The 144,179-nt window shown below is 33.3% G+C and overlaps 1 long non-coding RNA gene and 1 pseudogene across 1 annotated transcript; both read right to left on the bottom strand.

Annotated features, from left to right (window-relative positions):
* Positions 1–50,564: 50,564 nt before the first annotated feature.
* Positions 50,565–103,058, bottom strand: LOC105484609 (uncharacterized). The gene is made up of 5 exons (XR_011608583.1): positions 102,215–103,058; positions 73,202–73,348; positions 57,139–57,277; positions 56,573–56,611; positions 50,565–50,730 (listed from the first exon to the last, which is right to left on the bottom strand). It is a non-coding gene; the product is annotated as an uncharacterized lncRNA (long non-coding RNA).
* A 4,379-nt stretch (positions 103,059–107,437) lies between these two features.
* On the bottom strand, positions 107,438–108,347 carry LOC105484607 (small ribosomal subunit protein uS5 pseudogene; annotated as a pseudogene).
* Positions 108,348–144,179: the final 35,832 nt, after the last annotated feature.

Genomic DNA, 144,179 nt, shown 5'->3' with positions numbered 1-144,179 from the left:
GTAAGTTTGAAAACTCCATTTTATATATTCACACAAACCAATTCAAATTATTGAGAAACAGCATCAATCTGCTTATTCATGCAATAGAGCAATTAGTAAACCAAAGGTTAATTTATTAATTTATTGTGGATATTATAAATGGTAAACATCCCAGAATACTCAATTAATTATGTTAATGCTTGTTCTTTTCTGCAGGAAGCCAAAATTACAATGATGCTTTATTAACAGCTATATTATAATTAAAGGGAGATCTTGATTAATTTAACCATCTTAAGATGTGATTCTGATACCTCTAAATCAACGAAGGCATGTGGTTGAACATTAGAATATTTCTAGACTGTTCATATCATTTGCTTAATCATACTGAAAAGACTCAGCTTATTGACTACTTTTTTAAATTGCAAGAAAATCTTCAATAAGTATATTGTTATTTTTCTAAATAGACCATGAGTAGGTTACCCTTGGTAACCTACTCAGGTAACCCCGAGTCCTCAGAGATCCTCATTATATAAACAAGTGCTTCTTGGAATGCAGAATTGTTTTTGACTCACCTACTCTGTTACCTTCTTTTAAACAGCCTCAAGTACTACCTACCATCTGGCCCATCTATTATCATACCTAAATTGCTGAGTACCTTTAGAAAAAGCACAAATAACCTTCGGTAATGCCCCAGGAATCCTACTCCACGACAAAATTCAGTTCTCTCTCATATTCTATTCTTTGGTTATTCCCATATTTCTCTTGAGCTCAGAGTAATTTTTTCTCTTTACTTTCATGAAGGATATTATAACTCCTACTACTTAGAAAATGTAAAGAACCAGCAATACTGATTTTTTCTTATCACCTACAATCTGTATCTGTCTTTTCCGACATTTTATTACTGTTTCACTAAAGAGACATGTGTCTTCATAACCAGAGTTAACTCTCTACTTCTGTCAATGTTCTATGATGTCTTGTTAAATCAATGATCTTCTTATCATTCAATTCTTCAACTACTCCTTCCATACTAGAGTTCATCTTTCATAATGCCAGCATATTTAAATAACTTCTCTTAAAAGGAAGATAAACTCTGTCTTCGGTAGCATCTCTGATTTTATTTCCTTAATAAAAAATGTATCTACATTTTCTGTCATTAATTTCTTACCAATAACGTATTATGAAAGCCATTTGCTTTTTCTAACTCAGATTTAATGCGATAACATGGATACTTCTCTGGTAAGTTTACCTGTGGGTCAAATTTTATCAAAACAAGTGGACAATTTCTGGTTCTTATCCTATTTGCTCTATCTTTTACATTGACTAAATCATCTTTAAAATTTCACACCACGATTACTTCTATTGCACCACTTGGGGTATTTTTATTTTTTCATAAAGTATTGTTTTTTATTTCTCTGCTGTGTATTTTTACTTAATTGTCCTTTAAATTGATGTCACTCAGACATTTATTTTCAGCTCTTAAATCTCCTTAGGCCATTTCTTAATTGTCCGATTCATCAATTTTTTTATTATCTTCAAGTCCCCCTTGAAAATTTTTCCTTCATTTTATTCATTTATTGACAACTTACTAAGTGCAAAGCAATCATCTGTGGCATGGCAGTGCTGTGGAAACTAAAATATTTCTATCCCCAAATCCCATTCATGAAAAGTAAGTAAATTAAAATATTAAACAGTTAAAAATGCATTATTGACTACACCTTATTAGACAAATTGTATTTATTTTAAGGTAGTAAATTGTAATCTTCCCTGATATCAGTCATTTGTTCTTAAAATTTTATTTGAAGTTCTTTTAAATATTGTAATAAGACTGTTAACAGCAGAGACTGCTCACTTGAGCATTTTCAACCTCTTGAATATTTTATCAAGTTTGATAAGTTTAGTGAAATGTCAGCTAATCCTTTTTAGCAAAAAAAAAAAAAAAAAAAAAGAAATCATTTATGATAACATCCACAAATAATTATTTTTAAAATGTTCTCTCCACAGCACAAAATTTTAGGTAAATATTTTATCATCCATTATTTAAATTTTATTTTTTAAATTAAATTAAAGAGAGAGATTAGACATATTTCTCTTTCCAAAAATCCCTGCAAGTTACTGCAATACTACTAACATTTTCATAGGAAAGTAATGGTCCACACAAGTGAAGTAAGTGATGTTTTTGTGAAAGATAAAAATAGATGGCATTTTTAAGCTTAAAAATATAACATTCCACAAGATAATTAGAAAGCCTCTGAGCAATGAAATGTTTCTCCACTTTCCTATCTCATTTTAGTTAAAAAATAATCTTGTAAATATTTTGTTTAAACAAAATTGACCCACAGAAACCACATGGGAGGGTTAGAATGGGCTACATATTAAATATTAGTAAATACAATTTCAATCTTATTTTCGTATAAGTAAGCAGTAGTCCTGTTACTTTCTTTTCCTACTCAGTGGGTTTCTTTGCATATCTGCTGAGGGAAGACATGCTCTAAACCGTCATGGTGTTTGGTAAACTTAAGTCTCATCATGCTATTTTAAGATTTTTAAATAACTTAAGAATTTCCAAATTCGGCATTATATTTAATCTCTTTAACTTGGCAAATAAAGGTGCCAACCATATGGTCATATATATATATATGAGTTTGTTTTCCTGTTAAGAGAAGTTATTTAAATATGCTGGAATTCTGAAAGATAAACTCTAGTATGGAAGGAGTAGTTGAAGAATTGAAGGATAGGAAGACCATTGATTTAACAAGGCATCATAGAATGTTGGCAGAATATATATATTCTTCTTGTTTCTACTGACCTTTCTAAAGTGTATCTCTAAATCTTTTCACATACCCAGTTCCTTGCAGTTTCCCCAAAAACGCTTACACTTCTATGTATCTTTATATGCCCTTTGCTCTTCCAATAACTCTTTCTGACCCAAGACTTATTTCACCTAGTTACTTCTCACATTTAGTGAACTGTTCAAGCATCTACATTCTTCTAGGAGACAATATGTCATAACTGGATATGAGTGCAATGCATTCTCTGCCTTTTTGGCTCTCTGTGACATCTGTAGCCACACTTATCACATTGAAATTTAATAACTGATGTACTATATCTTATCTCCTACCTTTTAGACAAAGTGCCCAAAACATATTTGTTTTTCAACAAATGAAAATGTCTCTCCCATTCCACATGTATTTATGTTTTGTATTAATTCTTAGAAAATTATAGTCTCCTAATAATTAAGAGGATGATAATCTTCCTAATCTAATTCTCAGTGTTTAGAATTGTTAACTCTTATCTTATGTATACCAAGAAAAATATTGAGAGCAAATTATAAAAAATAGCAAACTTATGTTTTAATTATCTTTCTCAAATTGCATACAATAATTTTTAGAAGCATTGCGTTAGATTATTGGATTGATGTTTACGCTTGGCACAAGAAGTACATATCATAGTTTATAAAATTGCAGTAAAGTCAGTATCAGTCCCTTTAAAAATTTGCTTAACTATATGTACATATTTAATACATTAATGAAGTATAATTTTAGTCCTTTTTGAATCACCTACATATTAGTTGAAAATATGACCTCTCTTTGCATAGTTTTGTGTGGCCTTTTTCCAACACACATAAACACAAACATAGAGTTATTTTACTATTATCTCGACCCTCTCTTAGCATAATTATGTTTCAGTTTCACTGATCAAGAAAAAAAATTTTGTCAGATAAGTTCTTCATGTGTATTAGAACTTGTTACTGTATTACATTCAGTCTTTTTTAAACTGGCCTGAAAAATTTTTTATTCTTTTCTCAAGATACAAGTAACAAAATATCAATAAAAATAGGGCTGACTCAATGTTTTCTATTTTATGTGCTTATTCTGAATTTACAGCTCAAGACTTTCTTCTTGTCACAAAACTATGCAATCTTGTTTGTTTTTATTTTTTCCTCAGTGTTCCTGTGTCTAAAAATAATTTGTAAAGCACTATAACTTTGTTGATGTGAATGTGTATTATATACACATATATTTTGAATTTGTGTATATATATATAAAAATTTTTGTGTATATATACATAGAATATATATATATCTATACATAGAATATGTATAGTGTATATATAATAGTCTCCTAATTTGCCACTAGTGGTCACTAATGCCACTAATAATCAGATGTAACATTTAAAAATATATATAAACACTATATAAATTTTCTATATGTTTTGTATAAAATGTATATGTATTATAAAATATTACATGTTTATAATTATAAATATATTACAAAGATTTTTGTTATATATATACACACGATTTATATATTTTGTATTTGGCATATATTTGTAATATGATGAGAAGTGCAATATGTTGTTAGGATAAGTAATTTGGATATACTTTTTTATCTGAGCCAGAAAACACTTTATACCACATTTATAAAATCATACTCTAAACTATATATTTTATTATCACATTTGAGTTATTTATATTTACATGTTTCTCTGATATGCTGTGGTTCACATATCAAATTCATTATATAATAAATAACTGTGAGAAAGTTATAACATCTTTAAAATATTAAACACAGAACTTTTTTATGTCTAATATTTGATCACTGTGTTATCTTTCATATATACTGAGATCTTAACTCAGGGAGAAAATGTTGTTATTGCAATTTTTTGACTGTCAAAAAATGCCAGGTGTTAGAAGTTTTTCCTGATAAATTGGATTCTCTAGTTCTACAATTCCATGAATCATACTATTTTTTCTCTCCTACTGACATAGTTTGTGATAGATATCCTACTTTTTATTGTGCTTTTGCTTCTTTTTCTTTTCCTTCCTTCATACCTTTAAGACAGTTTTCTGAGTCAATGAGTCATGAAACTAAAGTGTCTACTTCTGATCTAACATATGATTTGCCTGTTGTAGTCTGGCCAATTTAGTATTATTCAACTCTTACAAAATCCTTGTGAAGAAGTCATTTTGCACACTTGAATAATATGCATCTCAGCTCTCTCTTGGAATACCTTACAGCTTTACTTTCAGTGTGGAATGCAATTTGTTCCTCAGTATTAGTTCTTGGATTTTATTTTCAACATATTCGCATGCTTTCAATACCAGAGCTAAGTTCCATCCCTACGCCCAATCTAAGGATGTAAATGAATGGCATTCAGAATAAAAAGAGAAATCCTGTTCACAGTTACTACATATTTCATATTGTTTAATTCTACAGTTAGTCCAGCATTTGTTTCTGATACTGGCATTAATGAGCACTTGGAACAAGAGAATGTTACATGTCTAATATAATAGCAAGTTCAGAATAACAGGGCATAGTCTGAAGTTTCCTAACTTTAAAGATAGCCTCTCTGATCCAATTCATCATTAATAAACAGAATTCAGATATTTTTATACATGCTTATTTGTCCACTATGCTTATGAAATAATATAATTTTATATATCTTATTTTTATAATATTCATAATGTGTTTTTCATTTGTTCAAATATTCTCTATAAATTTGCTATTTCACAATAACTCTATGAATCTTTAATAATAGTAACATCTTAGTGGCACAAAACAATGACCATTTTATTATGCTCGTGAAATCCATGGGTCACTTAGGAAGAAACGAATGGCTCCAGGCTGAAATCACCGATACTAGAGGATTCACTTTAAACACAGGTATGTCATCTGGGCTGAAAAGGCTGGAAAACTGGTTCATCTGGAACTCTAGACTGAAAGGAACATGTAGCCAATCCATTTAGGTTGGATGTCTCACAACATGCGTTCTGAGTTTTAAAATGGCATATCCAGCAAGGGAGCCTGGAGATAGTGAGAATATAAAGACAACCAGGTGAAAGCTACATGTCACTTGTGAGAGCCTCAGAAGTCATTGAGCAACCCTACACCGTGACCCATTGTTTAAAGCAATTGGAAGCCAGCTCTGATTCAACAGTATGGGATCGAGAACTCACAGTATCAAATATAATACATATATCTATGATCTGCATATTTGAAATACTCAAAAGCTAGGTGCTATAGTTGTATTTTTTTTTTCAGATTAAGGAAATTGTATCCTAGAGATTTTACAGGACTTGTATAAGTCTATTAGACAAGTTAAGTTAACACCTTCATTTGAAATTCCGATATATTCAGCTCCAAAGTCTATTTTCTTTCAGAAAAATAAGGTTTAGAGAGGTAAAATAATTGTCAGAAATTGTACAGATAGCATTACAACCCACTCACTACATGATATAGACACCTTATTCAAGAGAAAACAAAGCAAATATACCTGTAGGATACAGAGTAATTTTCAGTTTCTATGCTATAATGTACTACAATCACTTCTTACATATGTATCTTGTATGAACTGTTCCTGCAGGACTCTCAGACCAACACTAACCATTTTTTTTATTATTGGAATTAAATTACAACGGACACTGCCACTAATGACCAGATGCAGCAAGTCTGTTATCATCATCTTGAGGATCTTCTATCCTTTACACAGTTGATAAAGCATAGCTTCAAAATGGTTCAAAATTACAGCCTTATTTATATTCCAAAAGGGCAGCATTGCCTAGGGTTTCTCACTGCTGCATGCCTGCTACTACTTTTTTCATCCACATGAATCTACTATATCAAGCACTCATTCTGTAATGTGTGTCTACAAATACCACTATCTGGTCATTCAATTGCAGATCTGCACAAAAATTTGAAGAATTTTTCAGGTTATTTTCTCTGATTTAAATTTCTGTATTTTCTATTTTGCTAACTATTGTAGTCAGTAATCAAAAACTGATAATTATATACTTGAACTTGAATTGAATGATAATCTGGAATAATCTTTGAAGCCACATCAAGGAACTTTTTTCAATATTTAGAAACACTTGGTAGAACAAAGAAAGTAAAACATCAACCATCAGTAAATGACTACTTTGTGGATAGAAATGTTAATTTGAAAACACATCAAAGTGATCAATAGATTGCAAGCAATCTAACACAAATTTAATTTGCCAAAATCTATCAGCCAAAAGAGATATAATCAAAGAGATAATGTGATGATTAAATTTTTTAAATAGCCTTGCTTTGCATTCCTACTAATTCTTCATTATATATTTTTCCCTACTGGTACTTTTCAAACTCCTGATGTCTCACAGATGACATATTATTCCTGTTAGTGATATTTAAATACTATTTCAATTTTGTGCTCATTTTTCTTTGCTCTCACTTCAAGAAAATGTTCTTTCTTATCTGGCACTAAGAGGATAAGGATATTGTCCACTTATCATTAAGACTTGTATGTCAGCAACGAATTGTTGCATTTGGTATGTCCCATTAGTTTTTGTTCTTTCATTCCTATGAGGTAATCAAAAGTAGAATACGTAAAAAAATTACTCTCATCAAATCAAAATGTTACATGTGATCAAGAATAAGTGAGAAGATCAATGTATTATTAATATCTGTGAGGCATGCATAGAGGACTTTGAAAAGTTTAGCATTCAGGATGTAAAATCTTCACTGATCATAAACAATATTTTATAGCTTATATTAATAAAAATTTTAAAAATGAGAATACTAGGTTGGGAAACAAAACCCACTAGTCTGCTTTACATTTTCTTCTTCTTTATAAAGGCTATTTTTCCAATACCCTTTATAAATTCAAAGATTCTTATAGAATGTATCTAATTGATACTAATTTAAGAACCATTGTTAAAATAGTGTTCTTAATTCCATATTACACAGATTTGATTTTATAGTATGTATGAAAAATTAGTATTGCATCATATAGTGATTAAGGTTTAAAATCTACTCTGCTTTAAATCAGATGCTTACCAACATACAGTAAGAGTAATGAATAATAATGTATTTTATTAAAACATTATAATTCCCTTGCTATTAAATACTCATTATTTCAATTTCGTTCAGTAGAAAAAAAAATACAAAATTAACAATGAAGTCTACTGTGTAAAATTGTTTTCCAGCCAGGCATGGTGGTATAGGCCTGTAATCCTAGCACTTTGGGAGGCTGAGGTGGGCAGGTCATGAGGTCAGGAGTTCAAGACCAGCCTGACCAACATAGTGAAAACCCGTCTCTACTAAAAATACAAAAAATTAGTTGGGCATGGTGGCACATGCCTGTAATCCCAAGTAGGTGAGAGGCTGAGGCCGGAGAATCACTTGAACTCCAGAGGTAGAGGTTGCAGTGAGGCGAGATGGCACTATTGCACTGGAGTGTGAGACTCCAGGGTGACAGTGCGAGACTCCGTCTGAAAAAAACAAAAACAACAACAACAACAACAAAAATTGCTTTCCATATTTTTATCAAACCAACTCAAGTAATATTCATACTATGTAGAAATTAATGTTTTTTTTTTTCTTTTCCTTTTTTTTTTTTTTTTAAGATGGAGTCACGCTCTGTTACCCAGTCAGGAGTGCAGTGGCGAGATCTTGGCTCACTGCAACCTCTGCTCCCTGGCTTCAAGTAATTCTCCCATCTTAGCCTCCCACATAGCTGGGGTTACAGGCATGTCCTATCATGCCTGGCTAATTTTTGTATTGTATTTTTATTAGAGACAGGATTTCACCATGTTGGCCAGGCTGGTTTTGGATTCTTGACCTCAAGTGATCTACCTTCCTCGGCCTGCCAAAGTGCTGGGATTACAGGTGTGAGCCACTGTGGCCGGCTGAATTTAATGTTTCTTAATGTGCATTACAACAAAGTTTTTTTAAGTGCATGCTAAATTTAATAGTTATCTTTTTCTTGGTTTCTCCCCAAGCACTTCATACAAAACTGAAAACAGCAAGAAGTCATTAAAGTATAATCTCATGTATGTAAATTATGTGTGCATAATTTACAATTTTTGCACATAACTGTTTACTCATTCTTAAAGATTCAAGAGCCTAAAAACTCACTGTGCCATTTTTTTTTAACACATCCATCATATAACTAGTTACCATTTTCGTGTGTGCATGTGATGAGAACACTTAAGATCTACCGTTTTAGTAAATTTCAAATATACAACACAACATAGTATTGTTAACTATAGTTAGCCATGTGCCATTTTAAAAAATAACAATCCAAATTCTGTGGACATGCACAGGAATAAACTACTGGTTTGTTAGAAGTAATTTATTTACATCTTGAAGAATGCATAATTTGACCACATGGTGAAGGACAATTTTGCCATGTGTGGACAATTAGATATGCTTTGAGGAAAGCAGGAAACTAGTTGCATATCTTAAACCACTGATATATGGAATGCAGGTTTAAAGCCATCCCCAACAAATCAGTGGTCCTGAATTGGATAAAACATGACCATTTAAAATTACACATAAGGTCATTTTTCTTTGCCTAGAGAGAAAATGATGTGTATGATTTGTTTCTGGAACCTAGCAGACTGTCATACTCAGACTCACCCTAAAAATCACAGATCAATAACAGAATCAATTGTATATGTATAATTAATCAGGTTATTAAATTCTATTCTGCAATAAAATATTGAAGTTCCAAATGAGAATAAAATAGTACTTTTTCTACTCACATCAAGGATTCTGTCATATGACATACTAATTAGTTGTCTGTACTGTATTTATAAATATCATTTTTTATATAGACATTATTAGATGTTTTTCTTTTAAAATAGAAGGCAATAAACTCTACTCAATGATAAGTACTTATTACATAACATTCCACTTCTTTCCCTTAAAAATAAATATTACATGTTGTTAGCAAATAAAGGTATCCTCCCAACATTCCCATCCAATGCTTATTCAATAAAACATTAATCTATATATCACTGTAAAAGAACTTTGCAGATTCAGTTAAGATTACTAACCAAGTGGATTTAAAAAAAGGAGGTGTAATACGTGTTAATGCCTTCTTATATCCGTAATGACTGTCAATCCAATGTTATGAAATGCATAATGCATACAAAGAGTAAGGGAATATACTTTAAAAGTAATAACTGTATTGTTAAAAAATGATGCAGATGGCATTTTATTGTACTTGTAGCAAGCACCGTGCTTTCAATTATTCTTTCTGGATATATGTTACTATCTTAACATGTAATTTATTGACTTTAGGTTTATGATATTTTCAGAAAATATGGTGCACAGTGAAAGGCATACTATAATGCTTTCTCTATTATTCCTACAGTTTCTTCCCATGATAAGTAGATTATTAATATTATGATATGCATAATTTACAACATATGAGTACTTAGATGTTCTTCAGTGTGCCTTACTTGGCATGCATTCAAATTCTTTGCCAGTCTAAGACTGTGCTGACTTAATATGGCAGCAACTAAATACTTGTGGCTCAGTATATTTAAATTACTTACATTCAAATAAAATTAAATATTCTGATTTTAAAAATATGCTGATCACATTGCAGGTGTTCAATAGCCAATTACTTAGTGTTACAGGCAGCAAAGATTAGTCAATATTTTCTTCAGGGATTAGACAGTGTCCATTTAAGGAATGTGATTGCCTAATCGGTTTGATAGTAAATACAAGCATGGAAAATATAGCTTCACACATTCTTTTTTATAAATATAATCTAAATTTAAGATAAAAATTAGTAGAGTTTATCCATGATATTAATCATTATTTGAGACAAATTATTTCTGCTATAACTTACAAAGTGCACAAAAAGGGCGGGGTGTAGTGCCTTATGCCTGTAATCCCAGCACTTTGGGAGGCCGAGACAGGTGGATCACTTGAGGCCAGGAGTTGGAGAGCAGTCTGACCAACATGGCAAAACCGCATCTCTACTAAAAATACAACAACAACAAAAAAATTAGCCAGGCATGGTGGCACATACCTGTAATACCAGTTACTGGAGAGGCTGAGGCAGGAGAACTTTTCTTGAACCCAGGAGGTGGAGGTTGCAGTGAGCCATGATCACTCCACTGCACTGCAGACTGGGTGACAGAGCGAGACTCTGTCAAAAAAAAAAAAAAACAGCACAGTAACTTCTTCTTCAACCAGTAAACATACATGTGTACATGTGATTCTGTGAACAAACAGAAATCAGAAGTACTAATCATTGAACTCCCAAGAAATGGACCACAATGAAACCTTTAAGACCTTTAAAACTCAGTTTATTATGTCATTTTTCAGTTAAATCAATTTACTGAATATTTTGTTATAAGTCTTTTTCAAGCATGACAAGATGACATTTTGCCAATTCAATGACCCTTTTTTAAAGTTACATGTACTAGATCATTAAGAATAGCAAATGTAATAGCATGAGCTTACTTACTACATCTAAAAGGGCAATTCAGTGAGATAATATGCTTACATTTATGTTGCTGTAGTCAAAACCACCTACATAAAATTATCAGAATACACTATGTTGGGCACTGTGGTTACCTTTCCTAAGTCCATTCACTTTATACCACTAAACAAAGCAAGTCGTGATTTGGAGAATTGGCCTTACATCAAAAGCAAGGATTTATTGTTCCAATGACCATCAAACCAGCAGTGCCATGATCTGTTTAAGAATGCCCATGTGACTCAACCTGTACTGATGATTTCAAGGACAGGTTTACTGGAGATGTCATCAGAAAGTTTTCCCTCATGCTTATGAGAGACAATTAAGAAGTAAAATTACTTTTCTGTCCTCCAAATAGTTCCATTTGCTTCTCATGTCTATGAGAAGAACTGTCTTTAACACAGAAAGAAAATACGAATTTGTAAAAAAAAAAAAAAAAAAAAGACACTAAATTAATTATCACTGAAATGCACCATAGCAATTAACTTTGGTATGTAAGAATCAATGGCTTTCCTTATTGTATAAGCCAGTTTTGTTTCAATTTCTGTTATTAACGTCACCAAACATGATGAATGACACCATGCATCTTGCAATTTTCTCCTTTCTTCTCTAGTCCTCATTTATTCTGCCTAGGATGTCTATGTAACATCTTTTCCTACTTAATTACTACTCATTCGTTAGATCTGGCTCAAATATTTTACATCTAATTTTAGTATGTGTGCTGGCAAAGGGAGCACTCTACATCCATATGATATTTTCTAATGACACGATAGAGAAACCTATACTATTTGTGAAAATTATACATCTTTTTTCTGTACTTTTATATTTTATTTTATTGATATATAATAATTACACATATTTGTGGAGTACAGGTTATATTTTTATACATGAATGCAATGTGTAATGATCAAATTAGGATGATTGAATTATCCATCACTACAAACATATGTAGAGAACATTTCAAATCTTTTCTTCCAGTTATTTTAAAATATCCTATCAACCCCTCTTAATTTCATTACCCTACAGTGCTATCAAACACTAGAACATATTCCTTCTATGCAACTGTATTTTCCTATCCATTAATCGATCTCTTTATATCTCTTTCTCCTTCCCTTTACTTCCCAGTCTGGATCTCATGGAGATATATATATATTTTTTTGTTTCTGCTTCATAATTTATTTGAATATTTTAAGTCATGCTATTAGATTGTAAAGAAAAACAATGAAGAATAGATCTGGTTTCTTTTTAAGTTCATATACATTGAAACATGTGTTTTTTAAAAAACAAGCTAATATATGTGAAGTATAGAAGAAATGAATAGCAAAACTAACAGGAATGAATTTCTAAACCCCAAAATCTATGAAAGTAAGAAATAATATATTCACATAGAAATGCATGAAATACTATACTTAAACAAATTATTTTATATCCACATCACATTTACTGACATTTGCAAATTTAACTGCATTTTCCTGAGAAAATATCAATAGACTTTAAAAGTTGGAAAATATACAAATAAATAAACATATCCATAGGCTATACTCTCTGCCTACACTGAAGTAAAACTATATGTCAACAACAAAACACCCTAAAATCTATTTATTAGAATTATTAAATAATCTTTATGTAAAAAGTAAAGTTCTGGTAAAATAGCAAACTAATGTGGGATGCTAATTTTGTCTTTTGAATCCACTAAATATATCAAGAAGTGAGAGAAAAGTACAGGAATATTAGAGCCTACCATAAACACTGTAGAAAACCATTAGAAAGAAAGAAGTTTGCTGAGCCTGCAAAGGAGGATCACTCACCATGGATGGGTTGAAGGCTCATTCAGAATTGTATATACGTGCAGTTTGTTCTTCCTCCTTACATGCTATACAATTATTTTAGGCCAAGTGCACTATCTAAGCTATAGAGTGATACCTTCAGGCATAGGGCATCTGTTAGACTTCAACAAATTGTAACTCTAGAATTCATCAAATGTGTGGCACATCCCTATACTATAACCTGAGCTCACTTTGAGGATCAAAAGCCAGGAACTGTCTCTGACAGCATCTACTGGATACACATTTTCAGCCAGGGTTGCACACACTGCTCAAGTCATCCTCCATACTGGTGTTTAGAAGGACAATGTGACTAGACTATTCTGTAAAAACTCATTGTCTGTGGAATAAACCTCAGGTCCCTCAGTGAAAATAAAGGAGCCTTCCTGGCTCACTCTTCAGCTAACTCTGCAACCTCTTCTCCATCCACATCTCACCTTACATTTTTAGTGACACCTGTATTCAGTGGTGCTTCTGGTACCAAAATAAAACTTTCTTTTTTGTCTCATGCTGATCTCTCTACGTGAAGAGCCCTTCGTTTACCCTCATTATTAATGGGCTTATAAAAACCATCTTTCAAAATACATGTATTGTGCCTGCTAATTTTACATAAATTCCTAGAAGCTAAGGGAATTTCTGTAAGCGTTTTGTATCCTGAGTGCCTAAAGTCTCATATATAGTAGGTACTAAATGCTATTTTTATTGAAGTAAAGAAAATTTTACTCTAAAATACGATCAGACAAAGATATCTAAGGGTATCAGTATTTAGTCTACATTTTAAAAATTTTACACATATGAAGAATTCCATTACAATGTTTAGCACAGTATTTTTGCATGTATTTTATTTTAGAAAATTGATTTAAAATCCAGATGTAAAAATTTTACTTTTATCTTTTAAGTATTTTGTATTAGTTATCAATGTACTGGTATTAAGAATGTATATCTATATTATAGCTTAAGGTTATTTTCGATAAAATTTTTCTAGTTAAAATCACTTTCTACTTTTAGTTAATAACAGCATGTGAGAAATACTAACATTGCTTGTCAACATCCTGCCTGCCATATCTCATTGATGATTTTTCTTAAGTGACCCTGATGATTTGGTTCTCTGGTAAAATGTGTTAATCATAATAGATAATACTTTGTCCTCTTATTGTACTTGAAAAGGGGGCTCTGTTCCATAACTGCATCAAGTTCGTTTTACTAAGGAAAAGTTTTAATAATGATTTACCTCTTTTACTCAGTAAAATAATTTATTTCTGATTTTCCCTTCTGAATGAGCCTTACATATTTAACAATCTCTTAAGTTAAAAAAAAAATTAAAGAAATATGCCATTGGTTATTTATTATTTTTTTAAATTTGTTAAAACAATGCAATTGTTCAGCTTACAATTACTAATTATAAGAGAAGCTCAAGAAATATGCATATAATAGTCTGAATAAGCAAAGATAAACTATATAAGAAGAACGTTAGAATATATGCATGTAGAAGGGTTTCATTCATACACATTGAACTGGTGATGAATGTAGTGTCGTGCAAATTACTTCAGAATGAAAGATAGCTTTGGTTTACATTACCAGGAAGAAAATGAGCAGTATCTGCTTGATATGTAGCTTAACCAAGGGGCTCAAATTAAGTGGGATGGCTCTAAATCTCTTCACTTATCTTGCTGTTTCTGTCTCTTTCAATTGTTTTCTGTTTTCCCTGTGTTAATTTCATTTTCAAACCTTTCTTTGTATAACGGAAATTCTCCAGGTTTATTTTCTACTGTACTTTTTTTATTTTAAATTTCAGTTTGGGATATTTTGAGTCTTCTGTAACCATTCTCTGATTTAGAAAAAACAGTCTAGGAACCAGTATGTTGGACACTATCATATAGTAGTTTCAGCGTATAAGATTTAGGACAAATGGTAATTTTAGCTCCCATTGTGTATCAGAATTATAAAACTACAGGAGAAAATATTGTTATAAACACTCCAAAATTAATATTTAACCTGATGTAAATAAAATTCATAACATAAAAAGAAAAAATAACATCAAAAATATTTTTACAAAATAACATATTTAAAATGGAAATTAAGAATTCATTAAAATAATTGTCCTGACATACAATAATGTGACAATATCAATTAAATGAAAAGCATCTAGAAATGCTCTACATATTACTTGTAGTGGTTCTGTTCAGAAATATATAACATTTTCCTGCCAATAACCACACTTCAAGTGGCTTTTGATTTCTCTTTACTTCCATAGTGGTTATTCTTTGCATATTATCTATATTTTCAATAAAACTTCCAACCTTCTATCACTAAATACTATGTTTCAATTAGAATTACCTATTACACAAACTCAATATCTAAGTGCCCTTAGAATTCAGTCTAAACTGCTTCACATAACTTACAAGCTCCTTCATTCATCTAGATTCTGCTCCTCATGTTAGACTTCTGCACGCATCTTGACACTTTATACACTTTTGAATACATTATATCTCTCTCACATATCTATATCATTGAAATGCTTCCCTTTTTGCTTGAAATAGTTTCTATATTCTCCTACTTCTGAGCGTCTTTCTTTCTTTCTACCAATGTTGTCAATTTCTGGACTTATTTAGAGATGGTTTTCTTAGGAAATATTTCCTATCCCTAGGGAGCCCTTCCAAACTAATTTACATTATACTCATATGTGTCCCCATAGCATATTATATTTCCCATAAAAGATAATTTGTCCACTAATGTTTATTTTCTCTTTCTTCTACTATCCTATTGATTTTGTAGGGGTAGAAAGCATATATTATACTTTACATTATATTGTACAACTACATTCTTATAAACTTATTATAAATAAAACTTATAAACTACATATATATAAAAAATGTAATTTTAATAAAATTTCAAAAATCAGTAAAATGAATGACTGTTGTCACAGACTTAGACCTTCATCTATAAGTATTTCTTTAGAAAATTAAAATTCTTTTATATGCTGAGTTTTCATAATTAAAGAGAATATAAAACTTATTGGAAAAAATAAATACTGTGTCACAAAGTTTGATAAAGCACAAACTAATAATTTTTCTTCCAATACACGCCCTTGAAGTATAAGTAAATTTTCAGTACATTTTGATAAAATGCTATCCAAAAAGATTCATTTGCATTTCCATCAGTTTTCTGTGTGTTCACTTTCCCATCCAAAACATTCGTGATATCATATGTTTTTAGTTCAACCCTATTGAAGATAAAAAGAAAACACCACTACATATCAGTAGCAATTTGCAGTCAATTTACTAGTGAGCGTATGCATATTCGCTTATTTATTTGATATGCTTATCTGTGATTTTCCTATTTAATATAATTTGCAATGTATTGGACACATTTTCTACATAATTGTGTGATTTTTTTCCATGTGAATATATTCTGTTCTTGGACACCTTGGTTGATTTCTAATAGGCTTTCTCACTTGTCTATGAAAATCTGGAAGATCAGCTTGTGGTTGGATGATACAGCATGGGCCTCACTTTGCATCTGATGGTTGGTTGGTTGCTGACTATGTCTTTCCAATTCCCCCACCAAGGTCCTTATTAACTTTAGCCATATTCCAGTGGTGGTCTTAGGATTCCAAGCAGACCCACAGAGAAAAAGTCAGTACAGATATTGTGTGGGTGTATATAGAATTTAAAAAACAGTCTCACATACATTTTTTATTGACCAGTTGTCTTTTTTGTGATAAATATGATAAAAAGGAGAAATGCCAAATTCACTCCTTTCAATAAAAGGACGTGGCATAATAGTTTTCTCAGAACTCTTTTGCTTGAATCTTTGTTGCTGATCCTGATCCATAGGTAATTATTTTGCAGATGTAGGCATATGTTTAAAACTTAAACATTGTTCATGAGAAAAGCCAAACTGTACAATATTCCAAGAGGTTTATTCTGAGCCATATGTGAGTTACCAAGCCCTGTGACACAGCCTCAAGAGTTGGAGTACAGATTGATTTTACACATTTTTAGGAGCAGAAGTTAAAGACAAATATTTAAATCAATACATATAAGGAACACATTGATTCAGCCCAGATAAATGGGACACCTTGAAGCAGGGGGACTTCCAAGTCACAGGTGGATTTAAAGATCTCCTGATTAGCAACTGGTTGAAAGAGTTAAACTTTGCTTGAAGAGTTGAAGTCAGCGTAAAGAAATGCATGACTTAAGGGGGACCATGGAAGCCAAGGTCCTTATTCTATAGATGAAGCCTTCTGGTAGCAGCCTTCAGAGAGAATAGAAGATAAATGTATTTTATCAAATCTTAAAAGGTGCCAGACTCTTAAATCTTTCCTGGATTGAGAAAAAAAGAGAAGAAAAATCAACATAGAAAGAAATGGAGATTCTCTGCAGAATGTAAATTCCCCCCAGAGGGGACAGCTTTGCAGGATCATTTCAAAGTATGTCAAAGAAAATACATTTTGAGATAAAATACTTTGATTTTCTTAAGGCCTGCTATCAATGTGATGGTATACCAGAGTCAGGCTGGACTGGGCATTTTATTGCTGAAACAGTCTGTTTTTTCAATTTTATATTTAATTTAATATTTTGCTGGTCAGTTGTGCCTCAACTCCAAAGGGAAGAGAGTGTAATAAGGCATGTCTGACCTCCATGTCATGGCCTGAACTAGTTTTCAGATTTCTTTGGGATGCTGTTGGCCAAGAGGGCTCTAGTCAGTCAAATGGGGGCCTTAGAATTTTAATTTAGGTTTACAACCCTAATACCAATTTAAGTTTGCAAATACCAATTAAAGGCAAATTTAGCATTTTATTATTTGGATCATTGTCTCCAAATGTGCTATTTTATTGCCTTACTATTGTTAAGAGTTGGTAGTTTAAATTATTTGCATTTTAATTATCTGTAATATTGTCTGCAAATGTAAAATCAGTCATTGTTAAAACAATTGACAAAGCATCTGAAATGAAATAGTACTCCAGTAAATTAAATCACAAATGAACCGCTAGTAATAATTAATTAGTAGTTATTTAAGTGAATTGACTAATTTAGAAGTCAATGAAAAGAGAAATTTTACTTAATAACAATGAAAAATTGTGGCTGATTTCTATTTATTATATGCCTTCCATTCTATTTCATATATGTCAGATTTTAAGCTCATTAAGACCACATTCTTCTCTTTCTCGTCTTTATCACATTCCTCCTCTTCCCCTTCTTCCTTTTCTATGTACTGATTTTCCTCTTTATCCTTCTTTCATCATTCACAGAGTCTGACAAAGTATTTTGTTAAATAAGGGAACTGCTGGCTAAAACTCTGCAGAAATGAAGGCCATCATGATAAATTCTAATTTTGGTTTGAATCCTATTTTCAAATAAATTTGTACCATAATTAGTTAGTGATGATGCCAGATACAACCTTTGCTCTATGATCTTTATTTATAATGTTTATAAATTGTTTATAAGTGAAGTTATATTATCCAGAAATTAGAAAAACAGTTCTATTTTTATATCTAATTTATAAACAAAAAGAAAAGCAGACACTTTAAAAATAATTTAGAACAGTAACCTCCAAATGCAGTACGCTCTCCATAGTTACTTTCAAAAAACAGATTAACTATCTTTCTACTACAAAATTACCTTGAGCATTAATAATAGATGTGCCAGAAAATATGGATGCTCTAACATCTTAAATTTGTCAGCTAAGATTTGCATAAATTATGTCATTATTACAATAATAACTTGGCCAAATAGATTGGGAAAAATACATATTTTTAAATAAAAACTACCACTATTTTACTATATATCCATAAATGTACAAGGAGAATTTTTTTAATGCTAGGCTTTTATGTCACATTTATTATAATAGACACAAAACACCAAACAAGCATAAATTGACAAGGTCGGGGATGATGTCAGATCATGGTAGTGTCTTAATTTTATATTTAGATGACATGGCATTCTATAGAACATACATGAAATATACATTTGTAATGAATGGCAGAAAATGAACCTGGGAAACATCAGAGAATATGTCAGTGAAATTTGTATTTTCTGATGCAATTTTCACTCAAAACAGATGGGACTTTAGTGAAAACTTCTTGAGAATATAGCATGATTCTGCAGTTTGAGGGATTCAGTGAACTGATAACTGAGTCATCAAAAGAGAGAGCATCTGTATGAATCAACTAGTCCAGTAAGGCACTATGCAACCCAAGACTTTCTAAGAAAGCAATTTTATGGGTAAAAAATGCCTGGGAATTTTCTATGAAGTGGAAAAAAGGCAATAGTTAAGATGGAGACAGTGATGTCCAAGACATTGACTGAAGAGGCAATGGAACCTTGGCCAGAGTAAACAAGAAGTACATTGCAATTCTAATGCTCTGAGGAAGCAATAATTGAATATTCAGAAAATAGAACCTTCACACTCTTTTAAATAAGTTAATAAAAGAATTCATTTTAGACATTAGTTAAACACAGAAGACATGCATTCTACAACTACTAATAGTATCCTTCAAAATGACATGATGAGTGAAGATTTTTCCTATTCGGGAGAGAGAGAGACAGAGAGAGAAAGATGGAGAGAGAGAGGAAAAATGGTATTATCAGATCTGCCTTAAAAGAAATAATGAAATCATTCAGGCTGAAATGGCACCAGAATGTTATGCCTTACTAAGAATGTATTTTATGAATTTTCTTTATCATTTAGTACAGAAATATAAAACATATTTATCATATATTGTTATATATGGATATATGTACACATAAGCTGTATATAAAACAAATTACCACATTAAAAAGGCTTTAAACAATATTCATTTATTGTCTATTTTTTATCCAGAAATTTGTTTTTTTGTCTAAAAAGTTGTCATAATTTTTAATTGTACACATGTAACTGGGAAGCTTGACTTCAAAATGTATTGTAAAACTTTTTTTTGCTTTCCACTAGATTTCAAGATATAATCTTGAAGCAAACCTTGGAAATCTTTTTTCTTAGCCTTAAAATAGACTCCATGTCCCTTTATTTCTCACCTTATATACTCCCTTCACATTTATCTAAGCGTACACTAGTATCTACTTATTTGCCTTTTTAAAAGTTCTGGGGACTGATCTTGAGACAGACAAAACAAGCCTGGAGTCCCAGCTGCAAAATTCCAGAGATCACTTAAAGGTGGCTGATTAACAACCTGGCCATTGGTGAGATTATGCTGGCCCATGATCGAGGTGGACTGGGACTCAAGAGAGCCACCAAAACAAGACACGTAGACAACTCAGCACAATTCTTGCATGTTGCCCTTATCAGATTTTTGCCTTTTAAACTCCTGTATTCTTCCCCAAAATCAAAGTGGTTGCTTTGGATGGGAATCTGACCACTTCTCCTTTACTAGTTTTGGTTACTAAAATCACTTTCTTTCTACCATGCCTCACTGTTGTTAACTGGACTTTGCAACTGGCGAGCATCTGGATCTGCATTTGGTTGCATACATAGGTGAGTATTAATTTCTGCTGCTAGGGGCCAGGCCAAGATGGCTGACTAGAGGCCGTGACGTTTGGAGACTCTCATTGAAAATAAGTATAATAAGCATAAGAATCCTTCACCAGCAATCAAGGTATCCAGGTTCTCTCACTAAAATTGACTCAAAGGCTGGCATGACCCACAGAGAGAAGAAAAAGCATTGTGGTGTGGGGATCACCTGAGAGCCTGAGAGCCACGTGGGGAAGGCGAACACCCTCCTCCCAGCCAAGGGTGGTAGTGAGTGAGCATGCTACGGAGCCTGGAAACTGTTATTTTTTCATGAAACTGTGCAACTCACGGATTGGAAGATCTAACTTGTGAACCCATGCCACCGGGCCTAGCATCACAACCCTGGATTGTGCAGATTTGTACAGCCACTCAGCTGTAATCTGCTTAAGCCTATTAAACTCCCTGGGGGAGGGATGACAGCGCTGGCTGCAGCAGCCTGCTGTCTAAGCCCTTTGAGCTCCTTGGGGGAGGGGCAGCAGCCATTGGGACCTGAAGCTGCCTAATACTCTAAGTTCTCTTAGCTGGGAAAGGGCAGCACTCATTTCTATAGCTTCAGGCTATGCTTTTCCCCTGCTGGAGCCAGGGAGGCTGGATGGCTTGGTCCAAAGACTTGTCCCCACACCGGCTGTGGCAGTCTGTGGCCAGAGTGCCTCTTCAGGCCTGTGACCCATCCTTCCTCAGTGAGCAGGGTCTCCCTGCAGGATCTCCAATAACCCCAGCCAGAGACTCAGGGACAGAATTTGGATCTCTCGGGCCTGAGCCCCTAGCGGGAGCAGTGGCTGCAGTCTCTGCAGACCAACAGACTTAGTCTTAGCTCCTGGTAGTTCTGAGGAATTCAGGCAGCCCAGACAAGTGGGTTTCTCCCCAGCAAAACACACCATCTCCACCAAGGGACAAGGTGCTTTGTTAAACGGGTTCTGCTCCCCGTGCCACCCAACAGGGTGAGACCCTCCAACAGGTGTTGTCAGACACCCTATACAGGAGCTAGTCTGCTGGCATCAGGTTGGTGCCTTTCAAGGTCAGAGGTCCCAGAAGAAGGAGCAGGCACACATTTTTGCTGCTTTCCAACCTCCTTGAAGGACATCTCCAGGCACAGGAGCGAATCAGATGAATAGGACCTGAAGTGAACCTACAGAAAACTGCAGCATCCCTACAGAAGAGGAACCAGACGACTGAAAGAAAAACAAACAAGCAGAAAGCAATAACAGCATAAACAACAACAACAACAACAAAGGTCCCTCACAAAAACCCCATCTAAGGGACAGCAGCATCAAAGACCGAAACTAGACAATCTCAGGAAGATGAGTAAGAATCAATGAAAAATGCTGAAAACCCAAAAAGCCAGAATGCCTATTCTCCTCCAAATGATTGCAATGTCTCTCCATCAAGGACACAGAACTGGACAGAGGATCAGATGGATGAATTGACTCTAGTAGGCTTCAGAAGATGGGTAATAAAAAACTACAATGGGCTAAAGGAGCTTTTTCTAACCCATTGCAAAGAAGCTAAGAACCTTGATAAAATGAGAGAGGAATTGCTAACTAGAATAACCAGCTTACAGAGGAACATAAATGACCTGATGGAGCTGAAAAACACAGCACAAGAACTTTCTGAACCATATGTAAGTATCAGTAGCTGAATTGATCATGTGGAAGAAAGTATACCAGAGTCTGAAGACCACCTTACTGAAGTAAGACATGCAGACAAGAATAGAGTCAAAGTGACTAAAAGGAATGAACAAAGCCTCCAAGTAATATGGGACTTCATGAAAAGACTAAACCTACATTTGATTGGAGTACTAGAAGGAGATGGGGAGAATGGAAACAAGTTGAAAAACACACTTCAGGTTATTATCCAGGAGAACTTCCCCAACCTAGCAAAACAGGCCAATATGCAAATTTAGGAAATACAGAGAACACCATTAAGATACTCCACAAGAATATCAACCCCAAGACACATAATCATTAGATTCTTCAAGGTCAAAATGAAGGAAAATCTATTAAAGGCAGCCAGAGAGAAAGACCAAGTCACCTACAAAGGGAAGCCCATCAGACTAACAGTGGACTTCTCAGCAGAAATCCTACAAGCCAGAAGAGATTGGGGACCAGTATTCAACATTCTTAAAGCAGAGTTTTTTTCAACTCAGAATTTCTTATTCAGTCAAACTAAGCTTCACAGGTGAAGGAGAAATAAAACCCTTTCCAGACAAGCAAATGCTGAGGGATTTCACTACCACCAGGCTTGCCCTGCAAGAGCTCCTGAAGGAAGCATTAAATATGGAAAGGAAAAACCTGTACAAGCCACTGCAAAACCATGCCAAAATATAAAGACCAATGATATGATGAAGAAACTACATCAACTAGTGTGCAAAATAACCAGATAACTTCATGATGAGAGGATCAAATTCACACATAATAATACTAACCTTAAATGTAAATGGGCTAAAAGCCCTAATTAAAAAACAGACTGGTAATTTGGATAATGAGTCAAGGCCCATCTGTGTGCTGTATTCAGGAGACCCATCTTACGTGCAAAGACACACCCAGGCTCAAAATAAAGGGATGGAGGAAAATTTAGAAAGCAAAGGGAAAGCAAAAAAAATTAAAATTTTTTAAAAAGCAGAGATTGCAATGTTAGTCTCTGGCAAAACAGACTTTAAACCAACAAAGATCAAAAAATACAAAGAAGGATATTACATATGGTAAGGGAAACAATTCAACAAGAAGAGCTAACTATTTTAAATATATGTGCACCCAATACAGGAACACCCAGATTTATAAAACAGTTTCTTAGTGACCTACAGAGAGACTTAAACTCCCATACAATAATAATGGGAGACTCTAAAACTCTACTGTCAGTACTAGACAGATCAATGAGACAGAAAATTAACTAGGATATCCAGGACTTGAACTCAGCTCTAGATCAAGTAGGCCTAGTAGATGTCTACAGAACTCTCTACCCCAAATCAACAGAATATATATTCTTCTCAGTGCCACATGGCACTTATTCTAAAACTGACCACAACATTGGAAATAAAACACTCCTCAGCAAATGCAAAAGAATTGAAATAATAACAAACAGTCTCTCAGACCACAGTGCAATCAAATTAGAATTCAGGATTAAGAAACTCACTGAAAACCACACAATATCATGAAAATTAAACAACCTCCTCCTCAATGACTCCTGGGTAAATAATGGAATTAAGGCAGAAATAAGTTATTTGAAACCAATGAGAACAAGGAGACAACATATCAGAATCTCTGGAACACAGCTAAGGTAGGGTTAAGAGGGAAATTTACAGCACTAAATGCCAACATCAGAAAGCCAGAAGGATCTTGATTCGACACTGTAACATAACAATTAAAGGAGCTAGAGAGGCAAGTGCAAACTAATCCAAAAGCTAGCAGAAGGTGATAAATTACAATAAAATCAGAGAGGAATTGAAGGAGATAAAGACACATACACACACACACACACACACACACACAAACTACAAAAAATTAAAGAAATCAGGAGGTGATTTTTTGAAAAAAATAACTAAATAGATAGGCTACTGGCTAGACTAATAAAGAATAAGAGAGAGAAGAATCAAACACAATACAAAATGATAAAGGGTATATCACCACTGACTGCACAGAAATACAAACTACCATCAGAGAATACTAAAAACCCCTCTATGCAAATAATCTAGAAAATCTAGAAGAAATGGAGAAATTCCTGGACTCATACATCCTCCCAAGACTAAGCCAGAAAGAAATTGAGTCCCTGAATAGACCAATAACAAGCTTTGAAATTGAGGCAGTTATTAATAGCCTACCAATCAAAAAAAGCCTAGGAACAGATGGATTCACAGCTGAATTCTATCAGAAATACAAAGAGAAGCTGGTATCATCCCTTCTGAAACTATCTCAAACAATCAAAAAGGAGGGACTCCTTCCTAACTCATTTTATGAAGCCAGCGTCATCATGATACCAAAACTGGGAGGAGACATAACAGAAAAAGAAAACCTCAATCAATATCCCTGATGAACATCTATGTGAAAATCCTCAATAAAATAATGATGAACATCTATGAGAAAATCCTCAATAAAATACTGGCAAACTGATTCCAGCAGCACATCAAAAAGTTTATCCATTATGACCAAATCAGCTTCATTCCTGGGATGCAAGACTGGTTCAACATGCTAAAATCAATAAAAGTCACTTAAACAGAACCAATGACAAAAACCACATGATTATCTCAATAGATGCAGAAAAAGCCTTCAATAAAATTCAACATGCCTTCATGTTAAAAACTCTCAGTAAACTAAATATTGATGAAACATATATTAAAATAATAAGAGCTATTTGTGACAAACTCACTGTCAATATCATATTAAATGGGCAAAAGCTGGAAGCATTTCCTTTGAAAACCAGTACAAGACAAGGACGCCATCTCTCACCACTCCTATTCAACATAGTGTTGGAAGTTCTGTCCAGAGCATCAAGCAAGACAAACAAACAAAAGGTATTCAAATAGGAAGAGAGGAAGTCAAGTTGTCTCTGTTTGCAGATGATATGATTTTATATTTAGAAAACATCATCTGAGCCCAAAAACTTCTTGAACTGACGAGCAACTTCAGCAAAGTCTCAGGATAGAAAATCAATGTGCAAGAATCACAAGCATTCCCTTACACTAACAATAGGCAAGCAGAGATCCAAATCATGAATGAACTCCCATTCACAATTGCTACAAAGGGAATAAAATACCTAGGAGTACATCTAACAAGGAATGTGAAGGAACTCTTCAAGAGAACTACAAACAACTTCTCAAAGAAATGAGAGGATACAAACAAATAAAAAAATATTTCATCCTCATGGATAGAAAGAATCAATATAGTGAAAATGGCCATACTGCCAAAAGTAATTTATAGATTCAATGCTATTCCCATGAAACTACAATTAACCTTCTTGACAGAATTAGAAAAAAACTATCTTAAATTTCCTATGAAATCAAAGAAGAGTTCATATAGCCCAGACAATTCTAAGCAAAAAGAACAAATCTGGAGGCATCACGCTACCTGACTTCAGACTATACAACAAGGCTACAATAACCAAAACAGCATGGTACTGGTACCAAAACAGACATATAGACCAATGGAGCAGAACAGAGGCCTCAGCAGTAACACCACACATCTACAACCATCAGATCTTCAACAAACATGACAAAAAACAAACAGGGGGGCAGGATCTCCTATTCAGTAAATGGTGCTGGGAAAACTGGCTAGCTATATGCAGAAAATTAAAACTGGACTGCTTCCTTACACCTTATACAAAAGTTAACTCAAGATGGATTAAAGACTTAAATGTAAAACCCAAAATCATAAAAATCCAGAGGAAAACCAAGGCAATTCCATTCAGGTCATAGGCATAGGAAAAGACTTTATGACATAAATGCCAAAAACAATCAATCACAACAAAAGTCAAAATTAACAAATGGGATCTAATTGTACTTAAGAGCTGCTGCACAGCAAAATAACTATCATCAGAGTGTACAGGCAGTCTACAGAATGGGAGAAAATTTTTGCTGTCTACTCATCTGACAAAGATCTAATATCCAGAATTTACAAGGAACTTAACATATTTACAAGATAAAACAAACAATCCCATCAAAAATGAGCAAAGGATATGAACAGTCACTTCTCAAAAGAAGACATTTACATGGCCAACAAACACATGAAAAAAAGCTGAACATCACTGATCATCAGAGGAATGCAAATCAAAACCACAATGTGACACCATCCTAGGCCACTCAGAGTGGCAATTATTAAAAAGTCAGGACACAATATATGTAGGTAAGACTGTGGAGAAATAGGGACACTTTTAACAGTTGGTAGGAACATACATTAGTTCAACCATTGCGGAAGACCATATGACAACTCCTTAAAGATCTAGAACCAGAAATACCATTTGACCCAGCAATCCCATTCCTGGGTATATACCCAAAGTAATATAAATTATTCTAACATAAAGACACATGCACAAGTCTGTTTATTGCAGCACTATTTATAATAGCAAAGACATGGAACTAACCTAAATGCCCATCACTGATAGACTGGATAAAGAAAATGGGGTACATATAAACCATGAAATACTATGCAGCCATACAAAGGAATGAGATCATATCCTTTTCAGGGACATGGATGAAGTTGGAAACCATCATTCTAAGCAAACTAACGCAGGAACAGAAAACCAAACACCACATGTTCTCATTCATAAGTGGGAATTGAACATCGAGAACACATGGGCACCGAGAGGGGAACACATCACACCAGGGCCTGCTGGGGGATGGGGGGTGAGGGGAGGGAGCTTAGAGGACAGGTCAATAGTTGCAGAAAACCACCATGGCACATGTATACCTATATAACAAACCTGCACATGTATCCCAGGTTTTTTTTTTTTTTTTTCTTATTTAAAAGAAATAAAGAAAAAAAAAATTCTGCTGCTGTATCTCTTCATAAAGAAGAGCATAAATGGGAAAACAGAGAGAAGGGTCTGTGGCAGGGTTTGCACAAAGATATAGTGGGACATAATTTATTTCAAATTTTAATTAAATTTTTGTATTTATATTTGTTGAATGTCACTTGCATTAATTAATCTCTTTTACGTTCAGCGTTTTTCTTTTTTTTTTTTTTTTTTCTTTTTTTAAACCACAATGAGATACCATCTCACAGCAGTTAGAATGGCAATCATTAAAAAGTCAGGAAACAACAGGTGCTGGAGAGGATGTGGAGAAATAGGAACACTTTTACACTGTTGGTGGGATTGTAAACTAGTTCAACCATTATGGAAAACAGTATGGCGATTCCTCAAGGATCTAGAACTAGATGTACCATATGACCCAGCCATCCCATTACTGGGTATATAACCAAAGGATTATAAATTATGCTGCTATAAAGACACATGCATACATATGTTTATTGCAGCACTATTCACAATAGCAAAGACTTGGAATCAACCCAAATGTCCATCAGTGACAGACTGGATTAAGAAAATGTGGCACATATACACCATGGAATACTATGCAGCCATAAAAAAGGATGAGTTTGAGTCCTTTGTAGGGACTTGGATGCAGCTGGAATCCATCATTCTTAGCAAACTATCACAAGAACAGAAAACCAAACACCGCATGTTCTCACTCATAGGTGGGAACTGAACAATGAGATCACTCGGACTCAGGAAGGGGAACATCACACACCGGGGCCTATCATGGGGAGGGGGGAGGGGGGAGGGATGGCATTGGGAGTTATACCTGATGTAAATGACGAGTTGATGGGTGCAGCACAGCAACATGGCACAAGTATACATATGTAACAAACCTGCACGTTATGCACATGTACCCTACAACTTAAAGTATAATAATAATAAATAAATTTAAAAAAAAAAACAAACAACAACAACAAAAAAAACCAAAAAAACGTTCAGCGTTTTTCATATTCGGAAAATTTTTAGTCCCTGGTAAGAAGAGACAGTATAAATATATTCTCTTGATTCTGTTTGTTATTTAACTGCTTTACCATAGTTTCCACAAATATACAATGTACTTTATTTTAATAGAAATCCCAGCAAAGTCTCGAACCTTTGTGAGACAAAATATTTGTTGTCATTTTATCACAGATAATGTGAAAATATCCTATAATAGATGAGAATGGTTACAATTCTTTGGACACTGAATTTGCAACAATTTCTAAGTGAAATGGATAATAGGAATTAAAACAAAACCTCAGAACATACTGCCTTTGCATTGCATTATATGCGCTAAAATTTTACCCAGGTTTTTTAGTTTTGTTTTGTTTTATGCTTACAGATCTCGGTTTTCCTTACTTCTGCCTCTATATAGATTTACTCACCTGCAAACCTCTCCCTTTATTTGGGGATTTTAATATTTCCTATTCATATATTCAGAATGTTATCACCCGGGAATTGCTGAGGACCTCAGGATCTTTTCCAGATTTTTGAAATACTAAATATAATTTCCTGTTAAACCACATTTTTAATGCATATCAATGTTATTCTGGTATATATCATAGCATATCAAATATAATCTTTGTAACTGTCAAGAGTTTGAACTGTATTTATAATAAGTGTCATACAAAGTGTGGGCCCATGCATAGTTGTGATTTTTTAAAAAGTATTTTTATTATTAAGGATTTTGTAAAATTGCAGAAAGTTTTCAAAATAAAAGTAATAAGCCATTTATTTTATACCAGAACTTTATTATACTTATAGAAATGTAATTAAGTTAGTGAAGAAAGGCATCCATTGAGGGATAACTGCTTCAATAGTCTTCTAGATGCCCGCAGATATACTCTATCTTATCCCCAGAGGAACAACTGGGCTGAAGTCAGATCTATCTTGGAAAAAATACAAAAGATATCAGGATGATGGCAGCCAAAATTTTCAATAAATATTGTATAATAATAATAAATAATAAAAGCTCAAAAGGTATACACTATTGGTGTAGCAGTTTGAAGTCTCCAAAGCATTATTTTACTCCTTACTTTACTTTTTTATGCAATGACCTTTGAAGAAAGAAAAAGTCATTTTCAACACTGTTTAAGAGAAATTGAAGAAGAAAGCCATGCATCAAGTTATTAGAAGTAAAATTTAAGCCTCCATTTTGCCTAAGAAACATTGCCTATCTGAAATCTTCTAAATCTATTTGCTGTAAGCATGCAGGTTGTGTGCAGACATTATTAAGCCCATAGACTCAGCTGCACTGTATATTTTTATCTTTCTGAATCTAAGCTTCTCTGTTATGGCAGCCTATAACACTCACAAAATTCAGATGTTACTTCAGCTTCTTGGGAATGTAATAATTTCTCAGTCTATTAACATTTTTTATGACCTTAATGTTTTGAAGGATACAGATGTTGTACTTTGAAGAATGTCTTTCAATTAGGGTTTCTTTGAGGGTGGTTTCTCATTATTAGACTAGAGTTTATGGGTCTTGTAGAGGAAGATCACTGACATAAATTGCCATTCTCATCACAGTTTATCAAGGGTAGATAGTATCAACATGAGATTTTACTGTGTACATTGTCGTGATCACCTAGTTGAGCTAATGTTTGTCAGATGTCTCAAGTATAAAGTTATCATTTTTTTCTTATTTTTCTATACTGTACTCTTTGGAAGGAATTAACCATGCATAGTCCATCATTTATGAGGTAGAAAGTTTTGTTGGAGGCAGAGTATCTACATAAACTATTTGGAATTCTTCTGCATGAGTTGTCTGTTCCCCTCCCTTCCTTCTTTTTTCCCTCCTTCCCTCCTTGATTCCTGGTTAATTGTCTCCTTGATCCCCTCCCTCCCTCCCTCCCTCCCTTCCTTCCTTCCTTCCTTCCTCCCTTCTTTTCTGCATGTATGTTGTTATGGATTCGTGTATATTTAATTTATATTTTGAGCTATAGCCCAATGCTATGCTAACTTACTTTTTGTTCAAATCACTTCTACTTTGGTCATTAGAAGCTAAAACAGTTGCAAGTTATGACCTTTTGTCACATGTAATCATTGTGGATTTTAAAAACTTCCTCACTTTCTGGCACTATAAGATGATTCAGGTTCATCTTGTATATTTTCTGACCCAGTCCTAGAATTAGCAATTTCTTCAAGGAGTCCTTTATTTTATTGGCAAGTGGATGAGAAAATAAGATCTAGGTGCTAGTTGTGTTCAGTGGTACAAAAATTTCATGGGTCCTCTTGGCTGACAAAGAAAGGATATATATGTTTGTATATTTACATGTTTGTAAATATTTCTATATGTATATATCTGTATCTATATTAAGCCCTGCGTAAGTTCATACTTAGGTCTCTCAACAATTACAGTACCACATGGATCCTTCTCTAATGATGAGAAACCAGTTTCCCACCATACACCATCTACTACTTAATTGTTCAATTTATATTTCACAGTCTCAGAGTTGTGAGCTTCGACTCCCATGGAAAAATGCATTTACCAACTACAGTTCAGTGCCTTCTGTCTTTTGACTGAGTTTCCATTTATCTCCAGAGTTAATTAAATCTGCATCTTTTTCTTCCCCCTTCTATCCATGTCTTTAGGCAGCTTAAACTCATTCTTTTTTTTTATCACTGAATAGTATTCGATTACATAAAGATATCACAAGTTTTTATCCATTCTCCTATCAAATGACATCTTTGTTGCAACAATGAATTATTTTTGGCAATTATGAATAAAGCTGCTATAACCATTTATTGTCAGGCTTTATGTGGACATATTACTTCAAATCAGTTAAGTAAATACTTAAAAGCATGACTGCTGGATCTCGTAGTAAGACTATTTTTGAAGATCTTGAAGAGAAAGATACTACCATACAGCCAATAATTATCCTATTCAAAATGTCAATGCTTTTGTTGTAAAAATAATTTATCTTTTAAAAAATTTGCTAAACTACTATGTGGAGAACAGTAACAGTCCAAAACTTCTGTCAAAGTTACAAAGCTGATTTACTGTACTTTTTGTGAAAGTACATCTGTTCATTTCTAATGTGAGAAAATCATATAGATTTACATGCCCACATTGAATTTGATCAGCACATTTAAAAATCATATGTTGCAATTTAAGGCTTAGTTTTCTCCCTTTGTACTTCTGATTATTGTGAATAGAAACATCACATCTCCTGAGGTGTAATAATGTATCTTAGAAAAATCAACATTGATGGTAATGAATTGCAATATATTACTAAAACAGCACTTTGTTTTTCTACAAAAAACTATGTTATGCAATTTTTGACACCATTCAGTTTGATACAAAACTCATTGACTCGAACAACGCCAGCCAGCTACAAATTGACATATAGCTGAATTTTATTCTATATTTAGCCTTGAGGAAAAGTTTAACAAGGGTTTTCCTATATATGAAAGAAGGATGCTTATGTGAAATTTACCCTATTTATTTTTAACACCCATCCCATTAATCAAACCTGAGTCCTAGGTTATTATGTTTAGCCAATGTATAGCTATGGGCACTCAGATACCAGTTTCACTCCACATACTACTGTGCTATTTTACCCAAATCCAGATTACAATTATATCTACATTTTAGCATTCTATCTATGTTTCACCTATTTTTCCAACTAATTTTACCTTGCCTCTAAAGATATTATAACTTTTGTCCTCAGTAGTTTACTTATAGTTGTTAAAATGCATTTCTCAATATTTTTCTCTAGGAAACAATATTTTCTCATTTAAAGAGATGCATGCATGTCAATTGCCTCTGCATCGGAGCACTTCTAAGCAAGCTTCTATACTGGTAAATAACTCAGCAATCTAAGCTGCATTTGAGTGTGGATTATAAATTGATTCTAATTAGTTGTATTCAAAACTACAGGCCATTCTGATATATACTTAGGAAAAAATAAGATATATTTGCACAATATCTTATATAACAGAAAAATTTTGAAGAGTAAGAAAAAACATGGATTTCTTTACATAGTTCCATATGTTAAAATAAAAATTGTCATTCTTGGTCGAGTGTGGTGGCTCACACCTATAATCCCACCACTTTGGGAGTCCGAGGAAGGTGGATCACCAGAAGGTAGGAGTTCAAAACCAGCCTGGCCAACATGGTGAAACCCCATCTCTACTAGACATACAAAAAATTTGCCAGGCATTGTGTTGGGTCTCTGTAATCCCAGTTATTCAGGAGGCTGAGGCGGGAGAATCACGTGAGCCCGGGAGGTGGAGGTTGCAGTGAGCCGAGATCATGCCAAGCCACTGGACTCCATCCTGGGCAACAAGAGCAAAACTACTCCATCTCAAAAGACAAAAAAAAAAAAAAAAAAAATTGTCCTTTTTAATTTCTGATAAATCAATTTGCAGGTACATGTGAATTGCAATATTTCTCAGAAATATATTTAAAAGGGGTACCTTCTAATGAAATACTGATATTCAACATTTTTTTTTTTAATAAAGCCTTCCCCATTCACTAAACCATCACTGATAATTTTCAGTAACAATCATTGGCAACTCTAAGTTTATTGAGTTCAATAGCAACATTTGAAGAAACTTGACTAAACATAACTTGTTTTCAGATACATATTATTTTGTTTAAATGAGTGCAAAATATTAACTATTTTGAGAAGATTCAAAATGATAATAAAGTCAATATTAAATATATATATTTTTATTTCAGAGTACTGAAAATGATGACTTAGATATCCTCATTATTTAGTAATCTCAAGCACTACTGGAATCTCAAAAATTCTTCTTCCCATAAAACAATATTTATGTGGTCGGTAAAAAAGATTTAACAGGATGGATAGTATGAATATTATTTTAAAAGAGTAGAAAAGTATAAAATAAATTTAACGTGATATATGACATACAAACAAAACTGCAGTGATGAGTATTAATTTTGTGCTTCAGCACAATTTTTCTAGAGACAATATTGAACTCTGGGGCTCAGTTGTTCAAATATCAAAGATAGAAAAATTATTAGTACTTGACAAATGAGTCTATACCACCCTGTCTTTACCATATAAAGTTTTCATTTTTTTTTTAATTTAGAGCATTGAAAATTCAACTAAATATTTTAATTGGAATACCCTTATTTCTGACATGCAACTGAATCGTAATCACATATTTAAAGGTGATATGATAATTCTGCAAGTGAAGTAGTAGTATTAGGTTGGTGCAAAAGTAATTGCAAAAAAGTAATCGCCATTTCTTTCTTTCTTTCTTTCTTTTTTTTTTTTTTTTTTTTTTGAGACGAAGTCTCACTCTGTCGCCCAGGCTGGAGTGCAGTGGCATGATCTCGGCTCACTGCAAGCTCCACCTCCCGGGTTCATAGCTAGGACCACAGGCAGCCGCCACCACACCCGAGTAATTTTGCTGTGTTTTTAGTAGAGACAGGGTTTCACCATACTAGTCAGGATGTTCTCTATCTCCTGACCTCGTGATTCGCTTGCCTCGGTCTCCCAAACTGCTGGGATTACAGGCTTAAGCCACCGTGCCAGGACCAATCACCATTACTTTTAATGGTGAAAACGGATAGTATTTTTTGACAAACTGTGTATCATTATCAAAGAAATGTTTTATTATGACAGGCATTTATTTATCCTATGAATTAAAAGGGCTCTTTGCCCAGCCATAGCTCCATTTACTATGCAAAAATGTTTTTAATAAGGTTTCATAGAGAAACATTCTTCACTAGTTTTCAAACACAAATTATTAAACTAATTATTACATTGTAAAAAATATTAAATTATTATTTAAATCTTTAAAATATTGACAAAAGATCCATGGTGAATTATAGCTCCACATTGAAGAACCGCTTAGGTCAGATTGAAAACATCTCCTTAATACATAATGGTTTGGTTTAAATAGGAGCAGAAATGTGGTGTTAATGTTATTTCAAGTACTCCATGACTATTAGAATTTCACAGTTCAAAATATGAATTAATGATTTTATGTTGCTAGGACATTATGTACACATAGTTATGATAATCCAAATATCCCAATATTTTGTTTTCAAAAGTACATATAAAATATGCACGGACTAGAAAACCTTTTGTAAATATATATTTATTGTTTTTGCCACTTTTAGCAGAGCTATAAATCATGCAATTGCTTGTTGCAACAGGAGGGAGTTCACACAGTTTACACAATATGTTGTCTGTCAATAAGTTGATATAAGTATTAAGTTAAAAGTGAATAAAAATTTGTCTCATTTTATATTTTATTTAATGTGTTTAATTGTTTTACCTCATTTATATATTTAAAATTAGTAAATTATATGTGTTTTTCTTATAAAGCTAAATGAGAAAACAAGTCATATGTTTTCAACTCTTATTCTTTTTAATCTCATAACTAATCAGCACAAGTATTTATAATCATCAGCTTCATGTCAGATTTACTCACTTAATTTAATCTAATGATTTCAATACTAAAATAATTTTGTAACTATCAACACATTGTGTGGTCTCTATTTATTCATCCAATATGGATCAAATTAAATGTAGTTAGATGCTAAATATTATTTTTTAGACATTAGTCATTTTTTTTTCATCACTGAAAACAAAGTTATCTGTAAGTGTGAATATTTTAACATTGGAGAAAAATGACAATGGCAATGTGTTAACTAGTGTTATGATCAAGATAAATTTTGTTGTCAAATATAAGATACTTGGGGCTTGTATCCACACATGTCAGTGGAGAGATGATGACTACTTGTGGAAGAAAAAAATAGGATGCAAAAATTCCTAAGAACCTAGTAAAGAAAAATGGTAAATAGGGATCTCAGGTGTTCCATTACATTGTGGCTCTTGGTTCACATGCTGAAGGAAGAGATTATTTTCACTAACACATTTTAAGATATTTTTGGAATTTATTGTATCTATTTCCTTGAGGGTAAAGATATCTGTTTTTACTTGAGATTTTTTTTTTCTCTGACATTAAATTATTTAACTGGCAATGAGTTTTCCATTTGCAAATTCATTTCAGTGAGGTTTATTTTTAAATTTTACTTGGTATATTGTTTATTTTGGATTTTTCTATCAACTTCTTTCAATTTATTTCATCGTTTGAAAGGTGCAGTCACTCAGGCCCACAGATCACTGAAGACAACACCAAAATTTCTTTATGCCTTGTTGCTCTTGTCTTTTGGAATTAAAAAAACATATCTCAGATTCAGTGTAGTTAGCCAGCAAGTAATTTTACACAGTTCTTACATGTGAGGTTGCTTTGCTCCCTGTATCTACATTTCAGTAATAAAATTCAACAAAAACCTGAGAAAATGCAATCATTTAATTAATAATGGAAAAGACTTATGCCAGCCCCAGTTTTTACACAGTAAGCCAAACTCTCCTCCAAAGTCATCACTTTAGACTTTGTTACTCTTTGTGAATTGAAATATTAACTATAGTCAAACAGACTATCACTGAATTCTGTAGACGTATAAATAGCTTTGTTTTTATATTTTGCTTTGTTTACAGCTTTGTTTTTATATTTTGCTTCTATAGCTTGAAGACATCTATCTTGTTTTTTGCCTCTGTGTCTATATCATCACACACACACACACACACACACACACACACACACATCGTATACACACAAAACGCATGCCACCTATATTCTTTTCTAATATAGGCATTAAATGTACATTTCCTTCAAATAAATATGTTAGCCACTTTGGACAAATTTTGAAATTTAATGCTTTTATTTTTATTTGATTCAAAATTATTTCCAAGTATCCTTTTAGTATGTCCTTTGATACATTATTTATTCCGAAATGTGTTAGTTTCTAATTATTGGGGAATTTCCAGACATTTTTCTTTTATTGATTTAAAATTCACTTTCATGTGGTCAGAGAACATTACATGTATAATTCAAAACTTTAAAATATCGATTTATTGAAACTTGGTTTATGGCACAGAATAAGGTCTTGGTTAATGCTGCATGTGAGCTTAATATTCTGCTACTTTTAGTCTGATTATTTTTCTATAAATTTCAGTTAGCTCAAGTTGGATGATAGGTAAGTTGAGTATTCTATATTCTTATTGGTTTCTATATAATTATTCTAACAGGTTTGAGAAAGAGATAATTTAAAATTTCCAACTATATTAAAGGATTTGATTGTAAGCAGTGGTTTAAAAAGTATCCCCTAGGCCAGGTGCGGTGGCTCACCCCTGTAACCCCAGCAATTTTGGAGGCGGAGGAAGGCGGATCACCTGAGGTCCATGAGTTTGAGACCAACCTGGCCAACACAGTGAAATCCCATCTCTACCAAAAACACGAAAATTATCCTGGTGTAGTGACACGTGCCTGTAATCCCAGCTACTCAGGAGGCTGAGGAAAGAGAATCATTTGAATCCGGGAGGCAGAGGTTGCAGTGAGTCGAGATTGCGCCACTCAGCCTGGGCGACAGAGTGAGGCTCCATCTCAAAAAAAAAAAAAAAAAGTATCCCCCAAAATATATAACCATTCTCTATTACCTGAAACCCCATGACCTTCTCTGGAAAACGTGTCTTTTTAGATATAAGTTAAGGTTCTTGAAGATAATTAAAATAAGGTTCTTTAAGAGATTATCTTGGATTACTTGGATGGGCCTTAAATACAATGGTTAAGTGCTTTAATAAAGAAAAAGCAGCCTGGCGCAGTGGCTCACCCTTGTAATCCCAGCACGCTGGGAGGCCAAGGCGGGTGGATCACCTGAGGTCAGGCAATTGAGAGCAGCCTGGCCAACATGGTGAAACCCCATCTCTACTAAAACTACAAAAAAGTAGCCGAGCGTTGTGGCATGCGCCTGTAATCCCTGCTACTCCGGAGGCTGAGGCAGGAGAGATCGCTTGAACCCGGGAGGGGGAGGTTGCAGTGTGCTGAGAACACGCCGTTGCACTCCAGCCTGGGCAACAAGAGGGAAACTCCATCTTAAAAAACAAAAACAAACAAACAAACAAAGAAAAAGCGGAGGGAGCTTTGGCACCCAAAGCTTCTTCACACACAAGAAGAAAGGTGGTAAGAATATGGAGGCAGAAATGGGAGTTTTACTGCCAAAAGCCAAGGAATTTCTCGAGCTACCAGAACCTAGAAAAGCCAAGGAAATATTTTTCATTAGAGCCAGTGATTTTTTGTTCCATATTCTTCTCATCATTCAGTGTTGTTATTATTATTTTTTTAATTTTCAACATTCCAGTGGCTATATTGTGGTACCGTAGTTATCTTTATTTGCAATATCCTGATGCCTGTGATGCTGAACAACTTTTCGTATGCTTATTTGCCACCTGTATATCTGCTTTGATGAAGTGTCTGTTCAGATGTTTAGCACATCTTTTACTTTTTTTTTTTTTCTTATTATTGAGCATGAGGAATTATTTGTATGTTGGAGATAGCAGTCCTTTATCAGATATATGTTTCGTAAAGATTTTCTTCCAGCCCGTTGCTTGTCTTTTCACCCTCTTAAATCACACAGATATTGTAATTATATTTGCTTATTCGTACTGAGGATGTTTTACTAATAATTGCGCTGATAATTAAAGCATACATCTTTCATTAATGCTGTGACTTCAGAGCTATTGCTTGCCATGTTTACTTCATTTTGTTAAAACCTAATGTGCTTATCCCAGATACTATTCCATTATCTCAGTAGCAACCATTCACTTTAAAGTTACTATGATAGCATGGTGCTATGTTGGAACCTACTTTATTTCTTATATAGTAGTTGGATCTTTAAATAGAAGCTAATTATAGAAAATAAATGTTATTACTGTGTAAGTGGATACATTATTTTTTGAGAAATATTTTTTCTTTATTGTAAGGGTTGTATTCTATATTATTTATAAATAGCTTTATATTTTACTAGTAAAGTTAATTGAGCTTTAATTAGACGCATCAATTTAGCAATCATTTTATTATATGCAAATAATATGTTTATTCATGAAATAAATGTTTTAGCTTTTCCCCAGATGCATTTAATTTGAAAATTAACTAAGAAGACATATAAAGAAATCATTTTGGACTGAAAATAGTTCAAAATATATATTTTCTTTATATAATTAGCTATAATATAATTTCCCATATCTACCTCTGATAAATATTTTTAATAAAGTTGCCTGATGTTCTAATAGTGCTGATCACAAAATATTACAAAATGTAGCCCAATTCACTAAGAAAACATGGGTTGAACTACATTTAAGTCTAAGTGTGTACATATGATTTCTCATTCTGAGTAATTTAAGGAAGATAAATTGCAATTTTTATTACAGTTCCACTAACTGTATCCAATGCATTGATTTAAAAGGAGAAATTTTAAAAGCATATCTTTAATCACTTCAGCCTTAAGTAATGTTCAGTAAACTTTTTAATTCCATTTTTTATTTTATTGAAACTAGGGAATTTATTCTTGCTAGAGAATCAAGCTACCTGGGTCTTGTAATACATATGAACATGCCTATTACAGATTTGGAAACAGCTTACCTGGTGCCTGTTGACTGTTCTGAAGCTGCTGAAAATGAACAAACCACACATCAATATTCTCTATAACAGCTTTACTCTAAAGAATCTTACTACAGACTGAGATTAGAAAACAGCATATTTACTGTACACTTACAGAGATCTCACCTCACTCTTTCTTACAATATTTAGTTGTGCATCTAAAGTTTAAGGTCAAGGGGCATCAACTTATATTTTACAGACTCCTTTGGCTCAAGGTTAATTGCCAGAGACCATGTGGCCAGAACTTCACTCAGTTCCATGCATACTTTATGTATAACTAATGCCCTATTGTGTGCAGCCCTGTTTCTAGGAATCAGTTTCTCCTTCACCTAAAAGAAACTATTTACTCTGTAGTAACCCCTACGATAACATTTTCTGACTTTTTCTGCAACATTCTACCTATTACTTTTGTCCAAACTTACCTAATTCAGAAAATTCAACTTTTTAACCTAGATATGAAACATCATCCCAAATACGTCCACCTGAATTTTACAGGTGACTTAAATTTGACATGGCCATTACCAATTTATCATGTTTATTCCCAAACCATTCATGTTTTAGTTCTTATTTCAGTTAGTCCACTCCTAGTCTCTTTTTCAAGGTTTCTGGCTAATGAACCACATCCTTAATGTCCATTTGATTTGAATACATTACTCAAAACTCCATGGAATCTTCCTTCAAATGAGATTGTGCTCCTGTGACTCTTATGGTATATTGATAATAGAGAAGAACTATCTTATCTCTATGCAGAAGAGAAAAATAAAGGGACTAAATATTTTTGCTGTGTTTCTATACCTAATAAACTCAGGAATCTATCTTCCCTGGAAAGAAATGAGTAGGTATTTGTCTTGGTTAGAAGGAGTGGGGACAGAGGTTGTAAGTATACAGGATGAATATTATTTTTTAAATTGAAAGTAGTAAAGGCTTCACAATTTCTCCATCCTTTATGTCATTTGAGATGAATTTCCATTGCTTGTAACAATGTATTGTAACATTTACATTCTAAATACTCTACTTAACAAAATATATTTATCTAATAAAAAATGAAAAACACAATATAAGTACATAACTATATGGGAGGAATGTTGTTTTAAAAAATTATGACAATTTTAAATGAAAAATTGAAGTTTAGGAAATATATCATATTCTTAAAATATGACTAGGCACAGGGAAGAAAGACAGACATAAGACACATTTCATATATAGAATTTGGTCAGAGAGTGATTGATTTTCTAAAAAGAAATGGCAAAGGCATTAAGAATAACTTCCACTAAATAAGATATCCATATGTTATTAACAAATCTATTTGAAGTGCTAGAGGTTTCTTTTTGCACAACTGAGTGGATTGCAAAATTATTACCTTAAATAAGAAATCTTTGAAATAGTTGTTTGGGCCAAAGATGTAACTTTAGCTTTGTTCTTGCTAAATTTAAATAAACTACAAAAAAACTATTGAAAATAATGACTAGACACAATTTGAAACATTAGTGTACAGATAGAAGTAGGGTGAAGACATAAGGCATTATTAATAGACATTCTATTATTAGGGCACATCTGCCTCTAAGAGGGAGAAAGAAAAGTAAATAATATTTATGTTTCAAGTTATTCTATTGCTAAATTTTCAACATGTATCAAATAAAACTCTCATTAATATTACCTGAGAAATAGTAGAGTATCATAAAATAAATCTTCTCATATAATAATACTGAATTTTGATTGTCTCTTGTGAATTAATTTGGTAAAATTCAAAAAGAGTAATGGCTGCAAATATTGTTCCTTTGTGGTTAAATCTCAGTTCACTGTTTACTCCCTGAGAAACCTTGGTCAAGTCCATCAATCAATCTGGACATTACTTTTCCTCTGTAAATGTGATTGATTACCAATCAAATACCATATCAAATACCAGGAGAACCCAAAAATAAATCCATACACTTACAGTGAACTCATTTTTGATACAGGTGCCAAGAATATACATTGGGGAAAGGACAGTCTCTTCAATAAATGGTGAGGGGAAAAGGATATCCATATGCAGAAGAATGAAGCTAGACTCCTGTCTCTCACCATATTAAAAAATCGAATCAAAATAGATTAAGGACATAAATCTAAGACCTTATACTATGAAACTACTGCAATTGGAAAAACTCTTCAGGACATTGGAGTGAGCAAAGATTTAGTGAGTAATACCCCATAACCACAGGTAACCAAAGGAAAAATGGAGGAATGTGATCACATCGAGTTTAAAACTTCTGCACAGCAAAGAAAATGATCAACAAAGTGAAAACAACCCACAGAATGGGAGAAGATATTTGCAAACTACCCATTTGATAAAAGATTAATAACCAGAATATATAAGGAGCTTAAACAACTCCATAGTAAAAACTTGAATAATCTAATTTTTAAATGGACAAAAGATCTCATAGATATTTTGCAAAAGAAGATATACAAATCACAAACAGGTATATGAAAGTGTGCTCTCTGGGACACATTTGAAGCAGTGTGTAGAGGGAAATTTATAGCACTAAATGCCCACAAGAGAAAGCTGAAAAGATCTAAAATTGACACTCTAACATCACAATTAAAAGAACTAGAGAAGCAAGAGCAAACACATTCAAAAGCTAGCAGAAGGCAAGGAATAACTAAGATCAGAGCAGAACTGAAGGAGATAGAGACACAAAAAACCCTCCAAAAAGTCAATGAATCCAGGAGTTGGTTTTTTGAAAAGATCAACAAAATTGATAGACCGCTAGCAAGACTAATAAAGAAGAAAAGAGAGAAGAATCAAATAGACGCAATAAAAAATGATAAAGGGGATATCACCACCGACCCCACAGAAATACAAACTACCATCAGAGAATACTATAAACACCTCTACACAAATAAACTAGAAAATCTAGAAGAAATGGGTAATTTCCTGGACACTTACACTCTCCCAAGACTAAACCAGGAAGAAGCTGAATCCCTGAATAGACCAATAACAGGCTCTGAAATTGAGGCAATAATTAACAGCCTACCAACCATAAAAAGTCCAGGACCAGATGGATTCACAGCTGAATTCTACCAGAGGTACAAGGAGGAGTTGGTACCATTCCTTCTGAAACTATTCCAATCAATAGAAAAAGAGGGAATCCTCCCTAACTCATTTTATGAGGCCAACATCATCCTGATACCAAAGCCTGGCAGAGACACAACAAAAAAAGGGAATTTTAGACCAATATCCCTGATGAACATCAATGCAAAAATCCTCAATAAAATACCGGCAAACTGGATCCAGCAGCACATCAAAAAGCTTATCCACCATGATCAAGTTGGTTTCATCCCTGGGATGCAAGGCTGGTTCAACATACACAAATCAATAAACATAATCCGGCAAATAAACAGGACCAAAGACAAAAACCACATGATTATCTCAATAGATGCAGAAAAGGCCTTTGACAAAATTCAACAGCCCTTCATGCTAAAAATTCTCAATAAATTCGGTATTGATGGAACGTATCTCAAAATAATAAGAGCTATTTATGACAAACCCACAGCCAATATCATACTGAATGGGCAAAAACTGGAAAAATTCCCTTTGAAAACTGGCACAAGACAGGGATGCCCTCTCTCACCACTCCTATTCAACATAGTGTTGGGAATTCTGGCTAGGGCGATCAGGCAAGAGAAAGAAATCAAGGGTATTCAGTTAGGAAAAGAAGAAGTCAAATTGTCCCTGTTTGCAGATGACATGATTGTATATTTAGAAAACCCCATTGTCTCAGCCCAAAATCTCCTTAAGCTGATAAGCAACTTCAGCAAAGTCTCAGGATACAAAATTAATGTGCAAAAATCACAAGCATTCTTATACACCAGTAACAGACAAACAGAGAGCCAAATCATGAATGAACTTCCATTCACAATTGCTTCAAAGAGAATAAAATACCTAGGAATCCAACTTACTAGGGATGTAAAGGACCTCTTCAAGGAGAACTACAAACCACTGCTCAGTGAAATAAAAGAGGACATAAACAAATGGAAGAACATACCATGCTCATGGGTAGGAAGAATGAATATCGTGAAAATGGCCATACTGCCCAAGGTTATTTATAGATTCAATGCCATCCCCATCAAGCTACCAATGAGTTTCTTCACAGAATTGGAAAAAACTGCTTTAAAGTTCGTATGGAACCAAAAAAGAGCCTGCATCTCCAAGACAATCCTAAGTCAAAAGAACAAAGCTGGAGGCATCACGCTACCTGACTTCAAACTATACTACAAGGCTACCGTAACCAAAGCAGCATGGTACTGGTACCAAAACAGAGATATAGACCAATGGAACAGAACAGAGTCCTCAGAAATAATACCACACATCTACAGCCATCTGATCTTTGATAAACCTGAGAAAAACCAGAAATGGGGAAAGGATTCCCTATTTAAAAAATGGTGCTGGGAAAATTGGCTAGCCATAAGTAGAAAGCTGAAACTGGATCCTTTCCTTACTCCTTATACGAAAATTAATTCAAGATGGATTAGAGACTTAAATGTTAGACCTAATACCATAAAAACCCTAGAAGAAAACCTAGGTAATACCATGCAGGACATAGGCATGGGCAAGGACTTCATGTCTAAAACACCAAAAGCAATGGCAACAAAAGCCAAAATTGACAAATGGGATCAAATTAAACTAAAGAGCTTCTGCACAGCAAAAGAAACTACCATCAGAGTGAACAGGCAACCTACAGAATGGGAGAAAATTTTTGCAATCTACTCATCTGACAAAGGGCTAATATCCAGAACCTACAAAGAACTCAAACAAATTTACAAGAAAAAAACAAACAACCCCATCAAAAAGTGGGCAAAGGATATGAACAGACATTTCTCAAAAGAAGACATTCATACAGCCAACAGACACATGAAAAAATGCTCATCATCACTGGCCATCAGAGAAATGCAAATCAAAACCACAATGAGATACCATCTCACACCAGTTAGAATGGCAATCATTAAAAAGTCAGGAAACAACAGGTGCTGGAGAGGACGTGGAGAAATAGGAACACTTTTACACTGTTGGTGGGATTGTAAACTACTTCAACCATTATGGAAAACAGTATGGCGATTCCTCAAGGATCTAGAACTAGAAGTACCATATTACCCAGCCATTCCATTGCTGGGTATATATCCAAAGGATTATAAATCATGCTGCTATAAAGACACATGCACATGTATGTTGATTGTGGCACTATTCACAATAGCAAAGACTTGGAATCAACCCAAATGTCCATCAGTGACAGACTGGATTAAGAAAATGTGGCACATATACACTATGGAATACTATGCAGCCATAAAAAAGGATGAGTTTGTGTCCTTTGTAGGGACATGGATGCAGCTGGAAACCGTCATTCTCAGTAAACTATCACAAGAACAGAAAACCAAACACCGCATGTTCTCACTCATAGGTGGGAACTGAACAATGAGATCACTTGGACTCGGGAAGGGGAACATCACACACCAGGGCCTATCACGGGGAGGGGGGAGGCGGGAGGGATTGCATTGGGAGTTATACCTGATGTAAATGACGAGTTGATGGGTGCTGACGAGGTGATGGGTGCAGCACACCAACACGGCACAAGTATACATATGTAACAAACCTGCACGTTATGCACATGTACCCTAGAACTTAAAGTATAATAATAATAATAATAAAAAGAAAATGTGCTCAACACCATGATCAGCAGAGAAATGCAAATCCACACTACAGTGAGATATCATCTCACTCCAGTTAAAAATGGCTTTATCCAAAAGCCAGGCAATAACAAATACTGGTGAGGATATGGAGAAAAAGGAATCCTCATACACTGTGGGAATGTAAATTAGTACAACTACTATGGAGAACAGTTTGTAGGTTCCTCTAAAAATTAAAATTAGAGATACCATATGATCCAGCAATCCTGCTTCTTGGTATATAAACAAAGGAAAGGAAATTACTATAATAAAGAGATATCCACTCTACCATACTTATTGTAGCACTATTCACATTAGCCAAAATTTGGTAGCAAGGTAAGTGTCCATCAACAGATGAGGGGATAACAAAAGTGTGGTACATATACACAATGGTATATTCTTCAGCCATAATAGGGAATTAAATCCTGTCATTTGCAACAGCATGGATGGAACTGGAGGTCATTATATTTAAGTGAAATAAGGAAGGCACGGAAATACAAACTTGTGTTCTTACTCATTTGTGGGAGCTAAAAAAATTAACTTATGGAGATAGAGAGTAGAAAGATGGTTATCAGGGGCTAGGGAGGGACATGTGACGAGGGTTTTATAAGTTAAGGATGGCTAATGGGTCCAACAAAAGAAAGAATGAATAACACCTAGTATTTGCTAGTACATCTGGGTGACTATAGCAAAAAAAAATTAATTATACATTTTAAAATAAGTAAGTGTATAATTGAATTGTTTGTGTAACACAAAGAAAAGATAAATGTTTGAGATAATGAATATACCATTAAGCCTGATGTGATTATAATCCATTGCATGTCTGTATCAAAATATTTCATGTAACCCACAGATATGCATACCTACTATGTACCCACAAAAATTGAAAATAAAAATAATAAATTGCATTGGAATCTGCTTTCATTTCTATAAACATTTGTTTGAAATTGGTTTATTAAATAAACTAGAAACACTCCTGTGCCTGAGCAGTAGCGAAAAGGATGAGTGAAATATGATGAGATTTTAGAAACAGACAGAGGGTCTGTGTTGATTATGGTTAGGGATCTAAATGTTACTATAAATTCAATGGAAATTTATTGATGCATTTTTAAATAAAAAACTTAAAATTAGCTGGGCATGGTGGCAGGCGCCTGTGGTTCCAGCTACTTGGGAGGCTGAGGTAGGAGAAGCGCGTGGACCTGGGAGGCAGAGCTTGCAGTGAGCCGAGATCGTGCCACTGCACTCCAGCCTGGGTGACAGAGCTAGACTCCATCTCAAAAAAAAAAAAAAAAAAAAAAAAAAGAAACACTTTATTTCTTAATTTGCACCTTAGTGGACCATTTGTGTTTCTTAGGAAGGAGTACAGTCTGGGTAGATTAAATGATGGTAGTGATGTGTAATGAAGAAGATGCATTTGATACATTTTGGAAATATGATATTAAAACTTGCTAATATGTTTAGATGTATGTAGGGGTAAATTAATAAAATATTTTTCAGTTTACTGGATTAAAAAAATATGATGAATAATGATTACATTTACTGACTAAGAGACTGGATTGCAAATGGGGTTAGAGGCAAAACAAAGTAATTTATTCCCATGTAGATGATTTAATCTATGTTTATATGCTTCATGCTTGTGGGTGTTCAATATTCCTTTTCCTTATTTTCTACTGGAGTTTTCATTAGTATGAGTCAAATATTGCACCATTAGCACAAAATTAGTATTAATATTAATTAATTGTAATTAAATCTACTGACTTTTTAAAAAATCAAACACAACATTATCAATTATCTTGAAATGTAATTTTACATTTAAATTGTTTATATGTAAATTAAATATTTATCAGAGATAATTTCGAAAATTATCAATTTTTTGTTTCATTCACTGTTTTAAATACATTATACAAAGAACATCTGCAATAAGGTGGGCATTATAATAAGTCTTAGGAATATGAAGACAATCTTAGCCTTAAAGAGCTAACAGCTTCTGCCAGATACAGTGATTGAAATTGTTTGTGAGAGTCGATTCTTCTAAACATATTAAAATAAAGCAGAAATCTATGATACATTTTTATGTATTTCCAATGCCTGTAGCAAAAACATTGGGAGGTCAGAGACTAGGAAACTTATCACCACAGAAAGAAAGGCTGAATGAATGTAGAGCAGTGGCATAATATAACTACATGCCTATAACAAACAAACAAAGGAAAACTTTTAAAATATTTTTATAGTTAAGATGACGTGAAAAAAAATTCTAAGATGGTTCAATTTGAAAACAATGCAGTATTGATTCTATTCTCAAGCCTTTTGCAGACACAGGTTAGAGACCATTGCATGACAGCCATTGGAAAAATACAGGTGCACACAGGCTGAAAAAAGGTAAAATGTGAAAATATTCATCTTCAAATCACGGTATCTAGCAAAACGTGATCACTTGTTCTAAGATTTCAAACACAAGATACTTAATGGACGGTGAAAAATATTAAAATGTAAAGTTATATATATCCTATCAAAGAAAATAAATAATGTGCATGATTTTGAATATGCTTTCTCATTATGCTGCTTCTGTACATATAAAAAATTGAGCACAGGAAAATATTTACTTATGGTTGTATAGTCACATAACTATTTGTTCATTTTACTAATTCAACTAGTTGTCATTAAAAATTAGTAATAGTTTTGAAAATCTTTTCTTTTAATAACTGAAACTGTGAAACAGAGCTCAGCATATAAAACATAACAGTAATAGGTTTTTGCATTTTATCAAGTCTTCAGGCAAAACATGTAATAGCCTTCTGCCTCAGTTTTCTCATTCCAAATGTTAGAATAATAAGCCACACTACATAATCCAATGGCAGATTTTTTTCAAGCATCAAAACAGCAATATGCCTTTAGGATGAAACTCATTTTCAATGGCTAAATCTATGTTATAATATACCATAACAGAAAATGTATTAAATCTGAGCTGTTGAATCCATTGCTAGTTGTTTCCACATTTTGAACAAGTTTGTGTAAAAGTACGTAAGAAGAAAGTTTTGTAAATATACAATTATGTTATAAAGTCTTAAAATTATAATGAATCTCTGACTTTTACCCAATATTTAACAAAAATAAAATAAAATTACAGTAACAACATTAATATAACCAATTACTCATGAATTATATATATTTCTAATATATTCTTAAATGTCTTTTTTAACCATCACCAAAATAATCTTCTATCTGTGTCTCCAAGATAAAGTCCGATTCACTATGTCTTTTTACTGTTTATTTTATTTATTTATTTACTTTTCAGACTGAGTCTTGCTCTGTCACCCAGGCTAGAGTGCAGTGGTGCCATCTCAGCTCACTTCAACCTCCGCCTCCCGGGTTCGAGTGATTCTCATGCCTCAGCCTCCCGAGTAGCTGGGATTACAGGCATACGCCATCATACCCGGCTAATTTTTGTATTTTCAGTAGAGATGCGGTTTCATCATGTTGGCCCGGCTGGTCTCGAACTCCCCACCTCAAGTGATCTGCCCGCCTCGGCCTCCCGAAATGCTGGGATTACAGGTATGAGCTAGCGCGCCTGACCCGATTCACTTTTGAGCATCCTGATGTTTCATATGCAGTGTGATCCACGTACAGCTTCTAGCAATCAAAATAAAAATGATTTTACTCCCTTAAGCTCCATTACTGAGAAGGAGAAAAGCAGCCCCTGACATTCAGGAGCTGCCCTAATACTTCAGCTAGACTTCGGTGTTCTCCTATTGAAGTTAGATCTACAGAACATTCAATCAGAAAAGATCACTCTGTGACTGGGACAGGAAAAGACACCAGGAGCACTCTATGATCCTGACTGAGCAAACAACAATATAAAATGTAAACATTTTCTAAGACACAAAACAATAAATATTTCCTCTCAGGGATAATATGAATGATTGACGGATGCCTACTTACTAATTAGTTTACCTTGACCCTAGTCTGCCCTCTCCAGAGAGAACATTTACTGAGATACTCTGACATCATTCGACTCAATACAAGCTCTTGATTCCTTTGGTCCTCCCAGAAGTCACCCAGAAAAAGCCCTAATTTTATCATAAGTGTCTTTTCTAACAGCAATTTCTGAGATGTCCCACAGTTGATGTTGTAAGTCAAGCAAAACTCCCACCTAAGGTTTCAGAAAACTTAAGGTATATACACTTATTTCAGAAATAAAGGATGAATATATATATATGCTCTTTTCTGAATAAATTCATCTCCATGCGAGATCCAAAATATTTTATCCCTATGTTCATATGTTTTTCTGATATCTTATATTTAGACATAAGCCTTAATACACATTTTTTTAATCTTGCAAACATCAACTGATTTACTTACTTCTTTCTGTACATTCATTTAGTTTCTATCTGATAATAATAAGATACTTAAAATGATATTTTATTAGATGATAAGCTTCTTGAGCTCAGAAACTGTACCTTATTTACATGTTTAGTTCGCTATGGGATTCATTATTTGGTGCAGAATAAGTGTTATCTGAATAAATAAATCTTAACATTGAAGTTATTCCACGAGAAACCAGCGCTAATTGAGCATTAATCCAGTAACAAGGAATGCATAGGAGAAAAAGAACTATACAAAGGTATATAAGCAAATGTCAAACTGCTCCATATATTTTATTCATGCAAAATGGAAGAAAATAGTTTGAACTCATGTTAGTGAAACCTCATAGTGACAGCAGGACTTGAGATTTGTACAAATGTAAATGAGGAAGGAAACTATGACAGTGCTGGTAAAATAAAAAAATAAAATAAAATAAAGACTATAATGTCATTCTTGGGAACAATGAAGACAGACCTAACTTAACCAGCTGACTGTTTCATTCTATTTTCCAGTAAGATTTTATGTTTATGGAAGTTGTTCAGCAGTTAGAGTAATAACTTCAAATGACTAGATAAATATGATGCAAAAATATTGAGTCAAAGACATGAGGAAGAAAATATTAACTGATTATGATATATAGTCAGCATATTTAAGGCAGATTTTTGAACCTAACAATTGCCGGAGCAAAGAGGAAAGAAAGTTAAGTGGATGATTGGAAGCAAGTGTAATAAACATTTGTTGAGTATTTTAGTTTATTTTCTTCCTTGATGCAGAAGAATGTAAATGAACATAGAGAACATGAAAATGAAAAGAAATTGGAACACATAATACAAATAAAATAATGATTTATTAGCACAGCTACCCTGAAAGCCCAAAGTAATAATGATTTGTTTGTTTCATTGGATTCTCATTTCCTAAGCAGCTTATAGTTTTAGAAATAGCATCATATAGTTCTTAAATCACAGAATATTTACTGTTGGAAATCAAATTGGGATATTTGTACTATGCATTTGGCAATTATTTTCGCTCTGAAATTATGCTAAAATAATAATAAAAGTAAACACATATAACACAAACACAAATATACAAATAAATACACATATGTAAATAGGCATGTTTATTCATACCCTTTTCATGGCTAAAGTTAACATGTTGCTTATATCCCAGTATCAATTACAAAGTGAAATATGAGAATTGTGAAAAACATTTTCCATTCTTGAAAAACAATCTAAAATAAAATACATAACTTATTCTCACCACTTTTCTAAATTTTAGTACAAAATTATTGCTTTCTTTTTTTCCCAAACATAAGCTCTGTTTCTGAAACAACATTGATTACATGTCAACAATTGCAGTGCCTGCTTTTACATTCCTACTTCTTCAGTAAAAATAATATTAATCAATTCAATTTTATTCCTGTAGTAAAAGTGACCCACATTTGAAATTTTGACATTTAATACAATGACATAAAATTATATGAATAAATCAAAATTATAATCAAGAAATCACATAGTAGAAAAAAATCAATAATAGTTTTGAGGGTATCTTTTGCTTCTATTCTTAAAACATGAAAGAAGTGCATTTTTCTATGTTAAAATGATTTTAATTAAAAGTGTATTTTACTTTATATTGTGAAGAAGCTAACGCCTATAAGTAGTATCCCAGCTTTACAAGTAGTATCCTATCATGTTGCCATTTTTTTCTCTAATGCTCAGAATAAATGTCTTATTTGTATTATTAAGTGTATTATTAAGTGATGGACTTCAAGACTACTTCCAAATTAATAATGCTTGAGCCTAAGGGAAATTAATAATGCATGTAAGTCTAAGTCATTGTTTTGATAATTTTCAGACTTTCTGTATCACATGTTGGCTTCTGTAATACTCTAAGAGTTGTCTGTACTTTCTTCCTAGGTCTAATAATATTGCAAAGGCAAGGTCTTACCTAATTGGATTAACTTCTAGAAAATCAGGGAAAAGCTTTTGTCATCAACCAGGAGCTCTGTCCTCTGCTCTCAGGAATGTAATTAACAACTCAGGTCACTCCCTCATCTTTGCAGTTCCCCTACAGAGGTGCATCTACTGGCTGCAGCCCCTCCTTGGTCTATCAGTTGCCACTAAAATGAACACAATTCACAGCCAATAACTCAAGACAAAGACAGATCACACAGTTCAAATTTCACAAAGCAGACAGAGGGCAGAAAGGAAGGTGACCAATTCTTAAGGAGTGTTAGAACATTGTATTTAGTATGGAATAAAAGTCTCTGTGATCCTATTTGACCAATTTTCGGTCCTTTGGTGTTCTAATTTTTTTTTTCCTTTAGCTTTGTGAGTTGGGATGAATAATAATGTAGCATGATTTACTAAAGGAGCATTTCAGAAGTTTGTAAAGAGTCTAAAACCAAAGGGAATTATATTTATTTAGGATAAGTTTAATACTTAAGACTAAAACGTCACTAGCAGATACCGGGTAATATTTTATTTTTACCAGCACTTGATATTTCAAGCAATCTTAGAGATATAAATTTGCCTAATTTAAACTGCTGAATATATCATTTTTCTTGTGGTTCAGAAATGTCAATATCTTTTATTTTTTAAAATTTATCTAATCTAACTTGAACCCTTCTATTAATCCACAATATATTTATCTTTCACGTTTCTAAACAAGCAACACCAGAATAATCACTAGTGCCACAAATTTGTCCCTACCCACCTGGCATTCAGAGTAGCCATAACAGCAAACAGAATACTTTGACGATATGGGACCTTATGTTTTGTATAGCATAGAAGTCACTGTGTGCTGGAATGTATTGAACCATACATTTTTATACTACTCCAGGTAAGTTGCATCACCTTTATAAACATACATTAACGTGTATATCTATATCCACATACATCTCAGGGATTATTAAATTGTATTCAATATTTTATAGGGGCTTGATAAAATAAATGAGGTACGGTTTTGGATGGTGGGCTCTAGAGTCATATTGCTCAGAGTCCCATCCTAAATCATCCACTACTAGATGTAGTTAGGCTTTCTATATGTTCTTGATATTTCCTATTTGCCCTATACATCCCTATTTACTCTTTTGTATACTCTTTATGCCCCAGAAAAGTGATACTCAAGATGAATTCTGGAATTGGTTGCTTATTTATTTAAGAAGCACAGGGATAGTCTCCAAAAATATTTTTAAAAAGGTCTTCCCCTAACTATGCTTGATATAGCTACTGCTGCAACTGAACTTACAAACTGCCAAGCGCAACAGTGTGCTGTAACTAGCTCCTGCCAGATCTTAAAAGCGAATTGTACCTCTCTCTTCTCAATTTTATTTTTAGTGATATCATATTGGTAGCATGAAATTCACCATGGTGAGAATGGAATCAATGAAAAATACAAATCAGGATTCTTTACCCTCCATCTCAGGAAGTTATTTTTTACCAGTGCACACAATGTGTCTCAGCAAGTTACTAGCTGGCGCATTGATTACATTCGATCCTTCCTGTCATGGAAAGAGCAGTGCGTTGTGCCCATAGCGAGAATCACACTGCCAGTTATGGATTTGTTTTTTCTGCCTACTGACTTTGCTAACATCATCATTGTAGACTTAGAAAATGTCTTTTCTGTTATTGGATAATACACACAATGTTGTATTTTATTATGAAGAAATGTGCCAATAAAAGTAGAATCTACTGGTCTTTCAAAGAGCACCGTCACCCAGAAGCAGTGAGCTTGACAGAAATGTTGAACGATCTGATGAAGACTCAATGTCATCCCTAGAATGGGGACATTCTAAAGGTTGGGGTATCTACAGGATGCAGTATCAGCATATCAGAAAACAAGAGTCAATATTTGGTGGAGGATTTCCTTCAGTTCAAAAATGCATTGTTTCAAGAATCAAAGATGTGGCCCATTTCACCAACACACCTCATTATCTCCTTCAAAAATTGTAATTTTTGTCCTCATGCTTTGGGGCACAATGGATTTAAAATATCTAGTATCCAAGGGTGAAATGCTTCAACCATGGACCCAGTGAATCAGAAATGAAGACAGCCTTATAGCCATTTGGGGCATTTCATGTACCAAATCAATATTACAGCACAAAATAATAGAATGGTTGAGAAAACAGGGAGAATAGAATTTTTTAAAAAAGTGTTTTATAACGTAGCATTATATTTTATCATATTATTAAAACCTATTGAATATACATTTTAATTGAATGCTTAACATGCGGGAAAATTAAAGCTTAGATCTGTTAAATAATTTGACTTGTGTCACAAAGCTAATATTTGATTTGATGGTACAGTGAGTTGGAGACTATATGGTCTGTTTATTTTGCCAATTTAGTTCCCTGTATACAACTGGAACCAAATGGTTGCTCAATAACTCCTTGTGGAATTAAAACTAAAATTAGTGCTCTTTTTCCATGACTGAAGCAAAGTTTTATTCATTTTATTAAGTCATTGTGAGTGACAAAAAACACCTTAATAAAAGGGAAGAAATGATTATTTTAGTATGCTGTTAAAAAATTCTAGCTGTGCCCTTACTCTGTTTTAGAGAAAATGTCACATGTTTAGTGATAATACTAAACTATGTGAAATGGCATTTGCAATAATCACTATATTACAATAAATAACAGAAATTTTATAATAAAAATGAATGCTGCCACATTCTCTCCCACCTGTTTCTGTGTCATAATACTAGGATTGATGATGAAATATGTAATTGAGCCAATATCATATCTTCTGTTAACCTGTGGTTCATTGCAAGCTAAAAAATCTTTTTAACTTCCCATCAGTGGCAAGTGCATAATGAAGTTCAAAATAAAGTGAAGCTTTTCTCAAGAGACCTTTTCACTTATTCCCCTCTAGCCCAGTATATGTATTGCTCTTACCATACAAACTTTAAAAACCCAATCCTATAATTATTGCTTATCAAAATCATGGAAGTAGCATGCTATTCTGTGAGCTATTTCATTGAGATATAAAATTTAGGTCCTGGCCAACTCATTATTGAAGATCTCATGTCATAATATGTTAATATAAAAGTGTTCTTTTGGTCCAGATCTGGCATCAATTTGCTAATTGAAAATCTACTCCCTGAACTATGCCCTCCTCCTCCTCACTGGAATGGATGGTTTAGGAAACACATGTTCATCTAAAAAGCTCGGGCCTTTTTAAGCAACAGAATGTTTTGCAGGAAAGGTTTTGTGTTAGTGTGGAAATAAGCTAAATTTGACTTGGTCTTCCTATTTGCTTGTTTGTAAAAAATTCTTTGATCTTCCAGTGATAATATAAAATTAAGTCAAGTTAAGTTGATATTGGGTTCATTTATGTTGATAAATTAAAGTTATTTAAATATAGGCAATACTTCGATTAAGCCAATTTTCAGTGTGACTAAGACAGGGCTTATGTCTAACAGACCACAAGAAAACAGAAAAAAAAAAATACAGAAAGTTGATTTGTTTATTTGTCTTAATTTTTTTCCAAAATATCTTATTTTGTTTACTTTTAAAATTGAGCTGGGAATCAATGGTAAATATCACATAAGGAGTCTGGTTTTGGAGCGAGGTTGATAAAATTTAGATAAATCCTATGTCAGAATAGAAAGATTAAATGGAAAGTAATAGAACAGAAAAAGAACCATTGGAAACAATGATAATAAAACTATAATACATTGAAAGCCTGCATTAGGTCAGGCCCTCTAAAATAATATTTGATAGATAATTTCATTTAAAACCACAGCAAGACTATCATTTCAGTGTTATTATAGCCCCTTCACTGTAAAAAATCTCCAGAAAGATTAAGTTATTGACACAAAGTCAAAAACTGGTGTCAAAAACAGGATCTGAACTCCAATCTTTCTTAGCTACCAGGGGACACCGAGGAGATAGAAAAAAATGGAAAGCCACCAGACACCCTGCTTTGACTTACTGTATTGTTCTTAATTTTAGTAAACATACATGAAAAGACACATTAAGGTCCTATAGGCTCTGGCCTTTTCTTGCTCATACATTTGAGAGTAATAACTTGAGGAATAAAAACCCTCTGGAATTCAATAAAAGTGGCAGCAAATCTGCCTAAATAGGCTGACTCAGGAGGTGCTTTACTTTGTGATAAACATTCCTTTCTCCTGAAAGAAATGTTAGAAGTTGTTCCTTGTGCCACAATAGCTTAGTAAGAAAGGAAGTTATGAAACATTGTCACTGATCTCTCCCTAAAGTGGGGGTATAGTGTTGAGGGGAGGAGCTTTTATAACTGTTGCATTATAAATTATAAAATGGGAATGGAACATTGTCCAAATGTATTCTGATAATACCTTCACACAATTTTTAATCACATCCCACTTGCATTTAAATAAAAACATCTTTAAGACACATTATGAAGTCTCCATTTGTAAAAGTTGAATAAAATTTTATATAATGTCTTTTTAAAAACAAATATAAAATTGTATTTATATGCTGTCACCCAAATTCATAACATTAATGTTAAATTAGGTAAAGAAGTATTATTCAAGATACATCAGTGTGTGTTTTGATGTATATAGGATGTAAAGAAGACCTATAGTCACCCCAGAACTTGGAACTTGGTCCTAGGGATATTTTTTGGAACAGTTGGTGAAAGAAAATTGATCAAGTAAAGTAAAGCTATTTTACTGGGATTTTATGGTATATACAATACTATATTTGTAATATTCAGTTTTGTTCCATGATTATGTTATAAACCTCAACACACAACTTTTATAAAATTGAGTATTTATGCACATATCGTGAAATTTTAAATAGTTCTACTTCTTAAGACTGAGCAGAAAACTTCATGTAATGTCAAAGAGAATTTTATCATTTAAGCATGGCACGTGTATACCTACTAACAAAACTGCATGTTCTGCACATGTACCCCAGAACTTAAGGTATAATAATAAAAAAAACTACAAAAAAGATTCCTACATCAAATTTAAAATGATTATGACTAATAAGATTTACAGAGATATTTATAAATACCACATATCATGTCAAATCTTCAAGTTAAACTGTGATGTAAATAACTTTAAATGACACTTTTTGTTATAGAAAGAATAATCCTCCCCCCACATACATACTCACTCAAAAAATGTCCATGTTAGAATATGTCACCTTACATTGCAAAGGGAAATTAAGGCTGCATGCAGATGGAGATAAACATACTAATCAGTTGGCATTAAAATATATAGATTATCTTGGATATTCTACCTGGCCCCAGTGTAATTACAAGGGTCCTTAAAAGTGGAAGAGAAAGGTAAAAGTATGAGAGCCAGAGTGATTCAGTGTGAGAAACTCTGGACCAGCCATTGCTGGCTTTGAAGAGGGAGGAAAAAAAACACCAAACAAGGAATGTGAAACTAGTAAACACAACAAAATAGATTCTTCCCTACAATCCCCTATAAAGAGCAGAGCTCTCTAAACAACTTTTTAGCCTAGTAAAGCACATGTCAGGCTACAGAACTGTAAGGTATTAAATTTGTGTTCCTGCAAACTACTAAATTTGCTGTAATTTGTGACAGCAGTAATAGAAAAACAAACCCAGTAAGTAGGAAAGCCAACATTCCACCCTGGAAAACCTGAAGTCAAAGTTTCTATGCTTAATCACTGCAATGTATGACTAAAATTGGGTATAAATCATGATGAAGGAATAAATTGATAACTGAAATTCTGAAATTTATATAAAGACATAAATTTTTGTGGCTATTTTGTGCTTTTTAAAATCATTTTCTTTGTATACTAAATATCATGGCTACTTCTACCATAACAATTGTATGGCAATTATACACGTATGGAGTTTGAATTCACATAAAGGACAGTAGATAATTTTTCACTAGGTGAACACTGGCTAAGATAAAGCTAGGAAGAAAAATAGAAGTGATCATTCATTAGTAGATAAACATATTTTATACTATTCTAACATCGAATAAATTTTAAAACTTACTGCTTGTTTTATTTCAGACACTTCACCATACATCCTTATCTGCAAGAGTAACATTATTATATTTTAGAATGCTAGACAACGTTGAATGCACATTAAGTTGTCAAAATAAAAAGCACAGGAAAGAAGTAAGAACAATTGACTTGGTTTTAGAAAAATCAAGTTTCTATTTAAGTCTTTCTAATTAATAATTGTAAAATTTAAGTATATTTCTTAAATTCTCAAATGTAAAATCAGAGTTCACAATACTTTGCAGGTCACTTGACCTTTTCTATTTTGATCCTTTATGTTGGACCAATGTTAGGTTGAAATTCTGTTTCACTGGCTTAAAATTAACATGGCTGTAGGGCTGGTTTCTTTTGGAATATCAAGGGGAGAATCTGTTTTCTTGACTTTTCTATGATGGGTACTGTACTCATTCCTTGGCTCATGATCCCGCATTACATGATGTATTCTCTCTGTCCCCATTATCACATCACCTCCTATATTATAATTACCCTTGTATTACCTCAGGCCCACCAGAATAATTCAGGATAACCTTTCTATCTCATGATCCTTAACCTACTCACATCTATAAAGTCCGTTAGGCCATGTTGGATTATATACAGTATTCGCAGGTCCCAAGGATTAGGATGTGGATCATTCAGGGTCTTTATTCAGTCTCTTCTCAGGGTAATTTCATACCTGTATTCTTGCTAAGAGTTAATACTAGGACAAAAACAATATCTGGTTATTTACTCCTATATCTCTAAAAGTCAGGGCAATCTCTAGAATACAATGTAGAACTATTTATTGAATGAAAGAGTAAAAAGTATTGGCATGAATTAATTAGAATGACTAATAGATGAAAGGTAAAAACTAGTAGGAGAGAGGAATTATCTCAGACTTTCAAATATTTTCCCCAAGTCTAGAAATGTAAATGTATCCAAATAGAATTGTAATTAGCAATCTTAACTAATATCACTTGTTTTTTATTATTACTTTTTAAATTTATTTTATTATGTTTGCTTAAAGATGGATTCTCACCTTGTCATCAAGGCTGGAGTACAGTGGCATTGATTATAGCTCACTGCAGCCTCAATCTCCTGGGCTCAGTTGATCCTCTTACCTCAGTCTTCCAAGTAGCCAGGACTACAAGCACGTGCCACCATGCTTACCTAATATTTTATTTTATGTAGAGACAGGATCTCATTATGTTTCAGAGTCTCGTCTCGAATCAAAAATCATTTTGTGATTATTAAAGTTAACTATTTCAGCAGTAATGGAATGAAATGACCCAACTATATGATTCAAATATTTAATAATTTCGTGATTTATTTTCATTCAGTTTTTCTCAGCACACTTGTAAAGTATAAATAATATTGTTTATCTCACAAAGATTAATTAGATCATGTATGTAAAAAATCCTTTGTAAATTGTATAATGAATAGGAAAATACATATCCAAATTTCTCTTGAACTTACTCATGCACATATATGATGTTTAAAATACACACAGAATTTTAGTGGGGGATGGTTTTCAATTTTATGATTTCTGTCTTGGTTACAGAAAATGTGTCATTTGCAAGAAAAAAATTGCTGAAAACAGTCATTTCAGTACATCTGGATATATTTTTATGAAAAGTGCCTGTGTCTCATTATACCACAATTAACATTTGTTAATGAGTAGTGGCAAACAACCACTGAATATCTAAGTTAAAAACACAGTTCTATTTCTAACTGTGAGACTCAGATACTTATTTTTCTACTGAGTTATGGGTATATTCTGTATCCTGAGCTGTCCTTCATAGTCCCATTAGGACTTATTATGGAAATAAATATGTACTCAATGGATCTTTCCCATATATTTCTAACAATATTTTTTGGACTACACCAATGACAAAATCAGATTATAAGTGATGTAAGTATAATTTGGAGGCAAAGTCTCCGATATCCAGAAAGTCATAGTCACAAATATAGATGCACTTTAAATACCTCCATTACAGTGCTTTTGTAATGAATGATTTGAACATCTTGATGAACTTTGTCTTATTTGTTTTTTGCATGGGCATTTATTTCCTTGCATTTCAAATGGATCTATTGCTACATTAATACTACATGGTTGCGAAGAAGGTGACCAATCATCTTACTCGGTGATATTAAGATTTTGTGTTGTTTATAAATACACACATGCTCTTTCATCTTCTCACATATAATTTAAAAAAAAAATTGTATCATGACAAGAAAATATTGTGTGAATTTGAAGACCTTTAAATCCAGATGTATTCTGCTAACTTGGTTTTTGTACTAATACTTTTAAACTGTTTTGAATTATACTTTGCATAATTAATTAGAAAGAAAATATAACAACTGCATGAAACTAGTACTGAATAGTTCTAATTTTTTAAACTTAGATATCCAGTGGTAGTTTGCTTTTACGTAGGTGAAAATTTTAGCAGGTCAAAAAAAGTGGGGTAATTTGGTAATTTAATTTGAAGTCTGTGATGCTGGGCAGGGAGAAACATTTAGAAATTATGGTATAATTGACCGGTGGTCTACATTATGGTGTTGTTGACTGGTGTGGTCTACATACATTATAACAAAACTTTAGCCAAAAAAACAAAAAGTCTTAGTCAATGGAATGGGTTTTACTCCATTTCTATCACTAGCCATTTGAAAATATCACAATCATAGATTTTTGAAATAATTTAGATTTTATAACAAAAATTATTTCTGAAATATTTTCATCATTCCAATATTCACCATAAAGTGCTTAAGTTAATGTACAGTGAGTTCTACCAAAAAGAAGAATTCATTACAATGCTAATTTTTATCTCACAAATGACTTAATATATTGCCCAGTAGTTATATTCTATAGAACTTACTTAACTTTTAATTATTAATAACACACTAAATTTCAAAGAGATAGCCACTCTCAGCACAATAATTCTAAGAAAATGGTCAAATTAACTAACGATATAGTAGTTAGTTATAGTAGTTATATGTCTCTCTATATAAATATATTTAATTTTATTCTTATCATATGGAAATCCATATATTTTGATAGTTTCTCGCATTTTTGCTAGCTTTATAAAACTTGTAGAAATTAAATGTGTCTATTGCTATGGGTCAAATGTTTACATCCCACTCAAATTCATATGTTGAAACCCACTGAAATTCATAGGTTGAAACCTAATCTCCAGTGCAATAGTATTAATAGGAGAGGCTTTCAGGTCACAAGGGTAGAACCCTCATGAGTGGGATTAGTGCCCTGATAAAAAGAGATTTGAGGGAGCTTCTTTGCCCTTTCTGCCATGTGAGTACACAGACAGAAGGTGCATTCTTTGAAGCACTGAGTGAGTTCTCACTAGACTGAATCTGCTGGTACCTGGATCTTAGATTTCCCAACCTCTAGAACTGTGAGCAATAAATTTATATTGTTTATAAATAACTCCTTCTAAGGTATTTTGTTATAACAGCCTCAGTAGTCGAAGACACCTATTTTACAAGTCTGCAAAGCATGTATCCCCAAATTTCTATCATTGGGCTGTAAAATATTAAATATTAAATGTTTTCTTAGCTGCATATGTGCAATATAATAAAAGCACAAGGATCTAAATTTTATAAACATAATTTCAGGACTAAAGGAGCTAAGTATAAGATATTGCAAGGCCAGAAATCAAACTGACCTCATTATTTCCCTTTAGACATTTATCTAGTGGAAGGAACAGCCATGTAAGTTATCAAATAACTCAATTCTCATTTTTTTAATCTAATTTTTTAATCTAATTGTTCAGTTTTTATTTTTAAATAATCTAATTCTTATAGTTTCAGGGAGGATATATTCAAAGTAGAAAGGTTAGCCCTAGAATCTATTGTAATGTATCTAAAGGTAACATCAGATTGTGACTTTTCAAGTAACACATTATTAATGTATGTTTATAAAATATGAATAATTCTAGACATTAGACTTTAAAAAATAACTGCTGGTAATTAAACCAAATTAATACTTTTTTTTTTTTTGAGACGGAGTCTTGCTCTGTAGCCCGGGCTGGAGTGCAGTGGCCGGATCTCAGCTCACTGCAAGCTCCGCCTCCCGCGTTTACGCCATTCTCCTGCCTCAGCCTCCGGAGTAGCTGGGACTACAGGCGCCCGCCACCTCGCCCGGCTAGTTTTTTGTATTTTTAGTAGGGACGGGGTTTCACGGTGTTAGCCAGGATGGTCTCGATCTCCTGACCTCGTGATCCGCCCGTCTCGGCCTCCCAAAGTGCTGGGATTACAGGCTTGAGCCACCGCGCCCGGCCCAAATTAATACTTTTAATAGGGCTTCTTATTATATACTTTATTTGAACGACTTTTTCTTCCTGTATATTATATTCCAAATCAGATACACTCAGATGAAACCATATTTAATATAAATTGTAGAAAAACCTATGATTATGAATGGCTTTGTAGGTACCCTTGAATATTCATAAAACTTTACCTATTCTTAACACATTTATTGGATTTTACAGTTTAAAATTCGATCATATTGAAATTTTATTTTTAATTTATACTTTCTATTTAAGAATCACGTTGCTTTTCTTATCCTTTTAGTGTTTGGAATATGTATGGAGAAAATGGAAGAAGATGAAACAAGGAATAAAGCATTAAGAAATCATTACTACGGGACAAATATATCCCTTGCCTCTCAGAAAAATTGGAGAGGTATTTTAACTCTATGACTTTCCGAATGAGTTCCTGGAAACTTCTGACAATAGAGGTTGGCCCAGTCATAGGATAATCTATGTCTTTTAGCAGTATTATTCATTTCTTCCTGTATAAAATAAATGGCATTGAATAAATAATGATCATTAACAATATGCTACCCTTTAATACACATATTTTCAAATCTTTCCCTGAAGCAGTGAACATTAATTCATACCGAGTTGCGATTATGTCAGACCTCCACTAATTTAGATTGAATTCACATGCACAAATCAGAATGATCTGGGAAGAGCTCCAAACGTAACTATCTGTCAAACAAATCAAAGTTGTCTTCTACATGGCAATGTGTCTGGTGCTGCTGATATTTTTAGATTTCTACAAATATTCTAAGATTGCTAGATTAATTCTTACTAAATGTGAATCTTTAAATGTTACTCAAATTTTATTTATGAGTTTTTTTATATTTTATTTTAATTGTATTGGTATATTATTAATAATCTAAAATAAATATTATTTGTTAAATTACATATTTTATTAAAGTATTTCATAAATGGTAATATTCTTAATTCAGTAAAATTTTACCATGAATCTATTATTTAATTACAAATTAAGTCAACAAATGACAAAATTTGAAATAAACAGAAATAATGTGCATAAATATATTTATTATACTAATTTATGACTATTTCTCATTATTTTCTTGATCTCCTTCTTTCCCTGATTAAATTCCATATTCTATTGCAAGCATTTTCTTGTGTACCTCTTTACCCCTACGCTTGCTTCTCCTTTTACTCTATTCCCTAAATGACAGCATTGGTAATGTTCTAATTGTACCCTACCTATCCACCAAACTTGAAATGGCTGTAGAACAACGCACAAATATGATGATTAGCTTTCACAAAACATAATGGCAATGAAAGACTTACAAATTTCTCTATCAGTTATTTCAAATAGAAGGGCAATGAATGAATTGCCCTTCTCTTTGCAATAACTATTTTCTTTTTAAAATTCATTTTTTTAACTTTTATTTTAAGTCCAGGGGTACATGTGCAGGTTTGTTACACAGGCAAACTTGTGTCATGGGAGTTTATTGTATAGATTATTTCATCAACCAGGTATTAAGCCTAGTACCCATTAATTATTTTTCCTGATTCTCTCCCTCCTTCCACCCTCCACCTTCCAAATGACCTCAGTGTGTCATGTTCCCTTCTATGTATCCATGTGTTTTCATAATTTAGCTCCCACTTATAAGTAAGAACACGTGGTATTTGGTTTCTGTTCCTGCATTACTTTGTTAAGGATAATGGCCTCCGGATGTATCCATGCCCCTGCAAAGAACATGATCTCATTCTTTTTAATGCCTGCTTTCTGTTTTATACTGTTTCTTCTTAAATCCTTAGTACGTCACATCCATAATCCCAAGTTACCCTAAGCTAATAACCTTATTTCGTATTTTACTGGGAAACCTATCATTACATGTATCTAGCATACTATGGGAATCTATAGTCACATATTTGGCTTTCTCATTATTACTGTGAAAAATTGTCAGAGGTTCTAGAGATATGCCTGTTTTATTTTCATGTAAGTATAGGTACCCTTTCTTCTACCAGAGAATATTTTTGGCAATTTTCCTCTCCTTCTCTATGCCATTAATTACTATGCTTTTGGCTTTTTATTAGTTTTAAAATATTCTATTATCACTCTAAAGTCCACCAACATTGTTCTATTTATGTTCACATTAAATGAAATTATAATTTCTCAGCCCTCATTTGACTTGGTTTATCAGCAGCATTTGATACAGTTGATCAATCTATTTTTTGATTGATTCACTTGATTCCAGTTATACCACAATGCCATAGGTTTTTTTGCTTACCATACTCTAATTCTACTCAGACTGCTTTGTTAATTTTTCTATTTCTCTGACCCCTACATATGGAATTGCTCTTCTGCTTATTTTTAATCTCTTCTATTTCTATGTATATTAATTATCACTCCTTCAGTTATACATATTATCATGGCTTAATAAGCATCTCAAAATTTAAATGGTTCATACTGACTACCTGATCTTCCTGCCCTAAAAGAAAAAAAGAATTAATAATAACAACAAAACCCTTTTTTATACCGCCTTTTACCATGACAGAAAAGATTAGTCACTATTTTCTAGTTACTCAGGCCAAAAATCCCAGTTACTAGTGACAACTTTTTTTTCTAATACCACATATGCAACCAATGAGCACTTTCTGCTGGCTCTAACCTTTAATCCAGAATCCAGGTAGTTCTCCTTATTTTTACTGTTACTACTTTCTTCTGTGCCAATTTCATTCACAAGGTTACTGCAACTTCCCAAATTTCTCCTTGATTCTACCTTTTCCCTATGTTAACCTATTACTTTTGTTTTAATTATTAAATTGTTAAAATACAAAATAAAAATATTGATACAGAAAAACATTTAACCCACATATAACTTAATAAACAGCTATAAATTGAACATTCTTATAATCAATATCCTGTTAAGGACATATAACTTTGCCAGCCTACTCAAGAATCTTCTCAATCTTTAGCTAGTTTTCTAACTCCGTGAGATGGCTGTGTAACAGACAGGCTATTTTCTTCTTAACAATTTAAATTGACTATAGCTAGTCACAGTGAAAACAGTCAGTGAATTCTGTCATTAAGTTAATTCACATTGGCTGTCAATCACAGCAGGAGTAAAATACAAGAGGTAGCCAAAGCATGACGCCATAATCTTCAATCCAGAAGGAAGAGTAGTTGAATTGAAGGAATATGTAAGCCTGAAGTAAGGAAAGAACCATAGCTATGCAAGTTGATACTCAACAATCTAGTTTTTCAACGAGCTCTGCCAAAGCAATGACAAGTTCTGAAGAATGAACAAGCAGCAGGAATAACAACAAAACAAAGCCATCACTGAATAAGAAGAAATAAACATATTCAGAAACTCATACATGGGATTGTGTAGATGAGTGGGAGACAAATACAATTTACAACTTAAGGAACTTTATGAAAATACAGGTGCCTAGGACTCAGTCTTTGAGTGTTAGTTTCAATGAGTCTTCGTAATGACCCAACTTTGTACATTTTAAATGTACATTTTAAAGTTTCATGTGAAATTCAGAGAATTTCTTCTACCAGAGAATATTTTTGGCAATTTTCTGATGCACAGTCAGTATTGAGAATTATTCACTTGAGAACACAGATGGTAGGATCAAAACTAATTTTGAGTCGCTGAGTATCTCTCTCTTTCTCTACAAAATAGAGTAACAATAGTAGGATTCTAAATTGGTATTGTGAGACTTCTAGGGAATGTCTGTAAAGAGCATAACATTGTGGCACATAGCAGGAGAGCAATCAATATTGTCATTATGTTTATATAGTTCTCTATGCAAAAGGTTATCTTCATCTCTAGCATTTCTCAGTGGCTAATTATATTTACCAGTTTTTTTCCAAGGTAAATTTCAAGTTATGATCTAATGGTTGTAAATTTTTGTTTAAATAAATTTATGAAACTGTGCAATTAATTAAGTTTTCAGAATTTACTTTGGTTTAGTTTTTTATGACTTTCAATTATGTTCCATAATGTGTCCTAATAAATACATTTTGAATGAATAAAATGATGCTTGAATGAACTCTGGCACTCTGGTTATTTACATACCATAAAAACATTTAGTATTTGCACTTCATCATGAGAATGCAATCTATATCACTGTGACAAGTTTTAGGCATGTGAACCTTTAAAACATTTATTATTGTCTGTAATTATTATTAATTATATTATTCACTTGTCATTAGTGAAAAATAGACCTGTATTAGCAAATTTTCTTTGAAAAGCTCAATGGTTAATTTCTAACATACATTCTCATCATACTTTGTTTATTTTAGATTGTTCTTATTAATGTTTCATCTTTTAACTACTATGGCAAATAATGGAACATTTGAAATTTGTAGTAGAGTAAGTAATATAGGTTCACAATCTCATTTCACACATAAGTAAACAGAAGATACCATCTACCTGTATCTGTATTTCTCCTTATTTTTCACCAAAGTAAAATGTACATGCAGAAAAGTGGTTCTTGTCATAAATGGACAACTCACTGAATTTTCGCAAACTAGACATATCTATTCAACCAACATTCAAATTACGAAATGCAACATTACCAGAATGCCAGAAATCCCTTTGACTGCTTTTCAAATCTGTTTCCCTACATCTCCCACTATCTCAACTTCTTACAGCATAGTTAAGTATTTTCTTGTACCACTTATAAAGAGCATTGCGTAGTGTTTGAGTCCTTAGTATTATATGTGTGTGTTTCATTCATATAGTTGCATGCATTCATTCATTATTGACTCTTATTGCTATAAAGTGCTCCAATGGGTGGTAGATAATTTATTTTTCATTTGACTATTGATGCACATTTTATTGTCTTTTAGAGCTACTCTGAATAGTGCCATTTTAAATAATATATTACCTATATTTTGAAAGAGATATGTTCTCATTAATTATACATTGGGGAGTGAAAGTACTATCTTAGTATTAATTAGTATTAAGGTATACATTTGTTCAGCTTTAGATACTACCAAACAGATATAATGTGGCTATAACAGCTTACACTTCCACAGGCATATTACGTTTATTTTCTAATTTTTCAATGTCCTTCACAACTCTTGGCTGTTGCTATGGTCTGAATTTTGTGTCCTCTCCAAATTTATATGTTGAAATCCTGGCTTTGAAGATGATGATATTAAACCTATTTATGCCTAGTGTTCCATTATTGGAACACTAAGTACGTGGGAGTTATTTATATCTTACTGCTCAAGGTCATCACCAAGGTCAGATTGCAAAAATTCAAAAAATTGCAACTTCAGGCATAAATGGGTTAAGGGATGGGGCCTTATTGCTAATTAGATTATGAGGATAGAGCTCTCATGAATGAGATTGTAATCTCTATAAACAAAGCCAGAGGGACTTTGTTTGCCCCTTCCACCACCAAGAACAGAGAGAAGATTTCATCTATGAACTAGAAAATTGGCCTCACTAGACGAGGAATGCTCCAGGGCCTTGATCTTGGACTTAACAGCCACCAGAACTGTGAGAAATAAAATTCGTTATTTATCAGCTACACTATCTATATGTAGTATTTATCCTATAAAATATATATTATTTAATATAAATGAAATATAGAAGCCTGAGCTGACTGAAGCACTTGTCATATTCCTTATTTTACATCTAAGTTACACTAGTAGGTGTATCATGGTATCTCATTATAAATTTAATTCATATTTCCCTAGTGACTGATGACATTGAAAAGTCATTGGCTTTCTATCTGCTTATCATATGATAGCCACTTTTAAAATACTGTGTTGTAATTCTTTGCAACTATTATTTTGTATTGTATTTTTTTATTAATTTGTCAAATGTGCTTCCATATTTTTAATATAAGTCCAAAGTTGCATACATATGTGTGTGTATCTATATATATGCATCTATATGCAAATATTTTCTCATACTCTATAATTGCCCCATGCCATTCCAATAACAGTATTTATTGATAATTGAAGCTGTTAATTTTAATGTAATCTAATTCATAAATTTGTCCTTCATACTGGGTGCTTTTGTATTTTGTATAAGAAATATTTACTTATTCTAAGATAATTTAGAATAGATTAATTTCTTAACTTTATTTTAGATATATAATGAGTTTACTTTTTATACTTAGAGCATCAATTTATGTCAATAACTGTAATATATATATTTGTAAATGAAGTGATGGAAGGCTCTGGAATTATTTTATCCCAAATGGATAATACAGTCAGGTGCCACAATTGCTTATAAACTATCACTTTTCTTTAATGCTACTGCATTAACAGCAGGACAGACTTTTAAATTTATTAGGCAACCATATTCTCATGACTCTTTTCCTAGACTCTGTATACTGTGGCATTTATCAATGTGTCTAAGTATTCATCATTACTTGTTTCTTAACAACTAGAGATTTGTACAAAGTGTTCATATATGAAATATGTCTTCTAATTTTGTTATTTTTTAAATCATTTTTATCCTATTATTGAACTATTATAATTCCATATACATTTTAGAAGATTTTAAGCAAAATGTTTTATATGCTAAAATTTTTATTGATTTTTTGTTTTTATTTTTAATAGATTTTTATTGGAGTAAAAATACATATGTAATTTACCATCTTTATCATTTTTAAGTGGTAATAAGTACATTTATACCCTTTTAAGTGATTATCAACACACATCAATGGTAATAATCATATTTATATCCTTTTTATCCCTTTCATTCTACCCAACTGCCTCCCATTCCCAGGCTCTGGCAAAGTCTAATCTATTCTGGATTATTATGTAATCCACATTTTAGCTCCCACATATTAATGAGGATATATATTTGTCTTTCTCTGCTTGGCTTATTTCACTTAACATGATAGCCTCCAGTTTCATTCGTGTTGCTGTAAATTACAAGATTTTATCTCCTTTTACGGCTGAATAATATTCCATTGTGTATATAGACACATTCTTTATTCAGTTATTAGTTGATGGACACTTAGATTGATTCCAGTTCAGCTATTGTGAATAGTGCAATAAACATGAGCATGCAGATACAGATATCTCTTTGATGAATATTTTCTTTCTTTTAGATATACACCCAGTAGTGGAATTGCTGGATCATATGGTAGTTCTATTTTTAGTTTTTTGAGGAACTTTCATACTCTTCTCCATAGCAGCTGTACTTATTTTAATTTCTACCAAAGATGTATGAAAGTTTCCCTTTCTCCACATCCTCTTCCGCACGTTATTGCTTATGTTTTGGATATAAGCCATTCTGAAGAAAGTAAGATGATATCTCATTGTGGTTTGATTTACGTTTATATGATGATTTGTATGTTTAGCATTTTTCTCATGTAGCTGCTGGCCATCAGTATGTCTTCTTTTGAGGACTGCCTGCTTAGGTATTTTTCCAATTTTTAATTGGATTATTATTATTATTTTGCTATTGAGTTGTTGGAGTTCCTTATCTATGCTGGTTATTAATTCCTTGCCAAATGAGTAGTTTAGAAATATTTTCTCCCATCTTGTGAATTGTCTCTTCACTTTTTGGATTGTTTCCTTTGTTGTTCCAAAGCTTTCTAGCTTCATAAAATCCCAATTTATTTTTGCTTTGGTTGCCTGTGTTTTGAGATGTTACACACACACACACAAACACACACACACACACACAAAATCTGCCTAGGCCAGTCTCCTAGAGCATGTCCCCACTGTTTTCTTTTCACATTATAGTTCCATAGTTTCAGATCTTAGGTTTAAGTCTTCAATCCATTTTGATTTGATTTTTTTTTTTTTTGTATGGTGAAAGATAGGGGTCCTGTTTCATTCTTCTGCATATAGTTATCCAGTTTTCCAAATACCATTTATTAAAAATACTGTCATTTTCCCATTATATATTCTTGGCAGCTTTTTGGAAGATGACTTGGTAGTAAATGTGTGCATTTATATCTCGGTTCTATATTCTGTTCCATTGGTTTATATATTTATTTTTATGCCAATACTATGCTTTTTACTTACTATAACTTTGTAGTAAATTTCGAAGTCAGGTATATGAGGCCTCCAAGTTTTTTCTTTTGCTCAGAACTGCTTTGGCTATTTGGGATCTTTTGTGGTTCCATATGAATTTCAGAATTTATTTTTCTATTTCTATGGAGAATGTCAGTGGTGTTTGGAAAAGGATTGCATTAAATCTGGAAGTTGCTTTGGGCAGTATTGTCTTTTTTGCAATCTTAATTATTCTCATCCTTGAACATGCAATATTTTTCAGTTATTTGTACCCTCTATTTTTTTTATCACATTTTTGTAATTTTCCTTCTATGGATCTTTACTTCTCTGGTTAGATTAGTCTAGGAATTAATCTAGGTATTTTATATTTTTTGGAGTAATTGTAAACAAGATTTCTTTCTCAATTTCTTTTTCAGTTGGTTTGCTGTTGGTGTATATAATTTCTACTTATCATTATATGCTAATTTTGTATTGTTCAAAATTTGTGTCTCACAAATTTACTACATATATCACTTTTAGCAGTCATTGGTGGAATCTTTAGGATTTTCTAGGTATAAGATTATGTCATCTGCAAACAAGGCTAATATGAGTATTTTATTTCCAATTTGGATGCCATTTCTTTCTTTCTCTTGCCTAATTAATCTAGCCAGAATTTCCAGCAGTATGTTGAATAATACTGGTAAAAGTTGGCACCATTATCTTGTTCCAATCTACAAAGTAAAGGCCTTCAATTTTTCCCTGTTCAGTATAATGTCATCCATGGGCTTGTAACGTATGATCTTTATTATTTTGAGATATGTTTTTCTCATACCCATTTTGATAAGCGTTTTAATCATAAAGAAATGTTGAATTTCATCTTTTTTTGGTTTCTATTGCAGTAATTACATGGTATTTGTTCGTCTCTCTTTATTCTTAAATAGTCTAGCTAAAGGTTTGTTGATTTTATTTGTCTAGTCAAAGATCTAACTTTTTTAGTCGACATTCTATATTATATTTTAGTCTCAATTTGTTTATTTGAAGTCTTTCTACTTCTTTGTTATAGTCATTTATTGCTATAAAATTCTTCTTAGTACTTCTTTTACCTTATTTCATAGATTTTTATGTGTTATATTTCCATTTTCTTTTTGTTTCAAGAATTTTTAAAATTTCATTCTTAATATCTTCATTGACCCATTGGTCACTCAGAAACATTCTGTTTAATTTCAATGTGTTTGTGTATTTTTTGAGGCTCCTCTTGTTATTGATTCTAATTTTATGCCAATGTGTTCAGAGAACATGAAGGACATCACCCATATTTTTGAGCATTTATATAGACTTGTTTTGTGGGAAATGTTACAGTCTATTTTGGAGAATGCTCCATGTACTCATTTAAAGAATGTGTATTATGCAGCAGTTGGGTACAATGTTCTGTAAATGTCAGTAAGACATATTAGATATCATATATAGTTTAAATCTACAGGTTTTGTTTTTGTTGTTGTTGTTGATTTTCTGTCTGGATAATGCCTATTATTGAAAGTGGGGTGTTAAAGTCTCCTATTACCATTGCATTGCAGTCTATCTCATTATCTCTCTTTAGATCCATTAATATTTGTTTTACAGTTGGGAGCTCTGGTGTTGGGTGCATAGATATTTATAATTATTATATTCGCTTGCTGAAATTGACAACTTTATATAGTGGCATTCCTTATCTTTTATTTACAGCCTTTGATTTATAGTCTAATTTATCTGATATAAGTATCCCTACCCTTCCTTTTTTGCTTTGGTTTTATAAAATATCTGTTCAACCCTTAACTTTCAGTCTTTGTTTTTCTTTCTACATGAAGTGGGTTTCCAGTACAATTTTGCTGTGATTTGATATATTATTGCACTAAGGTTGCCAGTTATTTGCGGGAATAACTGACAAACTTACAAGTGTGAGTCTTTCAATTCATAAAATGTACTTAATTATTTCAAATGTCCCCCTCAAATTTGTTTTTAATGTAGTAGACTTACATATCTTTAGTTACCTTTATTCCTTATTTACAGATATCAATGAACATTTGTGCATCATTTTCTATTGTTTGTATTACTGTTAATTAAAATTAAAATTTCTTTTTACATTTATTTTTTACTTTCATAAATAACTGGTAATATGAGATCTGACCTCTTAACATATATTTAAGTATAGAGTATAGCATTTGAAGATATCTAGGACTTTCATACTTTTATAGCTGAAACTTTACTCTCATTAAATAGCAACTCCCCATTACCTTCCCTCCCTAAACCCTGGAAACCACCATTATTCTTTCGGCTTTTATAAGTTTGACTGTTTCGATAACCCATATAAATGGAATCTCATAGTATTTGTCTTTCAATATCACTTAGCATATTTTCCTCAGAGTTCATCCATGTTGTTGCATATAACATGAGGATTTTTCTTTTTTAAGGCTAAATAATATTCTATTGAATGTACATACACATTTTCTTTATTTTAGATCTTTTAAAATTTATTTCAATGATGTTTTCTGACATTCATTGTAAAAATCTTACATTTCTCATGTTAAATGCATTCCTAAATATTGTGTATTTTACGCCAAGATAAATATAATTATTTTCTTAATTTTATTTCAGGTTGTCATTGGTATGATAGATAGATAGATAGATCGATAGATACACACACAGATAGATGATTTGTGTACAATGATCTTGTACACTGCAACCTTGTTGAACTCATTTACCAGGATTAACTTTAATTTTTTGTATATTCTTTAGAGATATTTACTATAAATATGGTTATATCATCTGTAGATAGAGGTGGTGTACTTTTAACTGTCTTTCTTTCTCTCTCTTTTATCTCTGCCATTCTGTCTGTTTTTCCAACTTAATTTAACTAGAATTTTCATCAACATCTTGAATAAAATTGGTAAGTTCAGGCATCCTTCAACATTAACAGAAATTTAAAAGAAATTGACTCCAACCCTCATGGATGACTTGAAGGGGTTAAAGACTTCAGTGAGCAAGTAACTAAATGTGTGGTAGAAACAGCAAGAGAACTAGAATTAGAAGTAAAGCCCGAAGATATAGCTGAATTGCTGCAATCTCATGATAAAACTTAAAAGGATGAGTAGTTGCTTCTTACAGATGAGCAAACACATTAGTTTCTTGAGATGAGATGTACTGTAGGTGAAGATGCCATAAACATTGTTGAAATGACAAAAATGATTAAGAATATTATATAAAATTATTTGATAAAGCAGTGGCAGGGTTTGAGAAGATTGATGTTGATTTTGAAAGAAGTTCTACTATTGGTAATATGCTACCAAACAACATTGCATGCTACAGATAATTTTTTTGTGAAAAGAAGAGCCAATCAATGCAGCAAACTCAATTTTTTTTAAACTGCCACAGCCATTCAAACCCTCAGCAGCCACTACCTTAATCAGTCAGTAGACATCAACATTGAGGCAAGACCCTCCACTAGCAAAAAGATTACAACTTGCTGAAAACTAAGATAATCTTTAGCTTCTTTTAAGCAATATAGTGTTTTAAAATTAAGATATGTTCATTTTTTAGATATAATGTTATTGCATACTTGATAGTCTATAATACAGTGTAGACATATATTTTTATGCACTGCAAAACCAAAAATTTGACTGACTCACTTTTTTTGACATCTTTGTGCAAATGGAAAGTTTGATGAACAATTGTTCACTCTCTAAACTCAGACTATGGATCTCAACGATTTCAAGTTTAAAAATAACATAAACTAAAGTCTCTGAAAATGCTATTAAGTATATTTAAAAATCAATAAATTTTAAGGTATCTGAAAATCATAGTAAATACCTCTGAGTTCACATAGTAGGGTTCAAATGCTTTATTTAATGAAAATCTACTTAAGAACAAATTCAAACTTACTTTTCACAATATTCATAGTTTTTTGTTTTTTTTTTTCAAAAGAAGAAGGTGATGCATGATGATTGCTTGCATCTTTGCCTTGCATTGTTCCACCTCTACTCCATATTGGAAGTCTAGGATTAAAGTCTTTAAATGAGTCAATCTTATCATTGATGACAAATTAGACATGCCTGGAGATCTTTTAAAAGGTGTAAACATGGTATCTCTGCATATTCTTCAAGTTCAAAAGAAGATTTTGAAGTACATGTGTAGTTTAATATCACAAAGTTAAGCTACTGACCACAGAGATTAAGGTTCCAAACATCAGGCTGTACTCTTGTATTTTCAAAAAAAAAAAAATGATAAATAAATAAATAATCAGGTTTGACAATACTAACTTTGGAGAAAATTAATAGCAACAACCTGATTATGACATAAAAACCAGCTGCAATTAAATAAACAGCGATTTTAAGGCCTCTTTATTTACCTCAGTTGTCTGATATATCACTTATTCACATATGTCCTCCATCTGTCCTGACCTCCATGAAAGGAAAATGCCCATTTGCTTGTGGTTCAGGCTGCAAACAGTAGGGCTGGATGGTCTAGATTGCATCCCAGTCCTACTTCTTCATTCCTGTGAAATCATGAGTGAGATACTAGAATCACTCTGTGCTTCAGTCTCTTCTTTCGGAAATTAGATTAGTAGTAATACTTACCCATTATGGTTGCTGATTCAATAAGTTGAAAAGTGGTTAGGATAGTGTCTATGACACCAGGGTACAACAAATGTCTGCTACTAAAGAGTTACTTCAGAATTACTGATTGCACCCTCCCAAATTTACATTTTAGTTTACTGAAACCACAACATTAAAACTTCTGAAAATATTTATTTGATTGAATAATTTACATTAGCCATTATATCTTCATAATATAAATTACTTTCCAATTGGCATAAAAGTATATTTTAGCAAATCTCTGTTACAATGCACCTATTTCCAGACCATACAGTAGCTCCCTCTCCTTATATTTACAATTTAGGGAACTAAATTAGAAAAAGTGCAGAACATAATATCTTGCAGATTTCACTAATCCTCTCAATAAATGGTATTTACTCTATACGTATTAGAAGCTCAGAAAGCAACAATGATATTCAAGGGCAATAGTTTAAGACAGTGAAGAATGAAGGCACAGGGCAGATAAAGTTTAGAGAGAAAACATGTGAAAAGTGCCTTGTACTAGGCCAAACACTGAGTTAAATAAATGGTAAAAATAAAGCCAAAGCTATCTACCCAACAAAATGTAACATAAGCCCTCATAAATCTATGGACTTGTTGAAAATTGTATTGCAACAATTGTGTGTAAGGCATGCATGCCAGGATAGAGTTAACTTGTGGCTACACTGTGGTAATTCTACTCTTATCTCAAGGGATACTTGGAATTCTGGTATACACTCTGGGCCAGTAGAAAAATAAAATATACCAGCTAGTGACTTATAATATTTTAAACTAAAATCACTCCCAAAAGTACTCTGAATTAGCTCTTACTTACTGTTTATCGTAAAGGTGTGGATTAATGGTATGCACCTGCCTTATACAGTTGTGTAACTGTGTAGCCTGGGTGTTACTATGTGGTCAGTGGGGAATAATAGGCTATTAGGTTAATATATACCTTGTTCCCTGAGTAGGGTGTGTCTCAATATCTTACTGGTTCTCACTATGAAAATAAAGTGCATCTTGTGCTAAGGAAAATCCTTGCAAGGTTCCCCTGGAATTCTTGGAACTTTCTTCTCTTTCTTTCCTTCCTTCTTTCCTTCCCTTCCCTCCCCTGCCTCCCTCCCTCCCTCCCTCTCTCCCTCTCTCCTTCTCTCTCTCTCTCTTTCTCTCTTTCTTTCTTTCTTCTTTCTTTTCTTGAGATAGGTTCTCACTATAATGCCCAAGCTGGAGTGCAGGGGCGTGATCATGGCTCAGTGTAGCTTCAACCTTCTAGTCTTCCCACCTCAACCTCCTGAGTAGCTGGAACTATGGGCATGTACCACCATGCCCATCTGTTATTTATTTATTTTTTTTAGGAGATGGGGTCTCACTGTGTTGCCCAGGCTGGTCTTGAACTCCTGGGCTCAAGGATTCCTCCTGGCTGGGCTTCCCAAAGGGCTGGAATTACAGTCATGAACCAATGTGCCTGTCCTCCTTAGATCTTTCTTTTTTGGGTTTTCATTCTTTTGCTGTACAATATTCTTAATCTTTATAAGTACACCCTGTCAAAACTCATGACTTTTTTCAATTCTACAGTTAGTTCCATTAACAAGAAGACTGTAATAATTTTTGACGATGTAATATAAATTATGGCTATGGCTTCAGTTTAGGAGCAGAAAGAATAAAAGGGAGATGAAGAACCTCAAATGCCAGGCAATAATCCATTTAATTCTGGTTTCAAGCTATTCAGACACTGAGACCACTAATAGGAGAAAAATATATATCAAGAAAATTTGAGGTAAATCCAGAGCTAGATGCTTTATAAAAGATTTAAGCACAGCAGAAACCAATCAAGAATGTGGTAGCATGGCTGCTTTTCATGCATTTGGCAAAAATCAAAGTAACTTAGAGCTGAAGGCTTCCAGGTCTATGAGTTATACGGATGATCCTGTCAGTAAGGATGATAGGGATGACAGGGAGACTTCATAAGGACCAATCAAAATAAGGAGATAGTTAATCAAAATTAATTTAAGTTGTTACATTGTGAATGATCTGTGCCAGTTCTTGATGTGAAATTATTGGGCTACATTTTATGTGTTGATGAGAACAGCGCTATTACTCTTTCATTTAATACTCCTAAATGGAAGAAAAGGTTTGACGTACTTATCAGCTTCAAAATGCTAATAAATGGGCAAACTGCTAATCTGTTGATCGGGATAAAGTCGAGGAAACATAAATTGTATCCTCACAAGGTGAATTATCCAAGTACAATCATGGATAGTAAACTGAATACTTTTTGGCAATTTTTTGTGTAATTATTTCAGTGTGAACTAGATCAGGAATGATAGAGAGATAGACAGCAAGAGCAACACAGAGATATATCCTATATATCATGCAAAATTGAAGGAATCACGTCTTATTTGGGGGATATTTCAAGCAATATGTATAACCTAGGAATAGTATGAGTGGTGGCAGAGAGGAAATGTTAAAATGTGAGATTATGAAAGTAAATATAAATACGTGTTAATACCACAATTGAATATTTTACATTGTGCTAGTAAGTTTGGAACTTATTAAAAGTACAGAACTTTTAGTAATGTAGTGATAAAATCAAATTCATTCCTTAGGAAACAAAAAAGAATGTGGGATTGATATTAAAGTAGAAAGCAGACAAATGTTGACCAGAAGGGTCTCAATTTTTAAAATACAATACTATTTCAAATGAAACGAAGAGAGAGAAAAGACATAATTAAGACAGTAGCTATATGCATGGAAAGTTTAAACAATTTAGGCAGATACTGATAGCGTACAAACAATGGAAGCTGGTATTGGGTAGATACAGAAGAAGAGGAAGAAATGAAAGACAATTCCAGGTGCCTACTTTGGAAAACAGATAATTTACTTAATAAGAGGAGTAGATTTGAGAATCCTAATATCCATTTTTGATTAATTAAGCACCTATGGTTTAACAGTTTAAATTACTCTTGTGATAAAACATTGAGCAAAGTATAATACTAACACAGTTTTATTTCTCTCTTGCAATAAAATCTAAGTTCATCCCAATGTGTCAGTAGAAACAGAAGGTAAAAGGGAGACTGATAAAGGGATACTAAATTTAAGAGGTCTTCCTCTCTCGAAATATTTTTGTTATATTATTTAAAATTTCTGATCTCTGAATTTCTTGAAACTTTTGGAATTATAGTAAAATTTGAATTCATAAATATCTTTATATAATATATAATGTTCTTGTAAAGATTGAGTCACTACAATCTAGTCACATGTTAACCTGACACGGTTAAATCAAATTGTTTTATTCAAATCATTTAGGTGATATTAAAGTCTCTGTGAAAATAGAAATTGAAATTACCTATAACGAGAAAGAGAGGAATTTGTAGAACAGACCATTTAGAGGAATGGAGAATATCATGGCAGAATATGAACTTTTAAGAGTCTCTAAATTTACTGCAATCCAACCACAATGACTTCTATTGTTTTTCTCTCACACAGTATCCAAACTTGTTCTACTTTAATATCTTTATATTGCAATTCCTTCTTCTGATATTCTTACCACCATGTTTTCAAACAAGCTAGATAAAAGTGGGGACATGTAAAATATAACTTTATGTTATTCAGGTATTAGCTCAAGTATCAGTTCCTGATTACACAAGTCACACCCTCACCCACTCCTCCCATCTTGTGACATTCTAAAAATATTGCCTAGAAAGATAATGGGCACAAAATAAAATCTCGATAATTCTGTTAAATAACTGAAAAAAAAATAGAAAACTACATCTTTGGTTAAAAAAATAAGAAAAAATTTAGTTCATTGACACAGGAACTCAGTTCTCAGTGCATTTGGGGTATTTCATTAGTTGCCATTTTTATACACTAACATGTACTTTGCAGCCTGGAGAAATGTACAGAATGCAAGCTTTGGAAACAACTACATTTAGGACTTAATATTGGCTGCAAAAAATAGAACAGTCTAGATAATTTTCTGTGATTCAGTTTCCTTAATTACAAAAAGGAAGTATTTTTAATAATTTTATGAAAATTTAATGAAACATTTTCTATGGCAGATATAAGACCATATATACCTAAACCTAACTTTAATTCTTTTCTTCTCTGACTCAACTTTATTTATAAATTGCTACACATAATTTAAAATATTATAACCACAAGAAAATTGACTCTTAAATTACAATGACCAACTCCAAAACAGAATTTTGTGAAACTCATTTTGAACCGGTGCTTTATTTAAATTTAACTTTTTATGCTTTTGTTCATAATCCTTTTTTTCTCTAAAACTAAAAATATTTTCCATGTACAACTCTTACCATCACTGCAACCACACTAAAAGATTATAAAGTCATTTATTCTTATACTTGAATAAAACATTTTAAACATGTAATAAGAATGGCATATTTATAACATCAGTTTAATGAGACAATTTTTAAATTAAGCTTAGTATGTGGATGAAAATTTCTTAGTTAATGGAATGTTGTCTGCACTTTTTATTTGGAGTTGGAAGGTGAATGAGCTATTGTTTAGAATTGTGCAATGAATTATAGAAGCCAGATCTTTACTCAAAAATAAACAAACGAGTTCTGTGTATAATCTATACTACTTTTCAGGCTAAATGCTCAATTTTCTTTGACTCATCTATTGGTTTAAGCACTAGCCTCTGGTTCTTCATACAATATAAAGATTTGTGAAAGTATTTAAATAATTATAACCAAAGTAGTTTAAACTACTGCATCACTTGAGAGACAGTCTTTTACAAAATATTAAATTGATTAACTTGAAAAGACTAGATTTGATGCAATTGGAAGTAAACTGTGTTTTAAATTTAAAACAACTTCATGTTCTCTAGGTATAAACTAAGTAATTTTCTTTAAGTCAGTAATATTTGTAAATACACTTTCAGACCATATAAGAACAGAGGAAAAGTCCTAAGAAATTATAAATGCACAACTAAAAATCACTGTGGGTGTTAATCCTGTTACGAATGAATTATGTTGCATCTTTCAGGTATGTAAAAATGAGTTTAGTTATTTTGTCATTGTTTAGCAGTAAGAGTAATATTTTTATTTTTACTATTAAATTATGATTATCATTTCCAACTGGTTCAAAAAAAAAATCACAGTGGTCTCTCTGTATCCTCAGGAGATATGTTCTAAGATATCCATGAATAGTATCAAAACCTATATGTACTATGCACTAATTTCTATTCCTCCATCACAATTTCACAGACGATTAATTCTAACCATCTGTTTTAGCAACCTCAGTATATGATGTTTTTTTCTTTAATTGTCAGGAATTTTCACCTATTCACTTAAAGGAACCACATTATGGCTTCTCTTTGGCACACCCAAATTGCCAGAATCTTGTACCTTTGGGACATTAATAAGTAAAATAAGGATTACTTTAACACAAGCACTGTGATATTGTGACAATCAATTTTATAACCGAGATGCCAACTCGGTGACTAACATGCGATAGCATGTGCAATGTAAATATGCTGGACAAAGGGATGATTGCCATCCCATGTGAAATGACAGACAATTTTACCATGCCTCTCAAAATAGTATGCAATTTGCAACTTACTAATTGTTCATTTCTGAAATTTTCTATTTAATGTTTTTGGCGCACAAATGACTATGGGTAACTGAAACCATGGAAAATAAAACCACAGATAAAAAGGGACTACTGTGTACCTGTAGTTTGGCTATCTAACTATGCAAGAAATCACCTGTCCTGCTCAGAGTCAAAGAAGTTTAATTTCTAAAAGACTTACCAAGGAGCTTTCAAATAGCCATGCATTAAAAAAAAATTAGACGAGGTATCTAACATATGTATTTTTTAATAGTAAAAAATCAAATTACAATTAATATGTGCATAGAAGGAGCATTTGCATTTTTAAATGAGTGATAATTAAAATAAAAAAAAGAAGGTGCTTTTTGAATAAATGCTTGTATTTACAGAACACCTGGCTCACATTTAAAATTTGTCTTTTTTTGACATCACACCGTCATCCTCAGGATTCTTCCTATGAACATGACAGATTTAACTCCAGAGGTGCAGAAATAGACAGTGGTAAATGCCTACATTTGATTAATATATGTATTTTCTGGTATTTAGTATATTAAAGCTTGGTTAAACCAAAATACTATATGTGGATCAAACTATACAAAAGATAATTATTTTCTTTCTTTTTTCTTGCTAAGTGTTATGTGCTAAAATATTCATGTTCATCTAAAGATTTGCATTTTCTGACAAATAATAATGGCCTTATTTCGGGTGATATGCACATACTCAATGCAAATTAAACAATTCAACCATTTAACCTTGAAATATACCTAATATCTTAGATGCAGCAATTCTACAGAGAAATATGTAACACCCAGGGAATAAAAGAAAGTACAATCATGCAAATATTAAAGTGTAATTCACTATATATTAAGTATATCTCCAGCAATTACATTCTCTTTAGCTTTATCTTCTTAATTATTTAGGAATTAATGTACTTCTGGTAAACACAAAAAGTTAAACAAAAATATATTCAGTCCCCATCTCACAAAATTCCACTCAAAATGTAAGGGAATATTTAATTAATTCATACACAAGGACAATGGAAATGGAAGTGTGAATGGCAGCTACAAAATGTAAAAAACCAAAAGAAGTACCTTTGATGAAAAGGCCATGTACTGCTGTAATAGTTAGGTTAAAACAGGCAAAGCCATGCCACAGAGTTCTAGTTAACTTCAGGAAGGCTAAAGGCACCAACTACCTTTGAAAGTAGATGAATATAGGTCTTAAGATCAGAATAATAACTTAAAGTTTGTTTAAATGTTCTTAGATTTCCAGGTTTTTTCTTTCATAGCACAGGTAAAAGCAATTACCTCTCCTCTACTACGGCATAAACCTAGATTTATGCTGTGAAGCATTTAAACCAGGGAGGCTATGGACTCTGATATTAGTATAGCAGGGATACCATACTGAAGTAGGAATACATGGTCAATGAAATGCACTATCCTGAAATAAGGAAAACATTTCCCATCTTCAATCAACTTTGATAAAAATGACAGCCAGATGTCAATACCCCAAAGTGGAACACTGGAAAACTCTTCTATGGGAAGATTATTAATACATAAAAAGAAAAGCTTACACATCTTAGGCAATGTTTCCCAAGGGCACAGATGAGATGGAAGCCTACTAGTTGACATGCTTTTAACAGAACTAGAGAATATTGATATTGAGTCTGCTTTTTATTTCTCACTCCTGAATATAATTGGATAGCTAAATTTCAACAGATGTTTGAGGACAGTCCATAATAAGAAAAAAGAGGCCAAATAACAAATGGCAAATATAGGGAGGTGGAAATTCATAGAAACCAGAAAGAAATGTGCGGGACAGGAGGGAGTAAAGATAATGCAATCTTAAGTCTGTGAGCAATAGCCTTAGAGAGGATATTTCATATGTGGAAAAATAATCCTTAATAAGGGACAACAAATACATATATTTGAAAATATAGATATAAACGTAAATAGAGATAGAGCTATCTAAAATCTTAGATATGGTTAAATCAAGCCAATTAACACATCCATCTCCTCACTTACCTATCATTTTTTTATGGTGAGATATTTGAAATTGCTCTTATTTTAAAATATGTAATAAATTATTATTCACTATAGTCTCCCCACTGTGCAATAGATCTTAAAACATATTTCTCTTATCTGAAAGCTTATATCCTTTACCACAGAGCTCCATATTCCTCACTTCCCTACCTCTCCAGTCTCTGATAAACATAATTTTACTCTCTACTTTTATGAGTGAGACTTTTTAATATTTCACATTGTATGCATATATCAGGACATCACATTAGACCCCATAACTTTATACATTTAAATTTGTCAGTTACAAATATTAATAGAAATATCTCAGAAATAAAAATATGAGATGATTAAAATAAAGTTGAGGATAATCATAAGCAAATGATCAAGATGGTATTTGACTTCTCAAAAGAAGCAATTAAGTCTATAAGTCAGTGAAGCAAAATTATAAATATTCTAACAAAATGGTTTTGAATCATCTGGCCAATCAAATTTAAAAAATAATGTACGGGTATATTTAGGTGACATTTCAGGTATTCAAGATTTTATTTTACTTTCCATAATCCATTAATAGAAGACTATTGGAGTATGAGCTCTATCAAAAGATTAATCTAAAAAGAGGAATAAATATGGTTCAAGTTACAGGATATCCAATACAAGACTACTGGATTTTATGTTTGTACCAGGAATAATTTTTGTTAGGTATATTGTCAATGAAGCATTTTGCAGAGCAGAAAATGTTCTGTCTTGACCTAGTGGTTAAAAGGATTTAGAGAAAAAATATACTTGACTATACATTAAGATTTTAAGTACTTTAATGTATTTTTAGTTATACCTCAACATGAAGTAAATAAACCAAAGCAACAAAAGAAATGAAGATAGTATTAAAATGAATCTAATCAATATGGAGGATCTAAAATGTTGTTATTAACATAACTAGCATGCCAGCAGGATGGATGGGATGTTTGGAATTTGATGGGTTTCCCTCTCTCTTCTAATGTCTCTTTTCCATTTGACTTCTCTCTCTTCATTACTGCAGTTGACTATTTTCCAAAAGCATAAAATGAAAGCATCAAAGGCTACATTTAAGGGCAAATAACAGCACCTCTATTGTATGTTTTTGAAAAACTGAGTCACAGGGAAGAAGGAATGAACTCTAACTCCTGATGGGATGAGTGGTATACAAAGCAAAGATGGAAAAATCTGTTACTAGCTACATTTAGCCCATATGCTATCATGTGAATACTGTGATGGCAGCTCATCCAGTTTTACTGTTTACACAAATTCATCTTATGAATATTCCACAAGATTCTTTCCTCTCTCCCTCTCTTCTTTCTTTCCTTCCCTCTTTCCTTCCTTGTTTCCTTCTTCTCCCTCCTGCCTTTTCTACATTTCTCACTCCCCCTTTTTCTATTTCTTACTGTTTATTTACTCATTCTTTCTTTTAAATATGTAGCTTGCATTCTTTCCAACTTTCTTTGTTTTCTTACAAATAATGCCGTAATACTATTTTACGGTGTAATACTGTATACCTATGTCACAATGCAAAGTGATAAAATTAAATCAGAACATGTAAGTAGGAGGAAAATTAATATCATAGCATATGTACAACTTCAAATTATTAGATAATGTTTAATTTTATCCAAGTTGCTTATCCAAGTTTGTTATCACTTAAGCTCTCAGTGATCATGTGTGAGAGCTCTGATCCCAATCATTCTGGCTAAAGCTTGTTATGTTCGGATTTTTGTTTTATTTTGACTATTTTAGTGGGTATGAAACATTGTTAATTGGCTTTAGTTTTATCTTTTGACTATTTTAGTGGGTATGAAACATTGTTTATTGGCTTTAGTTTTATTTTCATAATAACTGGGAAAATTAAGTATATTTTCATATGTTTGATGATAATTTTTGTGTCCTCTCTGGGAAAAAAAAAAATATTCATGTGTTTTTACCATATTTTTTTGAAAGACATGGTATATCATCCCAATTATACTCTTTTCACAGGCATAAAAATTCTTCTGACTTTCTTTTTGGAATTATATATCCTTCCCTACTGAGCTAATATGCCAGTTTGATCATATTTTAAATATTTACACATTTAAACAACACAATGTTTTCTTTTCATTTCAAATGTAAACAGAAATACAAATTTAAAATGAGCCTTAATTCTCTCTCTTGAAAGTATAGAAAGACATTTCCTTTCCCTCCTATTTCTCTGAGCACTTATTTTAGAAAACTTTTCACTGTAAATACATTCTCCTCTCTTTGAAATGTGTATAAATCCTTTTGAAGACTACACAGGACTTTTGCTAGCTTTGTGACTCAGGACTAGCTTTTTCAAAGACCTTGGAATCATCTCTTTGAAATGCAAACATCAAGGAAGGTAACACCCCTACCTTCCAGTTTCAGTGTAAGGGTAGAAGTCTAACTTTGTGAGTTCCTTGCTCCAAACTGCAAAACTATCTCCTGTTACAAAGATACAGAGAAGTTGGTTAGTCCTGTGGATAAAGTCAGTTACCTAAATAGATGGTAAGTTTAAATTGCTAGGTAAGTTTAAATAAACTATGTGTGACAAATGTTGCTTGTGAAGTCCTCTTACTTGAGGACTAGTTGTTGTTTATCTTAAAAACAGGTATGTAGTGGGTTGTATCTGCTTTGTCTATATAAAAGGGTGAGATTTCTGTCTGTCTCAGAAATCTCTTAGTAAATTGCCTGTGGTGTGGATTGCATTCTGGTTTAACACCTATACAAAAATAAAACTGTTTTCTTTCTTTATTTTTTGTTTTTGAGATGGAGTCTCGCTCTGTCACCCAGGGTGGAGTGTAGTAGCATCATCTTGGCTCACTGCAACCTCCGCCTCCCAGGATCAAGCGATTCTCCTGCCTCAGCCTCAGAGTAGCTGGGACTACAGGCGCCCACCACCACGCCCATATGATTTTTGTATTTTTAGTAGAGATGGGGTTTCAACGTATTGGTCAGGCTGTATGCTTTGTGATCTGCCCGCCTTGGCCTCCCAAAATGCTGGAATTACAGGCATGAGCCACCACGTCCGGCCAACTGTTTCCTTTCTCTACTACCCTTGTGGTATGTTTTTCTGGACTGGAAGACTTTTACTTATATCTCCTCAACAAAAACATCTATAGGACTCTGTACAAAACAATTAGAAATTAAGATAAATTTATATTTATGTCTATTATGTGCTAAAATATGTGATGATCTCTCTTTTATTTATTTAGTTATTTATTTTGGGGCTTGCAGGTCAGTTTCAGTTACTGCTGCCCATAATTATAAGACTATGAGGCAAAGGACCTAACAAATTTATACCAAATTTATTTTAGTTTCTGAGTTTTGAGAACGATAAAAGTTATAAAATTTTAGCCCACATCTCTTTTTATGAGGCATAAGTTATAGAGACTTAAATGTACATTATGTGTTACATTCTTATAAATTGTTGCAAATGCATCCAGTCATGACACCCATATCGCTATCATGATAAATAGCAAGGGGTGAAAAACTATAATCTATGGGCTCAGTCGGGCCATTCACTGACATGTTTATTAAAAAATTATTGGAGCACTACTAGGTCCATTTATATATGCATTTTCTATGGCTACTTTCGTAATAAAGAGTATTACCGAGTAATGCAATACACAGTGGTGGCAACAGAAAACCTATGGTCCCAAGAGGTTAAAATATATACTACCTATCAATTTATAGAAATGTTTCCAGACCCCTGATATTTCCACAATGGTTTTTCATGCCCCTTCCCAATAGGTACTCAGTCAAAATGCAGTCATCTCTCTTCTGATATTTAACCATAGGTTATTTTCACTATCCAAAAATTTTATTTAATTGGAATCATACAGTATTCACTTCTGTATATACAGAATTCCTAAGCAAAATATTGGGATAATTAATCATTTATTGTATCAATAATTTACTACTTTATATTATTAAGTAGAATTACATTCTAGGAATATATCACATCTTGTTTATCTTGTCCTGTTGATGGACAATTATTAAATTGTTTTCATTTCAGGCTACTATTTGGAAACTGCTATAAATATGCAATTTTTTTTTCTTTTTTTTTTTTTTTAGACGGAGTCTCACTGTGTCTCCCAGGCTGGAGCGCAGTGGCGTGCGTGATCTCGGCTCACTGCAAGCTCCGCCTCCCAGGTTCACATCTTTCTCCTGCCTCAACCTCCTGAGTAGCTGCAATTATAGGTGCCTGCCACCATGCCCAGGTAATTTTTTTGTATTTTTTTGGTAGAGACAGGGTTTCACCATGTTAGCCAGGATGGTCTCGATCTCGTGACCTCGTGATCCACCCACCTTGGCATTCCAAAGTGCTGGGATTACAGGCATGAGCCACCATGCCCGGCCAAATATGTAAATTTTTGTGTAAAATTTTTTCAGTTTCTATCATGTGCATACCTAGTGTAGAATAGTTCAAAAAGTTCTTATTTAACTATAAATTAAATACCAAATAATTTTCCAAAGTAGCTTCCCTTTTTAATATCCCACAGACAGTGTATGAAAGCACACATCATTTTATATCCATGATAACATTTTATGTTCAGGTTTTTAAATATTTATTTTACTAGTATTGTATCAGGTAGTTAGTATTTGATTCCAGTCTTCCAATGTATCTTTGTATTTTTATTTAAATTATATATCTTAAAAAATTAAGATAGTTCAATCTTGCCTTTTTTTTTAACCAAGTACTACAATCTACACCTTTTCACCAGGATTTGTAATACATTTTTATTTTACAATAATTATGAATATGTTAGTATTAAATCTACAATAGTGCTTTCTTTTTTCTACTTGCCCCATCTCATCTTGTTATTGTCTTCACCCTTTTAAAAAGGCTGTTAGTTTCCCCCACTCACCCAAAAAAATCAACACTCTTTGAAGGAAGATGACAAAATTCACTTTTAATGACATAACAATTTGATGTACATAATACAGATTTTTAAAAGATGCAAAAAAGCAGGAATGTTAAGTAGCAAAAGTAAATAAATAAAACCCAAAACAAACAATAAAGAAAGATGTGGTGGGGGAGATGAGACAAAACAGTCAGTAGAAACAAGCATTGAGGTGACTGAGATGTTGAAAATTCCAAAGCCAGAACTTTTAAACATCTACTATGCATAGGTTTAAATATTTAAACAAAAATATATACATAATGAGTGAACATATAAGGACTTTCACAAGACAAATGAAGGTTACAGATAAAAACGAACATAAAATTCTAGAATAGAAAATTCAATATCTGAAACAAAGTGTCCAGTAGATGGTTTCACATCATATTGGATATTGTTGAAAATAGAGGTCAATGAACAGATGAACATATCAACAAATTTTAAAGCACAAAGAAAAAAATGACTTAAAACACAGAAAATTTGTTTAAACATTAGTGACCTCTGGTATAATATTTAATGTTCCAATATACACATAAATATAATCCCAGAAGTGAATAAGGGGAAGATTGAATTGCAAATATATGAACTGACTGATGATTTTCAAACTTAAAATGAAAACTATAAATTCACAGATTCAAGAATTTCCATGACTCTCCCAAGCAAGGCATTTCAGCATCAAATTATTGGAAGTGAAAAGTCAAGGAAAAACTATTAAAAACAACAAGCAGGGGAGGTTGCACTCTACATGAGAATTAATATTCAGAATAACTAATGACTTCTCATCAGAAAAGGTAGAAAAACAAAAACCCTAAGACATTAGAATGCTATTTTTTTAGAGTACTAAGATAGATAGACAGACAGACAGACAGATAGATAACTATAAATCCACTATAAATATCCTTTAAGATGAAAAAAAAAAAAGTTAGAAAAAATCTGGGAGTGTTTGTTAGCAAAAAGTCAGCCTTATAAAAAAATGCTAAATGAAGTTTGTTAAGATGTAAAAAGATGATACTAGAAGAAAACTTGAATACATACAAAAGAATGGAGATGGCCGAAAATGGTATACATGGGGATAAAATACTTCTTTTTTTCTTTATTTCTTCAAAAAATATTTATATTATGTATTTAATTAAAATATGTAGCAATAATAGGATAAAATGGGAGAAAAAAATGCAAGCATGTTTTTTAAACTTTTTACATGTAAAGTGACATAATATTAATGCAAGGCAGATTATGATAACAGCATATACTGCAAGCTCTAGAGTATTCAGTAAAAATAAATAAAATGAGAAAATTTAGATTAGAACCAATGAGAAAAATTAAAATATTTAAAATAATTGCAATTTCTTGTTTCAGTTGAACAAAAATGATTACCATGCTACTTTATTTTCTAGAGAAATACAGTCATATTTAAAAAATAAACAAGCATAGCTGCAGAAAATGCATTGTACACATTTTGAAAGTTAATGGTGTTTTACATGATTGTTACACCTAATCCCACACAAGTATAATTTGGTGATACCTTGAAGTTCTCTTACATAGATCACTCTAAACAAAATTAAACATAAGCATTAGTATCCCAGAATATTAGAAATTCAAAACTAACTTTGATTTCTATCTATGATGAGTAATACTACTAACAAAATGGATATAACTTTGATTATTATTTCTAGAATTAAAGCTATATTTTTTGCTAAATCTGGTATAATACGTTGTTTATGAAAAATGTTATTAATATTCACCTGAATGTTACCACCAGGAGAGTTTGTCTAAATTTGGAATATATGTAGGTAAGTGCAGAGTTAAACTTGAGATAAGAGGAACACATAGTTAATTAGAGGAAATATTTGGTACCAAAAACAAATTTCTAAAATGTAATTCACACCTGTTGTCTAAAAAGAAATAAATATTTACAGATAAGTGAAAAGCTAACTTAGGGGAGAGAAAAGAAACACATAGTTTATGAAAGAAAATTTTAGTTCAAAAAAGTTTGTTAAAACTTACTTCACCCAAGACTTGTACTAAGAAATCTCTTGCAACACAGTTTTGCAGAAGCCTCAATTAGAGAATTCAAACATATTTTTAAAATATCGAGGGTTGTACACTAAAGAAATCTTAAAACTTTAGTAAGTCAGTTTTTACAGATTGTCAACTTTCAAACATTTTTATACATAAAACCTATTAGAAATTTGTCACACTAGTTTTTTTAAGTATATAAGAAGGAACATAATTTAGACATGTCTGAAAATGGAATGTTTGTGTAAATTAGCAGCTTGAGATATGGGGGGAGGGAAGCCTAAGTATAGCAAAGGAAAAAGGACATGTTATTGTTTACTCAAAGAAAGTTCATTATTGTTTACAAATCTGATGAGGGTAAAGCTACTCTCCTCCATTTGTAGCAATAGCATCTTGAATAGTTGTCATTCATGATCACATGGCAAAGAAGGAGAAAACATGATTGCTTCCATCTGTTATTAAACCACTCTTAGAAATGACACACATATTTTCAGTTTATACCTAGATTGTTTTGACCCAGACATATGGCTCAACTGCAAAGGAGAAAAGGAAAATAGATTTCTGCATCCTCATGAAGAAGAAAATAAGTTTTATATTATAATAATATTTTTTTACCAGTAATCAAATTATGATTTTGCAATTGGCAACTGAAAGAAGAACACACTTTAGTATTCAATGGAGATCAGATAACTAAAATTACTAACCGCATATTATGAGAAAAATAAAAGTAAAATATTTTACATTATCAGATATTTCAGGCCAAAGGAGAAGCTTGAGCATTATCACCAGTATTATAAATTTGAGCCATGTAAGGGATAAAGTGTATATTAATATAGATTAACATGAGGATGATTCTGGGATTCAACAGGAAAACAACGTTAGAGCCAATAAATGAGAGCCTTTGGGAGCAATTAAAAGTGTATTTGAATATAATGATGTTTCAGAGGGGAAAAAATGTTTGCAGGGAAAGCCTGGAGTCATTGAGACCATTTAGAACTTGTTAGAGAAGATCAAATAAAAGGCAATAAATATCTAACCTGATGAAATAAAATCAATGAAAGGAGGACAAATTTGAAAGATACTGAAGTGGAATTGATTTGAAATATTAGCCATGAAATCTGGGAATGAGGAAAGCAGCAGAGATATAGCAATTTTTATATGTTGTATTTGATACCATGAAATACTGTTGATTCTGTTATTAAAAAAACAGGAGGCAAAAGGTATCTTTCAGGTAATGAAGTTGATTTCTCTTTCGAATAAGGAGTTGGAAAGATTTGCAGGAAACAAAAGTGGATATATAGTTGAGGCAATTAGGACATTCATACCTAGAACTACTGAGAGATTAAAACTAAAAACAAACCCTAAATATATGTGCCTTGTATTGTATTTGACATCCTTAGAGAACATGTTTAAACAACATAAAATCTGAGGATAAATAAGTAATGAGTATAAAGGAATGCTTACTTTTAATGTTGGACAAAAAAGGAAAGTCAAAGATGCTTTTGGATTGAATACTGTAAGTAAGTTAATATAGTTAAAATCAGATATTATTATAATTTATAGCTAGATTTTTGATTATGGTGTAGGTCACTGAATAATATTTCCTCCAAAGTGGAAATATATGATGTTGCTAATTCTCTGATCATAGGAGGCATGCTGAGTGAAGTACATTGTCCACACTGATCCAAAAATTGTTTACAGTCTTCTACCATAATGAACAGGAGTGTACACATATGATACACCATTTGTCCCACGGATATGTGAGGCCTTGATGTTCTGTGTTCAGTTACATTCATCCCAATAAAAACTGTAATAAACTTTTTTATGACCATTAATATTACTCCATTTTCTTTCTGAACCTCAGTATTGTGATCTCTAATTATTTTACATAAAATTTTATAATTGAGGATATGTCACAAAAAAAATTAAAAGGAGACCTAAATAAAAGGCAAACATAGTATGTTCCTGAAAAGAGATCTGTTTCAATCATAAAAGCTTCCACCCAATTAATTTATAAATTAAACACAATTTCAACTGGTATGCTGTTTTTTTAATTGCTTTAAATTCCCAAATCACCTAGAAAAATAAAGAAATATTACAGGTAAGAAAAAAATGTTAAAGCAAACTTATCTTTACAAATATGAAAGGCTAATAAGTAAGCATGATGCTAAACATAGTATACGTCTGAAAGAAAAACTTGATGGATAAATAGAATAATGTACATAAAAATTTAATGAAATCTCATTATTAAAGAAAAGTTATTTTGTAAAAAATGTGTTTCGAAATAGTGGATGCATGAATCACTCAATAAATTATATGTTGCAAGAAAGTAATCGCCTGGAAAACTGATAACACCATTATGATTAAGTAGGTAAATGAATCATTCAATAAATGGTATTGAAACAAGTAACTAATTGTTTAAAAATATGATAATCCTGTTTTTATCAATCTCATTATTAGCTATGCTAATTGCTATAGTACACATACCATGAAAGTATAATGACCTGTGTAATAGCCCACAAAATTTTTCCTCATCAGAGAACAGCTTCCTCTCAGGCTCAGTCTATTTTAACCTCTCCCATACACAAGGAATTTGAACTGTGCTATACCAGTAAAAAAAGAACAGGAGATAAAGGACAAACCACCAAAACTGTGGATTGAAGGTAACACACAATATTTTCACTTGAGTTCCATCAGCGAAGTGTAGTCATTTAATCTAATGTATATGCGAACCAGCTATAATACTGACAGGGAAATAGAGGACTTGTGACGTGGATTGTTGATGGATAGCCGTACCTATCTCTTCCTACACTGTATACCAAAATAAATAAAAAGTAAGTACATATTTAAATATGAACTAGAATACAATTGTATTTACATTTAGTTACTTTAGGATTTAGCCTTTTAAATATAATTCAATAGGTAAACTCCAAAATAAAAACTGATATATTTGAGTAATAAATTTTTTAAAGGTTTACATATAAAATAACCCAACACTTCCTCAGCAAAATTAAAGACAAAATGCCAAAGGAAAATATGTTCCATATATGACAAAAACTTGGAACATATCTACAAAAATTCATATAAATCACTAGGAAAATTCAATACAAATACTATGAACTGACAACAAAAAATGAAGGAACTTAAATAGTGAGTAGGAATATAAAAGAATACTGTTTTCCAGTCAAATTTGTGAAAACTTAAGAATTATAATACCTGGAGTTCCACTTTCAGTCATGATGAAGTTACAAAAACTGGATTTTAACCTCCAACAATAAAAATGAAAAGCTCAACAAAACATAGGAAACAAGTCCTTTCACACACTTAACAATAAGCCTGCAGAGGAATTGGATCCTTGAGAGGAACAAAATAGTTGAGCAGTGCAATTGTCTTTTGTCTGGAGGTGATTTCCAATCAGCGTCAGTGGAGCCACAGAGCACGATGATGTCACTAAATAAAGACACAGATATCAGAATACGAAGCTAAGATGCCTCGAATGGTGAATTAGAGTTATAGGAAGAAGGATGGCACACAGAGAATGAGCTACAGATGTCTGCTTAGGCACTCCCCTTCAATGTTTGCTGATCACTAGACTGTGCATGCATAGATAGAAATTCCACAAACCAGGTTTAAAACATGGTGGGTCGCGGGGGAGAACTGGCAACCTCAATAATTCTTGGAGTTCAAATAAGGTAGTAGAGAAGGCACATTTAAGCTACAATCAGGCAGAGTTGATAGTCCTCAATCAGTCACTCAGACATTTAGACTCCAGCGTTGTGACACTTAAGTGGTAGAGATGAGCTATACATATAGTGAAGGTTTCTCTAGAACTAGAATAGCAAAGCTAAGAGGAAATCTCAAAAGGATTAAAAATAATTTCAAAGCAATATAACTGCTTGTCAAAATAAAGCTTCCCACCTTCTAAAGAAAGGCAAAAAAAGAAAAAGAAAAAATAGAAATATAAGAATATAGTCTCATGATGGTGAATATCTGATTTAAAAATTACTGCATAGGCAAATAACCAGACACATGTGATCCAGCCCATGGAAACAGATTCAACCTTCAGAGATATCCTGGAATTAATGGAAAAGGATATTAAAGCAGATGTACCAGAAGAAAAAGGTAGAAGAATACATATTGGAAAGGAGTAGCTAAAACTTTTCTAAATCTGACAAAATGTATGAAGCCATAGATTGGAGAAAGTCAATGATCCCCAAGGCCAATCATAATCATAAAATCACCACCAAAATGTAAACATTAAAAAAATTGTAAAAATCTTTAAAACACATTCTTATCAAATTATTAACCACCATTATTGGAGTGCTACATGGAAAGGTAAGGAGGCTGTTACTTTGGCTATGGAAAATAATTAGAGAGAGTACAAATGTCTGTATCTTGAACAGTACAGAACTGCAAGCAGTTCGGCCTATTGTGAGATTGATGCATAACCATTAGAGTGGAAAAATCAATGCATTATTTGGTATACATGATTTATTTTGTTAGAATGGGAATATTTGAAGACAATAACTCTTTTCTAACATAGTAAAATAATAAAAAGATTTATTATTTAATTGGTATATTTTCAAAGTATTATGGAAAAAGATACAAAAGATGAAGGTGTTTTTTTTTTTAATTTGCTACTTGTAAATTTTTCTTAGCTGACAAATTTAAATGTTTGTCATAAATGAATTAAAACCTGAATTATTACCATATTATATAAATTTGGAAGACATCAAAATGCATCATATGCTTCCTCCGGAAACATCCAGATGCATCAAACTTAACTTGGGCATCTTGCTAAGCCAAGTGTAATTATATTAAAAATACATAGTTTCTAAAGAAATATGCATATGCATATTTCCATGATCATTATACTAGTGTTCTCTAGAGGGACAGAACTAATAGAATAAATGTATACATAAAAGGGAGTTTATTAAGGAGTATTGACTCACATGATCACAAGGTGAAGTCCCACAATAGGCCATCTGCAAGCTGAGGAGCAAAAAAGCCAGTTTGAGTCCCAAAACCTCAAAAATGGGGAAGCTGACAGTGCAGCCTTCAGTCTGTGGTTGAAGAGTTCCAAAGAGTCCAAGAGTCCCAAAGCTGAAGAACTTGGAGTCCAATTTTGAGGGCAGGAAGCATCCAGCATGGGAGAAAGATGAAGGCTGGAAGAGCCAGTTTACTCCTTCAACGTTTCTCAGAAAGATATGTTCATTCATAACTTTCATTCTTATCTATTTGATCCTTGTTGCACTGGCAGCTGATTAGATGGTGCCCACCCAGCCCACTGACTCAAATGTTAATCTCTTTTGGCGACATCCTCTCAGATACACCCAAGAACAAAACTTTGCATCATTCAATCCAATCAAGTTGACACTCAGTAGTACCCATCACAGCCATGAAACATAAGCCAACATAGTAAACTTCAAGATAACTTTAACACTGTAATTTTTGACTTATATACCATGTTAGCAGTATTAATGCCAAATTTCTAAAGCAGGTAACGTTTCATGACAAATTGTCTCTATCTTGAACTTTGTGATTTTTTCTTTCTCTTTGAAAGTTAAGGATTTTACCAGTATTTGTCTAATTTTTTCTTTTAAATTATTTTCACTGGATTACCATGAACATTTCAATGGGCACATTCAAATCTTTCTTCAGGTAAAATAAATTTGTTACTATTATTGGTTTTGTTATTTCCCCATATTGCTCCATTTTTGTTTTTATGGAACTTTTATTATTCATCTTGTCTCTTCTTTCATTCATATCTCTTAATATTTTATTTCATTATTTTATCTTGTTTTAATTTCAGTTATTATCATTACGTATTTCTGTCTTCCAAGCAATTATTTTCAAAAGTAAATATTACTTTTTTGAATGTACCTAATAAGTTTTTAATATGAAATGTGGTTTGCATTACAAAATTTTTCTATCTTTGTTGTTTGTGTGTGCGTATGCACATGTGTACACTCCAACTGAATTTTCCAGTGGGTTTTTCTATTTTGTTGCTCACTCCTTTATCTGATTTGCCTTTTAGTGTCACTTCAGCAGGAGGAATATGTTCAAGGCTTCAATGCTGCCATCAGCTTTTGAACCCTGACTCACTTTTTAAAATTATTTTCCTTTTCCTTTATGTATTATATCTTCCCTGTATCCCAGAAATCACTTTTGCTTGAGGTACTATTACATGCAAATAGTTATTAAATGGAATAGTAATTTCTGCTCTTAACAAATTTCTATAAACACACATACACAGAAAAAAAACTCTTCTGGATAGCCAGTTTACTCCAATGCAAGAAGAGACTTCTTCCTAGCATTCTGTCTAGGAAAAACTTCACCTGCAAATACAGATTGCTTCTGTGTTCTTAAGGGTCAGAGAGCAAGGAAAGCTTCTCATTATCCCACAAGTGTGCTGGGACAGGCCTTTCAGAAGCTGACTCATAAGTATTTTCAGATAAGAAATCTGAGTCCACAGTCACCATGTCAAACACTTTATCTATTCTTCTCTTCCCCATTTCTCAGCAGAGTACATTTCTCAGACTATAGAGTTCCAGTTTACATACATTGCCTCTGCCTCTCCAGAGTTACCTTGAGTGAAGTTGTAAGTTGAGTACTTCAAAGAATAATCAGATGTCATTTTTTCAAGATTGATTCAAGCCTCTTTCCCTCCCTCCCTCCTTGCCTCCCTCCCTCCCCTCCTCTCTCTTTCTTTTCTTTTCTTTCCTTCTCTTTCTTTTCTTTCCTTTCTTTCTTTCCTTCTTTCTTTCTCTCTTTCTTTTCTTTCCTTTCTTTCTTTCCTTCTTTCTTTCTTTCTTTTCTTCTTTCTTTCTTTTTCTTTCTTTTTCTTTCTTTCTTTCTCTTTTTCTTTTCTCTCTCTCCCTTCCTTCCTTCCTTCCTTCCTTCCTTCCTTCCTTCCTTCCTTCCTTCCTTCCTTCCTTCCTTCCTTCCCTCCCTCCCTCCCTCCCTCCCTTTCCCTCCCTCCCTCCCTCCCTCGCTCCTTCCTTTCCCTTGTTGAGATGCACAGAGAACACGTTACTGAGATACAGACAGCTGGATAACAGCACAAATAATTTTGTAATCTAAATTATTTTTATCAGTTTGTTAAATGAAAAAGCCCACTTCCTATTCAAACATTTTTTGAAAAAAAATGTTGATAATGCCTTGTATCATTAAATTTACTCATCCCTATTTCAAAATTTTCAAGAAACAATAAATTCACCTATTTTTCATAATTAAATCTAAAATTATATGCTATGTTATTTTCAGAGTCTATGTGTATACAGATTACAAATAAATTATTTTGATTGACTAGGCTGATTGATTTTATCAGAAATGACAAAATTAGCCTGACCTTATTTGCCTGATTTTGAGTTGATATATCTGTTTATACTGCACATTTGGCTGACTGAACTTGATGCAAAAAAAAAAAAAAAAAAAACTGTCTCTTGTTTGTACATTTATATGAAAGTATATTTGACTGTGCAAAGCATTTTAAATAACATATTTCTCAAATTTAAAGCCATAACACTTTAATTCAATTATCTTGAAATCTGGTTGGTATTTTGTTTTGAAATGTAATTGAATTTAATTCCATATCTGATCACTGACTTAATGGTGATACACTCTATCTTTTTCAGATAAAATTAACACTCTGAGAAATGTACATTTTATAAAGCCCTGACAGTTTAAATTCAGTTACTATAATGTTAACACAAATTGAATTTTTAAAATAACCATACTGTGATGAGAAAGGCCATTTGAAATTCTGTGGCATGTAGTTATTTTTAAATGAAGCTTAAGGGTTCAGAAATGAGTAGCATAAAGTATAGAAATTACCTTCTTTACACTAAATGTTAAAAATTTTAAAGGCTTAAGATGTAGAACTTGTATTTTTCTTAACCTTTTGAATGAATTTCTCTAAATATCAGCTATATTATTAGCATTAAAACAAACATCTTCTACTTAAAAACAAAGCATTTTATTTCTAAGCATCTAATCAAATCTAAAGGAAAGTGTGGTGATTAATAAATTGATTTTGACCACAACCAATCACCTCATTTTCTCCTTAATCTTTGAGGATTTTGAGATAAAAATACATTTATAGATGTTATAAGAGAAAATCATAATACAAAATTGAGTATATAAGGAGATCTAGCAGGAAATTACAGAATGACAGCTGTCTGCACCTACACATATACAAGTCTAAATTAGCACTTCAAACATAATTATCCTGTTTGATTTTCTCATTTTCATTTTAGATTATACCTATGACCACATTACTTTTTTTCTGTAGATTTTTTTCTTTTTACCAACTCCCCACCTCTTCCATAAGCTGAAAATCCTATTAAATTTTTGTATTGCTTCTCTCTGCTTCATTGCAATATTTCAGATGCATAAGTCCATGATAAATTCCATTCTCCATCTCAGTACAGGGTCTAATCATCTGCTGGAGGATTATTGCTATAATCTTCAACTGACCAGCTGGTCCTGCATGTTTTCCAGTCTTTATATTCTTCAAATCATTTAAACAACATACTGACTTCCCACCAAAACACATTTATATTCTGACGTTGCTTTTCAAGGCTTTAAATTCATACTACACAATACTTAATTTATCACCAATACATTGTTAGAAACAAATGTCTTATTATCTTTGCTGTATATATTAATTGAAAAGTTGTTCTACTCAAGTTGTTTTATACTGCTCTTAAACACAAAGGTAAAGATTTATTTAAATTAAAAAAGCAGATATCCTGACAATTCAGAGTGCACCTCAAATAATTAGATACAAATTAATTTATAAAAATAACTAGATTTAAATACAGAAGTGTTAGAATTCCCACAAAATTGAGAAAATTTACTATAAATGCCTTTTACCAAAGATGCATAAACAGAAGCCAAGAGAGGTTGCTGAGTTTTTAAAAGGTTATAGAGCTTGGAGTTAACCGCATAGTTAGAATCATTGATTGTCTGGCTCTCTTTGGAGCCCTGAATTTGAAGACAATCAACAAACTGTAAAGAAATCATCAAAGGCATTATCTCTTCCTGAATCTCTATTATATATTTTTCCTTGTGTCTGAAGCAAAGTTCAACTGGTCACTAAGAAAAGCAGGACAGATGAAAATATTCAGAACCCTGACATGAGTGCTCAGTAATTATACAGCATGGGAACTATAAACAGAAATATAGTTGAATTAATGGAAATAGAAACTGGGAAGAAGCACATTTGTCAGTTTTATGTTATTTTCACATGCCTATTTGTTGTGGAGACTGTCAACTGGGTTGTCAATGGTAAAAGGGCAAAAATCGGCTGGACTTGGTGGCTCATGCCTGTAATCCCAGCACTTTGGGAGACTGAGGAGGGTGGATCGCGAGGTCAGGAGATCGAGACCATCCTGGCTAACATGGTGAAACTCCGTCTCTACTAATAATACCAAAAATTAGCCGGGCGTGATGGCGGGTGCCTGTAGTCCCTGCTACCCAGGAGGCTGATGCAGGAGAATGGCGTGAACCCCAGAGACGAAGCTTGTGTAATGCCCAGACCGTTTGTTCCCCAAAGAAGACCACCAGAGTCCAGAGTCAAAGCCAAGTGGCAAGGATCTTTTACTGCAAGTTCGAACTTGGTCCCTCCATTCCACAGCATACAAGAGGGCCCCGAACAATGCGAGTGCTTGCCTTTTATAGCCCGATGTAAATAGGATACGTAAAGTTACAGAGGAACAAGGGAATTCTTTTGGTTACAGCACTACAATTGGTTAACATTTTAAGTTATACATTTAGCAGTTTTCTATTGGTTCCCGCGCTTTCAGTAAAACCACGAATGGCTGTGTCCTTATCGGAGACTTTCCAGGTGGTGTTTGTACTGGGCTCAGGAAGTTGAGAGATATATGGTGGGATGTGTTTGTACTGGGCTCAGGAAGTTGAGAGATATATGGTGGGATGTGTTTGTACTGGGCCTGTTTGTGTTGAGTCTGGGGTTGAGGAATGTGCCTGTTTTCTTTCACTTGCAGTGACCCGAGATCGTGCCACTGCACTCTAGCCTGGGCGACAGAGTGAGACTCTGTCTCACCAAAAAAAAAAAAAAAGAAAAAAAAAGAGGGCAAAAATCAGATTATCCTCTAAATTGTTCATTTAAGCTACATGAAACAAAATAAAGGGGAACTGCTATTTATTCCACATGGGATAAGTGGATTTTATGAGACTGAAGGAGTAATCTGTCAGTATTCCTGTTCTTTGATAGTACATTAAAACTCTTTTCACATCCATGTATTTTATGCACTTTTCATGGAAACCTATGTTAAAGTACCAAAGAATAAAAGCAACCGGTGAACTCAGAACATGTATCAAAGCTTCAGGAAGAAATAGTAAATTTTTTTTCTCGAAAATGTATAAGATAATTTGAAATTTAAATAAAATGGAAAATATGGGCAATAGTTTAAAAATATGCTAAATTTACAAATGCTTATTTTTAAATATTAATTCTAAATAAATAATGATTACATTTTAATAAGATTTTTAGTTTTTTAAATTAAAGAAAATAGTTATAGGACCATTTTCCTGCTTTGTATGACTTGGGTTGGTTTAACAAGTTGACCGATACATGTTTAAATAATCCTCTTTCAATTTAAATATAAGGAGATAGGAAATGTTTTAGAAGCAAATGTACCCAAATCAAAATTGCTGTTAGTCATGAACTTCATGATTCCCATCTGAAAAGCAAGATCAAGTAGAATAATGCAGAATTTAACTCTCCTTTTGCAAACAATGAGTATTTGTTTTAGATACCTTATTCAAAGTTAAAATTCTAAGCAAATATACAAATAAGATGTATGAGTATAAACTGTTTCATAATTAAATGTAATGGATAAATCTATAGTAAAGGAGTGTCTTGATTAATTATTGACTGAATGATTTTGGCTACAACCAACTACCTCACGTTAAAAATAATTATGGATTTCAAAATAGAGATAAATTTACAGATGTTATAACTGATAATCATGGGTAGATCTGAATTATAAAAATATCATTAAGAATCTCAGCAACTGCTGAGACACTTTATTTGCTTCCCAATTGCAAGAGTTCGATCAAAGGGAAATTTTATCCATAATCAAAAGCATAGAAATGCAATCATCAAAAATAAGAAACATTGGATACCTTTCTTTTACCTCCTCCTTCCCCTATCCATTTCTGTTGAACACATAATACTTACCCAAGACAATAATGGAGGATACGTGTATTGGAATATATTATTTTCATCTAAAAAGTCTTGTCTGACCACCGATTCCCTTTAAATCTAATTATTAGAGGATACACTGGAAAGAGGACTGAGAAAAATATGTTACTTTTCCTACTGCTTTAATTTTAATTTAACAGTAAAGAAGGTTTTGTCTGGACATTTAATAAGACAAGTCAAGTATTTAATTAAAATAACCATGATTTAGTAAGAAAAACAAAAGCTACACCACTTATTTTTTACAGAAGGAAATTAATGCAAAGAAATCATTCATCAGTTGTTACTTAACAGCTAAAGAAGGAATATGGGATAATGGGATAACACATGGATAGAGATTCTAGAAATCATTTAGCAAACAAAGAGAAGAATTTGGCTTATTGGATTCTAGAAGTTTTGGGGAGAGGCTCTGTGGAACTGAGACTAGAATCACCTGTGGTAGTGCTGCTTTCTGATGTTGATATCATTGAAGAGGAAGCATTGCAGGGCTTGTGGTTCCACCTTTAAGGGAGCACGTGGAAGCCGATTATGAAAGAGCATAAGAAAAACTGGATAATGGAGATCTCAATACCTCTGCCCCGACAAAGGGCCATTGCTAAATTGATGCTGGCAGGAACAGCACTACATCAGAAAAAGGCAAGTCCCTTTCTCTCTTCTCCCAGAATTCCAGAACATTCTCTTCGTACAGACACCTCCGTCACTGGCAAAGGAGAAATGCAGTTGGCAGAATTTGAACCTCCAACACCACGGGCAAAGTTTAGAAGGGTGGCTCTGAGACCCAAGATACATAACACTAAATGGTACAGAAAGTTAATCTGCTAATACTTTTTCCAAAAATATGTCATTATTTCAAATGTTATCTGATTTTCAACACATGAATGAGTGAAAAGGTGAATCATTTGAAATAAAAGAGGCTGAGTTTCTTTGAGAGATATGCGCTAAGGAATTTTCTGTGCTATCAGGCTTCCAAACAACAAGACTCTGCAGAGCAATAACTATTTAAAATTTGTTTTGAAGCAGTATTTCAACACATAACATATTCCTCCCTTTGTCTGATATAAGGACATAGAGGATCACATAAAATTTCCTATGGATTTATGACATTATGTAATATATTTGACTCGATGACAAAGTATGTTAATGATGAATTATTCTAATAAAATAACTATTTTACTAAAATAGTTGTATTTAATCTTTCTAAAATATTATAAATGTTTTATTTTTTTAGGATAAACAGTTTATAACAAACATTACTATAATAACTGGCATAGGAGCATGTATTTGTAAAACTTCTTTTACAGTCACCATCGGCATAAGGGGCTCCAAAGAAGTTTGATGAGTGACATAATTTGGAAAGTTTATGCCCACAAGCTAACAGTAATTCACTTTTTGAAAGCTCATTTGTCTTAATATTATTAAGAGAAAATGATTTAAAATAAAATTGTCATTTGGGATTACTCAGGGAAGATACATTAGCTTAAACTGTAAATATTCTCCAAAATAAGCATCATCCTCCAATAGAGTACTCAAAGAAATCTATTTAGTTATATTGCTAAAATAATCTTCCTACATAGCATTTTCTGCAGTCATGGTCTGTACCTTATGCTACATAAGCTATCTTCCGTTGAACCAGTGATGACCTAGATAAAGCTCTTACGTATGAATCTATGTAACACTCTAGAACTCTCTTAGTGCATAATAAACACTCAGTAGATATTGTTGTTTTGTTTGTTTGTTGTTGTTGTTGTGCTGGAAACTGTGGGAATAGGAAACATTCTTGAAATTCCCTGGTACGTTCCTTCACTTGTCACCAGTCTCATCTTGAATCAGACTGCAAACAAAAGGAGTCTCAGTCCAAACCCTTAACTTGCTGGGTTTCGTTCTGCAAATAATTTATGTTATAGAATTCATTACTCAGAATTTGTTGTCTAATATAGGTACAAATAAAAAATATATGAGTTAATATTATATATATTGTTTTGGGCTGGGCTTGGTGGCTCAAGTCTGTAATTCCAGCACTTTGGGAGGCCGAGGTGGGCAGATCACCTGAGGTCCAGAGTTAAGAGACTAGCCTTACCAACATGGAGAAGCACCCTCTCTACTAAAAACACAAAATTAGCTGGGTGTGGTGGCACTTGCCTATAATCCCAACTACTTGGGAGGCTGAGGCAGGAGAATCGCTTGAACTGGAGAAGCGGAGGTTGCGGTGAGCAGAGATGGTGCCATTGCACTCCAGCCTGGGCAACAAGACCTAAACTCCATCTCAATAACAAAAAAATTGTTTTGGTCTTTTATTTTTCTTCTGATTTCATTGAGTTGTTTACGTGTATTTTCTCAAAATTTGCTTGGCTCCTTAAAATAATTATTTTGAATATTTTATCAGGCAGTTTGTATATAGTAGTCACCCCTTTCTTGTGGGGGATACATTCAAACATCCCCCAGTGGATTCTTACAATCATGGATAGTTCCAAATCCTCTATATATACTATCCATTTTTAAATGTACATAAACACCTGTGATAAAGTTTTGTGTAAAAATTAAGCATAATAATACATTGACAATAACTCTTAATAAAATAGAATGATTATAATATGCTGTAAGTTATGAGAATGTTCTCTCCCTCTTTATCTCCCTCTCAGAAAAAAAAAAAAAAAATCTGTACTCACCCTTCTTGTGATGATCTGAGATAAAAAATATGCATGATTAGATAAAGTAAAGTGGATTACATAGGCATTGTGATGTAATCTTAGGCTACTACTGACTCCTTACAGTATGTTAAAAGGAGGACTATCTGTTTTGGGTAATCTTGGACCATCTAGCCATGATGATGTTGATGATTATCTGTCAGGAGAAGATGATATTGATGTCTAAGAAGTAGGTGACATATATAGCATGGATACACAGGACAAAGAGATTATTTCCTGGATGAGACAGAGTGAAACAGTGCAAAATTTAATCACTCTACTCCGGACAATGCAAAATTTAAGACTCACAAATTGCTTAATTTTGTAATTTTTCACTTACCATGGGTAACTGAAACTGTAGAAAGTGAAACCGTACATAAGACAGGACTACTATGTCTCCATTTATTTGGGGTCAGCTGCTGTGAGTTTATTGTATTCTTTTGGTAGTTTGATGTCTTCCTGGTTTTTCATGTTTCTCGTTGCCTTATGTGGATGTCTGGAGATTTGGTAGAATAGTCACATCTTGCAGACTTTACAGGGCAGTTTTGAGACGTGACAACGTGCTACCAGCCCTTGCTCTTGGCAACTCCTCGGCCTCCGCATCCGCTCTGGCCGCACTTGAGGAGCCCTTCAGTCAACCGCTGAGCTGTTGGGGTCCCTCACTGGGGCTGGCCGAGGTCGGAGCCCGGCTCCCTCTCCTCGCGGGGAGGTGTGGAGGGAGAGGTGCAGCGCGAATCTGGGCTGCGCCTGAAGCGTGGGTTCCTGATGCGTGGGCTCAGCGGGCCCAGCATTGTGCCCGGCCCTGCCGGCGCCTGCTGGGATTGATCAGGGGCCTGTGCGGGAACCGTCATTCCTGCTTCATGGGGTCATTGGTCATAATGGCGGGTCTCCTCTCTTTCTCGCTTCCCCTCTTTTCCTCTTGGTTGTCTGGGACGAGCTCCCTCTGGGCTGCCCCAGTGCCCAGGCTAGGTGCTGCAAAGTCCCGTAGCAGGTGCCTGTGAGAGGTGAAGCTGGCTGGGCTTCTGGGATGAGTGGGGACTTGGAGAACTTTTGTGTCTAGCTAAAGGATTGTAAACGCACCGATCAGCACTCTGTGTCTAGTTAAAGGTTTGTAAATGCACCAATCAGCATCCTGTCAAAACGGACCAATCAGCTCTCTGTAAAATGGACAAATCAACTCTCTGTAAAATGGACCAATCAGTTCTCTGTAAAATAGACCAATCAGCAGGATGTGGAGTCGGGGCAGTCAGGTAAAGGGATAAAAGCAGATTGCCCCAGCCAGCAGTACAGTCCACTCTGGTCCCTTCCTGCTGTGGCAGCCTTTTTTTCTTTTGGTTTTCACAATAAATCTTGGTGCTGCTCACTGCTTGGGTCCATGCCGCCTTCGTGAGCTATAACACTGACTGTGAAGGTCTGCAGTTTCACTCCTGAGGCCAGGGAGACCATGAACCCACCAGAAGGAAGAAGCTCCTGACACACCATCTTTAAGAACTGTAACACTCACGGTGAGGATCTGTGGCTTCATTTTTGAAGTCAGCGATACCAAGAACCCATCAATTCTGGACACAGTTTCATTGTGAAAAGATCCTTCTCTATAGGGTTGTGGAAGGGTGCTTTTGGGGTTACTTGCAGTAGTCATGGCAACTAATCTCTATGTTCTAGGTATTATTCTCTGTGCAGCATTGTCACCTGGGTCAATGTTAATGAAAATTTCAGGTATCATTAGTGGCCAACATTACAAATTTCAGGAATGGTGGTGAGGGTGGTTGAGGCATTTAGTGGAGATGGCTGTTAAGGTCTTCTTGATTTCTTCGTCTTCCATTGGGGAGGTGGTGGCTTAGGAGATCCCTCTTGGCACTGTGTTTGGCTGGTGAGCTTGCTTCCAGTGGCAGTGTCATTGGTGTCTCTGAGTAATACCCACAGAGTGGCTATGGAAATGAGGCTTGAAGAACAGGCACAGGTGGTGGTACTACAGCTCTGGGACCAGAAGAGTAATTGCACTGGATCCCAGGGCACAGGCACCCTTACTACCATATTGGCAATAATATAAAAGGTGCGAATAATTGTGAAATAGCCATGAAACCAATAATGGAGGCATAGGCATGTGCAAACTCAGTGGGCTTTTGGGACTAGGGCGGAGTCTGTTTATGGTGGCTGAGTCAGTACCTGGAATGAGGGCATGCATAGTGAAGGCTTTGCTCTGGGGTCTAGAATGCAAAGCAGCTCACTATGATAATGCCGTTTATATCTGCAATATGGGCAGGCTCGGTGCAGCTGCAGAGCCTGGTTCTGGGTATGGGCACTTCTGGAGAAGTCACCACAGCTGTAGGGTCGAGTCATGCATGTGGTTGGATTGGGTGGTGGCACCTTTTCCAAAGCAACTCAACAGCAGCAGCCTCCCGGGAGTTGGAAGATAGTACAGCTATGTCTACCTCTCCAAGGTTTTTCCCAGCAGAAATGACAGTTGATTCTTGCAGAGGCAAGAGATTCTGGTGTCCTCTGCCGAGGAGCTCACTGGTGATTATGGTGGTCCCCACTGCATGGCTGGTACCAGTGTCTCCACCTTACTTCTTTGCTCCTAGGCATCTCCTGACATACCAGGTATGCCACTCTCCAGAAATTACTTCTATGTGGTTATTCTTTATATTCTTCTTACTCTACTGTGCTGTTGCAGATTCCTTAATGGGCTTTTGAGCCCTACCTGTGCTATTATGATTATATATATATGAGAGATATATATATATATGAGATATATCATATATATATATATATCATATATATATATATATGAGAGAACTAAGGCTGGTATCTCCTACTCTCTTACTCTGCCATTTTAGTGAGAAGTTTAAAAATTTCTAAACGTAATAATTTATTTTAAATGTATTTTATAATAATTTCAAACATTTATTAAGACATAATCAGTTATATTATGATAGATAACTTGTTTCTCATCCCATCTTTCTTCTCTCAATTTATGCTGTCTTCAATGTTAAAGTATGTTTCCTTGGGTACATGGAGTCTCTCCATATTGACTCTAATGTCAGTTTTCTGTGTTTTATATTCTGTTTAACATTTTATGACAGCAATACAAGGTCATTTTCCAATTCACAGAAATTCAAGGAAGTTCTATAAGCATAATTGATTGTTGTAAGGGCTTTATTTTTGAAAACACGATAAATTTCTTATCTGTCAAATTCGTTCTTCTTTGTCCTCAGGCAATTTAGTCATTAACTTCTCATTTTCAATCGTAAATTTTTCATACTGTGCTTTCTCATAAGGTAAGGTGAAATGTAGCATTTACACATTTTCTTCCCAGGATTTCATATCTCATGTTACATATTTAACTTTCAAGAAAATATCTCCTTTGTATCACAAATGTAAAGAAGTAACTATATATCGAAAATTTTAAGAGAGGTAAGCATAAAATCATACAATTAGAAAAGAAGACAGGAGTTTTACAAAAATTGAGACAGGAAGAAAATAGAAAAGGGATGTGGTAACAAGAATAATTATAATCATAAATTATTTTATAGTTATAGTAATATAGTAGAACAATAGTTTTATTATTAGCTAAAAATAGTTTTCATAAAAATATAATAAACACAAGGTGCAACAAAGGCACACAAAAATGTCATACATGATCAGTATTAGTATCATTATTTTGCTAGATTATTTAAAATATATTACTCAGTTTAACCTTAAGTACAATATTATAAAGAGGAAACTTTTATTCAGATTTTATAGGTGTATATTTTTTGAGTTCACTTGAGTTAATTAAATATGAACTTATTTAATAAATTAGCTATAAAAAATTTCCAGTTAGGTTTATGTTGTCAGAAGGGTAATGAGGAGAATGAGTATTAGGTATGGTATAAACAATCTTCTAGTTTTATGTTCAGGAACAAGTGATTAACATGGTAAGTACGACTGATATTATGCAATGTGATATTCATTCACTCAGAATGATTGTGATTAAGTGCAACGCACATAGATATTTTTAAATAATCCCTGTGCAACGCACACAATCCTTGTGAAACACACACAGTAGATATTTTTAAGTAAACTTTATTTTGCAGAGCAGATTTAAGCAAAATTGTGTCAAGTACAGAATTCTCATATGGTTCCTGCTGCCACACAGACACAGCCTGCACCACTATCAGCATCCTGCACCAGAGCGGCATATTTGTTACATTCAATGAACCTATATCAATGCAGTATTATCACCCAAATTTCATAGTTTACATTAGATTTCACTCTTGGTGTTGTGCATTCTATGAGTTTGAACAATATATAATGATACGTATCCATGATTATAATACCACACATAATAGTTTCATTCTACTAAAAATAATCTCTCCTCTATTCTTCCCTTCCTCTCCCATGACCCCTGGCAACCATAGCTCCTTTTAATGTCTCCATAGTTTTGCCTTTTCCAGAATGTCATGTAGTTGAAATCATATACCATGCAGCCTTTTAAGATGTTCTTATTTCCACTTAGTAATTTGCATTTACATTTCCTCCATATCTTTTCATGGCTTAGCTAATTTCTTTTTAGCAGTATATTATATCCCATTGTCTAAATGCACCATAGTTTATTTATCCATTCACCTATCAGAGTACATCTTGATTGCTTCCAAGTTTAAATATTTATGACTACATTTGATCTAAACATCTAAATGCAGGTTTTTGTGTAGACATAAGTTTTCTGTACATTTGGATGAATACCAGCATAATTGCTGGATTGCTCAGTAGGTATTTGGATTGGTTCATTTAAGTCCTTCATATATTTCAAGCATTAGCAACTCTATCTTCATTTGGTTATTCTCCTGCCTCACTCTACATCATCTCTGCACATACACTGATATTCATTAGAAGATCATTTTACTGGCATTTATACTGCAATAAGTCAAGTATATCTACAGTGATATTACTGTAAATTATTGATATTACTGTAAATTAGTGATATTACTGAAATTACTATTACAATATGGTATGTTGATAGACAATGATTTTTATTAAACTCCAATGTCTTTTGAAATTTTCTTCCTTTTTTCCCTTTATGGATTAGGAAAAAGCATCTGAAATATGTATTTGCTACGTTTGAAATTTAATCTAGTAAAATGACCAATAGCTAGCAAAATATGTAATTTAAAAGTATGCAGATTTTAATCTAAAGGGACAGACAATAATTTGTTTAAGAATTGTTGACTCAGATGTAGAATTGGAGATAATTTATAGAAACTTATATAAACATTGCCACAAATTTTCGTTGATGGAATTCAAAGTGTAATAATTGTTTTATAATACAGATACACTGAAAAGAAAGAAATACTCTTGATTTGGGTTTAAAGTTAATATTTCTTCAAGATTGATTGCAAATACTGTTAATAATAATCCGTAATGATATTTTGCATGTTTTTATGTACAAAATATCTTTTCATACAGTTACTGCCAAGCATTGCTATACCTCTACAACCATTACATTCTCATTTTAGGATCATGGGTATTTATTTATTTATTTATTTATTTATTTTTATTTATTTATTTTTTTAACAGGCTTAATTCACTTTATTTTTCTTGTATAAAAACCGTATGTTGTAGCCACAGCTGGAGCCTGGGTCCGCCTCACAGAGACTCTGGTGTGGGTCTTGACAAGGTGGTCAGTGAATTCCTGATAGGGAGACTTGATAAACACAGTCTCCTTCCAGAGGTCGGGGTCAGGTAGGTGTAGGTCTTAGAGATGGCATCAAAGGTGGCCTTGGCGAAGTTGCCCAGGGCCGCAGTGCAGCCCCGGGCTGAGGTGTAGCAGTCATCAATACCAGCCATCATGAGCAGCTTCTTGGGCACAGGCGCTGAGATGATGCCAGTGCCCCTGGGCGCAGGGATGAGAGGCACCAGCACAGAGCCGCAACGGCCCGTCACCTTACAAGGGACGGTGTGGGGCTTGCCCATCTTGTTCCCCCAGTAGCCTCTGCGCACCGGGACAATGGAGAGTTTGGCCAGGATGATGGCCCCACGGATGGCAGTGGCCACCTCCTTGGAGCACTTAACACCCAGGCCGACGTGGCCATTGTAGTCCCCGATAGCAACAAAGGCCTTGAACCTGGTGCGCTGGCCAGCACGGGTCTGCTTCTGCACCGGCATAATCTTCAAAACCTCGTCTTTGAGAGAGGCCCTCAAGAAAAAGTCAATGATCTCAGATTCCTTAATGGGCAAAGAGAAGAGGTAGATCTCCTCCAGGGACTAGATCTTCATGTCCTTGACCAAGTGGCCCAGCTTGGTGACGGGCATCCCCTCCTTATCCTCGGCCTTGCCTCCGCGAGCTCTGTGGCCTCAGCCCCGGCCTTGTCCAAGGCCGCCGCGACCCCGGCCCCGGATGCCACTGCCAAAACCTCCGCGGAAGCCACCGCGGTTCCCCATCCCAGGGCCACCAGGGCCTCTGGGCCCCCCGCTGCACCAGCGTCATCCACCATTTGGTGTTCTCTTGGAGAAGAAGCTTATTTCTTTATAGTAACATGTATGCATGATATTGACACTTTACTCATGCTCTCCCCAAGATTGGAATATATCTTTTCTATTCCTTCATTCCCATTAATTTCTGCTAATTTTAAAATCTAAACTCAGACATGACTTACACTAATTTTTTTTTTGTAATTTGGGCTATTTATAGCTCTATGTTTACTACATTGATTTACAATGATTGTTCAGATTTCTTTTCTTCAAGACTGTATTGTGGTTCCTTGAAAGCAGGTTGCGGTATATCCTTTTACCTAATCTGACTGTAATAAAACCTTTCATTTGTAGTATACTCTGGATGAATAATTTGTAATCTTTGACAATGAGTATTTATGAATATTTTTTCAAATTTGCTACTTTGTCTGACAGTACAATATTTAATGACCAGCTTATTCTTAGTTCAGAGTGTCCTATTTTGCTAGAGCATATTTTCAAAATATCTCTTAACTCTCCAAGTTCTGATTTCTAATTTTGCCGACTCAGTATGTGAATTCCTAATTTCCTCTTTAGGTGACAAAGGCACTTAATGTGTAAACAGATGAATTATTATCCCTGACTTTGGAATTAATGGATGTAAAAAGGAGAGAAGTTGTTATTATAATTTATTGAATAACTTTATCTTATTTTATTTCATTTCATTTTTGAAATTACAACCTTACAAATAAGAACAGTCTCTGTGTTACTTTACATGTAATATTTATTTTTCACAATAAAACTCTGGAGCTTTTACTAATGTTATTACTATTTTTGAAATGAGAAAAGTGAACCGAGAGATGTAAGTGATTTGATCAGAAATCACACATTTGATTAAAATTCAGAAGTATCTGCTCTTAAAGCTCAGATTCTTAACTTACATAATTCAGAAAACACGTGTGTGTGGCCAAAAAAAAATAGTTACTATGTGAATTATTACTATTACCATTATTATTTTATACAAGAGATTAGTAGACTACATAAACAGGGTTATCAGCTTAGCAAATCAAAACATCTAACACCAAGTTAATATTGCATGAGATATTCTTGTACTAAAAATAGACTTGGGTATCTGACATTCAAATGTAACTGGTCTTCCTGTGTTGTATTTAACAACCCTAAAAAAATACCAAAGAACAGTCATGCTCAGAATTTGGTGAATATCCATTATTAAATGTTGTCAACGTATAGGACTTGGAATTATTTGAACAGGCCCTTTACATTTGTAAAATTTACTGAGTCTTCTCAAGTAAGCATCTACAAAATAAAGAGAAAAAAAAGAAATGATGGAAGAAACAAAAGGAGGAAAAAAGGAAGGAGAAAGGAAGAGCTATAGCAAAGAAGAAGAAAAAAGTGAAAAAAAAAAAAGATACAATACACGGGAAAGAGATAAATGAAATAAAGAGTATCATTGAAAATAATAGTAAGGCCAGGCATGGTAGCTCACTCCTGTAGTCTCAGCACTTCGGAAAACCCAAGATGGAGGATCACTTGAGCCCAGGAGTTCTAGGCTGCAGTGGGCTATAATCAGGCCACTGTATTCTAGCCTGGGTGATAGAGTAGACCCTGTTACAATAAATAAGTAAATAATTAGATGGGTAGATATGTAAACATTTAAAATACATCCTGCTTACACTTACAAATAATGTTGTTTCTTAGTCCTGTGATGCCCACAAATGTTTCATAAATTAGAAACCTGAAGAGATTTGGCTCATTCATAAACTATGTCAACACTCATACTTCCTAAGTTCCTCCCATACCTCCTGCCATTATTGTTTATTATTTCCATTAATGTCTTTTCCTGTTGCACCACAGTTCTCTTCTGTGTCATTATTTGGGTCATCCCAATTTTCCTCTATGACAGGAACTTGGGACATGATTCCCTACACATTATTTTTTGTATATGTCTGGATCTCAACTTGGGATCTTAGAGTGCAGATTTTCACAGTGCTTTTCCAGTAAAGACAAGAGATGTGTTGAGCAATTTCCAATATAGTGATAGCAAAATCATCTCCTTTATACCTTGTGAAAATTGCTAGTGCTTTTTTGGGGGGCCAGGCTTAAAAAGTACAAGTTACGCATTCTAAAATACATTACATACTTGATATCCTGTTAATTTACATTAAAATGTTTTAAATAATTTATATGGTGGAAAATATTTTTAAAGTTAATATTAATTAGAATGTCTAACTTTCCCAACTGCTTAATTTTCTATTTGAAAAATAATCTTTGAAAACATTTCTTATTGTAATCATAATTGTCTTATTTTCTCTTTCTGAAAAAAAATGACATTTATTATAAAATGTTATTTATTTCTACTTCATAGATGTTTAATTATCACAGATACGCTATTAGAAACATTTAGAAATTCAGAGCTTTGAACTAAAACGTCGTCTTATGTTGAGATACAAAGGATAATAAAGTTATATGACTAGTTTAAGGTTATAGTTCCCTATGAACTATGGGATCCTGGGTCCGTCATATCACCCTTCTGGAGCTCTGTTTTTATACCTAAGAATGAATACTTTTAAAGTAACTGATTTCACATTTTCTTTACACTTTACTTTTGTGTTTTTTTAGAAATGAAATTAATATACTTTTATATTTTTGTTTAATCTTATCAATATAGCTGATTTGGCATTTTACATACATTAATTTTAGCTTTGAATTTACTCAATATTATCTTGGAATAAGGCAAAATAAATTTACTAGACAGTAAAGAAACCTTAAAGAAACTCTTTAAATTTCCTGGTTCTTAGTTTCCTTTGCTTTAAGTGGCTTTGGTTGTGGTGGAGTTAGACATTCACGATCCCTTCTTGAGCCATAAATAAAACAGACAAAATATGTACTTGCCAAGTCACCACTTTATTTTGTGATCTATAGACACAGTCATTAAGTACAGGTACAATATGAAAGAAATGAGCCACACTGAGGTGATGTGGGCCACCTTAAATCTAAGGAAACTGCATTTTCAACCATGAAATCTAATAAGCTTGAGGTTCATAAAATAACTGGAGGAAAGCCATGTGTATGAGCAAACTCTCAATTTAGACCTGGAAAACTATGGATGCTGCAGCATTTGCACACTGGCCAAACAAAGAAAATCATTAGGCAGCATCATAAAACTCCCCTAATCCATAAAATGCTACAATTTTATTTCTGCAAACAGCAGTTTCACCCCTGTTTTTCTGTGCATTTTATGACATGGAATTATTTTATGGTACCATATATTTAAATTCAGTTTCTGTAAATATTTTTTTCAAATCTTTTATCTTTTGAAAATAGTGTATCCCACAATGGCATAATCAGTGTTTCCAAAACAAAACATTCTCTATTATATACAATGAAGTCTTTCAGAACAAAAGAAAAATACATTTTACTTCAATATGAGATGTCATTGTTATGCTTGGAATATAGAAATGAGATTGTTACTTTAAAATTTACTCATTTATTTATTCAATACTTTCTATATTTTATGGCTTTCTTTCAAGGATACTTTCCTCATTTGCTTCTGGAAGGACTTACACATGTTTCTTTCCATAATATAGGAAATACTACAGAGAAGTCCTTGGTAAACATTTGTTTACCTTCAGGTAGTTTGATCCATCTCCCTCACCTTTTTTATGTGTACATTCATGAATCCTATGGCATAATAAATCTCTAAGTCTAAGTAATCAGGTATCACACATTAAAACTCTTGCCATCAGTGTTGTTGTGACTTTGGCTCTGACGGCAGCTTTTGTACTAAATACCTAAATACCAGTAGAATTTAGACCATTCATTCAACTGTTTTTGTCTTTTGAATCAATAAAATTTTAATACCATCAATATTTCTCTCCCAAAATATAATGATAATATAATCAGATAAAGTCAGTGAAAATTTTGTTAACCATCACACCCTTTCCAAAGTATTGATTGCCATCTGCACACATTGAAATTGTCTTATAAAATTCAATTTATTTTATCAATCTCATAAAAGTCCAGGTCTTTTATGATAGCTGAAGTGGTATTGGACATCTCTTGTGCTTCAACTACTGTTTTCAAGACAACTATTTGCTCTACTTGTCACAATGGTGACTAGATGTATGTTGAGAGTATTACCTTAGCTGTGATTAGCATATTTCTCTATTTTCTAAAACTCCCTTGTCACCACCATGAGTAAAAGTCTATAATATATGTGCGTATTCATATATATGTGCAAGTTGGAAATTTTAACTATCTTAACATCCTGTGGGGTAAAACTTAATAAAATGGTGGTGAGGCATTAGTGTACATGTTTTTGTTTCTGAGAGAGAAAAGTTGGAATAGATCCAACCTGGCTTCTCAGTGAGTCTCTTGCTTGACACCTACTTTCTCCTACTGATGACAAACTTGATAACTCACTGTTTCTTCCTTTCTTCTGCCTTTTGTTCTACTTCTCCTCTCTTGTTTTCATGGATCACATCACAATACAAATACTTGATTCCTTCCTTAGGCTAAGGATTTCGAAGGCAATTGAGCTAATATAGGCCCCAGAAAGTATACTCTCATCATGGCATTCTATAAAAAGTTTGAATAGATAAAACTCAGCATTGTATAACCATAGTTAATCATAAGTTGGGTGGGTGAATCCCCTAGCGTGGAGTATTATTATAATTAACATGATTTCATTCATACTAAATTGAGATTTGATGCACTTAGAATGTTAGCTTATGCAGTAATGGTGCTAGTAGTGATACATAAATGATAATTTAAAAGACTACAGAGTTCACTGGGTTTTAGACAGTCAACTAAATAATCTTTTAAATTACCATTTTTATACCAGGAAACCATAACCCTAGAAAGTATACATATACATGTGCATATACACGTGTGTGTGTGCATGTGTGTGTGCAGGCACTAATACACTTTTAAAAATTGATATATAATTAGTTAAAATTAATTGATATTGATATTTAAATTAGTCCCATAAGATGAGAGCAATATATGTTAGCATTTTCCTTCCCACTTCTGTGTGTGTGTGTGTTTTCTGTTTTACTAAATTGGAATCATAAGCCATTTTTCAACTTCATCTTCTGTGAAATGGAAAATGATAGTATTCCAAATTTTTAAATATTGTAGAACACCAGGAAAAGAGAAAACTAAAGGCAAGATGTCTCAATTTACTATAAGTTTTTAAAATAATATAAGGAGTAGTTATAATGAATGAGTCTAGTGCCATTTGACATTTACTGGTTTAAAAGTTAACATAATAAAAATAAAATAATTTGGAAAATAGAACTATGGATTAAAAGTAAACATACAAAGTTCTAATAATTTTTTTGGGTTAGTCAACATCTTAAAATTATTTTTAATTTGATATCAAGAAAATTATTAAATTTTCCCTTTGAACAATCATCACTGTTATTTTCGGTCAACTGCCCTGTATAAGTTTCCATGTTAGGGACTGAAACTGAATTCAGAGTAATAATTGTTGTAATTCTCTTTTTTGCTTATGTTTCAGGTAGAGGATTACATATAAGACAGCAACAAACACACTCTGTTTTTTAAACAAATATGGTCGATGTGTACCACATAAATTAATCTTATTAAATGTTTATCTGATTAATTTATGAGTCTAAAAAGTCAATATTTTCGGATCATAATTCTGAACATTCTGGACAAGTATATCACATAAAAGAGAGGTTGGCAATAAGACAAAGAGAAGATTTGAACTAAAGATTCCATGAACCTTTAACTGTTTGAGTCAAGGTTTTCTCTCATTATATAAGTGGAAAAATAAAAATAATCTACACAAATACTGAATACTTACAACAAAATTGCATCATAACAGAACTGCTAGACAGATTATTTCTTTTATAAAAGCTTTCTTCTAGGTAAATGTTTTTATCATTATAAATTTTCTCTGAATTTCCTGTATAATTTCTTGTATATTTATCCTACTTAACTTCCTGTCTCTACTAAGTTCTTCACACTTTTAAAAACTAACTGATTTTAATAATAATCTTTCCAAATATTTATTCAGAGGATTTTATGTTGTCAACATACAAACAATGACAAGTACCTGATAAATTAAATGACCAGAAAATGTTTAAAGGTAGTTTTCTATTGTCTATTACATTTCTATCACGAACAGTGTACTTTGCCTAAAAATGTTTCTTGCAGTATCCATTTTCATTTCATTAAATTATGAATTTTCATTGATGGAATTGTGTTCTCACTGTAGCAAACAGTTCTCAATGCCATTATCTTGCGGATACTGTCAATGATGACATTCTATATAAGTAGAACAAATTATACTATCACCAAAGCATAAAAAATGTTTCGTGTGAAAGATAATATCACTTATTTATAGAAAAAAATCCACCAAATCTACATCAAACACATTCTACCATAAAAAGCTTTTTTTTTTTTTTGGTAGCTAATTCATGAATTTGAATATGTAATTATGATTTAGTAAATGTAAGTTCATGAACTCTCATCCATCCATTATTTAAGATTACTTATGCGAGGCAAAGTAGAGTGTCTTTTTGAACATGTAAATAAAATTAATTTTAAAACATTCTGATCTTTGAGTAGATACAATTTATTTTAGAGTTTTTATAAATAATATGGTTACTTTATTTAATAACTATCCAACTTGGTGACTGATTTTAAATATACTAGCTGAGCATGGTGGCTCACGTCTGTAATCTTAGTAGTTTGGGGGGCCAAGGCAGGAGGATTGCTTGATTTCAGGAGTTTGTGACCAGCCTGGACAACACGGCAAAAGCCCCTTCTCTACAAAAAAATAAAAACGTTAGCCTCACCGTCTAGCACATGTTCAAAAGTCATTTTCTGTTAATTCCCCTAGTGTAGTGTCTCTTATAATAGCTCTTGAGTTTTTTCAAAATGTATGTTTTGAAATCCTTCACTGCTCATTTGATATGGATAGGAGAATGGGAATACCGGATAGAAGAGGATGGTTCTGTGGCAAAGGCCCTACCCTCAAGCCTGGATACCCAAGACCTAAATGGGGACAGTCATTCCTGTTTTCATGCCCCCAAAGCAGTCTTCTGGCTTATCATGCCCCCTATCCTGTACCCATGCAAATTCTGAACCCCAGGCTCCAAAAGCAGATGAGCAGACAAGGAGATGAGATGAGCAAAGGGTGAAACAATGTGGCAGAGAAAGAGAGAAGAGGAGGAATGTCTGAACACTAAGAGAGGTGGTTGGAAAGGAGTTTGATCGCTGGACCACCAAACTCCAGGTGAAGATCACCTTCCCACTCCATCCCCCTCTTCCAGCTTCCCATCCATACTGCTGAGAGCCAACTCTACCATTCAATAAATCCCTGCATTTATCAAGCCCTGTGTGACCCAACTCTTCTGGGACACTGGGCAAGAGCTCAAATATGGAAAGCTGTCGCACTGGACCTCCACCCTTGTGAAAAGGCAGAGGGTCCATTGAGCTAGTTAACACTTAAGCTGTCTGCAGATGGCAGGGCTAAAAAGGCACACTGTAACACACATCCACATGGACTCCTGCACTTGTCTGTGTGCTCTCTCTCCTTTCAGGGGTTTGAGCAGTGGCAGTGACCTAACAGGCTAGCCACACCCCTGTTATATGTCCTGTGAGGGGGATCAGGGAACTGTCCTATTTCACATTGTTTTTGAGAAACCCATAATCCTCCACTATTTCCTTGATTGGCTTTGTTGTAAATCCTGTAAAGTCACATATAACGTCTGGACACTATTTTCTCCAACAGGAATGTATTGCTTTGAGCTTAGTATCTTTCAAAACTTTTTCTATAATAATGATGATATCTTCAATGGTGTAATTCTTCCAGACTTTCAAAATGTTCTCTTCATAGGGGTTCTCTACCATAGCATTGACAATCCTTTCCATAATGTAATTTGTGTAATGAGAACTAAAGGTCTTTATAATCCCCTGATCTAGAAACTGAATCAGATACATGGTGTGTGGGGGGCAATATAACAGACCACCACTTCAACATGTTTGTGGTTGAACTCATGAGGTTCTTGGTGGCCAGGGACTTTGTTCAAAATCAAAAAACAGGTTAAAGGTAGCCCCTTACTGGTAAGGTACTGTCTGATTTCAGGAGCAAAGCATCAGTTTAACCAATTCAGAAAATGAGTTTTCATTTTCCAGGCCTCCTTATTGTACAAACAAAAGACTGAAAGCTGGTGTTTATCTTTTTCTTCAAGGCTCAGAGATAAACAGCTTTACAGATAAGGGCAGTCCTTATCCATAAAGAACAAGTCCAGCTGTATTTGTACAAAACCGTAGATTTAGCCTTTCTGCCTTAAATCCTAGTGCTGACTTTTTATTTTTTTTCTTCTAATAAATGTCATTTTGGCTTTCCCCCCTCAGAATAGGACACTTTCATCTACATTTAAAACCTGTTCAGGCAGGCATTCTTTTTCCTCAATGATTTCCTTAATGGCATCTGGGATACTAAGTTAGTAGAAGCTGCTTCTCCTGTTATCTTGCCATTTTTAAGCTAAATCTACTTCTAAAATAATCAAACTATCCTTAGCTGGCATTAAAATATATAGCTTTAGAGGCCTCGGCTTCTTTTTGCTTTAAGCTGCCATAAAATAACTTCACTTCTTGAATCTAATTAGAGTCTTCAGGTATTTATTTCTCATACTAACCCTTCAGCCATGTAACAACTATATTTTCAATATGAGATAAGACAGTATTTTGAAGAAAGTGCTAGATTTTTATGTCTGCTGGCATAGCTGCAGTGAGAACCTCATGAATTTTCCTTTTCTTTTTTTCACAATGGTTCTTACATTGGATTCATTTATCTTTTAATGGTGGGTAACTACAGCTGCAGACCTTAAACTATAGTGCATGTCAAGCAATTCAATTTTTTCTTGTACTGTGATGGCATTGTTCTGCTTTTTGGGAGGACATCCAGCATTGCTAGTGGCATTTTGTATGGGTCCCCTGGTGGTGGTTGAGGTTTTAACATATTGCACTAAACATGATGAAAACCATGAGAGATTGCTTTTTGCTGTGATAAACAATTTACTGGAGAGACAAACTGCGAACACAGAAAGGATTAGTGTCACATGGCATTTTTAAGTGGATATTTGCAAGACTTGAGATCACCACAACAGCAACAGGCTTCAAAATTATTATGGTATTACAGTATGTATTACAGTTAATTTTATGCAGTTAAGATGTAATACTACATCTTTATGTTTGTTTATGTGTCATTGTGAATGGTGCTAGGTATACTCTGTGTTTGTCTTCACATTTTGATAAAGTTTTAATTTTTATAAGGGATTTTTGAATTTTATAATAATAATAAAATAGGCTAGTATCCAAATATATTTTATGCAATTATGACATATATAATTTTTTTGATGTTTCTAAGCTATGTAGTTTGTGAGCTTTTTCAAGTTATTACAAATCCCTTAAAAATTTTAAAATATATTTATTGAAAAAAAAAATCTGTGTATAAGTGGACCCAAACTATTCAAGTCCAAGCGGTTCAATGTATTTACTACAATAGTGAATACAGCTTTTTCATAAATATACAGGCATTGACCTATCTTTATCATTATATAATTTGTAGACAGTTCTACATGTTAATATTTATTACATAAAATACCACACTCACTGACTATAATACTACATTTATCATTAATATTGATAATATTAATATTGGTAAAATAATAAACAAATGCATGGAACAGAATAGAGAGCCCAGAGACAGACAAGTATAAAATTAGTCAACCTATCTTTGACAAAGGAGCAAAGGGCATACAATGGAGAAAAGGTAGCTTTTACAAAAAATGGTACCAGAATGACTGTACATCTACATATAAAGAAATAATGATGAATATAGACATAGATCTTAGACCTTTCACAAAAATTCAGTCAAAATCGATCATAAATCTAAATGTAAAATTCCAAATAATAAAATTTCTAGAAGATAATTTCAAGGAAAATTTATATGATCTTGGATTTAACAATGAATTTGTAGATACAACACCAAAGGCATAATCCATTGAATAAATAATGAGATAAATGTGAAATTTGGGGGGAAAAGTAGCTAATGGCCTAACGCCTATGATACCAGCACATTCATCAGCAATCTTAATTTTTAGACACTTTTCACATAGAAGAGAATACAACCTAATGATTTACTAACTTCTAAGCTACTATTTTTTATTATCTATGTTTAAAGATTTAAACTGCTCTTGTTTAGGGCCAGTATATTTAGGTATATGATGTTTATGATTAAAATTCATCTAAATATACTATGTTGTCTGACATAATACCTTAAAAAGTGCAAAATTTTTATTGTTGCTGCTACCATGGTGTGGTCAGCTACCTGTAAAATGGCTTGCAATGAACCATGCTTCCTGTTATTTATGACCTTATAAAATTGTCTCTCTTTGACTCTGGGCTGTATTTGGCAACTTTTACTTGCCTGAAATGAAAGGAATATGGCAAAATGTTGTTTTTGAGATTAGTTTTAAAAAGATTCTGTCTTCCTTTTTGTTTGAATCCCGATCATTCTCTCCTTGATCCTCTGGATAAAGCAAGCTGCCATGTTGTTGGTAGCATTTTAAAAAAGACAAGCATGGCGAAGAAAGGGCATCTCTGTCAAGCAGCCAGGAACATCCTGAGGCTTGTCAGCAGCCCCTTCAGTGAAATTGGGAGTGGATCCTCCCCTTGTGATGACTGTAGTCACAGTTGACAGCTTGACTACAACCTCATGAGCAGCCCTGAGCCAGAGACACTGAGCTAATTTCTGCCTGAATTCCTGATTCATGGAAATTATGGGCTAATAAATATATCTCATTTTAAGCTATTAACTTCTGAGGTGATTTGTTATACAGATACAGATAACATAAATATATATAGATATAGTTATATAGATTATAGAGAGAGTGAGAGTGAGCGAAAGAGAGAGGAGAGAGAAAATCGAGATAGAAAAGTAAGCTAAATAGGTACTTCTCATCTATGAACTAAATTTTCAAAAAATGTGGGAGTGCAATTGATAACACTTGTAATAGTCTAAAAAAGGTGCAGTGCTTTTTGGAGACAACCAATAGACCGTTTTGCTTATTTCAAATGTTCTTACTGCAGGTTCTTAGAAGTCAATGAAAAATACAGAAACTTGGTAATTGTGTAATTCACAATATCTGTAATGTTTTTTACAAGTTACTTACAGTGGGAGATAAATCAAAATTTTTTCCATGAGGAGTCTTTGAAGCCATTTATCATTTGTCTTGCGTTTATCCATCATACCATCACCATAGATTGGAATATAATTATAAACAATCAAATATATTTCTTAAATAAAATAACTGCAAATATTCCTAAGATTTATTATTTTCCTAATTCATTGTTCTGCTTTATAAAAAGTGGACTAAACAATTCAACTTTTCTAACAAATATTAATTATATATTAATTTATAAATTAATATATAATATATAATTAAAGGATGTTGTTTTAAATGTTGCTTTTATCTTTGTGTTGTGTTGATTTTTAAATGATTATACAATAGATAGTATATTTAAATCTTTTATATTTATTTTCACATTAGCACAATTTGTCCCTAATATTCTGTGAACCTTAACAGAAACACACTGACTTACACTTTATGGCCTCACACTTCATAATACAGAACATTTAATAGTTGCTTTAACATAGTAAGGGCTGTATATAAAACAGTGTATGTACTGTTAAAAGGTGGACGACAATATCTAAAAGGGTTTTTCCTAGTGGTCTCTCAGTCTATCAAATACATCTTTAGGTCATATTGAAATAAAAGTACATGAAAACAATCTAATATTTTGTGTAGAAACGATCTAGTACCTAACTTTTAATTATGAAGAAACAATTATTACATCTATTATTTCTTATACACCTTCCCTTACTGGAAAATCCACTGCCAGTACCTATACTGTGTACATTGCTCTCTACACAATAAACAGTAAATGCTTGTAACCAACCCAGCATGCTAAAAAGCTTCATTTTAAAAATTGCATTTTTTGCTATCATATTGTTGCCTTGAAGTTAGGGTATCAAGAAAAAATGAGCATAGCCTCAAGCAGAGAAAATACTTATAATTATCTGATAAACATGAAAAAGATCTTCAATTCCATTTTTCCAGCACTAAATTAGGTTCTAGTTTCTAATCTAATTTAGCATTCAGTTTCCATAGAAATTTTCGAGATAACATTTCAGCTCTCCACTTCACTTAATCTATCAAACCCAATCTTTCTTTATAATGAAGACCATACCTATTGAAGAACATAAAAATTGGATAGAGCAGAATAATCTTTTTATTTTGCTACTTGTCTACATGACAGTACTATTCAGTAAGGACCAAGTAATTCTACTCATGCAGTCCATCTACTTGTAATATGAACTAAAACTCATATTCAGGGAATGCTTTCATATAGCTAATGTGGCTACAGCTTTAGAGTCAGCTTCAAATAAATCTATGAAGAATATTATTTTATTTTTCTTCTAAATATTAACTTATTCTTTCCTTCTCTTTATTAAAAAAACTATATTTAACTAATATGTGAACTCAACATTAATATAATACTTGTACTGCCATGATTAATATATATAAATATTCTTTAATATATTTATTTTATTTTTCTATGAATTGTGCACATTATAAATGTGATGGAATTTTATTCAATTGTATAATTTTTTAAATTGTGGCATTTTGCATTGTGTAATACACATTTGTGAATTTCTTTATGGATGATATTCTCTACTCTGTTGTATACAATATTATTGAGAAATAACTCTGGGCTAAGGATTTTTTTTTTTTCTGTCTCTACAGCATTCCCAATACAGGTGAGTGGTATTAATCTATGCTTGCTTTAACAAGCAGAGACTCTCTCCTCCATGACTTTATATTATATGCATGTGACACAGGACATGAGTAATAAATGTAGGTCATTCATCATGGTAAAAGTGAGCTGACCTGACCAGATTGTATCTTTACAAACTCATCTGCTCTGTTTCTTGCTCCCTACACAGCAAAACTCCCTGCTTAATCTCAAAACCAAACCTCAAAATTCTCATCTACCTCTGGTTCTCTTATATATTTCCATAAAATTCAGTTTTTCAGAGTCAAGAACTGTTGAATTTAACCAAGAAACATAAATGATCTAGAATGTAATTGTGTTTAAAATTATAACACAACTAAAATTCATTTTATATACTGTAAAGTAAATGTAAAATTGTGTTACAACTCGATAAAAGAATAATACCAGCAAAACAATACCTAAAATGTGGTAAATTTCAGGAACATAATTTGTAAAGATATTATTAGGATGAGCATCAACTTGACATAATTTTAAATGTAAAAGAATACTTCTATGTGTCATGAAAATAGCTTAAAATGAAATAAAATGGAATAAAATTTAAAATTTAACCATTTAAAGTATATATTATAGGTGGGCTAGGAATTATCATTCTACTTTAAAAAATAAAGGGAGAGTGAAGCCATCAAGATGGCAAAATAGGAGACTTCAGCCCTCACGCCCCCAAGAAACACAGATGTTGACAACCACTCACAGACAAAAATACCAATGTGTGAGCTCTAGAATCTAAAGGAGTGGTTTCAAAATCCCAATGAAGCATAAAATCTCAGAGTGGACATTTTGAAAAGGGTAAGAAAACTAGTTTCACCTTATGACATTACATCTCACCAAAGGTGACACGGTTTGGTGAGAAAATAAGCCCCTTTAGACTGCAATTTCTACCATAAGGAAAAGTAAAAGTGAAATGGATGCCCAGCTTCCCCAGTCTAGTGGGGTATTGCCTCGTAGGTTCACTTCTGTCTCTTCCTACCCGGAATACTGAAGGATTATGCATGACTGAATCATCTGAGGATAGTAGTTAAGAGCAAGGAAAAGATGTGGGAGTGCACAGCAAATGGCATGTGGTTCTTTACTGCATGCATTGGATCCTGCTAACCATCTAGTGAAATCCAGGAATCTCACTCATGAACTCCACAGGTTAAGCACTTATAGGTCCCAACCAACAGGAAAGAATTCCCCAGCACCTTATGTATTATTTCATGAAGGAGTCACTCAAAAACTATGTGCAAGACCCTCACATAATTCTGTAGACAGGATGTGGATCTCAATAGCTGGTACAGATCGTAACAGTTCAATTCTGCTGGTTTGTGATAAGGCAAATAATTTTTAACACTTCAGGTCACTAACCTAGGAAAAATTAACAGGAGGCTTTCAGCACCAGGTGCAGCTTTGTGGGATTGGAAGAAGACGGTGACACAATCCCGGTTTTCATGCTAAAAGAATATGAGAGTAAAGTGGATAAATCCATATGAAAAGTCTGAGAGAACCTCAGAATCTCTACCTGGGCCTGTCAGTAAAGACTGGTGGTGACTGTTTCATCAATTCTAAAGACAGAAGTGCGTGGTTTATTACATGTTCTTACTTACAAGTGGGAGCTGAATGATGAGAACACATGAACACATAGAGGGCAACAACACATGGGGTCTTCTGGAGTGTGGAGGATGGGAGAAGGGAGAGGATTAGGAAAAATAACTAATGGATACTAGGCTTAATACCTGGGAGATGAAATAATCTGTGCAAGAAACCCCCATGATAGGTTTACCTTTATGTAACAAACCTGCACTTGTACCCCTGAACTTAAGTAAAAGTTAAAAAAAAAAAAAAAAAAAAAAAAAAAGCTCCAGTGTCTGACACCAAAGAAAAAAAAAATTGTTAGTTTCCTGACAAAAAGCTCAAAAGAATTGTCTTCAAGAGGATCAGTGAGCTTCTAGGGAAGACAGATAATCTATTAAAATACATTTTTTAAAAGAGATGAACATATTAAAACGTTCAACATGGAGCAAGAAAAACAAAACAAATTCTAGAATTGAAGAATAAGAGTGCCTGAATTTTTAAAAAAAATCAAGGAAAAACTTTAACAGTAGACTTGACCAAGCAGAAAAAGTTGAAGATAGATTATTCGAAACTATTCAGTCAGAGAAACAAAAACAAGAGAAAGAATAAAAAAACGGTGAAGAATACCTACAGGTTTTATGGGACATCATCAAATGAATATACACATAAAGGGAACCTCAGTAGCATCAGAGAAAGAGAAAAAGGCAGAAAGCTTATAATGAAATAATTACATAAAATTTACCAATATAGAGGGCAATAAACATCCAGACCCCTTAAGCCCAAAGAATTTCATATGTGTTGAACATAAAAAAGTTCAACCTTCTTTCATTGTAATTGTGAAGCACGTTTTAATCTAAGTTCAATGTGATTATAAGCCATGTTGTAATCAATATGTCAAAAGTCAAATACAAATAGAGAATTTGGAAAAAAATATGAGATAAAAGACTAATTGCATACAAGGGAAACTCCGTAATGTTATCAGAAGATTTATCAGCAGAAACCTTGTAGGTCAGGAGAAAGTGAGACATTACATTAAAAATGCAAACATTTAAAAAAGCTGCCAACAAAGAATAATATACAACCCAAAACTTTTTGGCAGAATGAAGGAAAGATACTTTCCCAGACAAACATATATTGAAGTTCATCACTTCTAGATCTGCCTTACAAGAAATTCTACAAGTCCTTTAAGTTAAAACAAAAGGAATCTAATTAGAATATAAAAATTAATTTATAAAACTCACTAATAAAGATACACATGTAGTCAAATTCAAAATATTGCAATAATGTAATGGTGGTACATAAATCACTTTTAACTCTAGCATAAATAAAAATGAACATATTTAAAGTAAATATAACTATAACAATTTGTTAATGGATACACACTATAGAAAAGATGTAAATTGTGATATCAATAACATAAAATGTGTTGGGAGAGAAGTAAAAGTGCAGAGTTTTTGTATGCAATTAAGTTAAATTAATAATTTAAATTAGACTGTTATGAGGTATTTTATGTAGGCTCATAGTACTCAAATAGCATAAAATATATACAGAAAAGATAAAGATAAATGATTCAGAAAATCATCAAATCACAAAGAAAGACCACAATGGGGAAGAAAGGAGCAAATGATTTACAAAACACTTAGAAAACATTTAGAAATTGACAATATTTTGTTCTTACCTATCAATTACTTTAAATATAAATGAAATAAATTAGAAGACAGAAAGTGGCTCAATGAATAATAAAATATGTCTATATACTCCCTACAGAAGACTCATTTCAGATTTAAGGACACATGCAGGCTGAAATTGAAGAGATAACAAAAAGATATCCCATGCCAATGGTAATCAAGAAAGAAGAGTGGTCTATATTTACAGAAGATGAAATAGACTCTGAGTCAAAAATCATCAGAAGAGACAAGGAAGATTATAAAATAAAAAAGAGGTTAATTGATCAAGAGTACCACCAACCAATGCGTGCAATATTATAGTACTAAATAAAAATAATAATAATAAAGCAAATTGGGCCAGGAACAGGGGCTCACAACTGCAATCCCAGCATTTTGGGATGCAAAGGCAGGTGAATCTTTTGAGGTCAGGAGTTCAAGATCAGTCTGGTCAACATGGTAAAAACCCATCTCCACTAAAAATACAATAAAATGAGCCAGTGTGGTGGTGTGCACCTGTAATTCCAGCTACTTGGTAGACTGAAGTATGAAATTGAACCCTGGAGGCAGAGGGTGCAGTGAGCCTAGATCGTGCCCTGCACTCCAGCCTGGGTGATAGAGCAAGACCCTGTCTCAAAAATAAATAAATAATAAAACAAATATGAATAGAAATGAAGAGAGTAATAGACAGTAATACAACAATAGTAGGATACTTCATTACCCTAATAATCAATAGATCATTCAGAGAGAATATCAGTAAGAAGACATTACACATGAAAACACTGTAGACCAACTGGGCCTAGCAGATATAGAGAACATTCTATCTAAATGCAGCAGAGTATACCACATTCTTATGCAGAGTAAAAAGAACATTCTCTGGGGCATAGTGTATATTTGGTCACAAAACAAGACGTAACAATTTAAGATTACAATAGCATCATTTTTTTTTTCTTTTCTAATTACAGAGGTAGAAAATTGGAACTCAATAATGGTAGAAAAAATGTAAAAATTCCAAATGTAGAAATTAACACATTTTTGGAGAATCAATTGGTCAAAAAAAATTAAAAGATAAATCAAATTATGTCTCAAGACAAACAAAAATGAAAATGCAACATATCAAAGTTCACAAAATGCAGCAAAAGTAATTCTAAGAGACAAGTTTGCTTTTTATTTTATTTTATTTTATTTTTTTGAGATGGAGTCTCTCTCTGTCACCCAGCCAGGCTGGATTGCAATGGCACAATCTCAGCTCACTGCAAGCTCCACCTCCCGGGTTCACATCATTCTCCTGCTTCAGTCTCTGAAGTAGCTGGGACTAGAGGAGCCTGTCACCTTGCCTGGCTAATTTTTTTATATTTATAGTAGGGACAGGATTCACCGTGTTAGCTAGTTTGGTCTCAATCTCCTGACCTCGTGATTTGCCCACCTCGGCCTCCCAAAGTGCTGGGATTACAGGCGTGAGTGCCCAGCCAACAAGTTTATAATTATAAATGCCTACATTAAGGAGCATGAAAAGATCTCAAAAACTTCACATCAACGGGAACTAGAATAAGAGAATAAAGTCAGCCCCAAATTAAGAGTGAAAAAGAAATAACAGAGGAGAGATTAATAAATACCAGAAAACAACATAAAAATTAGCAAAATTAGTGTTTTTTAAAAAGAAAATTGACAAAACTTTAACTAGAATAGTCAAGAAAATAAATGAACAGGAATTAATTCAAGAAAATTATAAATGAAAGAGAAGATACCAAAATTGATATCACTGAAATACAAAGGATCATAAAAGAATCCTATGGATGCACCAAAAATTTTAATAACTCAAAAAAATAACTTCTAGAAACATAAAATATACTGTGTTTGAACCATAAAGAAAAAGAAAATCAGAACAGACCTGTTATGAGTAAAGAAATTGAATATGCAATTTTAAAAAAATCTCTAAAATACAGATTATTGCAGGCTAAGATTAATTTAATGATAAATTATATAAATTAGGAAGAATTAATACCAATTCTAATAATCTTTTCCCCCCAAAAAAGTGAGAAACACTTTCAAACTCATTATATGAGACCAGTATTACCCTGATATAAAAGCCAGGGACATTATAAGAAAATAAAATTACAGGTCAAGATTTCTGATAAATATTGATGCAAACATTCCCAACAAAATACTAGCAAAATGAATTCAGTAGTGCATTAAAATAGTTATTCCCTATAATCAGTTTGGATTTAGCCAAGGAATGCAAGGATGGTTAAACATATGCAAATCAGTAAATGTGGTACACTACATTAGCAGAATAAAGGAAAACATCAATCACCTCACTATATACAGAAAAATTATTTGACAAAATTTAACATTTTTAATGATAAAAATTCTCACTAAGTTACTAAAGGAATGTATTTTACATAATAAATACCGTATATATCAAACTCACAGCTAACATCATACTCAATGGTGAAAAGCTGAAAGCATTTTTTCTGTGATTAGAAACAAGACCAGAATAATCACTTTTGCCACTTTTATTTAACATACTACTGTAACTTCTATTCAGAGCAATTAGGCAAAAAGAAAAAGGAAATAAAGTCATTCAAAGCAGAAAGGAAGAGGTAAAAACATATCTGTTTGCAGATGACATGACCTTGTGTGTAGAAAACCTTAAAAATGTCATCAAAAATACTGTTAGAACTAAAAACTGAATTTAGTAAAGGGGCAAAATGCAAAATCAACATACAAAAACGACTTGCTATTTTATACACTATAAACAAACTATATTTTTAAAAAATTTTAATTGCATTAATAATGGCCATGAGCAGAAATAAAATTCATGGGTATAAATTTAACTAAGGAAGAGAAAAATCTACACACTCAAAACTATTAAAAATCAAGGAAAATCTCCCTGAGGCCTCACCAGAAGCTGAACAAATGCCAACACCATGTTTGCTATAGAGCCTGCAGAACTCTGAGTCAATTAAAACTCTTTTCTTTATGAATTACCCAGTCTCAGGTACTTCTTTATACCAATGCAAAACCAGACTTTCTAATACTATAGATCTCTAGAAGGTATTTGTCTTGCATAGCTGAAATTTCGTACTCTTCAAAACTTGCATAGCTGAAACTTTGTACCCTTATAGAAGCACTTTCTATAAGGAACTGCAAGACAGACTTGCTAAGAAACATAGTTCATGGCAAAAGCATCAGATTTGTTGGAGATTCTACCTGACTTCAAACTATACTACAAGGCTACAGTAACCAAAACAGCATGGTACTGGTACCAAAACAGAGATATAGACCAATGGAACAGAACAGAGTCCTCAGAAATAATACCACACATCTACAACTATCTGATCTTTGATAAACCTGACAAAAACAAGAAATGGAGAAAGGATTCCCTATTTAACAAATGGTGCTGGGAAAACTGGCTAGCCATATGTAGAAAGCTAAAACCATATCACTTCCTTAAACCTTATACAAAAACTAATTCAAGATGGATTAGAGACTTAAATGTTAGACCTAAAACCATAAAAACCCTAGAAGAAAACCTAGGCAATACCATTTAGGACATAGGCATGGGCAAAGACTTTATGTCTAAAACACCAAAAGCAATGGCAACAAAAGCCAGAATTGACAAATGGGATCTATTTAAACTAAACAGCTTCTCCACAGCAAAAGAAACTACCATCAGAGTGAACAGGCAACCTACAGAATGGGAGAAAATTTTTGCAATCTACTCATGTGACAAAGGGCTAATATCCAGAATCTACAAAGAACTCAAACAAATTTACAAGAAAAAAACAACCCCATCAAAAAGTGGGCAAAAGATATGAATTGACATTTCTCAAAATAAGACATTTATGCAGTCAACAGACACATGAAAAAATGCTCATCATCACTCGCCATCAGAGAAATGCAAATCAAAACCACAATGAGATACCCATCTCACAGCAGTTAGAAAGGCGATCATTAAAAAGTCAGGAAACAACAGGTGCTGGAGAGGATGTGGAGAAACAGGAACACTTTTACACTCTTGGTGGTACTGTAAACTACTTCAACTATTGTGGAAGACGGTATGGCGATTCCTCAGGGATCTAGAACTGGAAATACCATTTGAGCCAGCCATCCCATTACTGGGTATATACCCAAAGGATTATAAAGTGTGCTGCTGTAAAGACACGCACACATATGTTTATTGTGGCACTATTCACAATAACAAAGACTTGGAATCAACCCAAATGTCCAACAATGATAGACTGGATTAAGAAAATGTGGCACATATACTCATGGAATACTATGCAGCCATAAAAAAGGATGAGTTCATGTCCTTTGTAGGGACGTGGATGAAGCTGGAAACCATCATTCTCAGCATACTATTGCAAGGACAAAAAACCAAACGCCACCTGTTCTCACTCATAGGTGGGAATTGAACAATGAGAACACTTGGTCACAAGAAGGGGAACATCACACACTGTGGCCTGTTGTGGGGTTGGGGGAGGGGGGAGGGATAGCATTAGGAGATATACCTAATGTAAATGATGAGTTAATGGGTGCAGCACACAAACATAGCACATGTATACATATGTAACAAACCTGCACATTGTGCACATGTACCCTAGAACTTAAAGTATAATAAAAAGATATAAAAAATAAATAAATAAATAGAAATAAAAAATAAAATTATTTTGGAACATAAGCTAAATTTTAAAATTAACACCCACGTTGCAGGCTGATATAAGGAATTAATAGTTAATGAATGACAGAGAATAAAAACATTTCCTATTCACTGGAATTTAAAAAAATTTGGGAGGCCGAGACAGGTGGATCACGAGGTCAGGAGATCGAAACCATCCTGGCTAACACGGTGAAACCCCGTCTCTATTAAGAAATACAAAAAACTAGCCGGGCGAGGTGGCGGGCGCCTGTAGTCCCAGCTACTCGGGAGGCTGAGGCCGGAGAATGGCGTAAACCCGGGAGGCGGAGCTTGCAGTGAGCTGAGATCCGGCCACTGCACTCCAGCCTGGGCGACAGAGCGAGACTCCGTCTCAAAAAAAAAAAAAAAAAAAAAAAAAAAAAAATATATATATATATATATATATATATATATGGAGATATTCTGCCATTAAAGATTTGTAGTATGAATCCTCACTCTGTAAATGTGGGCTGCATAGAGTAACTTCTTTCCAAAGTTTGCCGAATGGAGAGTGGAAAAATTGTAACTTTAATGTAGAAAAAAACTGGCAAACATTACCTCCTCACAGGTGATCAAGATGAACATCAACATTGATAACTCAGGTTGATAATACATACATTTGATAAGATTGGATAAAAATAGCACTTCATCACTATGACTTTCTTTTTCCAAAATGCATAATCTCAATCTAATGAAAAAACATTGGACAAATTCCTATTTGAATAATGATGTGAAATACGGAGGAACATTTCACAGTTACTTATTCAGTACTACCCAAAATTATCAAGGTTATCAAAAGCAAGGAAAGTCTGAAAAGCTATTATAGTCAAAAGCAGCCTAAGAAGACATGACAACTTAATGTAATGTGGCATTCTGGACAGTTTTCAGGAGAAAAAATATATTAGGGAAATATTAATGGGAAATTTTAATAACGGTAACAGAATACATAAAATGATAACCAGTCATAAATGTATTTTTTTAGTAAATCAGTAAAGAGAAAATATATAATCAAAGTATAAGAAAGAGACAGTAACAATCACTGTTTCCAGATATTTAGACATCATATTTTTCTGGTGGTCTTAGGTGAAAATTATTTACTTTATTAAGCTCTTTGCTTTCCATTGTTATTGGATCACCATCTTTGACTGATTTTGGAGGTTCTCTAATTAAAATACTTTATTAATACTTTGTTAACATTTTATTTTATTAATCATTGTGATTTGAGGATGGCTCATTTTAGTAGTTAACTGTACACCCAAAGGGAAATGTTTTCTAACTTCATTGGGAGAGCACCATAAACTAATTTACATTGAATATCAATCTGGCTATGATTAAGGATACATCATAGTCACATAGAAGATGATTAGACAGTTGGAGAGTCAAAATATCCTGTACTTATTATTGATAGAAAAGACTATGCTTCTTAAGTTCCTCACAACATTTAGATAGATAAAAATGGAAAGGATTGAATTCAGAATCAGTTCTTAGAGTGAACCTGTGACTCATTCCAAGATAAGAGTGCACTATCATGACAGCTAAGAAAAGTACTTTAACCCGTGGGATTTCAAGGTTATTTGCTAGTTCAACTAATTTCCATGTTAATGTTTCATTTACATTTTTATCTTATTCATATTATTTGCCATAATAAGTACAATGAGTCTCCTGAGTAAAAGGCAATTTTTTGTATTGTTTACACGTAACTGTCATGGGAAAATGTACTTCTTCACTAAATAAGTAAATCGGAATAATCTCAGTATTGTCATAGTTTGCTAAGGCACTGGAATGCTGCTTTTTAAATAGGCGAATGTTTCAACACACACAATAAGCATATAGTCATTAATGTATTTTCTTGCCTTATCATGGGAAGCAGCAACATAAAATTCATCTAGAGGTGCTTTTATCTTCCCATAGGACATAGTTCTTGTGTATGTGCTACCCTTACAACTTTTTCAGCATGTTGGTTACAGGTGAATCGTGAATTGCTATTTCAGAGTGGTTTTCCCAGCAGTGTTTGACTCTATTTAGGGAGTTGTCTCATGGTGTCCACTTGAGGTTTCTGGTCCCTGTGCACAGCCACCTGACTTTGCCAATTATTTTCAGTTTGTTCTGACAAGCTGATTTTTCCTAATATATTTTCAGGCTCAGGAGTCAGAGATTGTGCATCTATGGTGAAATCTACAAATTTCTCCATGGATTTGTCTTTGCAAAAAAACTTAAGTCAGAACACCTTGTTTAGCCTAATGAATTGCTAAAGCATTTTCTGTAACTTTTATAGTGTGTGTGTGTATATATATATATATAAATATAAAATATATATATTATATATATAAATAAATATAATATATATATTATATTTTATATATATAAATAATATATATAAATAATATATATATAATATATATAATATATTATATATTATTAATATATAAATAAATATAAAATATATATATATATTTTTTTTTACTGTGGGCTAGTGCCATTTATTTTTGTGTGTTCGATATTTTTGTTAGCAGCATTGAGACAATAATTAAATCACATATTTCTTGTCCATTTTTAAACATGTTACAGAGGAGGTTAACTCACAATTTTGTTTCTAAAGCATTTCAAAATCAAGAAATACATAAAAGTGTCATGAATATTAGAGTACATTTTAGCCTTCCATATTTAGCAATTTGTAATGCCCCAGGAAGACCATAATTTGGTCACTGAGTCAGTTTGGAATTTGATAATAGCTTTGATTCTTCAAAGAAGTCTAGAGTAGTTATTGCAAAAATAGGCTAAAACTGTAAAATATTCCGTTTTATTTTTTTTGATAAAACATACCAAAATGACATTGTCAGTATTTACTTAACTACAGTGGTGTCTAAAAGATCTATTCTTGGCATAGACACGAACAAAATACAATAATATTATCATGAGTTTCTCACTTGTAGGTCAGCATAACAGTATTTCTGTAATCAGAGTGTTACATTGGCAGATAGAATTATAACAACAACAAAAAAAACAGTACTGTGATTAATTAATTGTCAGAAAGATGTTAGAGACCCTCCCTTAGCAATAAGGGTTGGATTACACCTGGTGACATTAGATTTAAAGATAATCATAGTTCAACAAAGATGTGTTGATTAAATTAACGAAGACTGACATTGTTCTGAAGCAAAGACAAGCTTGGCTACGGAATTAAGAGATGATAAGTCATAATAGACAGTGGATCTTGTTATATAACATGTTGTTGAGATAAAATCATAGAACATAGCTTAACTTTTCATATAATGTGTATGTGTATATATATATATGCATGTATATGTGTGTTTGCATGTTTGTGTATCTTGACATGACATTGTTTAACAGGTATTTTCAGATTATATGAAGGACTTGTTGATTTCTAAATTTCATGGAGTTAGTTTTGATATCCTAGTAAAACATATAGAAGCATTACTATTTCAAAAAATTATGAGGCCGGGCACGGTGGCTCACGCCTGTAATCCCAACACTTTGGGAAGCCGAGGAGGGCGGATCATCTGAGGCCAGGAGTTCAAGACCAGCCTGGCCAACATGGTGAAACCCCATCTCTACTAAAAAAATACAAAACTTAGTTGGGTGTGGTGGTGGGTGCCTGTAATCCCACCTACTCAGGAGACTGAGGCAGGAGAATCACTTGAACCCGGAAGGTGGAGGTTGCAGTGAGTCGAGATCATGCCACTACACTCCAGCTTGGGCGACAAGAGTGAAACTCCATGTCAAAAAAAAAAAAAAAAAAAAATTATGTTAATTGTGCAACAAATATGTCACTACCAGAAATCCTCTTATGATTATTTTAGTAGTTTGTCTTAAGTAACTGAATTATTTGTGATATACCCTTAGACAACATTCTATCTTCACCTAAGTTTTTATTACTATTCAGACAGATTAGAAAATAAATGTACAGAATTGTGATAGACAGAATGTCATCTCAAAGATATCCACACCCTAATTTATCTAACCTACAAATATGTTATCTTACATGCAAAAAAAAAAAAAAAAAATTTGCAGATGTGATTAAGTTAAGGACCTTGAAATAGAGAGATCACTTGTATAATTTTCCTAAGGAGCGCCGAGTAGAATCACACAGGTCCCCATAACAGAGAGGCCAGCCGGTCACAGTCACAGAAAAGAGATGTGATGACAGAAGCGCTGTTGGAATGATGTGCTTTGAACAAGGAAGGTGATCATGAGTCAAGGAATGCAGGTGGCTCCAGATGCTGAAAAAAGAAAGAAAACGAATTATCCTGTGGAGCCTCCGGAATAAACCAGCCCTGCTGATACCTTAACTGTAGCCCAGTGAGACTTATTTTGACCTCCTAACTTCCCAAATTGTATATATTGCTTATTTTTAAATATAAAACTCTAAGTTTGTGGTAATTGTTATAGCAGAAACTAATCATAGACAAGCAATACAAGAATCAGAGTTCTATCATATATTACTAGCATGATCCCACAAGGAAAGTACATATCCTTAAAATTCTGGGGTAAGGTTTATAATGAGGAATATTGAGTTTCAATGTACCTTTGGAGCTTGTTTGCAATATATATTTACTGGGTGTTTCATTTGTTCCCTCTCGATTCTTAGAATAAAAGGACATATGTAAATATTTTGAGGGGGAGAAGGAATTATGTAAAGGGACATTACTGGGCTTTTAATAGTAACATTTATTTCTCTAGGGCTCTTTGAAAATGTTCAGACACATATAGGAGAGCTTCTAATTACATGATTTGCCTTCGAAAATATTCAGTATTTTTTTCTGACTAGATCTCTTACTTCAAGCATGAATGCATTTACTTTGTTAGTTTTTTTCTACCACAGAACATTGTGTTAAAGTTTTCTGAAGCCTAATTTTAAAATTTCAAATTGATTTCGCTGTGTTTTGGTTGCGATTTTGAATCTTAGCCTGTTGACTCTGAGACAAAAAACTTCTAAAACGCTCTTATGCCATGTATTTTTTACCTTTCTTGTGCTATCAAGATTATTTAAAAAAATAGATACAGTTGGTTTACATGAATCCTCTTTTAGTGTTTGCTTCCTTGTTTCATTTAAATACATTTTGTATCTGAAGTAATAATAATAAAGTCAGATAATTGGTATTAATCTTGCTCTAGGACACAACAAGCCTCTCTTAAATCCTGAATTTTGTTGTCAGATTTTAACCTTTGTGAGTGTGTGCATTTGTGTGTGTGCGTGTGTGTGTGTGTGTGCTTTAGGAAGATCTTTTTCTAGACCCCAGCATTTAGATCTAACTTCCATAGATCTTCCGTCTGGATTAGTAATTCTAAGACGTTTGTGGGTCCTGTGAGTTTCTTTTACATGAAAAAGATGTAAGAGCTTAAAACAAATTTATTTGGTTCATTTTTGATGTTTTGTTTCTTAACAAAAGAAACAAACTTTTTAAGTAAATGAGGAGCTGGAGAAGTTAAAGTTGAAAAATATATATACACACTACATATATATATACACACACACAGAGACATATATATACACAAACACACACATTATATATGGGGGGGCAGAGAGAGAGAGGAGATAGAGGAAGAGAAACAGATAAAGGCAGAGAAAAGGAAAAAGAAGATATTTCAGGAAGTTTAGTTTCAGAAGGCTTTAAGTAGAATCATATTTGAGATAAAATATTTCAAAGATAAAATAATATTGGATTATTTTGGTAGAGGCAGAAGACAGACATTCTAGGCAGACAGGGGCGGGTCCCCAGTGTTACCCCACCTTCATGCAGAAAAGCCTGAAACCCATAGCCCAAAGTGAAAATTTCTATCTGTGTTTGCTCTGCCAATCATTTTTTTCTGAATAATACCTTTTTACCAATAGAATGTTGCCTTTTCCAGAACTACCTACAACCATCCCCCCAACCCATCCTGTGCCCCAGACTCAGTCAGTAGAGGAGAGAGAGGCGACTTGACTTCAGAGAGATTGCTGGACTTGGGAGGAGAGATGGCTTGACTTTGGAGAGATGGCTTGACTTCAGGGAAGAGCCGGCTGGAGACAGGTGGACTTCAGGGGAAGATGACCTGTCCTCCCAGTCCCTTCTAGTTCCTCTCTCCACTGACAACCATTTCCATTGCTAAGTAAAATTCTCTGCCTCCACCATCCTTCAAGTGTCTGTGTGACCTCAGTCTTCTTGGATGCTGGACAAGAGCTTGGGATCCACTAAGTGTGGGTACCTAAAAAGAGGTTGTCACACTGGCCCTTTGTCCTAGCTGACAGAGGCAGCCACCCCATGTGACTAGGCATAGGGCCAACTGAGCTGATAACACACTGCTGACCATGGACAACAGACCTAAGAGAGCATTGTTACAGGGTCACAGACACTCCCACCTGGGCACTACAATAGGGCCTGCATAGACCTTGCTCCTGCCAGTACCTAACGTAGCTGGTCAGATCCCGTGCTCATTCACTCAGGCCTAGTCTGGCCGCCGAGTCCAAATGGAGTTTGCCCCTGCTGGTGCCCAAAGGGGCTGGCCGTATTCCACACTCACACACTCACGTGCTCCCTCACACAAGGGGTTGAGCGCGGTGGGCCGAGTGAACAGGGCCCCCCCAGTTGCAAGTCCCACGAAGCGGTCAAGAAAAATCCTGCATGAATTTCATTTTAAAGCATACACATTCAAATCAAAAGAATTTGGTCATTGTTTGGTATGTTTGCCTTTGTGGTTTTCTAGAATAGTTGTTGGTATTATTTTTGACATGTCATAAAGTCAACATAATGATTGATATAACTTTAAGTCACTTTTAGTGAAATATCATTTGCAAAGAAAAGTGTAAGATTAGGGTTATATAGTAGTATATGCATAAGATGCAAGCTCATGCTACCTGGAGTTTATGACTTTTACTCAGAAAATTCATGGGAAACAAAGTAAGTCACTATAGTCAGTCCAAACTGTGTGCCTATTAATTCTCAAAAAAGAATATGAAATAGTGACATGATTAGTTCAGTAACTATAGATCCCAGACTATGAACCTCATTTAATTCTTTAGTCGCTTTTTTTTCATCTCGTTTATTATTTTGAGAACAAACTCAAAATATGGGCGTGGTGTGCTACAGTGGAAATATAATAAACTTTGAAGTCAGAAGACACAAATTCAAATCCCATCTAGGTTACCTATGAACTAGATTCCTGATCGCCTGTGAGGAGCATTAGTAAGCTAAGATGAGGCTACTAATAACTATGTCAAGATAACTGCACTTATTCAACAAGTTAAAAAATATACCTGCTGCTATGACTGGTAATTAGCAAGTATTGTCTTATTAAATATTAAGACAATTAAATATTAGTTTCCTCATCATTGTGGAAATCAACCTAAATGATAAAATAAAATAGAATAAAGAATACTTTATCAATAAATAAAGGAAAGTATTTGCTAAAGTTAACCAAAGTGGCCTACTAAGAATATTAACTTTTCTTTTTTCTTTTGACTCATAAATCCAGTGCTTTGTTTTATACTACCCAGAAAATTTTCATGCCTTCTTAAAATATTCTGAATTCAAGTAGTTATTAGTGTGTTTGTTTTGTTTTCAATCTGCCTCTTCTTTTAAAGCCATTTAATATCTGTGCCTTAAAGGCTTGACTGACAGACCGAAATCTCTCTTCACCACTTTCTTCAAAAGGATTTAGGTTGTACTTATGCAAATGAATTCCCAGTGGCCTGTCTCCTAATTCTTCTTGAGTGAGAACACAAAATAGAAACTTACATAAATTTGAAATCATAGATAAGTAATAAAGCATTAAAATGAAATATACTAAACTGAAAAATATAACACTTTTAAGAAAGTAATCAGAAATAAATCATTGCAAATTACTTTTATTCAAACATTTTTATTTGAAAATTAATAGCAATGAATTATAGAACAGAAGGGCATCTTACATTAAGTTTATCATCAAATAATTTTTGGAATAATTGAAAATGACTTTCTCTTTTATTCAGCATAGAAAACATTTAGCTCAATTTTATAATCAGGAAATGCTTTTTTATAGTAGTTCTCTTGTTCTCTATGATTTTATTTTTCAGCCAACTAAACAATTTAGAACGCTATTTGTAGTCATAAAATTTAAAGTTATTCCCAAGTTACTATAGAACTACTTAGTAAAGATAGCAATCTTATGAGTTGCTATCAGCCTCACTGCAATCCAGATGGCTTATGAAAGAAAAAGATGAGAAAGAAATACTGTATTTTCACAAGGAGCAGAGAATTTTTTCTTATTAACTTTGAGCTATTTTTTTTTCTTTTTTCCATTCTTTTTATTTTTTTTCTGTTAGTTTCAGAAGTATGGGGGCCTAATCCATCTACCACTTTTAAGTCTTAAATATTCATATCAAACATTTAAAACCATAGTTTACCAACATCATTAACATAGAAGTTTGCCAGCATTCAAGAGATATTGACATCGTTTTGTAAAACTACAAACCTAGGACTGAACAAAATGTTATATTTATCGTGATAAAAATATTTATAAAAAATTTAAAATATGCTTTTATGTTCTTAACACTGCACATCTACATTTGCATGGAGTGAATGGAATCATATTCTGCATACTTAAATAATATACATCTGAAAAGTTCACATCAGTTGGTAATATCTTACCAAATAATTCAAGTATTCTGTAACATATGTTATATAACACTTTGTCTACATATGAACAAAACATTGTTGGAAAATACATTTCACTACTTTTAAAAAGTAATACTTGGAAACAATACTGATACTTCAAGAAGACCTTCGCTAATTTCACACTACCTACCTATCAATCCAAGTCAAGTTAGTTTCACTTTAGGCAAATGGCTTAATTTCTCTAATTCTAATTTTTCCCATCTGTAAAGTGAGTAAAGTGTGTACCTTAACTTAAGGTTTCTCTAGACCTTCTGATTTAGAACGACAATGCACAGCAGATAGCAAGATACATGGCACATGATAATCATTCAATAAATATAATAATATAATAATATTAATACTATTGCTATTTTTCCAGTTTGGGTTTCCCAGGAAGCAAACTGGGGAGTTTGTAGCTCGGGATGTTTATTTAGGTGGGCTCTCAGACTTAACATAAGTGGAACTGAAGGGAAGGGAGCAGGAATGGTTAGAGAAAGAAGCTGAGCTGTGATATGCGCCTACTGACAGCTTTGGCCATCCCCACTATGAGTTCTGGAGCCGAAAGGGCCCTTCAGGGTTGTCCCAAGTCAGGCCTTAAGGTCTAGGCCTTTAATCTCCCAAGTGGATCAATTATTTGATGTGGGCATCCTGCGGAGGGAAGTGGTCTTGAGAAAGCAGCTCTGTGCAGCTGAGGCAAACCCTGAAGGAGCTAAGAGCTGAAGGCTGACTTTTAACAGCCCTCCCTGTACTGAGGCAACAGATTCTTCTTTGAAGGGGAAATTAAGTGCACATTACAGATGTGCACATTACAGCATCTGTCACAGTAACTAATGTCCAATCATAATTCTTTAGTTAATTTTCAGTAACATCAATATTGTAAAATCAAATTATTATAATTCATCTTACTTTTCAAGTTTTTCAATATCTTTGATAGAAAATGATTTCCAAATCAGTTAATCATAATGCTATTTTTATGAAATTTAATATTAATTTTTATAATAGATATTTTCATCCTCTATTCGTATACCTGATGAACAGTCTCTTATATTAAAACTAATTTGTGAATGAGTCATCAGAAGAGTTTACTCTGGCCCTTGGAAAAGAAGGTAATCTTGTTGAACATTGTTAAATATGCCAACTACCCTTGTAACAACTTACTGAATTTCCAGGACCTGGATGGCAGTGAGAGTTAAGGGTGCATTTCCTCTAACGCTTTGCTCTTGTTTATATGCATGCTATGTACGTAATACTTAAGTTCCATTCCACATTGAGTCTGCATGAAAAATCTATACTTAAAAATAAAATGGCATTCATCCAGTGATAAACAAGTTCTAGAAAATAATGAACCACTTTACATGCATGATTTCTTATTTTAATTTCATAACAATTCTTCCCTTTTTGCAGAGGAGGAAACTGAGTTTTTCAGGTTAAATAACGTTTCAGGATCATGTAAGAGAAAAAAGAATTTGAACCCAGGGAGTTATATTCCAAAGCTTATGCCCTGAAACAGACACCTCTTGGCTATCTTAACCTCTTGAATAAAAACAACAACAAAAACAAACAACAAACCATCACCATCTGTCACTTTCCTGAGTCTAATAGATTTTATAAAATAATTGTATACCTGTGCGGGGGATGGTGGATGAGGTTAGTTACAGAAATATACATTTAGAAGTTAATATCCAGGCTCTTAAACTGGCTTCTCATCATTTCAACACAGAGCATTCCCCTTGTCCTTCAATTTACAAAAGCTTCAAATTTATGCCATCTCTCTGGTTCTTCTCCCCTTGTCTGCCTGTATGGATTTAACTCCACTTTCTTTCAACAGTGTTATATCAAAACCACAAAACCTAAAACTTCACAAATTCTTTAAAATCTGACTTTCAGAGCAACTTAACCACCATATAATTTACGAATAGATTTTCTACATGGTGGCTCATGAACAGTGTTTCAGATGTCAGTAGTTAAAGGGGTGCTTCACATCTTCTCACACATTGAGCAAAATAATGATTTTTAGGACTTTTCTTAAATAACATACTTAGGATTACTTCAGTTCCTCATATCGACAAGTAATTAATGATTTGAAAAAATTTTCTCAACCTTCCTGACACTTCAATTTTATGGATTTGATCTGTAAAAAGTAAAACTAAGACCTAATACCTATAAGTTCTAGGATTATATGATCTTAAAGTTTCATATATTTAGCAGATAAAATAAAGTTTCCAAATTTTAGGCTAGCCAACAGGTAGTCAAAAAAGTGATCCGACTTTTAGTTTTGTTTTCATGTATGTGTACTATAGATTGAATACACATTTTAGATAAATTTAAATATAATTAAGTTTAAACATTATTGGGAATTTTGATTATAATGAAGAATAAATCCAAGCAAATTATGAAATGATCAACTCTCATCAAAATATGTCATCTTGATTCACCTTGAAAAAATATTATATTGCTAAGAGACTAATGTAACAAGGTCTATAGGTTCATGCAGAATTTTTACTTTTTATTGTATAAGTAACTTAAATCTAGTATACCACTTCTTTTCAGTTTCTTATTCAAATGACTGTATTTAAAATGCTCATGTATGTATGTTTGGGTGGTTTGATATGCAGAGGAATCTGTATTAATCCCATGGATAATTGTTTATATGTGTTAATTTTGTGTTCTATTAAAAATAAAAATTAAAAAAAAAAACTTTTAAACCTTCCTTCTATGCCCACTTTATTGTTACCCTTGATTTAAAAGTACAACATTGATTATTTCTATATCATTAAAATATACATTTAAAAGTAACACTTTTCATAATATTTATTCTTCAGACAAGATAAAGCAGACTAAAAATACTAAGAAAAATTGAAATAAAATTTGAAATAAATAGTCTTATGTGTTTGCTTGATATGTTACAAAAATATATTATAATAACTTTATTGGGTGCATTGGAAAGAGTAAAAGAAGATTATTTCATTCATGGACATTTTTTCCTTACTTTTTTAAGAAAAAGTATTACACTTAGTATAATTTTTTATTATAGAAATACTAACTGTAAATGAAACCAGATGTGTTTCCCTGGCTTTAATGTTAATTTCACTTTGCCAAACATGTGAAAAAAATGGAAACTGAAACGTTTGGGGCAAGATGAGATAGAATTGAGGTGCTCGACTGGGTGCGGTGGCTCAAGCCTGTAATCCCAGCACTTTGGGAGGCCAAGACCGGCGGATCACGAGGTCAGAAGATCGATACCATCCTGGCTAACACGGTGAAACCCCGTCTATACTAAAAAATGCAAAAAACTAGACGGGCGACGTGGCGGGGGTCTGCAGTTCCAGCTACTCGGGAGACCGAGGCAGGAGAATGGCGTGAACTCGGGAGGCGGAGCTTGCAGTGAGCTGCGATCCAGCCGCTGCACTCCAGCCTGGGCCACAGAGCGAGACTCTGCCTCAAAAAAAAAAAAAAAAAAAAAAAGAATTAAGGTGCTCAAAAGCATAAGACATGAAGATCAAAAAGTATTTTACTGCAAGCTCATATTTATAAAATGTGAAAGAAAAAATACATTAGAAAGGAATGGTAATAAAAGTGAAGGTACCCTTGCAAGCTTGTTCTCAGTGGTATTTACTTTTTAAATTCAGTTTGGTGCAATTCAACCTTAAAAGAAAGTCTTTGCTTTTTTAAAGTATTTGCCGTTTTAAAGTATTAAGGAAATGAATGTTTAATATAATTTTACAAGAAGATTTGTTTGAAGTAATCTGACCAACTCTACTCCTCAAAGCTCTACTGTGCTAACAATTGAGACTTCATTCGTGGCTCTAGAATCAGTCCATCTACTAGGTTCCAGAGGTTGCCTTGAATCATTCAGAAGGAATTAAGAAATCCTAGGTTACTATCTCAGGTTGAACTACTAGGTCATTCTTAAAGACACTGGGGCACTGCTTATACTCTGATCTTAGTAATTGGGTTTAGGCCTTGTTTTGTTGTCAGTCCTTTAGTTATAGAAGAGAATACCTTATTTATTTTCCTACTTTTAAAATCTGTTCAGGACCTCGTTCTACCTGAACTGTATTTCTAAGTAATGACTCTCAACTCTGAACCAATGACATCTGACTTAAGTCCTCCTACGTGAAAAATGTCCTTAATGTTAAACCTAAGCTTGTCTGTTTGTTGCTGCACCGAATGTTGCGTTACAGCGAGTAACAGAGCCCACATTTCTCTCCTGCCAGCCACATATTTAACTCTTCCTACACCTTTTTCTTGCTATCTATACAGAGCAAGACCTTTCTTCTATCACCATGCACTCTAGAAATCATGATGTACTCCCAGGCCATGGGGTATCTGTGCCTGTTTTAATTTTCTACTTGCAATGTCTGCTTTTTATTGTTCTGAAATTTGTAATCAAGAGTAAGTTCTCAAGGGAACTTTGTATAGTTACTGACCCAAAGGATCTTAATATACACTTCATGTATGCACGTATGTATATTAAAGGGGTAGAACTATTACGAGGTGGACAATAATGTAAATCATGAATAACACAAAAAAGTTTTATATTAAGTGTTACAAAAGAGATAACATTTTATGGGTGTTTAAAGGAAGAAGTCATATGGAAGAAGGCATGATGTGACAGAATGTCTCAGGTAGCAATTTCATAACAAGCTCATAAAAATCAATACCTGTAGAGTGGATTTTAGAATTTTCTTTGCTGATATTGATAAATATAAAGCCAGAGTAACTGTGTCTGAATCTCTGCACTGTGTGGTCTTTTACAAGTAATAACACTGCTTTGCTTGGTTTTCCACATCCAAAAAAGAGGATTTATCACAGAGTGTTAGAGGATCAAATTAGTTACTGTAATAATTAGTTTTTTAACAAAGTTAAACATTTCCTGGCATGAGGAAATGCCAGGAAATTTGGCACTTAACTTTATTAGTAGTAATAATTAGTAATTATTACTGTCATCATCACCAGGATAGTAATTTTTATTATCATCATCATCTTATTAAAGAAAATGGTAAAAATAAGACAATCGGAGGCAAGTAGTATGACACATATTGGATAGAATGAAGGTAATTCTGCTTATATGTTATTATTAATTTTAGTTTGCTTTAAAAAATTGAATTTGGTTTGAAAAGAGATACAAAAGATTTAAAAATGGTATAATGTAGTATATTACAAATAATTCCCATTAGCAATAATAAAGTTAATGCCAAATTGCCTGGGTCTCATTAATCCATTAATTTTTCTTCCTATTTGTTAGAAATGAAGAGGCAGACATATGACTGAGGAAAATGAATTGTTCAGAGTCATCTGCGACATTTTGTCATGATTAGCCTCAAAGTTTATTTGGTGTAATGAAATATAAATATTGAGTTTTGTCAATGGAGTGGAATCATCCTCTGAGAAATTAAATTTTCACCTTCTTTGTGGTAAACATATTAGTAATTCCATCCAAAGGTTTTCTGTTGAAAAAAACAAAAAGGTCTTAGGAAGCAAAAAAAAAAAAAAAAAAAAAAAATGAAAAATTGAATAACCATGAGTACTTTGAAGAGAAATAAGGAATTGTTTAAATGTAATTTAAATATTTGATCAAGGATCTAAATTGATAAGAACTGCAGTTTACAAAGTTTATATTGAACTAAGTAAAGTTGGTTTTTGGACATTTTTGATAAACATTTGAGGACTTAGATAGTAAAGGGTAAATGGAATTTGTAGCATTCCTTAAGGCATGTTTAGCAAAAGAGTATATTTGTGCATTTGTGCTTCCATAACAAATACCTGAGACTGGGTAACGTGCAAAGAACAGAATTTTTTTTTTCTCATACTTATGGAGTCTCAAAGTCCAAGGTAAGGCACTGGAAGCTTTGGTGTCTGATGAGGGCCCAGGCTCTGCTTCCAAAGGCACCTTATTGCTGCATCCTCACAGGGCAGAAGGTGGAAACAGGGCCTACCTAGTTTCCTCTAGTCCTTTTATAAAGCTGACTATATATACGACCATGGAGCCCTCATGGCTTAATCACCTCCTAAAGGCCCCATCTCTTAATACTGTTTCATTGGGCATTCAGGTTTAGCCTGAAATTTGGAGGGGACACAAGCATTCAAGCCATAGCAGAAAATAACAGATGAAACTTCCATAGGGTCATATAGTGTATTTCTTAACTCCTGCAAAACTTTATGTGTCTTTCTTACTAATTATTTTTTACCTGAGTCCATTCCCTATACTTTTGATTGATTATGTGGCCCTTGGGTAAAGATTCTTTCCCTTTGCATTTTTCATAAGAGAAATGCTCTGGAAAGATTTGGCCTATCTTCACATTTAAAAGTGCATCTACTTTACAATACCCAATCTCATACGTATCATTAAAATAATACAGTCTAAAAGTTTGGGTTATTTTAATAGATATAACTAGAACTCTCAGACAGAAAAGAAAGCAAGAAAAG

The sequence above is a fragment of the Macaca nemestrina genome, chromosome 1 (genome assembly GCF_043159975.1).
Source record: "Macaca nemestrina isolate mMacNem1 chromosome 1, mMacNem.hap1, whole genome shotgun sequence".
NCBI lineage: Eukaryota > Metazoa > Chordata > Mammalia > Primates > Cercopithecidae > Macaca > Macaca nemestrina.
The sequence above is the reverse complement of the archived record's forward strand: the minus strand, read 5'-3'. Positions and strand labels throughout refer to the sequence as shown.